Here is a 144,179-nt window from a genome sequence, read left to right as displayed (position 1 = left end):
CACAACCACTAGCATCACACCCTTGACCAAGTGTTTTTTCTTAGAAGTTGTATATTCCAGTAAAGAGACCTTGGTTTTAGTCAAACTTCTAGGGGACATTAAATAACAAAATGGACACTTTTAAAAGGATGCCTGATGAAAACTCCTATTAAATTACTTCTAAACTGCAGATTGAAAAAGAGAACATATCTGTGACTGAATTCACACCTGACCTTCACTCCTGCAGGTTCCAGATCCCATGAGCCAACTTGTAGCCTTCAAAGATACGCCTACTCAGGACACTGTATGAATGTAATCACATCCTAGCTTTGAAAGCTTGGCATCACCCAATGTTGGCATGGTTCAATTTGTTATTGAGGGAAAAACCCTTTAACGATATTTGCTTGGCATGAAAATGAGCGCTAAAATGAAGAGAAGCACCATCATCTTTTAAAAAAAGCCAGGCATACATGTTGGCAAATACATCCCCAACTCTGCAGGCACCAGAGGCCCTTAACATGGGTCCTTCTTTGGATTTTCCAGATATTTTTCTCTCCTACGGCTGCATAGCACAATAGAAGTGGGCTTCCCATGGTACAACACTCATATTACATATGAGTTGCACAAGCTATTTTCCATAAAGTTTTTTGGAAATGTTTGTCTATGGTAAAACCTTTTGTCTCATTGCCACCTAGCAGACAGCACCCAGTTGCTCCTAGATGGCGCTGCTTTGCTTCAAAGCTCCTAACTACTGTAAATCGGCCTGCCAATCAAACTCTAATCTTACATGTAAACTATAAAGACAAAACAGTAACCTTTGTTGTAAAACATGAGAGAAATTAAATTATAGCCATCTGGTGGCTGAGTTGCACAATGTGAAACCAGAAATTCTGGGATCAATCCCAGCTTCCCCACTTGACTAATTTGTGTGATCCTAGGTAAATATTTTATGTCACTAAAACTCCTTTTTCTTCATCATCACACATGCTAGGATATTCAAATACGCGAATCCACGATGTATGCCATACAATCACATCTTGTGTTAGATTTAATACACTGTAATGTTGTTTCATTCATGAAAATAAAACAGGCTGTATATAATGTACACATGGAAATTGACTTGCTTCTTATTTTAATAGTGGGATTGACATCATGATGGGAGCACAACCATTTCTAACTGCATTATCACTTTTAATAAACTCCAGTCAATGATACCATATAAGCTTATGTAGCAAGGTGAAATGCTCCCACATGTTAAAAGATACATTTGTATTAAAAAATGTTAATGTTTTCAAGGCTCGACTTCTGCACTGCTCTTAAAGCCAAGCCAGACTATTTGTTTGGCTCTGACCGGTCTTTCCTTGTTAATTTGTTGGTTGCCCACCTCTGCCTCTCTAAACTACTCCATTAACCCAAGAGAAAACGACTACTAAAAACAAAGTACATTGGTGTTGAGACACTGAAGAAAAAAACATATCTGCACTGGAGAGAGAGAGAGAGAGTGGCGTTGCACTTGCTACAATCAAACAATTTTACGTTCGCTTCACAGCCAAACTGTGTTAATGCAGGGCTTGCCCAGCTTGCAGCTATAGAGCTGCTGTGCTGGAAACTGCAGACAACACTCATGAATACAAGAACACGCACAGTGACTTACAAGCACTCATGCATGCACACAGGACATTCAATAGTTTTGTTTTAAGAAATGCTTACTTAAGCTGATATCCGTCCACATTACTAAACCTTGATTCCCACATGCTCTTCCACAGAGGTACTATCACCACCTTCTTCCTCACCATGTCACCAAAAAAGTGCTGGCTTACACTGCTGTACAGCAGGAAGCCTTCACTTACATTTCCCTCAATCACGCTGTATGCCTGTTAGATGGCTCTGCCCACACACCTAGAGCGCTATTGATTCCATGGAGCCTGACTGGTCACTGTGTTAATATTCACAGTGTGTCTTGGGCCCCTCCCAAACTCCCTGGCTTCTCTGAATCAATGCGTGGGGCCGCTGTTTAATTAGCACAGTCTAAGGGTAGATTAGCACTTGATTATCAGAGTGCTGCACGAAAACGGGCCGACTTGTTGTCTGTTGTTTTGCGCTTCTTTCTGAGACATCCATTTGATTGAGCTTGAGCTTGAGCTTGCCTGGCTGGCTCGTGAGTACCGGTACTCTCTTTGGCCACGGAGAAGTTCCGGTACTCAAGGGCAGACAATTCAGAAGTGCCTGTACTTAGTACCGGTGAGTACCGGCCCATTTAAAGCACTGAGTATAACTTTAACTGGCGAATTTCTATGGTTTATTATTGGTAAAACATCAACCTAACTATAATGTCCTTGTAACCTTGTTTTTTTTCCAGTGAATTTCTATGTTTTTTTAATTCAAACATTAATATTTCTGTCAGGTTGCGGCCAGCCAATCAAGGACTTGCTTATCCTCTGAATCGGCAGAGACTCCAAGGAAGATCTGCGTCCCTTTATATACAAATTTGGTTATCATTTAATAACAATAAAACTATTGAATGAATTTACACAAAATTATAAAAAGGTTGCTTTCTCGGCCAAGAGCTACCTTTCTGCCTATTTTGGAGTCATTCCGTCCAGTGGTTTGGGCGCTATTGCTGTTCAAAATCCCTATGGAAAAATGCATAGGGAAAAAGCGTTTTGGGGCTCCCCCTTTTTCTCGGCCCCCGCTTAACAGATCACCCCAAAGCTTTCCAGACAGACGCTAAAGTGGGTGTCATATTTTCATGGAAAATTTCATGAAGATTCATCAAATGCCACAGAAGTTATTAGCAAGAAAACCCTTTTTCTATAGAAATTAGTAGGTAAAACAAAGGTTATTCTATTGTTATAGTACAGTGAAATGTTCAGTAACAATGTAACGTTTTAAACTAATAAAACCACACCAAATCACCACTTATAAGCTATATTTGTCTTCAGGGAACTATTACTCGCACCCCTGCCATGCACTGCTTTCTCATCAATAATTAAATTGCAACTGTTACAGTGATATTTTCAATGATGTCATAGATGTCAGGAGTGATGAAATATTTAGGTTATTTAGCAGTGCATGGAGAAGGCATGATTTATAATTACATTGTTCAATCATTAGCCTCCTGAAACAACCAACCCAAACCTGAATAAAGCTGAGAAATGAAATAGTGCAAATTACATGAGTTGTAATTAATCTTCATCATTCATCATACTATAGAGCAGATATGTTAATAGACAAAAATAAGGTGCCTTTGATATAAGGGTGGAACATTGAGTCACCAAATTAAAAATAGGATACCTCAGAAGTAATTTCATTAAAGTGCATTGTGTTCATATATTGGGGAAACATGGTGGAACATGCCTTAAACTCATTCTGACCTCCGTAAAAGGATCATTAACATTGAGATTTTACCCAAACTCTCCATCCTCAAATTTACTTCTAGAGCAAAGTAGTGAAAGGGCATGTCCGAAAAGAATTGAATTCAGAATTCAGATTTGATTTAGAATTCAGAAAAAAGAATTAAATTGAATTCTAAAATAAAATATTATCTTCTCTGCTACTTATTGAGCAGTGCTCATTAAACCTGCACAGTCAAAAACCCTCCAAATGGTATGAAACCTTGCTGATAAAAACGTTAATCCCCTCGTTTTTATGTAATTTCCCTAAAGCTTTGTGATTTAGAGTATTTATTATTTTGTTGCCGGTCTATGCTGCTCAGGATAAAGCATTGTATTTAAAAACAGCATGTCAGAGGTTTGCAGTCCAGCGTGGTCGGCTCAGCTGTTTAGTCCTAAAGTTTGATAAAATGGCCACCATTCGCTTCGGGGATGATATTTTTTAGGAAGCACAAAAAAGACTGGTAGCAAGTGCTATGTTAGATATCGAATATAATTCTCTCTACTGTACATTATAGGGACATTAATAGACAATTCAACTCAATTTCAATTCAAAAAGCTTTTTTCTGACTCATAAAAACAGCAGCAGCATAAAATACAGAATAAAATCCATAAAATAAATAAATGCAAAAACAACAAATAATTAATTACATACAAATATAAATATACGGCCAATATTAAAACTAAATACACAAATTACTATAACAGCATGATCCTGTGAGCTTGAGAAACAGATTTTAAAAATGCCCCCCACTCAATCAATAGCAAGTAAAATTTGGTATATTTCACATAAAATTTGCCAAAAAAGTAAACTGTAACATTGATTGACCAGATACATTGTCACAAGGGCAGGGTACATGAACTAGATTCCGTGCAAAACCTAATGGGAAGCCGAGCAAAATATTTCATTGTATGGGATCTAAAACTGAACAATAAAGAATGTTCCCAAAGAACTGCAATCCAATTCAATCAGGTTTAGATAGCCTATGACAGTTTGCTTGCCTACTGCTTCCCTCAGCCGTTAGGATTCCACATAGCTGTATAGCGCCTGTGCCACAGTTCTTTTATCTACACTAGTGCATGAAGATGGGTCTCTAAAGATAGAATGCATACCAATTTTACAGTATTCAGCCTTCACATACACTAGTAACCAGATGATCTGAATTCTTCCATATGGCAAGCCAGAGTAGGGCAGGCGGGGCGCCAATCTTGTCTGCCACATATGACTGCCGCAGCTCTTTATAGCCAATATATTGAGAGGTAGAGATCGGGACAGGCAGTCATTTTCTACAGAATCTGTTCTCTGATTGGATCGCCTTGCAATTTGAAATGCCCGACACCTCAGCTCCGTACATGGCAATAGGTAAGCATTGTGCGTTATATATTTGCAGGAGTGGAGCAAGAGAGCCACCTCCCGTCGGCTGAGGAAGGCTGTTTAAAGACCCCATGGCCTTAGAAAATGTAGTGAATTGACACAACATAGCTAGCCAACCCATCCCCTGCAAAAAAAAATAACACCTAAATATGAGAAAGACATTGCCAGTCGGTGAGGAGTTCAATATCAATGATCTTACAGAGGAAAGAGGCCAAAGCTAAAGGTACTTTATAATAGCATACAACTCTGAAGTGACTTGCAACAACCACTCATTTTGTGGTAGAAGATAAGTACATGGTCGCACCCTTACCCTTTCCTACGGAACATGGAAAAGAGATGACATGGTTGAATCCATGCTGAACAAATGTGGTACATGTAGTCCGAAAAAAAAATCACTGCCCAACTAGTAACTTGTAGCAGATGCTTTATGCGCAGGTTAAGCTCAGTCACTTTCAGAACCAGCTTTTTCTTATAATGTGTGCAGAGAGAATCGTGCGTGCAAAAAAAGAACCTTACTGCCATGGATAGCTCCTTTTCGCTAATAAATGCTCACGACGGGACAAATAGTTCCGAAAGTTATCTGTTAAGTTATCTTGCTCTTCCATTGATAACACAGTAGCTTTAATTTTGCTCTGTGACTTCCAAAATGTCAGCAAGCATTGTCAGCATGCATTAGGAAGTCATAACTCAACTATACGAACTTATTACAGTATAGTAGCCATGTGATTTTCTTATTACAAGGGAGTAGCAATGTCACACTTATACTGTATGTAGACATATGTTGAAGGCTTCAAGTATTATATATAGAATAAATTACCCCTAACTGTACACTGACATGATATTGCAATTCATATGGCCATATGCAGGCGTGAGGGTCTTCCTTGCTGCCCGTATCATGAATAACAACTCAGTCAGTCATGGCTTTGTGGCCAACAGCATTTTGCATGATGGAACTGTGCACCCATATTTTAATTATTAAAAACAAAACTACTTATCAAAGGATGCAATAGGTACAGCTTAAACATGCTGATAGGATGACGGTGTCACAAAAGTCATCGGCCCACTTGGCCTTTGTCATATGTTATACATTATTCCTCTGCTGCTTGAATTTTACTTTTTCGTAAGAATTCAGATCCTTTCTGATTAAGCACAATTAAAAAACATCTGTGAAAGATTTTTTTTCTTGGATAGTCCAGTGCCTTGTTGTTCCCAAAGGAATGAATGAAGCTGATGCACACCTCTCAAAGCACTGAGGGGCATATTTACAAGAAAGTGACGCAGAGTGGTGCTACACCAAAATTGGCAGCGCCACACTGCAAAACTCCAGAAATCCTGTGTTTTCCCTTGTGCTGGACCTAAATTTAGCTGCCCAGTGCCAATGAAGGCACCCTGGCACCATAGTAAAAAAGTGCCTGCGTTGCAAGGAACACTTGTTTTTGTGCACTAAGGTGTCCCTTCCTGCACATAAGCAATCAATAATGGTGATTTGTTACTCTGATGTGTGCTGCAGAATGCAACACACAAAGAATTAGCAAATTGTCATTATTTAAGGATTGTTTATATGTAGGAAGGGACAACCTGCAACACATAGACAATCATTAATGGCGTTTTGCTCTTTCTATGTGTGCTGCAGAATGCCCATACTGGTTGGTAGCTACCACCCCACCATTTTTTTATTTTATTTCCTGGTATCTAGTAGGCTTTGTGCACCCTCCCCCTGGGGAGTGGATCAGGGGTAATTGTCTCATCTGCCCAAAGAACAACTTTGTCTCCATTTATTTGGGGTGGAGGTATGGCCATACCCCATCCTCTTTTTTTGAAAAAAAATCTTCCCTTGTCTCTGGTGAGCTTTTTGCCCTCCTTGGGGGCAGATGGGCCTTACAAAACTGGGCAACAGTAAAGTTTCCCCATGGGGTGCGACCCTTGCCCATGGGGCTGCTCCCCATAAACAAAACATACACACCAATCCCTGGTGCCTCAGTGATTTCTGCCCCCCCCCGGGGCAGATCAGCCTAATAGAAATAGGCTGATCTGCCCCCAAAAATAGATTTGCCCCTAGGGGAACGACCCTTGCCTAAGAGGTCACTCCCCATCTGTAAATAATAATTTAAAAAAATCCCTGGTGCCTAGTGGTTTCTGCTTCCCGGGGGGGGGGGGGGGTTAAAATAGGCTAATTTGCCCATAAGGGGGACAGAAATGGCCTAAAATACATTTGCCCCCCCCCCCAGGGGAGCGACCCTTGCCTAAGGGGCAGCTCACCTTGTGTGAAATTGGCACAAAAATAAAAAAATCCCTGGTGTCTAGTGGTTTCTGCACCCTTGGGGGCAGATTGGCCCAATTAAAATAGGCCGATCTGCCCTCAAGGGGGCAGAAATGTCCTAAAATAAATTTGCCCCCCCCCAGGTGAGCGACCCATGCCTAAGGGGTCGCTCCCCACATGTAAAAAATGAAGAAAATTATTATCCCTGGTGTCTAGTGGGGCTGTCCCCCCTGGGGGCAGATCAGTCTAATTAAAATAGGCTGATCTGCCCCCGGGGGGGGGCAGAAAAGGCCTCTTGGTAAATTTCTCCCCTGGGGAGTGGCCCTTGCCAAAGGGGCAGCTCCGCGTATGCATAAATAAAAATAATTTAAAAAAAACAAACATCCCTGGGGTCTAGTGGGCATTCTGCAGCCCGATCGCTTCATGATTAATTGACATTAGGATTAATCATGGCAGAGACTACTCTGTCTCTACTATGATTAATCCCCTGCAGTGGCACTAATGAGTAAGGCCATTTGGAGGCTGGTTGTCATTGTGTCCACCTAATTTACATGGGTGGAATAACAGGTCAGGTGTTACTGTCCGTTACCGCCAGGAAATTCCTGGCAGTAAGGGGCAGTGAAAACTTCTAAATCCTCCCCTGGCTGTGGTAGAAGGCTCCCATGGTGAGTGGATTATTGTATGTTTTATTTTAAAAAATAAAATCTGGTGAAGCACTGCACCACAAGAAAAGGCATTGACAGGCACAACCGTGATGGCTGTTCCTACCAATGCTTTATAAATTACCTCCAGCTTAGCGGCCACTTATAAATATATGAGGAAGTCGCTCCACCAGGGCAACAAAACAATTTATTTAATCGCTCTGGCAGTACAAAGGGTCATCCTCCTTGGCTTAAATCATGCTCTTAGCTACTGTTGGAAATTGATTTTTTTTTTTTGCGTATAACTGTGGCAGTGTTCCTTCACTTAACTTAAAAAAAAAGTTAATCCATCTCAATTCCTTCCTAGAAAGTAAGTTTTGAGGTGCTCAAATGGGAGCCACAACAAAAGGGGGGTCTCAAAAAGCAATTTCCCCTCATGCAATTTCCATAGGGAATTTTGAACAGTGCAACAGCCAAAATTACTGAACATAATTACATCAAATTTGGCAGAAAGCTAGATTTTTACAGAGAAAGCTTGTTTTTGTGATTTAGGCCCTGATTACAAAGGTGGCAGTCTGTGGACTGCCATGGCTGCGGGGGCAGAATGACCGCCATTAGGTTGGTGGTCGGACCACCGCATTGTGATGCATGCAGTTCCATAGACAAAAGACCTCTGCGATCCTGCTAGCACCGCCAGGCAGCGCAAACCACCACGGCCACAAGATAGGCCAATGAAGCTATTAGAGGACAGACCGCTAGTGTTTCCGCCAGACATATTATGAAGTTGCTTTCCGTCAACGTCATTGTGGCAGTCCAACCACCACATATCAGCTGGCAGAACTAGAGGCATATAAGGCAGGAACCCACCTGTTGGTTTTAATGAAGATCTGAAACTGGGGGTGAGGGCTCGAAAAGTTTCAGCACTCGATCCCTCATCCTTTTGTTGCTAAAGGAATCCACCTGTAGGCAGCTTCCTGTGCTGCCATGTTGGGGCCGATCCTTCATGTCCTGTCACTGCTGCTGCTGATAGAAGGAGCCCGAAATCAATGCTGCCGTGGACGCAACCGATGGTAAGACAGAACACCTGTCCGTGTTCCCAAATTCAACAGCCAATCAACGCACTGCCATTGACCTGGTATGCAGGCTTTGCACCGTGAGCCAAGTATAAACTTGTGTGTCCCGGGTCAGAGTAGTAGACAACGTATGACCCAATCACAGCCCCATGACACCTCCTGTGGGCAGGTCACTGAAACTGCACCACCACACTCCACAAAACCACACATGTCTGCACATCCCAGTTTCAAGGACAGTGAAGTGTACATAACATTGTGTCATACAACAGCAACACCACATCAATATCACACCTACTAATTGAACGGACACCCTCACATTGCTTACATGCCATGGCCTGTTGTGATACTGAAGACACATGTATATGGATGTGTCATTTAACCCAAACACCCCTTCCATGCAACATCCCTATAATAGACCAACACATATCACCCACATTGCAAGATAATGGAAGTTAAATGGGATGCACAATACCTTGTGAGACAAATATGCAAACCTGACAATGTAAACAATACCTGCAGAATAGGGATGGTAGCATCAGGGGACCCCAGGAAGGATGCTTCCCTGGGACACATTTCACTTTACCCATGCCCCTAAAACACTGTTGGTGCTGGTGGGTGTGTGTGTGCATCTGAGGTATGCTTGGTTTGGGTGGTGGCTGTTGAGTGTGGGCATTTTTTTTGTCTCTTGGGGGGACTGTGAGGTGAAGTTGATGGTTAAGGTGGGTGTGGTGGCTCTGTCTGTGTGTGTTGGAGGATTGTTTGTGGGTATGGTGTGTGTAGTGGCTGTATCTGTTGGTGTTGGTGTCTAAGGATATGGTGTGAGTGGTGTGTGAGTCTGTGGGTGCTGGGGTGGTATCTGGGAGTATGGAGTGTTAGTTCGTGGATGTTGAGGTGGTGTCAGGGGGTATTGTATGTGTGGTGTGTGGCTCTGTGGGTGTTGGGGTAGTGCTTGCATGCTGGTGTTTCTTGTGGTGCTTGTGCTTATGTGTGCTGCTTGTGTGTGTCGCGGTGGGTGCGTGCAGATGTGTGTATGTGCTTGCGACAGATATGGGAAGAGGAGAATTGAATGGGGAAAAAGTAGATGGTGAGGGGTAGGATTGGGGGAGTGTGGAAGGCTGCCATCAGTGAGGAGGACAGAACCTGAAGAGATCTTTGAAAGCCAGACATGGCACTATGAATGCCTTCAAAGTACGCAACCACCTCCTGAACATGGCTGCCCTGCACCTGCACAGCACTCAGAATGACAGTCCAACCCACAGAGATACTCCTTACAAGGTCAATAGCCTCCTCACTCAGGGAACTAGGGGTAACACGGGTAGGGGGTAAGGTGCCTGGTTCAAAGAAGACATTCATCCTCTTGGGTGAGCGTGCACTGCCCACTGGGTAGGGAGCAACAGGGAGGGTGGAGATGGAACTGGGGTGGCAGATACGGATGGGACAGGCACAGGTCCTGCTGGGTCCACCACCACTTAGGAGTGGCTGCTAGAGGAAGAATATGAAGTTGAAGATGTTGATCCTGTGTCCTCCATAGCACTCCCCTCACCCTCCTGGCCATTGGGTACCTATGTGTTCGATTTCTCTTGAGTGGAGATACTGTGGCCATCTCTTCCCCACTGGTTTTGGCCCTGTCTCCTCCCCTTGCCTATGCTGATGCTGAAATTACAAAGACAGATAGGGTCACTACATGTGTCTGCTGACACTTGAACAGCAGCCTTGATCACAAAACATTACTGTAATGTACAGTAGTCCCCAGCCACAAGCTACAGCAAAGTGGCTTCCACATTTGCTACAGTATATGCATGGAAGCTACATAAACTGTGAACAGTTACCCACAGGATAATCAGAATCACAGTCAACTCTAACTGCATGGGTGGAGATGTGCAATCACAATACCCATGGAGCAAGTAGGAGACCTCATCACTTTTAATTGTTTGGCTTAAGTAGCATCCCTTGGTAACCTATTGTGACAAAATAGTATGGGAATGCCGAGTTCAATCTCACAGATCCCACACAAAGTCATGCATCCAGCTAATCTTTATATACCCAATACCAAATCATGATGAAATGATGGCTAAGTAATCCAGTCATGTTGCAGCAAGTAGTACAGTAGCCGGAAAAAGGTGACATGGAAACATCCATATCACACTGTAAAACGTCCCCAATTGTAACTTCACAATAGGTCCATTGAAATAATAGACTCAAAGAAGTTGAACTAATGTTGCTTTGATAGATGACACTTCTTGCACAGAAAGGTAAACTGGAGACAATTTGGCCAAAATGTCTTGGAGATTTGTCTACAAATATCCATACCACAATGAATCAGATAGCCCCAGGGAAATCACCTATCTTGACTGGTTCTGCTGGGAATACCCTTCTCACATTGAATAAGTAAAGGCCAATTGTTCATTGAATGTTGTAGAGGCTCAGGGAATCTCCAGTACCTGTAGAATGTCCTTAGCATGTTGCCCAATGGAGAGGCACATCACTGTCCCTTTTTGTCATGCAACCACAGATTCACTTGGATGAATGAGTGTACACAACCACATATGATTCCCACATTCCTGCAAGTCACTCCCTGAAGCATGTCAACAGTTAAATAATGATCCTTCACAATTTAACATGTGCTAAGCACTTTGCCGAATGATTCTACATCAATGGCATGGAAATGCACAATGTGAGTGAAAACGGTAGTCCTACCTGTCATGTCCTTCATTGCTTCTGGATTTGTACATGCCAAACTACATGGAGTGATGATTGAGGGTATGTGAGAACCACCAAACAATAGTGACACACTATTGTCTATGGGACCACATAACATATGTCCAATTCCAAAAACATGTTAGCATGCACACATGTGAGGGAATCAGACATCATCCCATGAAAACAGGTAGAAACATCAGTAAAAAATGAAATGTCAAAAGTGAAAGGTACACATGCTAAAATGTAGGCACAATGAATGGTGATACAGTGATCCTACCGAAATCATGTCACTGAACATTCACTACTTACCAAGGGAAAGTATTGCTCTGCGACTGCACCCAAAGGGCAATGAATGCTCTGTCACATGTATGATGGCCACCTTTGCATGAGAGTCCATAGTGAGGCACCTGCACTCCTCGCACACTGAAGACAAGTGGCCTTTGGGGGACTGGTGCCAATACACTCACTTCAGCAGACACATGGCTGAGTACAATGATCTATTACATTAAGGTGTTTGTTTTTTGGGCTGACACACTGAAGACAAGTGGACTGTTGGGTCACATACAACAACAAACAACATGACCTAATTGATGATTGTACCCAGCCATGTGTTGGGCCTCGTGAGTATATTGGTCATGAACTGTATGCTGTTGTGTCCTAGGTCACTAGGCCAATAGGCAAGGCACATTAGCATGCACTGACTTACAAACCTACACATGCAATTACTCATCTTGTGTGTCATGCATGGACCATCTCCAATCTTCTGGGGCAGATTGCAGACTCTAACACTTCAACTTAGCAATATAACAGGCAGTAAATGCCTAGGATTCACCCCCTTGTATCTGCTGTGCTTCCCTCAAATGTGCATCAAGCTTGGGGTAGGCCACCTCCAGAATGTGGGCCATCAGGGGGGCAGACTCCAGCATGCGCCCCGCCCACATTGGGAGACAGCCCCAGCTGGACTTCCACGATCTTCTGGGCCCAGTGTCTTAAATCCTTCCACCTCTTGCGAAACTGGGTGCTCCACCGGCTATGGACCCCCAGGGTCCACACCTTCTGGGCCATGGCTTCTCAAATCTTTTTCTTCTGATGGGCGTTGACCTGAATGGATGCAAAAGACAAATTGAAAGGTTACAATTCCATTTTGGTGTCCAACTGGTTGTGTCTCACACACATTTCAGAAACACCAGGCACAAAATGTATGTAAATGTCAGCACACCACAAGTGTGAAACACACATACTGATAAGTACAGGGACAGAAATACACACTTTTGAAGTCATCTGCAGACTAAAACACTGCCCTGCTCATGGCCCACATTGACTAAGCAAGCCCATTGATCTCAGTTTGCCCAGGCTCAAGCAACATGTACTGTGATGTGAGCCACAATGAAACACAACACCATTGTGACCTCCTGAAGGGTAAATTCCTTGGTCCTGACTCAACAGACACATTTACATTTATCCACACTGACTCAACGCATACAGACCCTACAGGCTATTACCATAGTACAGGCTGCACCCTAAGACTTAAGGGACAATGAAAGGGCTGCATGTGTGAACATGTTGCCTACCCAATCTAGTCTCATACCACTTAATAGTTAGTTTGTGTGGTATGTACTTGTAGCACAGATCACACCTTTTATCATATGTGGCAATCTTACAGAGATGGCATCCAACATACTAAGTTATGTTTGGTCTGATTGGTTATATATAACCAAGCTAATGAGTCACATGCCATGCCCTCCCCTCAATCACTCAACTTGTGCAATACACCTGTACTGTACAAATATGACTCATGTAAAGGTAACAACAGAGTTGTGGGAGTAAGGGACCTGTGATAAGTCAATGACACACCTTGCTAAAGAGGATCAACACAAATATGTACTAGGTCAAGGGGTTACATCAGTACCCATTCCTAATGTAGTCAATGTACAAAGGCCTTCAGGCCAAGTCTTGCCACGGAACACTCAATTTAGCTACATCCAAGGATCTGCAGGTCTACAGGAAGTGGGACCGGTGCCACAGTTGCATAGCCACAGTAACTCTACCAAAACCTGGTCTCTTTCCCATACTGGGAGAAACATTTGACACGCCTTGGTCTCTGCAGGCTGCGCATACGGAACCTACATGACACCCACATTTCCATCCCTTTCATGCATGACACTGTATCCTGTGCCCATCCTCTATGTGGGTTTAGGGTTGCCTGGCACTCTGAGGGGCACAGTGATTTTTGCATGGTTCTCATACAACAGTTTGGCAAGACCAGATGTGGGCTGAGTCATCTGTGGGAATATACATGTTGCTAACAAGATCCTAAAATTACTCAAATAGTATGCATATAAAGCTCATGCTGTAATGCACATACATGTTGTTTTACATTTGCAAAGATAACTTCTAAAGATATGTAATTGAATGGCTGTAAAGGCTCCTTGCCTAGCTATATGAATGCAGTAGAAGGGCTTACCACACATCACAATAGTAATGTTTAATGCATAGAGTACTCATCTCCACTAGCAGCACCATATGCATCCCATGTATGGAACACAATCAGAGGCACATTGTAGCCTATGACTAAGGAAAGGTTGGGGTCAAACAGAGTCAAATATGCCTATGAGGTTCTTACCTGTCCCTACGATAAGCCACAGAGCTAACCATACAGGGAAGGACCTCCTCAACAAGCCTCTCCAGCTCCTCAGGAAACAAGGCAGGGGCCCTTTCACCTGCTTGGTGTGGCATTATTGCTCCCAGAGGTGGCACACAGCAGCTGAAGTGGTGGATGTGTTGATGGCAGCAGTGTCAGGAGTCAAGTGAATGATTTAGCAGAACGTGGCATACACGTACACCACATACGCAGTCATTGCCGTTGAATGCCTCAGCCATTGGCCAGTGACCATCACAGTCACCAGCGTTAGCCTATGGCTGTGTCCCCTGGGGCTGAAACCACCTTCTGTGCAGTTAACTTCCACCGGCGGCCAAAGGAGGTACCTTATGTCCAGTGAACCAGGCCAGGAATCCGCCATTTGTGCAGTTGAAACTAAAGTGTTGAGCCCTGTTAAATGTGACACAACATCAATATATGTGTCTGATCATCTCAAACAATGTAAAGCAGACTTGTTGTGTGGGATCTCCTACACAATCACCAGTGTAGTGTGTTGCTGGTCACAGATGATATATTACAGCGGTGCACTTTATACCTCCAGTGACAGTATTCTTGGAGGTCGAAAGAGACTGTTAAATTTTGAGGGGGACATGAGGACCAGATAGCTGGGTACTCCATGTTGTAGTCACATATGTAGACAACCATGGGGCTCACATTTGGCCCTTGAGTCGTAGACAGCTTTGATGTGTAATGGGTATAATGTATTTCCATTAAGTAATGTTTTGTCACATGACTTTGGTCCTATTCATCATGCATGTTGGTTTCTAAATAGTGGCAAATGTTCCACCTCACTCAATTTCACAAATAGGTACCCTGGGAAAGGTAGGAGGGAGGAGGTGACAAGCTCCTGTGTACTGTCCGTTGCCAGACCTTCAAACAATGGAAGAAAGTCACATCATCAAACAGTTCAATTTGAATAGGCAAACAATTATAGATTTAGGCTATCAGTTGGAGCCAGATCTGATTCCTGAAAACACAGATCCAACATGCATTCCACCCATTGGTAAAATCGTGGCAGTATTACACTTCATGGCCAAAGGGCCCTCCCAATATACAGTGGCCATATCTGCTGGTATGTCCCAACCCATGTTCAGTGGTGTGTTAAGAGACGTGCTATCAGCAATGATGAAACACCTTGACAGCTTTATCATGCTCATGAGGATTTAGACAATGTGAAGGATGACGCCTATGGTTTTGGTCAACTCACACATGTGGTGGGAACCATTAATGGCCCACATCCTACCTTGGTGCCACCGCAGGCCAGTGAAAAAGTCTATTGCAACAGGAGGCCCTTCAATTTTATCACCATGCAAGTTGGCTGCCTGTCAGATCTCTACATCTCAAAAGTCTCTGCCTGTTTTCCAGGTTCAGCCCATGATTCCTTTGCAATGTGGAACAACACCTCACCAGAGCACAGAGGGCCTGGCTAGTTGGCAAGTCACATATGTCTTGATTTTGTGTGTGCAATGTCATGTGCTCCAATCTTGAATTGAGTCACTCATTGTGGCACTTATATCTCATTCTAAAACAGGAGACTTGCCATATCCAAACCGCCCTTGGTTGTTGACACCACTGAGGAATCCAACTATGCCAGGGGAAGTCTGCTTCAATGAGGCCCATGGAAGAACACAGCGGGCAGTGGAGAGGCCTTTTGGGCTCCTGTAGGCCAGGTTTCATTCTCTGGACAAGACTGTGGAAGCCCTCCTCTACTAACCCAGGAAGGTCTGTCAGCTTACCGTGGCATGCTGCATGCTCCATAACATCACCTTGCAGAGAAATATCCCTTACATCCCGGAGAAGGGGGAGCCTGTGGTGCCACTGGTTGAGAATTCTCAAATGCTAAGTAAAGATGATAGTGATGAAGAGAGAGGAGCTGACTTGCGATAAGATCTCAACAAAAGCTTCTTCTCATCAGTGTAAGTATGTAATGAGATGTCATGACGTTGACTGTACAAGGAACTGTAGTTGTGATAATGTGTGGAGAATATTTTTGGAAATAAGGAGACGATGCTCAGGCAAAATCTGTCAAAGGCTGTTTGATGAGGAAGCTCTTGACAAATTCACATTTTTATGATGTTGCATTGTTTGTGACAGATTTTTCTAATGAACTTTGTTCTTCAGACGTTTGCTGTGTGACTTGTGTCATATGTATGGTTTCATAACTATATTCCTTGCTTCGTCATTGTTCAGGTACCTTCACCATGAGATCTTCATTTGGGAATTTCAAAGTTGTGACATTGGTAGGTATATTGTGCTGTTGCAACACACAAAGTGGACTTGGATTGTTCCTTGGAATGTATTTCACAGACTTTGGGGCAGAAGACCTGTGTCAAGATAGCTTGCACATTGATAGAATGGAAGTGCAGAAGACTCCGTTGGACTTGTTAATTGTTGTGTAGTGGCTATGATGCATCATGTGGTCAGTAAAATGTTGTAGTCCAAATTCTTGTCAGTTCCCCTTTCACTTTGGCTATACACTCTTTTTGTCTGAACTATTTTTAGCTGTTAATGTGTTTCATCATTATTGGCCAAAGTGCCTGTGGCACAACACTGACATTTGCTTGTGGCATACCACCAGATGCAGTAGCACTGGATTGGTACAATCCTATGATCAGGGACAGTTGTACTGCCATCTGTCTGGGTGTTGCATTATATGAGGTTGACTTCCTTTTGAGAGCTAGAGGATTTGTCTCCAGCTGGTGACATCATCCATTTCTACTTTTGCCTATTTAACAGGACAATGTCTGATATATTCATTCCTACCATGTGGTGGGGATTTGTATCAGTATATTTGGTGGCCTACACAGTTTGATATGGGCATGTCTGAATTTCTCTGTTTCTTACATCTTGATAGCTTATGTGCTGAACAATTTAATAAAATCTCTTCTCAAACAACACACTTGTAGATATGTGCTGTTGGATAATGGTTGAAATCCTGAGCTTGACACTGTATAATTCAATATCCCTACTTGCACACGTTGCTTGTATCTTCATTGTATGTTTCACATGGCCTTACATATCTATATAGCTAAAAGTGAATTTTAAGGCAGCAGACAACTAGTTTGTGATGGCTGAATTTATTTCAATACTAATACAGAAAAACAAACTGGGGACAGGAACAAACAAACATAAAGTGGAGGGGTGAGTCATGGTAAATGAAATCATTGGAGTAGATGCCACACCATTGAAAGTCCAAAGTCCAGAGTACTTTTCCCATTGGAACTGGAATATCGTTCAGGATCAGTCCACAGAGTGTATCTGTAACACACAAAGGAGGACATTAAGTAGGAGGTTTCTTGCTGGCAGTTGTGGGCGTCTTGCAATCAGTTCTTCCTGGACTCTTGCGTGGACGTCCCACTTGCAAAGGGGGAATCAGCACAGGCAGGGGTTCCTGGGGGTGATTGTGCTTCTGGCAGGGCCTCCCTTGCTGTGGCTGTTTCAGATGTACCTGGGCTTGAGTTCATTGGCCCACAGGAAGGGGTGGATGGTGATGGAAAAGCACTGCTCAATGTTGTGTTATGTCCCTCAGCACCCCTGTTAGGGTGCCAACGTTGGAATTTTAGTCATCCAATTTTTGGATCATGTCCCTCTGCAGCTGCTTCATTTCATGACTTGGGGCTCTTGAAAGACCCCCAAAAGCTGGCTGATAGCACAGTACCCCAGTCAACAGCAGCCCTGGTGACCTCATTCTGCTGGCCCACAGCATTCATCCCACACACTCTACCCCCACAAGCCTGTGCCCTTGGCACAGAACACCCTCTCCAACTGGGTCCTGGATCCTCAGTGTCAGGAGTGTTGGGTTGCACATCAGGATCCAGGACTGAGGGGCACAAAATGGTTGAAACTGTGCTAGGTACATAGGTTGTGGGGCACGTTGTTGCCTGTGATGTTGATGCAACAGGGCTGGGAGGTGTCGTTGTGGGCACAGTGAGACACACTGTTGCCATCTGACCAGGTTGCCCAGATGTGTCAGGACCCTCGTCCACAAGTCCAGGAGTGTCATCATCACTGAGTGCTTCATCCGGGGTTAAAGTGTGAGTCTGGTCGGTAGATCAGTTCTGCCCAGAGGCTGTGCCAGCTTGACCTGTTGAGTAAGAGTGTACATTATTATGGACTGAAGTGGGACATCTACTTCCAAAGGTTTTGTGTCACAGTAAGTAGAGACATGGGGCAGTCTTAAGTGGTAGGTTAGCCTATTGTGCCATGTTACCATGGTATTGGAGTATTTGACATGATATGTGTGAAGCTTGCCTAAACTATTAGACTCAAGCAGCTCATTAAACGTGCTGATCAGTTGCACTTTGGATGAGGGAATGAAAATGACATCTTACTAACAGTAAAGCTAACACAGTGGAGAGGCAACAAGTGCATTTGACCATTTGGAGGCCTAGTTGAGTGTGATAAAGGCAAACACACAACTTTGTTGTATCTGTATCTGCAGTCATCATGTGTGCAGTGCTGTGTAAATGTGTTTGCTGCTGCTACCATCTGTTGAGACAGTTTATGGCCTTAGGAATACTTGGTGTGCACACTCAGAAAGTTATCATTCCTGTCCTCAAACGTCTGATCATGTCTCTGAGTTTAGCATGATCTGTATATTGCTCACTCACAGGTGAGTAAACTTAATTTGAGAGTTCACTAACAGGTGTATTTTGGCAAGTGGACACTGGGCTGGTGGTTGGAGTTACAGAAAAAGGGCCTTGTGGGAGTTGCAGTCAGGTCACTCCCTCTACTTCTCAACACTTGACAAATGGTAAAATCCCAGGTAAGTAAACTTCATTTGAGAGTTCACTAACAGGTGTATTTTGGTAAATGGAAACTGGGCTGGTGGTTGGAGTTACAGAAACAGGGCCCTCTGGGAGTTACAGTCTGATCACTCCCTCTTCTTTACAGCACTTGACAAATGATATACTTCCAGGTGAGTAAACTTTTCATTTGTGAGATCACAAACATATGTATTTGGGGACGTGAACACTGGGCTTGTGTTTGGGGTTAAAGAAACAAGACCTATTGGGCTTTACAGTCAGGTCACTCCCTCTACCTCCTAACACTTGACAAATGATATAATCCCAAGTGAGTAGACTTCATTTGAGAGTTTACTAACAGATGTATTTGGGCAAGAGGACATTGGGCTGGTGGTTGGAGTTACAGAAACAGGGCTTCCTGGGAGTTGCAGTCAGGTCACTCAATCTACTTCCCAGTACCTGACAAATGGTATACTCCCAGGTGAGTAAACTTCACTTGAGAGTTCACTAATTGGAGTGTTTTGACAAATGGACATTGGGCTGATGTTTGGAGGTACAGAAACAGGGCCTCCTGAAAGTTGCAGTCAGGTCACTTCTTCTACTTCTCACACTTGACTAATGTTGGGTATTTCATATCTGTGACCAGACTGCATGTGGGTTGGAGCATATATTCACATGTTGAGACATACCATGAGTCCTATGATAAATTGTGATATTGAAACACTTGCAGGCCACGTGGGAGTTGCTGTGAGGTCACTCCCTCTACTTCTCAACACTTGACAAATGGTATACTCCCAGGTGAGTAAACTTCATTTGAGAGTTCATTAACAGGTGTATTTGGGAAAATAGACACCATCTAAAGTATGGCATGTGATGAGCCTTGGTACCTCTGATGTTAGGTCCTAAAATTCACATAGGCAGTCTTACCTCTCAGATACTACCTCTCAGATACTCTGGGTATTGAATGTTGGTAAAGTCAATGAACAGCATGGTGGCAAAAGGTGAGCTGTGAGCATGCATGACATTGCAGTTTTGCGACAGTTTATGTGTTGCAACTTACCAGACTCTGCTCCCCAAGTATTCCTGTCAATCCCTTAGGATGCAGTATAGCCAAGACCTTCTCCTCCCAGGGAAAGAGTTGTAATGGGGCCCTGGGAGGGCCACCACCAGTCTTGTTGACCTCCAACTGTTGCCTGGAGGTTATCAAATGCACCTTGCCCCTTAGGGCGTTCCACCTTTTCCTAATGTCCTCCTTTGTGCACAGGATGGTGCCTGCAGCATTCACTGTGTCGACAATCCTTTGCCGCAGTTCCATTCTCCCACTGAGAGAAGTGTGCTGGACTTGGACTCCAAACAATTGTGGTTCTACTCTTATGATTTTATCCACCATAACTCTCAACTCATCTTCTAAGAAACAGAGATTTTTGAGATGTGGCAGAGTGGGATATTAAAGTGAGTGACAAGGAATTCCTTACGAAAGAAAAGTGATGTGGGGAGTAAATGGAGAAAAGTGTCTGAAAGGGGTTTTAGGGATGGTGCAAAAGGGGCGCCTTATCTCTCTGAACAAAATAAAATCTTGGTTCCAGTGGAGATGCAAAGGATCATAGTCTATGAAGGGGTGTGTCTTATAGTGTGATTTGCAAGTGTGGCCACTTGGCCCATGATTGTCAGATGTGTTGTTTTTAAATTCATCCAATGGACACTTGTCTGTTGAATTGCTGAACGCGTACCACAGTGCTCGACCGCCGTTGGCTATCCGCTGCAAGGAGACTGTCATTTGGACTGTGGGGGTCATTCTGACCCTGGCGGTAAACTACCGCCAGGGCCAACGACCGCGGATGCACCGCCAACAGGCTGGCGGTGCATCCATGGGCATTCTGACCGCGGCGGTACAGTCGCGGTCAGAAACGGAAAACCGGCGGTGTCCCGCCGGTTTTCCGCTGCCCTGGGATATCCTCCATGGTGGCGCTGCAGGCAGCGCCGCCATGGGGATTCCGACCCCCTTACCGCCAGCCTGGCTCTGGCGGTATTGACCGCCAGAACCTGGCTGGCAGTAACGGGTGTCGCAGGGCCCCTGGGGGCCCCTGCAGTGCCCATGCCACTGGCATGGGCACTGCAGGGGCCCCCTAACAGGGCCCCACCAAGATTTTCAGTGTCTTCCAAGCAGACACTGAAAATCGCGACAGGTGCAACTGCACCCGTCGCACCCCTTCCACTCCGCCGGCTCCATTCGGAGCCGGCATCCTCATGGAAGGGGGTTTCCCGCTGGGCTGGCGGGCGGCCTTCTGGCGGTCGCCCGCCAGCCCAACGGGAAACTCAGAATAACCGTGGCGGTCTTCTGACCGCGCAGCGGTATTCTGCCGGCTCCCGCCGCCCGCCAAGCTCAGAATGACCCCCTGTGTGTTTTAATCGGCTCAGCAGTTGTCCGTGGACTGGCGGTGCCAGAGTACAGACGAACAAGAAAACAGACCGCCTCGCCATCTGCGGTCAGCACTTTGACTTGCCGGGCAGCGGTTGTGCCTATATATATTGTAATACAGCAGCCCGGAGTACCGCCTCCGCAGTGGTCTTTTTGGAACCACCGCTTTGGCGGTCTGGCAGCCCATCCACCAAACTCGTAATCAGGCCCTTACTTTATTAGGTTTTGAGAAAAGAAGGTTCAACATTTTGAGATATCTGAATGGTTGAGTTTGCAGGAAGCTCACAGGAGTCCCATGGAAACTCAACTTTAAGAAAATAGTAAGATCTGATTGGCAGAGAGAGCTTTTTTCCCCATTGTATTCCTCAGTCTAATGGGAGTGAAAGACTCCTGTGAGTCCTGCTGGAGTTAGCACTCTGATTGGCTGGCCTTTAACTGAATGAAATGTTGCAGCCACCATTACAGGTCATGGGGACTCGGTCCTCCTGTCCTGAGAATAAAAATAAAATAAGGTAAAAAGGGGCAAGATAGGGGTACTGTGACCCCCTGTATGTTGTGTGGGGGTCGTGTAGGACCCCCAAGAAGTCAAATTACAAAAAAAGTGTTGCTTGGGGGCACCACAACCTAGTGGGAACCAGCACTGCCCCTGGCTCCCACAGGTGTCCCACAGGATAGGGAGGGATAACAAAAAAATGGTTGCTGTCCATTGTAGTTGGGGATATGCTGCGCAGGGTTAGACACTCACAGAATGGTGGGCGCACAGCCACTCAAAAAAACCACAGAAATGCACTAGTTAATTAACTGAAGTAACTATGAGTCAGATGTACAGAATCGCAGAATTGCACCGTTTCCGACCTCTAAAAAGCTTTTGGTATGTACCAAGGTCAAATTGCAATTTGGGTTTGCAATTCAATAATCAGAAAGTGCGTGCTTAGGGTGTCACTTCCTAATTCCAAATGACAGGGTATGTTTTAAATGTTTTTCCAATGAAATGTGGTCACAAGACACTTGCAAATTACCACTAATTAGATATTGGTGGTAACCCATTCATAAATGGGAGGGGTCCCAAAGGTTTCTTAAGATGTAAAGTAAGATATTATTACCATACCGAACAAAGAGGTCACTTTAACCTTTTGTTTAATCTTTGTAAAACTGAAAAAACAAAAATAAAAGTTATCCCACCTAAGATCTTTCCTGGAAGGTTTTGGGGTGATCAGTCAAGCAGTGGGCAAGCAAAAAACTGGGTCCCAAATTTTTGTTTCCCCATACTGCTTCCTTAATAAAATTAGACAGCGAGACAGAAGAAACAGCTGAGCAGAACTGCACCAAATTTGACAGTAAGCTAGATCTTTTCTCAGATGCTTGCTTTTGTGATTTTGTATAAATATGCAGGGTAGTTTTTTAGAAACTAGAAGTCAGAATTCATAGGTATATTGCCAGTTGGTTATGAGGAGACCTGTGAGGCTGAAAATTAAAAAACAAGATTTTTTGATTAGCTGAGGGAGCCTTTTCTTCTGCTGGCCATCTCTCTCCATGTGAATGAGACTGCTCACACATGAGCTTGCTCTGTGATTAGCTGGCCACAACAGTTTCATAAAATGAAACAAACAATGGACTGCTCTGGTCCCCTGAGAGCCGCGCAGGACCAGGAGAGATATTAAAAAAAAAAAAAAAACACAGCCTTTGGGCTGTGCAAATGTCATTACAGAAAGCTATGAAGTCCCACTGTGTGGGCAATCCCACCCTACTCACAGTCGATGCTCAGTGTACAGACTGTGTGTAGAGCCCACTCCCTCCAGGCACTCATGTGCTATTAGTTGGGCAATTCCCTACCATGCACAGTGGATACCTCACAGAATTTCATAACAGCAAACATCGAGACACACAAATATCGAGTCAAAAATATTGCTGACAAAAATATTGTTTACCTGTACTTATAATGGTAAGTACAAAAATATTGAAAGAAATATTGTTTACACTAAACTCATAAAAAATAATAAAAAATATTGATTTTTATTATATATGTCTATACATAGACTATATATATATATAGATTTATATATGTATATATATATATATAAAATATACATATAGTATACAATAGTAAGTCAAAAATATTTTAGCATGACATTAATATAATGCAAAATGAATAATTTTAAATAGTCTTTAAAATATATATAAATATATACTCATATAAAAAAAAATATATATATATGCACATATTTATACATGCTTCTGTATGCATATATATAATGTAACACTATTAATCAATAGATATATATATATATATATATATATATACATTTAACTCATGTTTTATGAATTATGTTTTTTGATTTACTACTATAAAATGCATAAATATACAAATATCTACATTGATACATATTTAAATGAAACATAAAATATGAAAACAGAAGTACAAAACATTAAAATAAATCACCAAATTAAATACATATAAAAATATAACATTAAAGAAAATCTATCAAAATTGTTAAAATCTCTGTACAAACAAATGATAAAAAATGAAACAAACAAATATACATATATATATATATATATATATATATATATATATATAAATCTATGTGAATATATATATTTTTTTTCAACAATTATAAAAATAATTATTTAAATCAGAAAATGAAAGCTACACTATTCCCACTCCAGTCTGTGCATCAGTAGAAAAAGCGTTGTAATTCAGAGGGGTAAAATTCAGTATTCCCACTCCAATCTGTGCAACAGTAGAGAATCTGCACTTCGGAGATGCTAAATTTACTATTCCCACTCCAGGCTGTGCAACGGTAGGGAATGCTTTGGTATTCAAAGGGGGGACATTTTCTATTCTCCCCTCCCAGTCTTTGCAACAGTAGGAAAAGTATTGGACTTCGGAAAGGTAAAATTGACTTTTCCCACTCCAGTCTGTGCAACAGTGGAATAAGTGTTGTGCTTCGGAGGGGTAAAATTTACTATTCCCACTCTAATCTGTGCAACAGTAGAGAAAACTTTGGACTTTGGAGGGTTTAAATTTACTATTCCCACACCAGACTACACTGACCTCCTGGCCAGCGTCTTTTGCCCTCCCAAGCTCCTCCTGCTGCTGCTGCCTCTGACTCAGGGAACAAACTAAGAGTCTGCCTGACTCTCAGTTCGAGGCCCTCCTCCACCATCAGACTTCTGTCTGTGCCTCACCCTGGTGGCCTAGTTGCCATCTACAAGTAAGTATCTTCTCTTCACCTCTATTTGTACTCTGTTTTGTTTATTTCTTCTTTCTGTCTCTTCTCCTATTTTTCTTTCTGATTTTCCTCTCCCTCCCTCGCTGCTGCTGCCCCTGCGGCCCACCCCCGTCTCCCCAGCAAAGCGATTTTCCTGCCCTCCCGCCAGCCAGCTGACCAGACCCCCGCCTCCCTCCCCTTTTTAATGATGCCTGCAGCACAGACATGCAGCGGACATGCCACTGGCACGTCAAAGGCAAGCTTGTCTGTGCCCGTCGGCACCTGGACCACATCCAGTGCCAGAAACCCTGGATCTCAGACAAGCCATTCCCTGACCACCCTCCATTACGACACCAAGACCCTCCACTGCCTTAGCGCTGGACGTTTGAGCGCCTGCTGCACCGCATCTCTAAGGACACCCACAGACCAATTTCCTGCCGGAACTGCAACCTTAGTTTCAGCCACAACAGACAACCGGAACACCACAAACATAAAACAACCGACACCCACCACAACCTCATCAACTGCCTCCTTCTGAATATACGCTCCCTCCACAAGCACACCACCAAACTCATACCTTATCAACTCCACCCATCCAGATATCGCCTTCTTAACCGAGACCTGGACCAACCCTACCTCCGGACCGGATATCGCCATTGAAATCCAAAATGGCTACAACTTCCTAAGGAAGGATCGACTCTCCCTTCCAGGCGGAGGACTGACCATCGTTCACAAGTCCTCACTCTGCATCACGGTCAACATGGAGGAACACTGCACCACAATGGAAGACCTACACTTTCTGATCCACTCCACTCACAACTTCTCCCTCTGCGGCACCCTGGTCTACAGACTGCCACCCCCCACTAAGCCTTCATTGACGCCACTGTAGACAGTGCCAACCCCCACACCCTGGCATCCATGAACACCTCCCCCTGGGTGACTTGAATTTTTACCTCAAGGACCACAATGACAAAAACACCACTTTCCTACTCGACAATCTCACCACCCTCAGCCTCAAGCAACTGATCACCATGCCAATGCATGTCGCAGGACACACACTAGATCCCATTTTTACCTCAAGCAACCGGATCACCTTCAAGAATACCTCCACTGCAGACAGGACTGAGAATCACTGCATACACTTCGCCATCACTGCACCCAACAGCCGCCTTCGCGTTCCCAGGGTCCCGCCCACAGGAAAAGGACTAGCATCACCGACAAGCATTTCTCCATGACCCTTGCCAAATCACCCCACCAATGATGCCAGTGCTGCAGCACACAGCCTCAACTCCTGGATCACCTAATGCTCCAACTCCGTAGCCTCCCTCCGATCAACCCAAGCACATCTCAAAAAAAGCCAGCTGGTTCACCACTGAAACACAAGAATCCAAACACACCTGCAGGCACCTAGAGAAGAAATGGAGAAACAGCAAAACCAGAGAAGACCTCGCTTCTTTCAGAGCTGCCATTGCCACCCATCATCAAAGTCCATGAGCACATCAACACCTACCCGCACAACACAAGAGAACTCTTCACAGTAATCAACAAATTTACCAATTCTCCCTCCAAGCCACCAACATCCCCCATTGCAAGACCTCTGCGACAAACTGGTCACTTTCTTTTACCGTAAGATTAAGGACATTTATGACAACTTCCTCCCGCGAAACCCACCCAGCGTCAGAACCTACGACCAACCCAGCCCACCAGAACCCACCCAAACCATCCACAGCTGTGCCACACTTACCACAGAAGAGACTGAAATCATCATGAACAGCATTCACTCCGGAGTGCCAAAAGACCCCTGTCCTCACCACATCTACAACAGAGCCAGTGGATCCATCGCCCCGAACTCCACAAGACGCTAAACTGCTCCATCACAACAGCCACCTTCCCAGAAAGACTGGAAATATGCCGAAGTCCGCCCTCTCACTGCTACCCTACCCAGCCAAAGTCCTGGAAAAAGCCATAAACTTGCAGCTGCGACAGATCCTCGAAGTGGACAACTCTCTGGATACCTCTCAGTCTGGATTCCGCAGCAATCATAGTAGGGAGATAGCTCTTCTTAAAGCCACCGATGACATCTGCACACTCTTTGACCGTGGACACAACGCAGCACTCATGCTCCTCGACCTCACACCAGCCTTCGACACAGTTTCCCACAGCACCTTATGCACCAGACTCCACAACAAAGGAATACGAAAAAAAAGCCTTGCAATGGATCCACTAGTTCCTCACCGGAAGAACACAGAGAGTCAGCCTCCCACTCCTCATAACAAAACCAACAGAAGTCAATGGTGAAGTCCCTCAGGGATCCTCCCTCAGCCCAATGCTCTTCAACACATACATGACCCCGCTGGCAGCCATCATAAGAGACCACGAAATAAACATTGTATCATACGCCTATGACACACAACTCATCATATCCTTCACTGAAGACCCGGACAAAGCTAAGAGGAACTTTCACACCAGGATAAAAGCCATTGCCGCCTGGATGAGGGAGAGCTGCCTCAAGCTCAATGCAGACAAGAATGAGCTCATCATCTTCGGAAACTCCACCTCAGCCTGGGATGACTCCTGGTGGCCCACATCACTCAGCACACCACCTATTCCAACTGACCATGCCTGCAACCTACGAATCATCCTCGACTCCTCCCTATCAATAACCTGACAGGTAAATGATGACACCTCTTCCTGTGGGCACACCCTCCGCCAACTCCACAAAATCTTCAAATGGATCCTGGTCGACTGCCGCAAAACAATCACCCACAACCTAGTCACTAGCAAGATTGACTACAGCAACACACTCTAAACCGACACCACAGAAAGAACATCAGGAAACTACAACTCATCCACAATGACGCCGCAAGACTCCTCCTGAACCTCCCCGGCAAAAAACTAATTTCCCAAAACCAGAGGACCCTTCATTGGCTCCCAGTAGAGAAGCGAATCAAGTTCAAACTTCTCACCCACACCTACAAGGCCTTGCACATTATCAGACCAGCCTATCTGAATCACTGCATCTCCTTCCACAACCCTGCCAGACCCCTCCGCTCCACCCAGCAGGCGCTAGCTCCCATCCTACGCATCTGCAAAACCACCGCGAGGAAGATATTTCTCATACCTCACAGCCAAGAGCTGGAACAACCTGCCCACTACCCTCAGACAAAGCCCATATCTCACCATCTTCATGAAGAATCTCAAAACATGGCTCTTTGAATGAGGCCCATACCTACCCCCAGTGCCTTGAGACCCTCACAGGTAAGTAGTTGCGCTTTACAAAAACTGATTGATGGCTTGAGTCTGTGCAACAGTAGGGAATACATTGGAATCCAAAGGGATAACATTTACTATCCGCCCATCCCAGTCTGTGCAACAGTAGGAAAAGCATTGGTCTTCGGAGAGGTAACATTTACTATTCCAACTCCAGCCTGTGTAACAATAGGGAAAGCGTTCGACTTCATATGGGTTGGGTTAGATTTACTAATGCCACTCCAGTCTGTGCAACAGTAGGGAAAGTGCTGGACTTTCGAGAGGTAACATTTATTATTCCAACTCCAGTCTGGGCAATAGTAGGCACAGCGTAAGATTTCAAAGGGGTTACATTTACTATTCTCACTGCAGTCTGTGAAACAGTAGGGAAAGGGTAGACTTTGGAGGAGTTAAATTTACTATTCCCACTCCAGTCTGTGCAATAGTAGGGAAAGTATTGGATTTCAGAGGGGTACAATTTACTATCCCCACTACAGTCTATTCAACAGGAGGGAAAGCATAGGACTTTGGAGAGGTAAAATGTACTATTCCAATTTCAGTCTGTGCAACAGTAGGGAAATCATTGGACTTCAGAGGGGTTACATTTACGATTCCCACTCCAGTCTGTTGAACAGTAAGAACAGCATTGGACTTTGGAGGGAAAATGTTGGACTTCTTTTCAACATTAGGGAAAACGTTAGACTTTGGAGGGGTTAAGTTTACTATTCCCACTCATGTCTGTGCAATAGTAGGGAAAACGTTTGATTTTGGAGGGGTTAAATTTACTATTCCCACTCCAGTTTATGCTAGGTAGGGAAAGCATTGGACTTTGGTGGCATTAAATGTATTATTCTCGCTCTAGTCTGTGCAACAGAAGGGAAAGTGCTGGACTACGGAGGAGTAATATTTACTATTCTCTCTCCCACTGCCGCAACTGCTTGCAAGCAATGCCATGACTGTCACCAATGAAGTAGTGGAGGGTTCGTAGTCTCAGGAGGCCTTGGGCACAGGGAGATGGCCTGCACCAGCATTTCCCATGCCGCTAGCGCTGCAAAGCACCTCGCCATCTCCTGCGGCAAAGCCTGGGCCTGGGCAGGCCCACCCTTCTCGGTTCTGTTTTTTTTTGTTATTGATACTGGTTATTTTCTGTTCAGTAAGCCTTTCCTCTCAGAGCTCCGATCTTCACACTGATCTTGTTCACCACCTCACCTGCCCGTTTGTTCATTTGCTGGCCAGCCTGTGTTTTGCTCAACTTAGTGTTTATTACTCGAGCCTCTTTCTTAACAGTAGGGTCAAACGAAAAGTGCAAAACAACTCCTTGGGTACTGGGAAGAAGCCCAAATCCACAAAACACCATGCAGCTGAGAACTGTACCCCTTAAGTAATTGACAAACTGATTGTGGAAGTTGAGGACTTGATTAGTGGTAGTGGAGCCACCCCTGTTACACCTGCCCCCAGGAAGGTGAAATCTAAGATAACCCAGTTCAACAAATGAAAAGACATTGTTGCAACAAACTGCTCCAAAGATAAAGTCCTTGCTGAGTCTGGATCTAATTTGGCATTAGTGTGAAATTCAGTGGTTAAAGCCATGCCTTCCATCGTTCCTTATCTACCAGTGCCCTGGGTCCCCTGTGCACCAAGGCATTGTCCATCCAGGACCCTCAGGAGGTGCCATTATCCTTACCACTGAATGCTCCTAACTAGTACTACTAGGCACCAGGATTTTGAGTCTCCCCCTGCCTAGATGACCATGCTTGTCCAGAGGATTTCAAAGGTCTGGTTATGCTGCTTAGATCTGAACTGAAGTCTGTCAAAGATGCTGTTGTTTCCTGAGCTCAAGGGTGTCGGACCTAATTAACATTAACAATGGTTTAGTAGCAAAATTTAGGGACAGGGTTCCCTCTATAAACCCCATGAGAGCACACACATCTCCCTCTCGGATAATTCCCCTTCCTGGTGTTAGTGTGATCAGAACAGGATCCTACATAAATGGGGACTGCCTACTTCCTCTCATTCCACCTACCTGTGCAGCTTCTATAGACACCAGGGGTTTCACTCCAGCCCCGATCTCAGTAGCACAAGGGGCCCTTCAACCGAGGACAAACTCCAGTCCTGAAGATACTCATACAGGTATTCCCACTGTTTCTCGTACCCATCATCCAGTAACCTCAGGATGTGGCACCACCAGGGGTCCCACTCAAGGGGCCTATTCTGATGTTCTTTTTGAGAATGGCCCGGGGGTTCCCCTTAGAAGGAGTGACGTTTTATACCTCCCTACCGATTGTGCTCCTTACACACTAGTCCTTATGGATGTGCCTCCAATTACTCCTAATACTCAAGAAGGTTTTTTTCAACTAAAGAACAAGGTAGACAATAGTTTACAAACCCAGTTTAACATTGTCCACAGAGTAGGGTGGGTTGGATGTGGTGCAGAATTAGTACAGGGGACTGTGTGGTGGTGCAGATTGTTTATGTGCAGGAAGGGACACCTTTTTGTAAATTTGGGCCATGGTCACTTAATGCTACTACTTAAAAAAAAAATGTGATTCACTTATTCTGGCCAGTGATGGCTTCTCCCTTTGTGGGAGCCAAGGCTATGTTGTGCATTCTAGTCCCTCTAGCATTACCCTGTAAGGCCACCAAGTTGAAGATAGACTGCTCTTATTTGAGGGCTGTCTTGCTTACTTTTCCTGAGAAGTCACAGGTGCTTATTGTGAATGTCTAAAACCCCAATGTTCGCTTCTCTTACTCTGAAGCTATTCTTAAGACCGGTACTGTCATAGAGAAATTTAAGAGCTCTTTGGCCCCTTGTGAAGCTGCTTCGGTAACAGTGGTGTCGATAATGATCATTTGTGACTTTATTATCCATCCCGTCCAGGGTCTTGCTTCATTTTCCAGGACCCTATGGCTGATGAGGAGTCCCTATTTTCCCATTTTGAACACTCTTCTCAAGGAGAGCAGTTAAATTGTTTGATCCACCCTCAGAACCTGATTATCCTCAGTGTCCAGGCAGCTCCCAAATGTATTGGCAGAAGGGCTGAATCAATTGTAGATCATATTCTGATCTCAATGCCATTCTCTAGTTTCCTGGGAGACTACCAGATCAAATGGATAGGGTGGAGTGATCATAACCCCTTGAGTCTGGTGCTAAAATACTGGCATCAGGGTTGCCTTGATCGAAATCTCTGTCCCAAGAATCTTTTTATTGCATTCTTGGCACTTTGCTCAGGGGTCAAGTCTTCCCTTGCTGCCCCTAGTCATTGCCCTTCTGCCTCTACTAGCCCTTGGTGGTTTAATAAGGCATGTTCAAAAGCCCATCGAGCATTGCAAACAGCTCTTAAGCGCCACCCGAAAGTCAATTCGGAGTGCAAGATCAAACTATAAGTTGACATTGAAGGAGAGGAAAGACTCTCCTAAAGTTGATATTTGGGATCAGTTAGTATGCCCTAGCGATTCAAATGACCATGCAGCAATTTATAGAGCTGTGAATCACCCCTACTTGACCAAGGATACAAAAGCCAGTTTGTCCATCATCATTCCGGAAACGAACTGGATCAATCATTTCTCTCATATTGATTCTTTTAGTGATAGTAAAGAGTCAACGACTCTTAACTCCGGTTTGAAGGAAGTCACTTTCTCATATCTCTCCTTTTCTATCCTGGAAGTTTCTAAAGTCATTAGACACTTGTCCTGCAATAAAGCCCCTGGCCAGACAACGTACTACCTGATCTTTTCAAGAGTGATGTTGCCATCTGGGCACCACTGTTGACAAACATCTTAAATGCTGCAGCTTCTATTGGCCCTTTAAGTTCTTGGTCGCAAGCCATCATAGTGCTGATTTTCAAAAAGGGTGACTGGGGAGCCCAAAATGTTACATGCCAATTTCCCTCATTGGGTCAGGTAGTTTTAATAAGGCTATAAAATTGGGCCAATGAAAAGAACAGAGTTGTTGATTCTCAGTACAGGTTAAGGCACAGCCTGGGTACCATTGAACAATGTTTAAACTTACATCTCCTGAACCAAAAGCATACTATGGCCATAAAGGGTTCACTCTTTCTGGGATTTATGGATCTCTCATCTGCTTTTGATTGGGTGAACCGGTCAAAGTTGTGGTTCTTACTGTTGTCTTTAGGGGTGGATCACACACTTGCCTCCTTTCTGGTGGACATCCATATGGACATGTCAGCCTGTGTTAGATTTACGGAGGATGGGTCTTACACAAAAATACTCCCTATCACCAGAGGTGTGAGACACGGGTGTATTTTGCCCCCCCTTCCTTTTTTACCATTTATATCAATGGCCTAGAAGTGGCATTGCGGGAATTATAAGGGGACCCACCTTGGGCATTGCCAGTCCTTTTATGCGCTGACCATGCCGTCCTTGTATCAAGGACGACATTGGGTCTGCAGTGACTTATTGACTCTTATGTCAAGTTTATGGAGGGTCTGGATCTTGCAGTTAACACCCCGAAATTTTTCATGATGGCAGTGGGCCCCAAGAACACCAAAAACATGGGCTATTATTGCCGAAAAGGTGACATCATGCATGTTTGCTCTTTTAATTACCTGGGTATCCTGTATGATAGATCCTCTGTGGGCCCCACATCCAGGCAAAAAGGCTTACCTTAGCCAGACTGTGGGATGTGGTCTTGGACTTCAGGCTCAGGGTGGGCAGGAAACCTGTAAAAGTGCTGCTCCATATCTATAAGGCCAAGTGTGTCTCTGCTACCTGTTACGGAGTGCCATCTGGGGGTAGTGATATTGCGGTATCCTTCAGTCAGAGGAAAACAGGTTTTTCAGGTGACTTTTGGGGGTTCCCCAAAGCTCTCCCAAATTTGCGCTGCATAAGGAATTGACCTAAGGTACATTGTGGGGCATCTTTAAACTTAGGCCTATATTGCTTTGTTTGACGATATGGTACAAGCGTGAGTCAACTCTCAGCAGGCTGATTATTCAGGGCTGTTTTTCTTTAGCTGACTGTAAAGCAATTCCCTTGGTATGTTAGATCCATCATGCATTGACATCTTTGGGCCACCCAAGCCTTTTACACAGCCTGAGGAAATTGTCATGGTGGGCTATCTATGGGTTAAACAGCATTTTTGTACCACAGTTTTGAGCTTTTAGGGAGAATCAGGATTTGTGTAAGCCAGCTATTTCAGCTTATTGTTTGATTAAAATGGTTCCCTTTCTAGAACCATACTTGTCCTTGGTAAATAATATTTACCGTCGCCAGCTTTTATCCGGGTTCAGGCTGAACTTTTTCCTCCCATTGGTCAGTTTTCCCAAAGGCTGGGCTGCTGATGTATCTTTAGGTCCTTGAGAATGTGACAAAGTTTCAGCGCAGTCCATTACACATGTTTCCCATCTTGAAAGTTAGGCCAGCAATGGTGTTCCTCTCCATGCTGGGGGAGAAGCATACGTGCATATATATGGGTTATCTTTTGAGTAGCATAGTCAAAATATGTGGGGCCTAACCTTAGTCTGTTTACAACAATTGAACACATTTTATTATTGTTGGCATTTTCAGTAATTGTGTCTGTTCTTTCTTTTGATTATGGTTTATTATCTGTGTATTATTTGTTTTATCTGTCATGAAGGATTTGTATGTTATAGGTGATTTTATCTGTTTTATATCTTTTATGGTTATATAACCAAATAAAGAGATTCTACTACTACTAGTATTCCCACTCCAGTCTGTGCAGCAGTCGGGAAAGTACTTCACTTCAAACACATAACATGTTTTAATACCCTATTAGTCGACCAGAAATATAAACCTCTTTATAGGAAAATTATGTGTATAGAATTAGAAAAATATAATTTACATGATTATTAAAAATTTGAATAATTAATTATGAATTCAAAATGCTATTGATTCATTATTTACTATACTCCTACAAACCTAGCAGCCAACACTTGCAATATAATTAATATAAATGAGTGTAACACAATTACCATATTTAATAATCAATTAAATAATTATTAATAAATGAATAAAATATTTTAATTAATTATGATTTAAATAACTTCCCACCCTGTGTCCCTACAAACACAACAGCCCGCACCTAACACAACTTAAAAAATATAACTATTGCACAATTTACATTACTAATAGTCACTAAATAATCAATAATAAATTAATAAATAATTGTTAATTAATAGCTACTTAATCAACTTCCCACCTTATACCCCTACAAACCCAACATCCTAAACCTAATATACAACTTAAAAATTAATTATTACTCCATATTACATAATTACTAATCAATTAAATATGTAATAATAAATTCATAATTAATCGTTAATTGATTATACATAACAACCTTACCACTCTAAAGCCCAACAAACAAACAAAACCCACTTCAACACTAGAAATTACTATTAGCATTTAAATTCAAAATTATGAATCACTTAAAATGTCAAACTATATTTAAAATATTGTGAACAGTATGGAAACAATATTTAACATATAAAATGAATGCATGAAGGAAAACACATAAAGATAATTAAAAAAAGATATATTTACACCTATATTACTGAAAATGATATTAACAACACAGATATTATTGAAAAAAGGTATTTCTTATCTAAAAAATGGAAAATCCTGTCACCAATATTTCTGCATCACAACATTTTTGTATCACAATATTTTTTCCGATATTTCTGTATCTATAATTAAACTCAATATTTGTCTGAACACTGCACAGTCAGTGCTGAGTGTGCATAGTGTGCTCACTTCAGAGATCCAAGACCCACAGGAACCTATATGCCAGATTAATATGGGACATATTTCATTGGAATGTCTTGTCATGGAAGTGCCAAGTTAAATTCTTTGTAGTTTGTTCAAATGTTTCTCAAAGCATCATCCAAAGGACAAAAAAATGATGTAGTAACTGTGACGTAGGGCCTTATTTAAAGTTTGACAGACAGGAATGCTGTGATAACTCTACTTAATTGGATTTAGGCCTGATATATCCCCTAAGCTCCAAAGGGTAACTGAAACATTTGTGGAGAAAATGAAAGCTAGCAAGTGTCTCTTACTTTGTCCCCAATGAATTCCACTCAATTGTGGTGGAGTGTTTGGAGTACGACAAACCTCAGAGAATGTCATCCACACGTAGTAACCATAGAGAACCAGTCCCTCAAAATCAGTCGACCCACACATTAAAACAATATTATTAACAGCTTAGCAACAATTATGCAAATTAGGACAACATTTACATATGGACCAATTATATAATTTTATGTATGTGCTATGTATCAACAGAAACTATGGCCCATATTTATAATCGGCCTGCACTGCACTTTTTTTCATACACCAGCAGTACAGGCTACACATCCATATCTACAAAGCCACACAAAGCCAATGAAGGTGGCTTTACATGGCCTTGTAGATATAGAGTGAAGTAATGCAGCGCAAGTCGCTACATCGTTTTACTTTGGGGGTCATTATGACAGAAAAGCCCTTCTATCGAAGTCCAGATGGGCAGGTTGCCACCAGTGCAACCGCCTTCCCGTGGACCCCATTACGAGTTTCTCACTAGGTCAGCAGGCGGAAACAGTGTTTCTGCCCAGTGGCCCAGTGGGAAACGGCCTACAGCATTGTCTCCAGCTCATAATAGAGCCGCTGCAATGCTGTAGTGCTTAGGTTGCACCAGCACCCGTTGTGATGTTCACTGACTGCAAAGAAGACAGTGAACATCACGTTGGGCCTGGCCAGGGGCCTCTGCTCCCCCTCTCCGCCAGCCTCTTCATAGCAGTGCTACCACTATGAAATCGCTGGAGGAGAAGGAACTCGTAATCCCCAGAGCAGTGCTGCCTTGGTGGATTAGGACCGCCAGCACTGCCAGACCGATGAAAACTCCTAATCTGGTTGTGCTGGCGGTCTGACGGTGGCACTCCCACCATGGTTGTAAAGTGGTGGTCGGACAGCCACATTGACAGCAGTCCGACTGCCACCGATACCCTGGCCGTCTTAAGACCACCTGAATCGTAATGACCCCCTTTGTGTCAGGTGGGTGTTTCGGTGGGTGTTGTGTGGGTGTTCCAAGGCAACACCCATAGATTTTGACACATTTCCAGATTGACAAGGTTTCGTAAACCTGGAAATGTGTCAAAAGCCTATGCAGCAGTTTTTTTTCCTCTGCAGCACACATAAAAGGAAGAAATCACCTCTATTGATTGTTGTTATGCAGGAAAGTGTCCCTTCCTGCACAAAAACCATCATCCCAACAATGCAGGCACCCTTGCACCATGGTGCAAAGGAGCCTTCATTGACACATGGCAGCAATTTGTGTGCCAGCACAGGGGAAATTACAGAAATGCACCTTCTCTTGCAGATATGGCGCATTTCCGGCTTTTCCTGGTGCCACACTGTGCCATGGGCCATGCAAATATGGCGCTATGTTCCCTTAGTTGACACTGTCTAGAGATGCAAACGTCTGTGTCAGATTCTAATCCAATATCTGCAGTCTTTATATAAAACAAATTAGTCAAATATTATTTAATTTAGATTTCTTTATTAGTGATCGAAAGATGATTTCATAATTACTCCTCAAATTGAAATAAAATACTAGAAAATGGTCACCAATTGATATATACCAATTATTTCACTTACAATGGCCCTCATTATGACATTGGCGGTAAATTCTGAATTTCTCCATGGTTACTGCCACCCACATACCACAGTGGAGGCGAATATCCGTCCAACAGATAATGACACATACACACAAAAGTGGTAAACCATTGGCAGTAAAACCGCGGTGGCGGATATGGCAACCCAAAAACTGCACACACATCACAGCTACCATTTCAGCTGATACGCACCACACACCAGACACCCTACTACATCAAACATCACCCCTTCACAACCTACACACACTACACAACACCCATGTCTCCACAAAGGCACCCCCGTTTCACAGATGAGGAGTTGCGGTTCATGGTTGAGGAAATAGTCAAGGTAGAGCCACAGCTGTTTGGAGCACAGCTGAAGCAGATACCCATTTCCAGGAAGATGAAGCTATGGCAGAGGATCTTGGACAGGGTGGACGCTGTAGGACTACATCCATGCACAAGGGACAACATAAGGAAGAGGTGGAATGACCTACGGCGGATGGTGCATTTCATTGCAGCAAGTCACCAGAATGCTATCCAGAGGACTGGCAGTGGACCCCCACCTCCTCCCCCACATCTGACAGCATGGGAGGAGCAAATCTTGGCAATCCTGCATCCTGAGGGACTCACTGGAGTTGCCAGAGGAGTGGACAATGGTGAGGCAACATTTACTACCTATCACCCCCCATACATGCATGCCACCACGACCCCTCACTCCATCCCACAAAGTGCACCACTACAATTACCAAAATGAAATGTCAATCCCTGCATGCCATACCCACTGCATGCACATCCCATCCAGCCCTGCATGTACACCCCCCACCAATGCATGCACAGTATGGAGAACTAACAGTCCCACAACAAATCACCATACACAACCAAAGGTGGCAGGGCAACAGAAATATCATAGGGGAAGCTAGTGATGCAGAATATGTCACAGACATGTAGCATCATACACCACTTACATCCCTACAGGTGCCCCAGCCAATCTCAGTGACAAGGAGGTGTTACGGCTACCCAGTCCCCCATCAAAAGATGCCCCCACCAGAAGATGCCCCCAGTGATGACAGTAACTCTGGAGTTCTGGATCTGGATTAACTCCCTGGCCCATCAGGGACCACTCGTCAGTCAGCTACCCCAGGCCACACCCAGTCCACCACAGAGTCTCCCCCCTCAGTATCCAACACCACAGCAACCACCCAACATCCCAGACCTCTGTTTCCAGGACACCTCAATCAGCAGTGTGCCCACCTGTACAGGGACCCCAGTTCACACCTCACAGGCAAGACAATGAGGGTCCAGGGTTCAGTGGCAGTGGGCACACCGTTCAGGGGACACAGGCACAGGAGGCCAGAGACAGTCAGAGGATAGCTGTGTGCCAGGGGGAGGACAGACCCAGGGAACTGACTGCCCAAGAGGCACTAACTAATGTCCTGAGGCATACCAACAATCACAAGACAAGATGGGTCAGGTGATAAACATCATGCAAGAGAACCAGCGGCTGCAGGGGGAACACCACAAGGAGATCAAGCAAGATTTGCAGGCCCTGAACACCACCATGGTCTCCATTGCAGGGGTGCTGGGTGACATGGCCAACTTCATGAGGGACTACACAGCATACCAGCAGGCCCTTTCTACTAGCCAGTGTACTGACCAGCCTTCAACATCTGCTGCAGCTAGTGGACAGGAGGCCCCACAGGCCACCAGCACCCCTAAGGTCACCAACACCCCTCCCCCTGCAAAAGGTGAACCAACCTGCAAACGGTTACTGTGACCCAGACAGACACCAGAGACCCTTGCCAAGTCAAATACCACCACCAGGAAATGAAACCCTCCTGAATGTCCCCTTGTGTTCCACTTTGTCACCTTGTCCACTTTTGAACTTCCATTGCTCCTCTTCCTATGGCCCCTTGGACACTGGACCTGTGCTACAAACAGACTGGCCCACTACACTGGACTATACCCAACCATCACCCCAACCCATTGAATACACATTTTCAATAAACACCCTGGGGCACAACTTGAGTTATGGTGCTTTAGCTACAGGTAATGTACAATGTATAGAACTGTAATGAACTGCATGATCCTGTGTAAATGTCTAGTAACATGACCCATCCTACAAATGTGCCTCAGCAGTCTGTACATATCACAGCAGTACACTGTTGGAACAACACCAACATCTGCAATAAGGGAAGGCATAGGTGACAGTCAGGTGGGATGCAAAGGTAATGACTTGCATTATGCTACAGTTACACAGCACAACACTAAAGTGTAGAAATGTTTAGTTCAACTATCTTACCTGAGTGTCATTGGAAGTACTGTAGGATCATGTGTGACCTATTGTCCACATCCTCCTCCTCTTCTTCTCCTCACTGTCCTCAGGGCCTACTGCTGCCACAGCTGCATTGTCACCCACCTTCTCCTGCAGATAGGGCACATGACGTCTGAGTGCCAAATTGTGCAACATGTGGCACACATCAACAATTCTGCAGACCTTCTCAGGGGAGTAGCATAGGGATCCACCTGTCAGATGGAGGCACCTAAACCTAGCCTTCAGGTGCCCAGAGGTCCTTTAAAAAATCCTCCTGGTACAACCATGAGCATCATTGTACCTATTTTCAATCCCTGTTCTCGGATTTATAACAGGGGTCAGGAGCCAGGACAGGTTAGGGTAGTCAGAATCACCTGCAAGAAGTAAGGGACACACATTAGCCCTGTTCAGTGGCATGGGCCATGAGTCCTGAAGGCAAACACTCACAAACATTGGGTGGGGACTCAGGCTCACCTACTGGCCACATGTTGTGCCTCTGTAGTTCTGCTATCAGCTGTGGGACACTACTATTCCTCAGGACAGAGGCATCATGCACTGACCCTGGATACTTGGCAGTGACATGGGAGATGTTCTGGTCAGCAAGGCACACCATCTGGACACTGAGAGAGTGGAAATGCTTCGGATTCCTGTACACTTCTTGATTGGCCCTTGAGGGGACTAAGGCAATATGGGTCCCATCAATATCCCCAACTACATGTTGTATATGTCCCATTGCAAGGAATCCAGCCTTCACAGTGGGTAAATCATCTTCCTGGGGGAATGTGATGTAGATGCACATGTGTTTGACCAAGGCTGCCAAATCCTTGCAAGCTCAACAGAAAACATTGGCTGTGGCATTCCTGCAGCCAAGCCAACTATCACCTGGAAAGAGCCAGTTGCCAGGAAATGGAGCACTGAGAGTACCTGCACAAGAGGGGGTATTACTGTGGTGGAACGGATCGCAGGTAGCAGATCAGGCTTCAATTGTTCACACAGATCTGTGATAGTGGCCCTGTCCAGACAATAGGTGAGTATGATGTGCCTGTCCTCCAGTGTAGCTAAGTCCACAAGGGGTCTGTACACGGGTGTTTGCCTCCTCCTCCTATTCCTTTGCAGTGGTTGGTACCTAAGGGACCCAAAAGTAAGAAGGGAATGACAACAGGAACCATGAACACATTACAGCAGTGTACACAGAGCATGCTTGTATGCTGAATACTAGAATTGTATAGGTGATAACATTCAACTCATCGATCTGTAAATGTGTACCAGCATTAGAATATGGCACCCACCTGTCCTGTATGCAGGGACAGGTGTAAGTGACCGAACTCCTCTGCCGTTCGCGTCATGGTGGGAGGCGGGCTGCACCACGTGCAGTTCCTCATTGGTTAACATAGCTCTCTATGGAGTATGGGAACCAATGATGATCAACGCCGGCGGTGACAGTGTTCACCACCGTGGACGTCACCACCATTTTATTTCTACCACTTCACTTGATTCCTGACTTTCCACAGGACGACATCTCCACTGTGTGTGCTACTGTGACCTGTGTCTGGAACCTACCATGGGTTGTGCAACAGGGGAAAGGACCTGAGCCTTCAAGTCGGAGGAGTTAGAAAGGCTCGTGGATGGGGTCCTGCCTCTGTATGGGGAGTTGTATGGACCTCCAGACCAACAGGTGAGTACACCATGAGTACGTTGTATGCAACATGGCTGCGTGGAGATGTGTGTGTGTGCTGGCAGTTTGCCATATGGGGGGTATGGCTGGTGGCAATGCTAATGCAGGGATACAGGTTATGTGTGTGCCTAATGAGGGGAAAATGCATTTAGTAGGCCATATGTGTGACAGGCTGGATTGTCTGGTTAATGTAGTCCCACTGTGTTTCCTCTGCAGGTCAGCACCCATCAGAAGAAGGGGTTGTGGCGTGCCATCGCCAAGGACGTGCGGACCCTGGGGGTCTCTAGCAGGTGGAGCACCCACTACAGGAAATGGTGGGAGGACCTGGGATGCTGGACCCGGAAGACTGCGGAGGCCCAGCTGGGGATGGCCTCCCAACGAGGGAGGGGTGCCTGTCAGAACCTGGCCTCCCTGATGAGCCACAGACTGGCGGTGGCCTACCCAGAGCTAGATGGTTACTTGGGGGAATGACAGCAGCCACAAGGGGGTAAGTACAGTGTGTTTGACAACCGTCTCTGTTGCCGGGCATGGGATTTGTGTGCAGGGTCCTAGTCAGTGGATGCCCCAATATGCCAGTTTAGACATTGTTGTGTGGTCCAGATTAGGTTAATAGGGTGAAATGCATGTTTTTGATAGCTAGGTAGCTGGCTTTCCATGTCATACATTGCTTAACTGGTCTCATTTGGTGTGTAGCTGGCAGTGTTTGGCTCCGACCTGCTATGGTACTCAGGCAATGGTATGCAAGTGTGGTCCATACTGCACATTCTCAGTCTTCGTGTGTGACAGTGATGTGTATGCCATTTGTGCTGTTGGTACTGTGATTGACCCTGTGCTCCCTTTCTTTCTCCTCCTTTCTCTCACTTTTTGTCATCCTTTCTATGTGTGCATTAGCATCATCTGGCAACGGAGCTAGGGCACCGGCGAGTGAGGGGAGCTGCAGACCACGGGACACAGAAGGCAGAGTCCACTGATGCCGAGGGCACCAGTGGGACAGAGGGTGAGGGGAGCACCACAGAGGGGGACAGGAGGTGATACCACTGACTCTGATTCCTTCTCCGATGGGAGCTCCCTGGTGGTGGCGTACCCCTCTGGGACCACCCCAGCCACAGGTTGTACCACCACCCCGGTGCCAGCACCGCCCTCCAGTAGCCCTTCAAATATGACTCAGGCCAGACATTACAGAGCCTATGGTGCAGTTTTAAACTGCCATGTTGACCTGGCAAGTTACCCCTTTTGACATGCCCAAACATTCCTTTTTAATACATATTCATCACCCCTAGGTAGGCCCTACATAGCCCAAGGTCAGGGAGAAGTGTGTTTAAAAGTAGTACATGGACTTTTGGGTTTTACATGTCGTAGTAGAGAAAACCCTTAAATTTGTTTTTCACTACTGCAAGGCCTGTCTCTCCCATAGGATAACATTAGGTTTACCTCATCACATTTTATAAGTGTAATTCACAATTGAGAAGAGATTGAACCCCCAAGTCTGATTTCTCTGGAATCACAATTTAAAATCACAATTCACTGTGAAGTTGGATTTTAAACTGCTGTTCTAAAAATTCCCCTTTTAGAAAGTTGGCATTTTCTAACTTTACCCATCTGGTCCCTTCTGCCAGTCTCTGAATATATGTCTAGGTGAGTGACAACTGGGCTTTTGTTCACTCCCTCCACACAAAATGAGCTTAGGTTTGACTGATGGGCCATCCACAGCCTGATGGGTCTTTCTGGGCAGGGTGGAAAGGAGGAGCTGACACGTACACCTGAATTGGCTGTTTCCTGTCCCTAACACAAAGGGCTGCATATCCACCTGTAGTGAGTCTGGAGCCAGGACAAGAAGGGCAGGGACTTTGTGCACTTCAAAGACCACTCTTTGAAGTCCCCCCAAATTCAATGGCACAACTGGGTATAAGTGCTGGACCTCAGAGATCACCAACTCAGTACACGTCTGGACCTGTGGGTACTCTGCCAGGAAGAAGGACTGCTGTGCTGCTGAAAGGACTGTCACTCTGCTGGACTCCTGGTTTGCTGTGCTGACCTGCTGATTGTTGCCCTCTTGTCTGTTAGTAATGAGGACTGGGCCTGAAACTCTCCAACCCAGAACCAAAGTGACTCCAAGGGTTTGCTGGCTTGCTTCCTGTTCTTCTGAAGTCTCAGGGACACAAAAGACTTCCAACTCATCACCTACAGCTCCTTGACTCTGCCAACTGTGAGTCTTGCATGTCCAGTGTTGCCAATCCAGTCCTGGGCTGTTGGAAATAGGCATAAAGTGTTGTTCCAACCAGAGCCGATGTATTCTCGCTGTTGTGAGGGACAGAATCGGTGCTACGCCCCTGTCATGTGGATCAAAATTGAAACATCACCGCTACAGTGTGGCTCAACTTCAATGGATAGCCACTACTGCAAGACCAGAACCAGTGACTGCTGCAACTTGGAACCACTGCATCTATGCTGCTGTGTGGAGGAAATTGACACATCACCTCTGATGCAATGATCGACTTCAGTGCATCGCCTTCTGAACCACTGCACTCTAGTATTGCCACATTGCCACTGCTGCATGGGGAAAATCGATACATCTCCTCAACTGTGTGGGGAAAATTGATGCATCTCCTGTGCTGTGGGATCAACACCGGCACATCACACCCTCAGCTGCCTGCATCTCCATTGACACAACCAGGATTAAGGTACTGTTGTACAGGGGGCCTCTCTGGGTCCCTGTAGCCGGCCGGCAGTCCATCACTGTCACCATGAACCCTTGACCATGTCAAGGTCCTGCACAATCAGATATCCCAAGTAATGGCTTATTGCTTCAAAGTGCTTTTTGACTGTTTATTTTTTTTAAATCATAACTCAAGTTCTGCTTATTGGATTTGTTTTGTTTTGGTCTCACTTTTTTTATTACATTTAGTTCACTTTTTCTAATCTGGTGTGGTATGTTTTTGTGTGGTGTTTCACTGTTTTTCTGTTTGAATTGTTGCACAAATACTTTACACATTGCCTCTTAAGTTAAACATGCCTGCTCTGTGCCAAGCTACCAAAGAGCGAGCACAGGTTAATTTATGGTGTGTACCTGAATTGCCTTGACTAGTATTGTGGTTCCTACTTATACAGGGTGCATATATCTGCGAACCAGAAACCCAATTTCTAACAGACCCTCATAAATTTAGTGATGGATTTCAAGTAATATTGGTTCATTAGTGGTTAGCAAAAAATAAATTGGGAAACATGTTGAAAGTAAGAAAGGTGTGCATCATTATCACATGAAGAAAACATAAACACTATGAGCTGCATTCACAAAGGTAAATTTACATTTGTAGATCTTTTTTGTTCGTAACCTTACTACAGCATCTATTAGTAACTTTACACACCTTTTTACTATTCAGCATTTCAGAGTATATATTTTCTACTAAGTGCAGACTTACACATTTCTACCTCCTTTAAAGAGGGGGTCGAGTCTTCTAAAACAGAATTTCATAGTGCAATGTAACAACTATTAATTTTTTACAACTGGACACAGGTCTCACCCGCTAGATTGGAGATCTCTCTAAGGAAAAGTATAGGGAAACATATGATTAATTAATTAAAAAAATATTTACAATATTTTAACGTGAAATAAAAATGCAAATATATTAAAATACAAACTACTGACCTAGAATGAAAAAACAATGGTTGCAGCACAATACCTTCTCAGATGTAATGTTTAAAAAGTAATTGAAATGAATATTTTCTTTAAACATATTATTAGCATTTAAAAAAGGTAAAACTCCAACTCCCATAATCAATCTTATATACAATTACAATTTAGCAATTGTTTTGGAATGCATTAAATTAATTGTAATTCATTTTTTGCAATATCGTAAACATTTTATTTAATTATTCTAAACATTATATTTGTAGGTATTTAATCAAAAGTAACTTTAAAATGAACATATCTTTAACATTCATATTCAAATTAAATATCAGAATAATTAAATGTATTTAATCATATATCATATGGGATGTTATTGTAAGCCCCACTCTCCATTATTTTCCATGGGAGTGTGTTACAGTACCTGTAAGAGATCATGCTCATCAAAGTCCAAGGTTGTGCTGGAATATACTTACCACGGTTTTGGATCATTTTTGGTTGTAATAACTTTAGAAGTGCAGTTTGTCAATAGCAATGTTCTTACTCGTGTGGCTGGGTGTTTGTTCCTCCCTAACAGTGCCCTCCTTACCTATCCCCAAGCCTTGTGTTTTCCCATCTTAATTCTCCTACTTAATAGTAAGTATTCACCATTTTCCTGCAACTCCCTCAGATTCCTCCCACATTTATCACTAGCAGGTATATACCTGTGCATGCAGGGTCCTCTGTAGAGGTGTGTGGAATTTTTATTCCATCAGAAGAAATGGAGTAATTTAGTAATTTCGCATTACTCATATATTGCAGAATTTCTCATTTATCCTGCCATTCTGCTGGTGGAATTAAATCAGCACTCTTTTGTTTTAAACATAGCTAAAAGAGGGAGCAGACCCTCTATGTTTAAGAAAGCATTGCATCATTTTAAACATAGAGGGAATGTGGGCCTCTATATGAGTTTGGCGGTCTTTTCAGATGACTGCAGCGGTTGCTCCTGCCAAAAGACTGTTATGTTGGCTGTCATCCGACCACTGTATAAAGAGTCACACAGTGAAGACGTCAAAAAACAGCTGCATATTCAAGACCACCAGGACACTGGAGGGCGAGAAAGAGGCGGTACCACCACCAGCACCGCCAGCCTGACAAAACTCCACCCACCAGATTAAGAGCCACAAATCACCACAGCGGTTCTTCCATGATGGTAAACCATTGGCGGTGCGAACCTCCGCGGTCAAAACTCACATCAGGCAGAACACCACACCACATTGGATAGTTGGAATACCCCACATATGACACACATCCACACACTGACACACCTACACACTGCACTATACAATGCAACCCAACACAACCCACAATGCTTTGCAACCAGAATGACACTCACAGCCACACACCAGCAAATAAATTATAACTAGCTAAACAAACAATAGGCACCATGCACAACATACACAACACACAATTAACAAAACCACACAACACACATCAACCATCACCCACTCGCATCACAGCACCTACACATCATCACAAACATTATTCATTCTTTTAATCACTTCCTTGCTGTCTTTACCACCACTACCATGTCCCCACAAAAACACCTATGTTTAAGTGATGAAGAGTTGAGGGTCATGGTGGATGAAATTGTCAGGGTGGACCCACAACCGTTTGGAGCACAGGTCGAACAAACATCGATTACCAGGTAAATGGAGCTGTAGCAAAGGATAGTCGACAGGGTCAATTCAGCAGGCAGCCATCCACACACAAGAGATGACATCAGGAAGAGGTGGAACGACCTATGGGGGAAGGTGCGTTCCATGGCATTACGCCACAAGATTGCCAGGCACAAGACTGGCGGTGGGCCCCCACTCCTCCCCTAAAGTTCACATTATGGGTGGAGAAAGTCTTGGAAATACTGCATCCGGGGGACCTGACTAGAATACCTGGGGGACTGGAGTCTGGTAAGTACCTACAACAGTCATGTCACACCACTGTATTGTCCTGCATGCCTCCTCACCACACAAATACTCCCCAATTAACTAAATTACCCACTGCACCTCCAACCTATTCACCTAATTCCCCTCTCCTGCATGCCAGCATTCTACCCAACCCAACTGACCCATAGCCCTTGGCAAATCAGATCACTACGACTCCCAGAGTGCACTAACACTACTTTTTTAACACCTTGAATGTGCGCAATACATCATGTCATGCATGTACAACTAAAGAACTAGCTATACCATATAGATTGACCTGGTGAGGACAAGTACAGGGCCATGACATAAATGCAATGGCACACTCACAATAACATACAAAACAACATACAGCTACAGCTGAGTGACCATTCCTAATGGCCGCAGATCAAAGATCCCAAGCCATAAATAGACTGACCTGGGTTGGAAAGTAAGATGCAAAACATCTAGATACAGGACTTTAATCCTTGCATATTCACATACTGTCTTCCCACTAGGACACAACTGTGTATTGTACAGATATAATTTGTGACATCTAGCAACCTCACAAATCACTGGGTAACAAAGGTGAACAGTCATATTAATGATCAAACTATAACAGAACTCATCTGCAGTGCAATCTGTACCAAACCTGTATGACATCTCCCAACATGGAGACTGGAAATCAAGTCACAGAGTAGTATGAACAACAAAGGTATGCAATGCAGCAGTGTCAATGTCATAGCAGGGAATTATGTAGAGACACTGCTATGCATCTCATTAAGAGGGAATCTAACACACATTCCAACCTGAACTCTGTGTCTCACTCCCTCCACAGGTAACCCAGCCATTGTCACCATGGAGAGGATACCAGACACTGTCAGTCCCCCTCAGGGTAAAGGCCCCAGTGAGGACAATACACCTGGATGTCTAGACAATGACAAACAGCCAAGCCCATCTGGGACACCTGGTCAGTCAACGACTCCCTTCTTCACCCTGCCCACATCAACGCCCCCCTCCCCTGGTGCAACCACATCATAAGCAACCATTTGCCCCCAACCTGTGTCCCAAGGCAAGCTCAATATATTGTGTACCCCGCAATACATGGACCTGAGTTGAACCTTTACATCCCTGACAATGAAAGCCCTGCTACCACTGGGAGTAGGCACACTGTGCCAGGAGCACAGGCAGCTGAAGGTAGGATACATGGGATGGATGCTGTGGCCCAGAGGGTGGGGCCTCAAAGAGACTCCATTGACCAAGAAACCATCTCCCAAGTCCTAGGAGCATACCAACGTTCCCGGGACAGGATAAGCCAAATAATCACAATGTTTGGGGAGAATCAAAGGCTATGGAGAGAATACCACCAGGAAGTCATGCAGCAGTGGCAGGCAAATAATGCCACCATGGCTGCCATTGCAGGGGTGCTGAAGACATCAATACCACCCTCATTGGTTCCTCAACATACCATCAGGCCCCTTCCACTAGCAACCTAACATCGGCCCTATCTACATCTGTGGCAGCTAGTGGAATGGAGGCACTGCCACTGGAATCACAAGTCTCAGACACCTCTCCCTCTGTAGCTGAAGAACCCCCCCTCCCACAAACATGGACAGCCACCAATACATCCAACCAGAGCAGATGCCAAGATCAAACCCACTGCCAGGAAGTGAACCTCACCTGATATGTCACCAATGTGTGCCACTGAGACACCCTGTAGACTGTTCCAAGACATGACTCAATTTTCCCATAGTACAAGGACACTGGACCTTTGTTAACAACTGGTGTAGCTGCTACTCTGATGAATCAATCTACCATGACCTAACTCATCACCCCTTTTTTAATTGTACCTCTTTGATTGTGACCTTATTCATCGTGATGTGCACAATTAATCACAATTGAGCACAGCTACTGTGTATGTGTATTTATTAATACCTCAACAATTGCTACGCTCACCAACTGTAGTGAGGTCATGTCCCCCTACATTGAACAGCCAGTATATTGGTCATCAGACGGAGCCTCCAACAGCATGAGACATATTACAACAGAGATGTCACAGGACAGGATTCAGAGAGGTTGCAATCCAGGCCAACACCATAGTATAGTCAGTGTTCCAATCAGTAAATAGAGCATTACGGAGAGTACTATCAGGATGGAAAGCATGGTGGCACACAATGCACAAATACAGGTAACAGACGTCATGGCCATGGTAACCCACCTACAAAGCAGGGGCACCCAGAATGGACCTATATATCACCAAGTACAGACTCATCACACACACATAACATAACTACATGATCACCATGGAACACACGAAAGAAATCACTAAGTACCCAGGATATTAACCATACACAAACATAGGGAATATACCTGGAGTAATATTCTTACTGCTTTGTCACTTTACAGTAATCTGCACCTTGTAAAGCAATGTCAGAATACAAACACAGCTAGGACCCATGTCATCACAAAATACTCCATCCACTGGGTAGCCAGAGGCCATGATCCATTCTTCACTCAAGTGCCACATACTTCAACTGACATGAACAATACCATTTCACATCCCCTCAACCCCACTGGTAATAGGAAAGTATTCCACATGTGTGCATGGAGTACAAACAAGTTTACATCCCCCTGTAATGATATCCAATTTATCTCCTATCTGTCATTAGCAACTCTCATGTCTGTCATCTAGTAACATTGGCCACTGACAATGAATACCTCAAGCCATAGGTTGCAGAGGCAAATAGGAAAATTCAATTTCAGTGAGTGGAAGGAAAAGAGGATAGGAGAATGCAAGAAACATAGCGCAATACTGGATAGTATATTCCAGAAGTGAATGTTAGGATCAGAAATAACAATACATATTTGAGCTGACCCTCTTTTACTGTACATCTTACATTCAATCAGTCAGCATCCCCAACTCACATGTAGGCATTGGAGCTCATTACACCACCACTGATGAATGTAATCAGGAGGTGTCATGGCAGCCATCCACATGAAAATGTGTACATGCAACACTTGCAAATACCTGGATGGCAGTGGAAGTACTGATTGATGAACTCTGTTCACAGTTGCAAATCCTATCCTACATACAGTCACCACAAAAGTAGACCTGCAGACATCCACCTCAGTCAGTCAGTCAGTCAAATAACTTTATTCGGCAATTGCCATAAAAGTGCAAACCAGAACACATTTTACCGATCTATAAATAATATAAAACACAATTAAAACTATAAAACAATTTCTAAGAACACCATATAAGCATCCAATCTAAGACCCCTTGACATATAGCAGATAAATATACTAAACATGATTAAAATCACAAAATCAAAAAAATACAGATATTATCTCAAAATATTAAAATGTACAAATATATAAGAATTTAATATAGAATAGACCTTTTCCTAATACTTAAAGAAGCTGTAACAAAATCTAGTACATAATGACAGGTTTGGATATCTGACAATCTCTGGAGATATAATAGAGCTTCCTTGTAGTGGGTAGGTCTAAGGTGACGTAAAATGGGTAGGATAAAAACCCCTCTGGGAGCAGCATATAGAGGGCAAAAAAGAAGAAAATGCGAGGTACTCTGAGTTGATTTGGAATCACAGGGACAAAGTGGTAGATCCTTTTTCCAAAAACATGATTCGGGAAAGACTACCTTAAAGTCTAAAAGTGTTAAAAGAGAAATTATTCTAAAACTTGAAAACCACATCAAATAGGGTTCAAGGGATGGAGCAGTCACAATCCGAGTGTAGGGATCGAAGGATTTCAATTTCAGGGAGCTATAAAATCTCAGCTCTGATACATGCTCAAAATAATCCACCTCAGTCACCACATCCGCAGACATCACAACCACAGACAGGCCTACATGCAGCACATCCACCATACTTGCAGTCATCACCCCAACAGACAGTCACCCATCCAACATGGCATCTCCGAGCACCTCCACCCCCATCTCAAAACACATAAACGCCCATACTCACCCACCCAACAGACACCTGGCACACACAAGCATTCCTCACACACACACATATACTCCCAAGATATCCACCAAAACACCTTTTACAACCACTCCCTCTCACTCCACTCCCAAACCGTTTTGCCATGACCATCCCCATGTGTCGAAGACATTTTTCCCCTCTGTGTTGAACCTTTTCCCTACTCCTCCCCACCCTGTGTGGCCCCCAGAAGATCTGTGTCCCTCCCCAAGTCCGGCCCTTCCACCTCTGAGTCTTCCCCTGACCCCCCTGCAAGTACCCATGCCCCTCCCACTGCCAAGGAGTCAGCCCCTCCCAAGAGTTCCCAGTCCTCCCCTAAGCCTGGACCTAATCTTCCCCCTCCCAAGTCCAAAGATCCATCTTCCAAACCAAAAACCAACACCCAGCGTCCCCTATTCCTTGAGGTGCCTGTCTGCCCCTTTGATGCCCCTACCTGTGGAGGTTGTATGACAATCAGGAGTTAAGTAGGGGCACTGGAATGTGCCATATGTGCCTACAGAACATATGTTTTTGGACTGGCCCATGGCCTCTTATCATGTACATAGTACTGTATTTATTTTTGTTATTTATTGCCATACATCTGGGCCAACCTGTTGTTGGTTCCAAGATTAAATTTGGTCCTTTCTTTCATTCATTATGGCTCTTTTGATCCTGGCTGCTTTTGTTTATGTGTAAGTACGTTTTGAGTATGTGGTAATTGTGCTACCAGTTGTGTCTGGCCAGCATGTGTGGGTGTGTGTATTGTGTGATTGGCATCTATGAGTTTGGAACATGGATAAATGTTGATTTGAGTGTAGTAATTGTGTTAACGGGTTACTTTGAGTGTTGTGTGCCGTTGTGTGGTTGTACTGTGTGAGTGAGCGTGTGTGTTGATTAGTATTTCAGATCCATTGTGATGTGTGTTGGCAGGATATGACGTATGCCTTTTTGTATGGATGTGTGATTGTGTGTGTTGGTTCACTGGTGTTGGTAGGGTGTGCTGTATGTATGCTTTGTCAAGTGGGGATGTTGTTGTGGATGAAAGATGGTGCTTTTGAGATGGTGCAGTTGTGGTGTTATTATGCCATTCAGTTGCATTGTGTGTTGTGGTGTTTGACTGTGCAGGTGCTCTTTATCTGGATGCTGGTGTTTGTTTTGGAAGTGTGCATGTTGGCCGTAGTGTGTATACTATGTATGTGCGTGTGTGTATGTGGCTGTGTGTGGGTGTGCATGTCAGCATGAGGGCATGTGTGTGTGTGTCGGCATCGCCACCGATTTAGGATGTGTATGTTGTGGGCACGTAGATACATTGACATTGTGCAATGGTGACAGGCAACTGTGCGTGTACTCATGGTTGATGTCATCGTCATTGTCGCTGGTTCTGGAGTTGTTGGGTGAGTAGGAGAAGTGGGAATACGTGTACCTAATTTTCCATGGTGGCGCAAGGTGGGTACGTGTTCCTGAAGGTGAGTGTCTCCTTTTGTAGAGTTGGTTTCCACCAGTGCTTCTGTGGTGGTGCGACCGCGGCAGAAGCCTTGGCGGTGTGCAGCCTTGTAATTTGCCAGGGGGAACATGGTCTCCGTTGCCTGGGTCCGTGTTGGCCTGACCTCACTGGCAGTGCCGGCGGTGCATTGGCTGTTCTCTGTTGGGAAGACTGCAATGGTCATAATTTGGCAGTCTTCTCCGCCAGCCTGTTGACGGTACGACTGCCATCTCCAACATGGAGTTGATGAGACCGTCAAACTTGTAATGACCCCCTGTGTCCTGTTTAAACCACTGTAGCACAATGCATACCCCTCAATGCCCTTACATACTTATGTAAAAGTGAGGGATATTCACTGCATATTGCGGTGCCCACTCTGCCCTTTTGCAGAATTCCACTGAATTCCATTAAATTTTAATGGAATTCCACAGAATGAAATTCCGATAGTGTCACCCATCCTACAGAGAGCTCCCTACAGAAAAAATAAAAGAGGCAGAGGTCTCTGCACATTTAAGTGAATAGCAGTTTGTAGAATGTGCATAATTCTTTTGGAGTACCACAAAACATACAACTAAGTGCAGGTTATGAATACATCTCTGTGAATAGGGGAGTGAGCTGGGAAATCTTTACCATGAGTGGAAAACAAGTATACTAGCAGTCTGTTAGCCAAGTTTCTGGTGGTTGATTATCAACCTAGATCACTTAGAGGGTGTTTTAACATTAGTATTATGAATTGTTTCTTAAACAGTATGCTGAAGTTGATTTCATAGAAGAATATATGTCAAGTATCAGACTGATTCACATTGCCCAACACTATGGGCCTGATTAAAAAATGTAACTTATACTTTTGAGTAAGTTAACACTTTTAGTAAGTTTACCACTTTTTGCTATTCACAAACTGCACTTTTCTAGTAACTTACCTTTTTATAGTAAGTCCATCTCAGCTCACCCACTAGCACTGTAACACCCTTCCATACAAAATAATGGAGGAAATAAAGTACTACAAAAGTGTAAGTTACTACAAAAGTCTAAACTACTACAGAAGTGCAGTTTGTGAATACCAAGAAGGAGTAAACTTACTTAAAGATGTAGTCTGTGAATATCAGTTTGTAGTAACTATTGAAGTTTGATGTACTATAGGAGTACTAAAGAAGTGCCACAAAATGATGGTGGACGGAGTGCTGAAACGTTTCAAAAACTCACCCTGAGTCACAGATCTGGGGTTAATTCATCCTTCTTCTGCTCACCATGCCACCCCAGTTTGGACCCAGCCATACGCAAATCAGTCTTGATCCTGCTCCCCATGGGAATAGTCCAGCCCGAACTGTCAGGCCAGGTCCTCCTTGGATTGGAAACAAACATCCTGGGTCCGGTTTTGGGGCATCACCACTCATCAGCCAGGCAAGCTTGCATCCAGTGGCACAGAGAGCAGGGGGCCCACGTTTAGCAACTTTGAACCCCAGCCACCCCTCAATGAGTCTGCTAACCTCATCAACCGAAGTCTGCCAACTGAGAGCGTGGGACCCTGTATCCATCGAGGACACTGCAGCAATAATATAAACAGTCCACGCACGGCATCGAATAGACTCCCTACCCCACCATATCTACAACATGGCAAGAACCAAAATCAGGACTGCACTCACTTCCAGCATCTTCCTCTAAAACTGCAATCTTTCCAGATAGCTTGAAAAAGACAGATGACACTGCCCTCCTCAAAAAACCCTCAGCCGGCCCCAAAGTACTTAGTAACTACCAACCCATCTTGCTTCTCCCTTTCTCAGCAAAAGTAATTGAGAAGAACAACAGCAGATAACTCTCTGATTACCTAGAGTGTCACAAACTCCTGGATGACTCACAATCAGGATTCTGAAACAACCATAGCACCGAAACAACCCTCATCGCTTCCACATACGACATATGTACCATCCTAGACCATGGACAGACTGACACTCCATCCTTCTCGAACTCTCTGTGGCTTTTAACACCATCTCCCACTACACACTCATCACCAGACTACGCATGGAGGGAATGCAAGGACCAGCACTCAAATAGAGAGCTTCATTCCTTTCTGGAAGAACACAAGTCTGGCTCTTGCCGTTCACATCAGATTCCAAGGACCTTATCTGCAGAGTCTCACAGGGATGATCACTCAGCCCATTCAACACAGGGATTACTCCTCTGGCAAACATCATTAGCTCCCATGGAATCAACATCATCTCCTAAGCAGACAATACCCAGTTCATTTTTTACCTCTTAGAGGACACCATCACTACCAAGACAAACTATACATGACCAGTGAGGCCATTTGGATGAAAGAAAACTTCCTCAAGCTCAACGCCAACAAAACTGAAGTGCTGATTTTTAAGGATGAGAGCTCACATTGGGAGTCTACCTGGTGGTCCGTGACCCACAACCACCCCAACCGACCATGCAAGGAACTTAGGGCTCCTCCTGGATGCGAACCCTACCATGAAGTCACAGGTCAATGCAGTCACCACCTCGTGCTTCTAAATCCTCTGCATGTTACATAAAATCTTCCAGTGGCTCCCACTGGACACCAGATGTGCAGCCTGTTCAAAGGTCTCACACATACATTCAAGTGACTACATAACACGGGACCCGCCTACCTCGATTGTCCAGTAATCCACCAGACAACTTTGCTCACAATCAATCTCTTTCGCACACACAACCTACCTCCACAGGAGCATAACAAGAGGACGATCATTCTCCTACCAAGCAGCCAACTCCGAGAATGACCTCACTCAGCACATCAGGGCCTCCTCATCATTTCTTGAATTCCACAAGAAGCTGAAGACCTGACTATTCTTGCAGACCTATCAAGACTGCCTGTATTCAGACCCAACCTCACCACACACCTACACTCAGCTTCTGGATATCCTCATGGGTGACAAGCTGTGCTCCACAAATCCACCTCACATTTTATGATTCACATCATTTTATTCGTTGTATGAACAATTAGTGGTACTGTGCATAAACATTTTATTTTTGCAGTCAAATGTTTCTCAAATCTAGGTAGAAAGAGTTAAATCTTAAATTTCAGCAAACTGCTTCACTAATTGTAATAAATATTCATAGGCAATAACCAGAATGCAAGAATCTTTAGCACCTATTCCTCACTCTAGCAGGTTCCATCACTAGTCCATGCTGTGCTCAACCACAGACAGTCTCTAATTCATCACTCTATGCCTTTTTTCAATCTTTATAGCTCTGAGTTAATCACCTTAAATTATGATGTGAGGTGCAGAATCTTCTTGAGGACCGGGGCCAAAACAGTTGGTCTCCACTAGCTTACATGATCCTGCATAAATAATGTAGAAAATCTAGTTGTTTAGCACTGATGTTTTCTGCTGCTAGTATGGGAATGTTGATGCCTAAACAATATGTACAAAAAATTGACACTGGAAATAGATTGGCCAGTTAGCCATTTTGGAATGACAAAAAACCTTGGTCTTGAACTATCTTCATATTTAGATATATTATTATTGTACAATAATAAGTGTTAAGCCTCAACATTTTCCTCCTCCTTTCCCCCATTTGTGTGTTTTTTTCTCTCATGCTCTGGATCAAAGTCTCTTGAGGAAAGTTAAGTGCTGCTTCTCAAACATTAGTGATGGTGGGCCTACCTGGAGCCACCAGCTCAATTTAAGCATTGGATATAGCGCTGCTGCTCTCTTTCCAAGTGCTGGTGTTGCAAAATACAATCTATACTACTCATAAATACTTTAAAAAAAATCCCAGTTTCTCTGCTTGCTGTACAGTGTAGCACATATATAAAGTTGGGCTGTTTGGAGAAAAAAGATTATACTCCTGCTTTGCCCCACTCATTAAAAAGTGTTTTGCCTGTGCACATTTATTCTTTCATCTGCCTCTTTGACAATTGTCACTGCATTATACAATGTTCATTTATTTGACATGATTGACAGGAAAGCAAGTTGGAATATGCTTGAAGCAGAGATAATATCACATCATCATGTCAAGTAAGCATATAAGCCTGTAGGGCAGTAGGATGAACAGTGACTTTATCTTTTGTATTCTTTAAAAAAATAGTGTTATTCTTTCTTCATTCAGATCAACCCTAGTGCTTGAAAGGTTATAATTTAAGGGCTTAAAGAGCCCAGTCAAACAAATTAAAGTAATTACATTTATGAGCATTAGGATTCACTTTGAGTGCTTAAATACCTTTTTACCATATGTCACAAATCTAGGTCAGCTTTCTTGAAATTTTTGTTTAATTTTTGTGTTTCTATATTCATACTGTTATCATTGACCTACCACCAGTAAAGGTAGTGTGGAGTTTAGTAAAAAACCCAAAGTGTCCATATATGTATAGGTGGGTAGGTAAAAGGACCTTATCGGAAGGAGTAAGTCTGGACACATTCTACATCTCTAGGGAAGGAGATATAGAATTATATATGACTAACTGTGAATAACATGGATGTTTTTCAACAGGGGATTCAGAGTGACATCAAATAGAGTGTGACATGCAGGTTTGAGGATACACTCCCTTTTCCCATTGCTTATATGAGCTGTGTTGGGGCAGTGGTGTCATGGGGAGTCACATGCAGCCAGGTGTCCTGCTTCTAAACCTTTTAAATTAGGTTCTCCTCACCAGGACTGGATTGTATTCCAAAATTAGCCTTGGTCTAAATGTTTGAATCAGTCCAGCACTGCAGGAGTCTGCCACCAGACTAGGGCTTTGTGGCCTGGTTGGGCCATGGCAGCTCATTCTGCCCTGAAAGTAGCCTCATACTTCTAGCACCCCCCAGAAGAAACGTAGAATGACAAAATGGGGAGTCAGGGTCCTGTCCCTCTTTCACTCAAATGTTAAACAATCACTTTCTGTCCAGTCACCCTCCCCCCTTTCCTAATTCAAACTAAATTAACATCACTCATTCCCCACCCTCCCACACTACCCTCTGGACACAATCTCGCTTTACTCTTCCTCTGCTTCCAAGTAATCCCTCTTTTACATCCTGCCAAACTCCCTCACCATTCTCTGTGCAATACCTTTTCTCCTCCTTAACCCATAAAAAGAAATAAACACTGACCAGGAATCCTGCCACACATATTTTTTCATGCCCTCCCCTCCCCCAGTATAGAAATGTTCCTACTTTCTGTCTTGAAATTCTCCCATACCATCCTATATCCAAAGCTCCTTACACCTTTATTGGAAATTGAGTCTCTATTTGGCAGAGGTATGTACCCTGTCCAAGTAGGGAACACAACCATAGTCAAGGTAAGTCACAACACAACCTACATTATCCTGTGTTCACCCTCCACTAGCTTGGAACAGAGCAGGTAGGCTTAACTTCGAAGGCAATGTATAAAGTATTTGTGCAATACATCATGCAGTAACAGGGTGAAAACACCACAAAAAGCGCAGATCAGCTCAGAAAAAAGGTTCATATTTATCAGAATGAAACAAGACCAAAAAATCAAAAATTCAATATGTACATGAGGTTTAAGTAAGTCTTAATCCATAGGAATTAATGGATATATCTCCTTAGCACAAAGGCCCTTATTTATACTTTTTGGTCCAAAACTGTACTAAAGCAGTTTTGCACCAAAAGGTTTAAATGGTAGGCTAGAGTAAAAAAAAAATGACTTTAGTCGGGTGGGGCTAGCAGTATAGAAGAAGGGGGTCTAGCACCAACAAATGACTTTAGGCAGGCATCATTTTATGGTGCTAAACCTACCATGCCACATGACTTCTGCCTTAGAAAAGGTAGGAGGCATGCCCAACACCCCAATGGCCAGCACAGGGGACAAGGGTCCCCTGGGCATGACCATTGCACCCTGTGCCCAAAATAAAATGCAATACTTACCTGTATTTATCTGTACTTACCTAAGATGGGGTCCCCATCCTTCGCAGTTCCTCTGGTGTGGGTGGGGGTGCCCCTGGCAAAGCAAGCTTTGCACCATTTTTTGACCCCTCTTCCCTCCCGTGCACCATTTTTGCATGGGAGTATAAATATGGCGTTAAGGCCATAGAGTCATTTTGTGCACAGGAGTGCCTTCCTTGCATCTCATTAAGGCAAGGCAGTTTCCACTTCATAAAAATGACTTTAACCCCATAAATTTGGATCTAGACGGGTCTAGCACCAAAGTACAAACATGGAGTTAGTTTTGCACAGAATTAGAGTAAAACAAAAAATGACACTAATTCGGTGCAAACAGAGTATAAATATGCCCCAAAGTACTTAGAGTGCGTAAAAAATAACGACGCTGCAGGAGGCAAAGAAGGTAAGGTGATAGAAAATAAAGCAATGCATAAATTTTTACCGGCATGGCGGAGGTGATGCATCTATTCTTTCCTTGCGGGAAAGGTGATTCATCTAGTTCGGGTCACACAACCTCAGTTCCTGACTGCGGTGTGGAGTTTGATGACAAATTTGACGCCCAAGGATGCATGGAAAATCCAAATGCACTGATGAGGAAACAGGTGTTGTGTCCATTCTGCAGGCGCTGGGTCAGTTTTTCAGCCGCAAGACAGCCGCTGCTTCAATTCTGCAAGTGTTGAGTTGATTTTTCTGGTGCAGTGGATTTCCTTCCTCAGTTGATGACCCTGAGACTTCTTAACAGGAGGCGAGCTGACAATGCCTTCGATATGACCTGTGGTGGGAAGGCAAACTCCTTCCAGTAGAGTCAGGGAGCAGCAAGCAGCAGGGCAGCAAACAGTAGAGCAGTCCATCCAGAAACAGTCTAGATGAGTCCTTTAGGCAGCACTACAGTCTTTCTGACATTTCAGAAGGAAATGTCCATTTGTGGGTCCAGAAGTGTCTGATTTGAGGGGGTCAAAGACACTCTATGTATACCCAAATGTGCCTTTGAATTGGGGTGAACCTCAAAGTGTGACTTTGAAGTATACCAGTTTCCCTTTTAAACCAGTTCTGTCTACCAGGATATATGTGGGGAGTTACCGATCCTTTGTGTGGGGTCAGGCCACTAGCCTTTAAAGTGTAAGAGAGAGCCCCTCCACCCTTCCTAACCAGGAAGACCCATCAGTATGCAGATGGATGCAGATGCAGCTGAGTGTCCTGTGTTTATGGTTCTCTGGGTGGACTGCACAAGGGGAGCTGTCAACCAGCACAGACCAAACGTGAATTGAAGACAGGCTATAAGACAGAGATCAGTAAGTGCAGAGAAATGCCCACCTTCTAAAAATGGCATTTCTAAACTAGTAATGTTAAATCCAACTTCACCAGTAAGCAGTATTTCTCACTACCATTCCAACCACACCAAACATGACAATGCCACTCCATTCAGATCATAAATTACCATTTAAAAGTATATAAGGGAATCTTTAATGCTGGTCTATGAGAGGAGCAAGCTTCACAAAAGTGAAAAACGGCTTTGGGACTTTCCCATTACCAGGACATGTAAAACGTACCATTTAATTACATAGCACCCTGCCCTTTGGGCAATCTAGGGCCTACCTTAGGGGTGACACATGTAATAAAAGGGGAGTTTAAGGCTTGGCAAGCAGTGTTAAATTCCAAGTTGAAGTGGCAGTGAAACTGCACACACAGGCCTTGCAATGGCAGGCCTGAGACATGATTAAGGGGCTACTTGTGTGGGTGGCATAATAAGTGCTGCAGGCCCAGTAGTAGCATTGAATTTACAGGCCCTGGGCATAACTAGTGCACTTAACTTGGGACGTATAGGTAAATTAAATATGCCATTAGGGTAGGAGTCAATCTTACCATGTTTGGGGTAGAGTGCAGAAGCAATTGAGCACTGGTCAGCAGTGGCAAAGTGTGCAGAGTCCTAAAACCAGCACAAATGAGTTCAGAAAAATGGAGGGAGGCATCTAAAAAGTTGTGGGGCGATCACTCTGAGGCTGTCAAGTTTAACATATGTCCCCACAGCTGAAAGTGGGGAGAGATACCTAATCCCTTGGGAGTTCTCTTCAATAAGGTGGAAGAATTTGATGAGATCACTGGCATTGGCTTAGTTAGTTCCCGGGCGATGCTCTACCGTAAAGTCCATTCCGTGTAGGGTGATGGACCACCTCAAGAGTTTACGATTTTCACCCCTCATTTTTATGAACCATCTGAGGGGTCTTTGGTCTGTCTGAACCTGGAAGTGAGCCCCAAACAGATAGGGTCTCAGCTTCTTCACAGCAAATGCTTCTCTTTCAATGGCACTCCACCTCTGTTCCCATGAAAGAACTTTCCTCTTAATGAAGGCTACTGGTTAGTCTAGGCCCTCCTCATTCAGCTGTGGTAAGACTGCCCCTAAGCCATGCTCTATAGCATCTGTCTACACAATGAACTCCTTGGAGTAATTAGAATGCCCGGAGCACAGGTGCTGTGCACATGGCTTCCTTGAGAGAATCAAAGGGTTTCTGACAATGAAGTTCCTGTAGTAGCCTGTGAAGTCTAAGAAGGCTCTCACTTTTGTTTGGGTTTCGGGTGGTTGCCGGGCCATGATGGGTTGAATCTTGGCCTGGAGGAGCTGCACCTTGCCATCACCTACCAGATGTCCCAAATACACCACAGACCCTGCTCAATCTGGCACTTGCTGGCCGTGATTGTCAGGACAGCCTGTTGCATGGTTTGAAACTCCTCTTGGAGCTGATGCAGGTGTTCCTCCCAGCTGGCATTGTAGACGGCAATGTCATCTAAGAAGGCGGCATAGAACGCCTCCTTGCCAGCCAGGACCATGTTAACCGACCGTTGGAAGGTAGCAGGGGCATTCTTCAAGCCAAAGGGTACCTCCAGGAATTGGTAATGGCCCTCAGGATTTGAGAATACTGACCTTTCAGTCAAGATGATCTGCCAGTACCCTGATCTTAAATCAAAAGCACTGAGGAATTTATCAGTGCCTAGCCTGTCAATGAGCTCATCAGCTCTGAGGATGGGGTGCCTGTCAGTGTTGGTGATGGAATTGAGGCCCTGTGGTCCACGCAGAAATGGAGTTCTGGTTTGGTGCCTGGTGGGGCAGACTCTGGTACCAATACCTCGGGGCTGGATCAGGGACTGCTAGAAGTCTCAATCACCCCTCAGGTTAGCACCTTGAGGACTTCCTCCTGGATGCTGGCTCTCGCTCTGTCTGACAATCTGTAAATGTTGTTCTTTACAGGGGGACTGCCTTCTGTGTCAATGTAACAGATGTGTGAGTCCAGAGGTGAGTGAGAACAGTGAGACAAACTGTCCCAGCAAGATAACAGTCACCTTGCTGATCTGGGGTCAGGGTGGCAGAGAGGTTGACACGTTCACTGACCCATATTGTTCTGAGAGGAGGTCAGGGAGAGGTTCACTCTCTTCCTCCACACCCTCATCTGACACAGGAGCATACTCACTTTGGACCTTTCCAAGTGAGGCTTGAGTCTGTTGATGTGCAGCACCCTTAGCGGGTTCCTAGGGGTCTGGATATCCACTAAGTAAGTGGCCTCCCCCTTACGCTCCTTGATTTCATATGGGCCAGTCCGGCAGTCCTGGAGAGCTCTGTGCTCTACAGGCTTACATGAACCATACTTTTTTGGCTAGGCTGAAACTCTACCAGAGTGGTCTTCTGGTCATACCAATGTTTCATTACCTCCTGGTTGGCCTTGAGGTAGCTCTTGGCTATTTTCCAGAAGCAGTGCTTCTGATTCCGGAGGTCCAACATGTAGCTGACCACATCCTGGGGGGAGGGGAGGGTGTTCTTGGGATATTTCTCCCTCCCCTCCTTAACAGTGCTTAGGGGTCCTTTGACAGGGTGGCCAAAGAGAAGTTTGAAGGTACTGAACCCTACTCCTTTCTCTGGAGCCTCCCTGAAGGCAAAGAGAAGGCATGGCAAGAGGACATCCCACTTATGCCTTATGTTCTCAGGAAGGCCTGCAGTTATACCCTTCAAGGTCTTGTTAAACCTCTCAAATATACCATTGATTTGGGGGGTGATAGGGTGTGGTGAACTTTTAAGTTACACCACACACATCCCACATGGATTTCATGTGTGCACATATGAAATTAGTGACTTGCTTAGACACTATGGCCCTCATTTGGACCTCGGTGGTCTTCACCTGCTGCATGGGCCGAGGCCTGTCACCTCAAGCTCTCAAGAGTAGGACACTCGCCCTGCACGTTGCAGAATTCCTCCCTGGTGGGCCCACCCTCAACTTGCCATCTAGAAAGCTCAGGTAGGTCACCTAGGGTAGCGAAGATCTTCCCAGTTGGCTCAGGGGCCTACTCCTCAGCAACCACATCAACCTCCACTGCTGGAACTGCCAGTTTCCTGTGTCCTTTGCCCCTCTTTTTGGCAGCTGTCTGGGCCATTGTTATAGGCTCCAGTCACTTTTGACTCCCTTCCCAGGCAGAATTGGACTGTGTGGTCATACAGACCCACACAGGCAATCCCATCCTGAGCTTTATCTCCCTCCAGGTAGTGTGCTCCTGGTCATTGCCTAACAGACAATCTAACTGCATGGAGGGGCTCACAGCAACTTTCAGAGTACCAGAGACCTCTCCCCCTGAAAGGGAACCAGAGTCACTGCCAGATGGCTCTCAAGATTGTCTGTGACTATTACTTAGTCACCAACTAACACTTGACAGTTGTCATGCTGGCTCCTGTGTCATGGATAGCCTCCACCTGTTGCGCATTAATGGTGACCCACTGCCTATATTTGTAAGTAATTGCAGTCACATGGGCTTTTGGCACCCTATCTTTATCCCTTGTGTATACTAAGGTTACTTCTGTCTGTTCCCCAAAACTGGTTAGGACTATCTCCTGTCTGAGTCCTACACTGGCCAACACAGGTGTCGGTCCACCAGTGGGTGGCTGTGCCTTCTTGGGACATTTGGAGTCATCCTTAGAGTGCCCATACTTGGAGCACTCTGTACATTGGGGTACTATTCTCCCTATGTTATGGTCAAAGAACCTTTTCTTTTTAGGATCAGACTGGGACTGGTTACACTTCTCCTTTGGGAAATATTTTGTGGGCCATTGGATAACTCCTAATATTCCAATTCCGCCCCCCTTTCTTCTGGTGAGAACCCTGACCACCTTTGTCCTTTGTGGGTTACCCCCAGAAACCTTTTTGGACACTCTGGTGCTAGCCCAGAGGTCTGCCTCCTCAGCAAGCTTCCTAGTATCAGTCAGTTTACTATCCACTAGGTGCTGGGGCAAATCTGTTAAACAAATACTGAACATGTGCTCTCTCAAGATTAAAATGCACAACCCAACATACTCATTGACTTTGCTGCCCTGCACCCAGCCATTCAGTGCCTTACTGGAGTAATCAATTAAATCTACCCAGGATTCAATGAGGAGCTTCTGACTGTCCCTGAACCTTTGGCAATACGTCTCAGGGGTCAGTCCAAATTTGGCAGTCAAAATGGCTTTCATGGGAGTGTACTTGTTCTGGTCCCCAACCTGTAATGTTAGAAATGTGTCGCTTCTAAGTGTTGGCATGTAATTTTACAGTCACGCCCCACCCCCAGTACTCTTTAGGAACCCCACGTACCCTCACTGCAACTTCATAAGCAGAAAGCCACTTATCAAAGTCATCTCCCACCACATAACTGGGCACCAAATCCTTGGGTCCATAAACTTTCATGTCTTCATCAGGTACTGTTGTATGCTGCCACCATCACTGCTGGAATCTGCCTGAATGGCATTGAGTTTCCAGCTCTTTTAGATTCAGTTCATGAGCCAGAAGTAGATTCTTTTCTGCTAAAGCTCTTTCAGCTTCTGCTCACTTAGCTTCCTGTCAGCCTCCATTTTTAATTTTGTCAACTGCAGCTGGAAATCTCTCTCCTCCCTCATTTCCTCTGTGGTCAGGCTGTGACTAGAGACACTGCTCTGCTTCCTGTCGTCACAGGTAGCACATATCCAGAATGTCCCCTTCAACTGCTTGAGGTAGCTCCTCAGGAGAGCCATTCACATGCTCCTCCAACTCCTCATCCTCTTGTGAGTGGAATTCTGCACAGGCCATCAGTGTCGTTTGATATTCCACATTCTTGGTGACTCCTCTGGCAGGTATCCCCATCCCTATGCAAAAGCTTATCAACTGGTTAACTGTGAACTCCTCCAGCTTAGCCTGCTCAAGATCTATGGCTCCACTTATAGAACCAGCCAGAGACATGATATATAGGATGTATTATAGATAAAAGCAGGGAAATTTGCAGAAAAAGAAAAAAAAAGCTAAATGGTCTTTAAATGTGGTTTGGTAGAGCACAAGTAGCTATTGTATGGCACTGCAGAAACACAAGTCCTATCGCACCACTTCCACCAATGTTAGAAATTTGGTCTGTAGCTGGAAGAGGTATGCACCATTGTCCAAGTAGGGAACACAACCCTTGTCAGGGTAAGTCACAACACAACCTAAATTATCCTGTGCTCACCCGCCGGTAGCTTGGCACAGAGCAGGTAGGCTTAACTTAGAAGGCAATTTATAAAGTATTTGTGCAATACCTCATGCAGTAACACAGTGAAAATACCACAAAAAGTACTCCACATCAGCTTAAAAAAATAGATAATATTTATCCAAATGAAATAAGACCAAACAAATAAAAATCCAATATGTACAAGAGGTTTAAGTAAGTCTTAATCCATAGGAATCAATGGATGGTGTTGACTTTTCCTGTGCTATGAAGGTGCAGCATCGATTCTTTCCTCGTGGGAATGGCGATGCAAGGATTTCTGTTCACACAGCCTCGGTTCCTTACTGTGGTGCAGGATTGATGACAAATTTGAGGCCCTGGGAAAATACGTGAAAAACCCAAACGCAATGTGATGAGGAAACAGAGACTGCATTGACTAATTTTTTAATAAACTTTCATGGTTTGCAAAATGTTTCCTTCTATGTCTTTCCTGTGGGGCAGATTCTGCTTCCCTGTCATTGATATATTGCTGGATTTATGATTTTAGCCTCGGTTCTGGATAAAGGTCCACCCCAGAGGACACAGCAGAGATTTGAGTTTGCACCAATGTTTGTGCACTGTAAACACCATAATCATATCTTGTGCTATCATCATGCACCCCAGGATGAGTTTCTGGAAGGTTGTAAAACTGCAAATGTACATGAGAAAAGTGCATAAGACATAAGATAGCACAACCACATCATTCTGACTTCCTAAAGTGAACCAAGTAGAGTGTGTGCTTGTGTGCCAATTAGAGAGATCATGAGAGAGCATTAATGAGAAGGAGTGTGTTTATGTGTGTGACCAACGCTGAAAGACTAGAAATCTGCTTGTATTAGAGAGAGCAAGTGTGTTTCAGGATTTGTGTTAGAATGCAAGAGACTGTGATTGAAATTGAGGCTTTGCCTTTGATGAAGTGAGATAGTGGTTACCACAGTGAGTTGGCATCTGTGTGAAAATCATGTTTGTGTCTAGCAGGGTGATCAAAATAGAGGGGCAGCAAGGCATTGCTCCCCAGACCTTGCGTTGTTTGAGCAGCTTGCATGTTCATTTTAATCATGGCGATGCAGCTAATACCACTAGATGAAGCCAAATGCTGTGTCTGCCACATCTTCTCTTTCCCTCTAGGTCTTGTTTTTATAAACTTAGAAACACGTGGTGTGTCTGATGTTGTGGACTCTGTACTAACCTCTGGTTTAACCGTGCATTCTAACGTTACTGTGAACATGATTTGTCAGGATCAGAAGAAGAAACATACTGAGGCCATTTGCTTTGATGTTATTGACGCACCCCAATTGGGAGTAATACTAGGAATGCCTTGCTTAATAGATGACAACCCTACTATAGATATGGCAAAACAGAACATCACCTTTGACTCAGAATGGTGTGAACAAGTATGTTTAGTTCAAGGGCATTTAGATTGAGTGAGTCTGTCTCATTTAATAGTCTCAGCAGAGGAATAATCAAACCTTGTATCACCACTCAACTCAAATTGCATAACAACCATGGCAGAAGAAGATATAGAACTACCAAAGAGGTATGAACTCTACAGTGATGTGTTCTGTGAATACAGTGCTGAAACCCTACAATCGTGAAAAAGATCCGGTGGTCGGGCCAAGATACTATGTAGCAGGATATAATACTGACAGAGTGAGAGAATCAACACTTAGGCCCTCATTATGCACATCATACCATTCATACCACCATGGCAGTATGAGCCGCCGGGCAGGGGATGTGAATTCCCAGCCTGGCAGCTGACAGAGTACCACCCCTGGCATTCGCATTAGCAATATCACGAAAACAATGTCTGTAGGTCCTACTCATGACAGGGAATTCCTTCCCTCTCACTGGTAGGTGTCTCCCCCACCCACCAACACTCACCTGACACCACCCCTTCATCTAAACTCAGGCCCCCACCCACCCCCCATACACACATTAACCCCCTACCATGACATTCAGATACACACCCCACACCCCTCATACACACAGTAAGCCCCCACCCCTTCAGATTCATCTACACAGCCCTCCAAACCCCATACTTACACACACACACACACACATACACACCATGCAAACACTCATTAACTTACACTCATCCATACACACATTCACGCACACTGGCATACCCGCATTCATACACGCATTCTTCCAGACATACACACACGCACATCATGCCTCCACCCCCCCTCCTCTGTCGGGCGATCACCTTACCTGCTCCAGGGAGGTCATCCAGCAGGGAACAGGAAGGGGCACTGCTACCACCAACTGGCGTGGTGGTGACAGTGGTAGCAGAGCCAGCTTACCGCTGTCCGCCAGTCTGATCACTGCTGAATTTTCACCCTTATAGTGGCGGAAGTCTGGCAGTGCTCATTATCCGGAGGATGGATAGTAGCTGCGATGGCGGTGTTTTGGCAGCCGTCCCTGCAGCTGTAGGTGGATTTACCGCCAATATCCAAATGACCACCTTAATCCACCCTTCCAAATCACATGCTGCATCACACCTCTTTTTTGTGCCTCAAAGTAGTAGTGTATTGTGTGCATGGATAGACTATAGTGCACTGAATACTATAGCTATAAAACATAATTTCCACTCACCACTTATCCAAGTACTCCTCAGCCAAGTCAAAACAGCCAACGTGCAAGTAAAACTTGATCTTACAGGAGCCTAACACCTAGTGTGCATTCACACGGGTAATGAATGGAAAACAGACTTTGACACTTGCTATGGGCTTTTTGAATGTTGTGTGATGCCGTTCAGCTTATGTAATGCCCTAGCGGCATTTCAACTGTTTGTAAATGACGTCCTACATGAACATCTGGAACGGTGTGTGAAAATTATATATATGGATGACATTCTGATGCATTCCAACTCTATCTCACAACATGAAGTTCATGTGAAAATTATCTTAGGAACCTTACAGCAGCATGGATTACACTGCAATTTATCAAAGTGTGAATTTCATTCTACAAAACTTGAATTTTGGGGTTTTGTCCTTTCATCGCAAGGTATAACCATGGCTGATCAAAAAATAAAAGCCATTAAAGATTGGCCAGAGCCAACTTCAGTTAAAGACATCCAGCATTTCCTAGGATTCTCACATTTTTACTGGTGATTCATCAACCAGTTTTCAGCGAAAGCTACTCCATTAACCCACCTTCTTCAAATGGGAGACATTTTTCAATGGACCCCAGAAGATAACACAGTCTTTCAGAAATTCAAAAGAGCCTTTGTTACTGCATCAGTGCTAAAACACCCTGATACTGATCAGCCCTTCATAGTGGAGGTGGATGCCTCCGAAACTGTGAGTGGAGCAATTTTGTCTCGAAAGATCCAAACACCAATCACTGACATCCAGTGGCTCACCCTTCTACCAATATTTACCAGCAAAGTTCAATTACACTGTGGCAGAGAAAGAGTTTTTAGCATATGAATGACATTTAAAGAGTGGTGCCATTATTTACTCAGCACAAAATGGATCTTTTGTGGGGAACAGAATTTATGTACAATAATCTCAAACATGTCTCAACCAATATGTCGCAATTCTTTGCTAATCACAGTTATCACCCACAGTTGCTACTTTTAATTACACCTTGAACTGACAGCCATAACCCCCAGACAGCATCGCTATTACAGGAAATGATGGAACACAGATGACAATTGCGTATCAATGTTGTCAGAGCAAAGAGCACAAATAAAAAAACTGGAGGCAGAAAAATAATTCCAGGCCTCTTTTATCCACCTGGAGGTAAAGTCTGGTTGTCTAGAAAAAATCTCACTTTTAAAAAGCAGTATAAGTTTCATCAATATTTCATTAGACCTTTTGAAATAATAAAATGCATAAATCCTATAGCCTTCAGGTTTAAGCTTCCTAAAGAAATTTATGTTCATCCGGTGTTTCACATCTGTTTACTCAAACCCGGCAAATCCAAGGAACAGTCCTAACCTCTGACCTTCGTTGTTGCAGATCATATGGAATATGAGGTATAAAACATTCTTGTCAGCAAAAGGATCAGAAGCAAACTATGGTATTTGGTTTCCTGGAAGGTTTACAGCCCGGAAGGTAATTCTTGGGAACCCAATGATGCCATTCATGATCCACATTTGCTTACAACATTTCTAAAGCAGCACCCAGGGCTCCTACCTAAACCCAAGTATCACTATTTTTGGGGGGGTTGGTCTGTCATCGTCCCAGTTACTGTCAAGGCCCAGGTCTTCATTTGTGGAAACCTATGCTTGTTGGAATGTGTATGGACACTGTGGCTCAGTGCAAGCATGGTATGAGGTTACGGAAAACATGCATTGAAATTTGAAATTCTGTGCAACTATACCAGTATATCTGGAAATGCAAGATTGATTTAATGTAATATAGACATGTAATGTAATAGAGGCAATGAGTCATTTTGCAGTAAATGTGCTTCTCCATATCATGGACATTGACAATAGCATTGTGCCTTGGTAAGCCTTGTAGATGCCATGCCCTGTACTTTAGTTTCAGTTATGCTGTCCTTTTTAGTTGCAGTGTTTTGAGACAGTAACATGTTCACTCACATCATGGCCCCCATCTTGGAAGCAGCATCTATAAATTAGGCCACACCCCTCCACCGAGTAGGGTTTATTGATGCTCTTCATCCCCAGTGGAGTTTCCTGTTGTGGATCTTCCTAGTGCAGACAATGCCCTGCAAGAAGGGGATTCCAAGCATGTGGTAAGCCTCCTTACTGCTTAGTCTCCAGAGTTTTGGCTGTTCGAGTTACCTCCGACATCCGAAGGTCTCGTCTTGGCATCTGAAAGGTAGGCAATCTGGTTTGTTTACATTGAGCATCTCTCACCTCTGCCTTGAAAGTGCTGAACATTTGTGCATAGTGGAACCTCAGTGCTGACTTTTATTCTTGGCACATGAATGATATTCAGAAGATAAGGAATGAGTTGTACATTTTGGAGCACAATTGAATTCTATTTAAACCTTGTTATGAGCTCCTATGAGTGCATACCTGAAAAATAAAGACTCACCAAGTTGGAATATTCATATGTATGGAGAAATACATAAAGGGGGTCATTCTGACCTCGGCGGTAAAAGGCTCTTACCGCCGGTCAGAAGACCGCCATTCTACCGCCGCGGCCGCAGTAAACCGCCACGGTCATTCTGACCCACAACTGCCAAGCCGCCAAAAACCCGACATCCACGGAAGGCCGCCTCATCAGCGGTCAGCGATAAACTGGAGATGACCAAACCTCCACCGTCACGCCAACACAAACACGCCCATGCCATTACGACCCACGAATCCACGCGGCGGTCTTTCAACCGCGGTATTCCATTGGCGGTACACACCGCCGCGGTCAAAATACACACCCAGCTCCAAAACACAGCCACATTGGACAATTTGAAATACACACACCTGATACACATACAAACACCACTCCCACACATCCAATCAACTAATAAACACACACCCACATCACCCACAAACCCCCACTACTAGAAATTCGGAGAGAAGGCGAGAGAGAGAGAGAGAGAGCACAGCTATCGAAAACCCCAACACACACAGGACCACAACATCATCACCCACACTACATCCACGCACAAAACACCACACACCACCACACACACCACACTCATCACCACAAACACCACCCCACACCACCCCATGGCACCCCAAAGACACCCCAGGTTCTTGGACCAAGAACTCAGGGTCATGGTGGAGGAAATAATTAGGGTAGAGCCCCAGCTATTCGGCACACAGGTGCAGCACACCACAATAGCCAGGAAGGCGGAGCTATGGCAAAGGATCGTCGACAGGGTCAACGCTGTGGGACAGCATCCCAGAAACCGGGAAGACATCCAAAAGCGCTGGAACGACCTACGGGGGAAGGTGCGGTAGATGGTGTCAAGACACAACATCGCTGTGCAGAAGACTGGCGGCGGACCCCCACCCACTCCACCCGAATTCACAGCATGGGAGCAAGAGGTCTTGAACATCCTGCATCCTGCGGGCCTCGCTGGAGTAGGTGGAGGAATGGACTCTGGTAAGTCTAATCTCAACTACCTTACCCCCCCCAACCACCAGCATGCCAACCCACACCCCCATCCACACCCCCAACCCCCCAGCACACATCCTCCCTGCCAATGTCTCACCAGCACAACCCACCCAACACAACACCAATCCCTGAATGCCAGCACAAACCATGGACACCCATCACCTAAGCATGACCACTGCACATACCCATCCCCCCCCACAAACCACCCTCACAACTCCTCCCACAAGGGAATGCCAGCACTGGGGGACCAGGGCACCCCCAAATCGCACGCCATGGCACACACAGAAGCAATAACCATACTCTTTTACCCCTGCAGGGCCCGAACGCCAACACACCGTCCAGGAGGGTCCAGATTTGTCCATCCGGCCTCCAGAACTGGCCCCCAGTAGCTCTGTCGACCTAGAACCTGATGACCAGCCTGGACCATCGGGGACCTCTGGACAGTCGGTTCCCCACACACAGACACAGGCCACAGCAGACCCAACCCCCTCTGGGAATACCAGCACAGCTCCCACCCAGCGGGCCCATGCCTCTGTCTCCAGGACGCGTCAATCAGCAGTGTGTCCGCCACTACAGGGCACCCAGGCTGACCCACCACCCCAACAACAACAGGGACCTGGGGGCAGTGGTAGTGGGCACACCGTCCAGGGGACAGAGGCCCGGGGAAACAGGGGAACTGGGAGGGCTGCAGTGCGAGAGGGGGTGGACCGGCCCAGGGAACCCACTCTCCAAGAGGCCCTCACCACCATCATGGGAGCATACCACCACTCCCAGGAGACGATGGCGACGGTACTGGCCAGGTTCCAGGAGATCCAGGCACAGCAGGAGAAACGGTACATGGGGTTCAGAGACGAACTCAGGAACATAGGTACCGCAATGGGGACCATCGTCCTGGCCCTCAACCAGATAGTCACCACATTGCGGGACCATGTGGCACCCCAAAGGCCCCTGTCACTAGCCCGGACCACAAACAGCCTACCACCTCCGCCGGTGCTAGTGGACAGGAGGCCCCCACACAACGACAGGCCACCAGAACCCCACCTCCTGCTGAAGATCAACCACCCTGCAAGCGGAACCTGAGATCACACAAGAAGAAAGAGTAGGATGCTGAGACCCCCGCCCGCATAAGATACCCCCTGATGTCATCCCACTGTCCCACGTTGTCACCCTGTCCAACCTTGAACTGCCCCTGCTCCATCCTTCCACAGGCATATGGACAATGCACCTGTGCGACTGAGAACTGGACTCTGCCATGGACATTACTCCACCCCCACCCATCACCGTTTTACTATCATGGACCCATATGCAGCACTTAAAATAAATCACCAATTGCACTTCAAAAATCAGGAGTCTGCTTGTATTCTTTACAAATGTATTACACATAACGGTGCAATAATGTTCAGTCACATTGTGATGACAACATACCAATGTCTATAAGCATTAGTCCATGGGCAAACAAAGCAGCAGTGACGCTGTGGGTCATACAGCTCTGAAAAGGGAAGGGAAAGTCAAAAATCAGTTAAAAGGAACTGGGGGGAAACACAGAAAGTAGAGATGCAGGAGGGCAGAAGTAAATGTAAAAAGGCGTGGGTGATTCTTACCTGTGTGCTACTGAAAATACTGTTGTATAACTGTGTCCCTGTTGTCCATGTCGTCCCCGTCGTCTTCCTCCTCTTCACTCTCCACAGGCTCCACAGCTGCTACAACACCACCATCTGGACCATCCTCCTGCAGGAAAGGCACCTGGCGTCGCAATGCAAGATTGTGAAGCATACAGCAGGCCACGATGATATGACACACCTTCTTTGGTGAGTACATTAGGGATCCACCTGTCATATGCAGGCACCTAAACTTGGCCTTCAGGACCCCGAAGGTCCGTTCTATAATCCTAATTCGCCCATGTGCCTCATTGTACCGTTCCTCTGCCCTGGTCCGGGGATTCCTCACTGGGGTCAATAGCCAAGGCAGGTTGGGGTAACCAGAGTTGCCTATTAGCCACACACGGTGTCTCTGTAGCTGTTCCATCACATAAGGGATGCTGCTATTTCGCATGACATACGCGTCATGCACTGATCCAGGGAACTTGGCATTTAGATGGGAGATGTACTGGTCAGCCAAACAGACCACCTGGACATTCATCGAATGGTAATTTTTTCGATTTCTGTACACCTGCTCATCGTCTTTTGGGGGTACTAAAGCCACATGGGTCCCATCAATGGCACCAATTATGTTGGGGATATGTCCAAGGGCATAGAAATCACCCTTCACAGTGGCCAAATCACCCTCCTCAGGGAAAACAATGTATCTCCGCATGTATTTCATCAGGGCAGACAACACTCTGGACAAAACCTTAGAAAACATAGGCTGAGACATCCCTGATGACATGGCCACTGTTGTCTGAAAAGACCCACTTGCCAAAAAATGGAGTACTGACAGAACCTGCACCAGAGGGGGAATCCCTGTGGGTTGGCGGATGGGGGACATCAGGTCAGGCTCCAGCTGGGCACACATTTCATGTATAGTGGCTCGGTCAAGTCGGTATCGAAGTATAATATGTTGTTCTTCCATTGTCGACAGGTCCACCAGGGGTCGGTACACAGGAGGATTCATCCTTCTCCTCGCAAGTCCCAGCAGACGGTGCCTAGGAAGGACAACATGGAGCACAGAGTCAAGCAACCCACAGGTACGTTCACCCAGCTTGCACAGTACACGAATCGCTATGCATTGAAAGGCTTGTATGAGTGGCAATGCAAGGCCTAGGTCTGTGTGACGCAGTAGCAATTAAGCCATGTGGGCCCTTGTAATGGCGGCTGCCTGACCTGAGAAGTGTGACAGTGGGATATGAGGTCAACGCGCTGGCGTGGCACACCGTGGCGGTAGGCGGTCGAAGACCGCAGTGTGAAGGCGCATTGGTTAACATTGAACCCTATGGGTCTCAGGAGCCAATGATGATGTGCGCTGGCGGTCGCGGTACGCACCACGGCGGTACGCACCGCCGCGGGCGTGACCGCCATTTTCTATCTGCTTAACCACTCGAGACCTGACCATCCACAGGAGAGGACCTATACTGCAAGTGCTGCTGTGACCTCGGTCTGGAAGAGACAATGGCTGCTGCGACTGGGGAAAGGGCCCCTGCCTTCACTTCAGAAGAGTTGGAGAAACTTGTGGATGCCCCAGTATGCGCTACTCTACGGTCCTCCAGACCAACAGGTAAGTACACTGGGTGCACGTTGAATGGGCTATGCCTGGGTTGTGTATGGTGGATGTAAGATGGTGGGGTGGGGAGCGAATGAGGAGTGCAAGGCACGACAGATGACAGCATGTGCCACATGGCAGGGTTGGGGAGGGGGGGCAATCACATCTAACATGCAGATAAATGATGAAAATTCCTTTCCCACCCTGTACATGTCAAATAGGTCAGCGCCCATCAGAAAGTCGACATTTGGCGTGCCATCGCCAAGGAAGTCCGGGCCCTGGGGGTCCACAACAGACGGGGCACCCACTGCCGAAAGAGGTGGGAGGACATCCGCCGCGGGACCAGGAAGACCGCCGAGTCACTGCTGGGGATGGCCTCCCAACGTAGGAGGGGTGCCAGTCGTACCTTGACCCCCCTGATGTCCCGGATCCTGGCGGTGGCCTACCCCGATTTGGATGGGCGCGTGAGGACATCACAGCAGACACAAGGGGGTGAGTACCAGCACATTCTGCTATCTTTACACGCAGTGGAGGGGCTGGGTGGGGGAGGAGGGCTGTGGGTGACATTAGGCCAGGGCGCATTCTGTAGTGTAGTCCCCTCCTTTAGGCATGGCCCTGTGCCCCTGCCCCCCACCTCTGTAGGGTGCCAAGTACAGCAATTGATGGTCCAGCATCACCCATGTGCGCATTTGTTGTCCATAGACCTGTTGGCCTAGTCACAAGTACTGAGTAGTGTACCCCGATTGTGCGGCGTAGTGCATGAGGCTCCTGTGTCTGTCCTCTCCGCCAACGGTGTTGACAATGCATGCACTCAACCTGTCTTTATTTCTCCCCCCACACTTTTTCTTTATCTTCTTGTGCATGTGTGCATTAGCATCATCAGGCGGAGGAGAATTGGCATCAGAGCACGAGGGAGCTGCAACTCACAAGGCCCCGGTGGGCCATGGTACAGACACCGAGGTCACCAGTGATACGGAGGGCGAGGGGAGCACCACAACGGGGACCCGTGGTGACACCAGCAACACCGACACGTCCTCGGAAGGGAGCTCCCTAGCGGTGGCGGCAACATCCGGGCCCCCCGCCTCTACAGGTACAGCCGCCACCCAGCGCACCAGCTCCGCCCTCCCAGCAGCCCCTCAGCCTTCGCTCCGTGCCCACTCGCCCAAGAAGGCGGGCATCTCCTTCGCCCCAGGCACCTCAGGCCCTGCCCCTGTTACCCCTGCTGCCCTCAGTGAGGAGGTCATTGACCTCCTACAGACCATCATTTTTGGGCAGTCTACCCTTTTGAATGCCATCCAGGGGGTAGAGAGGGAGGTGCATCGGAGCAATGCATACCTGGAGGGCATTCATTCGGGTCAGGCTGCCCATCAACGATCGTTCAATGCTCTGGCCTCAGCACTGACGGCAGCCATTGTCCCTGTTTCCAGCCTCCCTCTTCTAACTGCCTCCACCCTGTCTCTGTCTCCTGTTCCTCAGCCTATCCCATCCACACCATCAGACCAGCCTGCACACACCTCAACACCCAAGGGCAGCTCATCCAGACATAAGCACCACAGATCACACAAGCATTCACCCAAGCAACACCCAGATGCAGACATGCCAACAGTCACTACCACCTCTGTGTCCCCCTCCTCCACGTCTCCCTCCTCCCTCCCTGTGACGTCTCCACTCACACCTGCATGCACACCACCATCAGCCAGTACTTCCATCACCAGCACACCCTCCAGTACAGTCCGCACACGTGCAGTCACCACCCCAACTGCCATTTACACGTCCCCTGTGTCCTCTCCCACTGTGTCTGTCACCCCCTCTTCCAAGACACACAAATGCAGGCAGCCACCCACCCAACAGCCAACCACCTCACCACAGCCTACGTCACAAGCACCTGCACCCAAAGACAGCACACCTGACTCTCCTACAACCACATCCTCTTCTTCCACTCCCATACCCACTACACCTACCCTTTACATTGGTCCTAAAAAACTTTACCTCTCCAAACATAACCTCTTTGCCCCACCTGACCCACCCCCTCCATCTGCTAAGAGTCCCAAGAGCACCTCAGCCACCACCAGCCCTGCTTCAAGTGTCACCATTGTGCACAGGTTTTGGAGTCCACCCTTTACCAGCACTGATACATCGGCCAGCAGCAAGGGGACAGCCAGCCCCCCCCCTGGAAAGAGGACCCGGTAAAATCAAGGGCCGCCGCGAGAGGACTGACATGGCTGCCCCCAAGGAGCAACGTCCTGGGCCGTCACCTGCCACAACATCCAGGGGAGGCAAGGGCCAGAGAGCCTCATCGAAGGAGGGCAAGGGCAGCAGGGCGGAGAAGTCAGCCAGCAGGGGCGCGGACCAGGAGGGTCCCACAAGCCCCATCCCGGGTGTGAGGGAAGACACCCACGGGCCCAGGACTCCGTCACAGAAGGGTCCAGCAACTGCACGGTCGGAGGGCGACTAAGCAGGGAGTCCTGGCCAGGTCTGGCTCCCTTGAATGACTGGACAGGCACCGCTGAAGAGGGCCCCGCCGTGCAGAAAGGCACCGCTGAAGAGGGCCCGCCGTGCAGAAAGACACCGCTGAAGAGGGCCCCGCCGTGCAGAAAGGCACCGCTGAAGAGGGCCCCGCCGTGCAGAAAGACACCGCTGAAGAGGGCCCCGCCGTGCAGAAAGACACCGCTGAAGAGGGCCCCGCCGTGCAGAAAGGCACCGCTGAAGAGGGCCCCGCCGTGCAGAAAGACACCGCTGAAGAGGGCCCCACCGTGCAGAAAGGCACTGCTGAAGAGGGCCCTGCCGTGCAGAAAGGCACCGCTGAAGAGGGCCCTGCCGTGCAGAAAGACACCGCTCCACTGGGCCCCGCCGTCTCAAGCACCGCTCCGCTGGGCCCTTCCTGTCAAGCACCGCTCCGCTGGGCCCTTCCTGTCAAGCACCGCTCCGCTGGGCCCCGCCGTCTCAAGCACCGCTCCGCCTGGCCCTTCCTGTCAAGCACCGCTCCGCTGGGCCCTGCCGTCTCAAGCACCGCTCCGCTGGGCCCCGCCGTCTCAAGCACCGCTCCGCTGGGCCCTTCATGTCAAGCACCGCTCCGCTGGGCCCTTCCTGTCAAGCACCGCTCCGCTGGGCCCCGCCGTGTCAAGCACCGCTCCGCTGGGCCCCGCCGTGTCAAGCACCGCTCCGCTGGGCCCTTCCTGTCAAGCACCGTTCCGCGGGGCCCTTCATGTCAAGCACCGCTCTGCTGGGCCCTTCCTGTCAAGCACCGTTGGCCCATTGACATTGCCGGTTCTGTGTCGAGCTAGTGTTCACGCTGCACTCGGGGCACCCTGCCTCCTCCATTACCTGTGGAGTCTGTAATCCACCTGATGGCCTGTGTCTCTGCACTCCCCAGGATGGCACAGTGGGAAGACCACCCACTGTAGAGACTTGTGAGACTGTGGCTTTGCACTCCCCAGGATGGCACAGTGGGCAGACCACCCACTGTAGAGACTTGTGAGACTGTGACTTTGCACTCCCCAGGATGGCACAGTGGGCATGGTGGACCCTTCGTGGATCTGGCGTCGTGGACTCATGTGGCTGCGGTGCCCCCCCCTTCCCTTCCCCCTGAGGTGCCGGTAGTTTTGTCATCTGATGCCCCAGCAGTGTTCTCTCCAACGGACTCAGGTCTCCTGTGTGGGCTTTGCCCATGTGTTGATACACTTTGGCCCACGGACAGTGGAAATTTAAGTGACTGTGCAGGACTTATTGCCTATGTTTATCGGTTTCGGAATGTTCTTACTTGATTTTTTACAATTCATATTGCTATTTTACCATGACTTCAAAGAACCTCTTTTATACATAAATTTTGTTTCTCACTTTAATTATGTCTTTGCATTATTCCGGGGGGTTTGGGTGGTGTCACTGTGACTTGGTGCTCTGCATTGGTGTGTAGATAGTTGGGGGGGGGGGGTCGCATATGTGTGTGCCCGTAAGCTTTCCTCCTCCCCCCTCCCCTGTGTCGTAGGTGCAGTACTCACCGTTGTCGTCTGTGCCGGCGTTCGTACTCGTGGTAGATGAGCAGGTAGACAATAGCTGGTAGGATGTTTAATTCGGGTTCCATGCTGTTCTCCGTCCTCGTGGAGTGTGTATAGGTGAGCGTTTTCCCGTTCGTAGTCTGTTTCCGCCGTGTTTTTATTGGCGGGGCTCCCGCCCCGGAAAAGGTGGCGGATTGGTGAGTTGTGATAGTGTGGGCGGTACATTGTCTGCCGCCTGCCTGTTGGCAGTGACCGCCGCGCTGTTTGTGTGTCCCGCCGTGGCGGTCGGAGTGTTAAGGTGGCGGGCTGTGTTGGCGGTTCCCGCCAGGGTCAGAATTCCATTTTTTGGACCGCCTGCCTGTTGGCGGGTTGGCCGCCGCTTTAACACTGACCGCCAGGGTCAGAATGGCCCCCAAAGTCCTTTGTTGAACAGTGTGATTGCAATGAGCGCTTAAGTGTACACCTGAAAGAAAAAACTCATGGAGTTGGGATATTCAGATGTATTTAGAAATACATAGTCATTTTGTTGAACAGTGTGATTATAATAATTAAAGACCCAGTCACTGGTGTATTTGGGTGACTACCAGAAACTAAGAGTATCTCCCAAGATTGCAGAACTTTGCTAAAAGGGCATATGTCATATATAGAGCAAACTTGCTACATACACTGAGAAAGTCAAACTTATCATCATTTTCTTTTCAGGTAACAACACTTAGACCTGGTTCCTTATTGGAAAGTGTTTTATTTTCATATGCAAAAGAAAATAGCATCTGTAATAACAGTGTGGATCCTCTGTTCCAGATCTCCCTCCCTGCAGCACCCTCCTCAATCTACTGTCCCCTCGTCTGACCACTCTGATCCTCTGCTGTATTATCTCAGAGTCGGATCTGCCGGAAGATGGGCCTCTTGAGGGTTCTGCTACTGAGTAACCAACGTATCCTGATACCATAACTCAGCTTGTGGTTGCCCTAGGATAATGGGACCACCACCAAACTTTCCAGCACGACATGCATTTTCTTCTCGGGTCACCTTCTGGGTTCTGACCCTAAGTTGGGGGATTTCAAAATCATCACCTTTCCCACTGTTCAAGGCATTTCCAAGTTCTCCCTTACAGCGTCTGCTCTACAGCTGGAAGTAGTTTGTCCCCTAGGGGCCTTGTTTGTGTATGGTAACAATTTAAAAAGTCTAGAAGGCCTAAAAATGTATAATGCACTGTGTAAGGGGTAACGCACTTTAGAGAATGACAGTATGGTTGCACTGCAATACTTTTCACCATGTTGTTTTCATGTGGTTGCACCCTCTAGGGGCTGATTTTATGGTTACACTGCAATGTTTTGTTTTTCACCAAAATGTTTTATTGTGATACCCCCAAGGGTTCGTTCTGATCTGTACAGTCCAATGGTAACGATATGAAAGAATGCACAAACACAAAGTTTATTTCTAATAAATGTTTTATTGGGTTTTTATGATGATTGCACATGTTTTATTGATACATCATTATCACAATTATGCTAATGATTCATGCCAAAGTCATATAATTATTACACAATGACTGTTGAAACTCACTTGATATGTGTGGATGACCCCTCTAGAGGGTCACCAGTGATTACAAAATCCCATCTATGTATGTTCCTTCTGCCAATGTATAGTTGTAAATTATTGTGTAGTACTTAGTAGTGTATGCGTAAAAAGAAAAGAAAACGTACTGCCTGGACTATCATTTATTGAGTGTTGTTATTGCATGCCAGTGATTGGTGATTTCTAGCCCACACCACCTCCCTTGAGTATGACTTAGAGTGTTCTATCCTGTGAGAGTCAAGCTCTACAATAAGGTATTTGGTTCCCACTGAGGACAACTGAGGAACTATTACTTGTGCTGGTCACACAACTTCCAACAGAGATATGAAGAAATCTAGCATTTTTTGTAGAGAATATTGGTTTCACTTACATTGGATGCCTTACTCATAAATGAGCTGTGCACATCTATGAAAGTTACCAACAGTGAATGATTACTTTATCAAAGTTGCTTTGCATGGCATGCCATGGTATTCTATGGCATGCATAGTATTTTATTGATCCACGCATTGTAATATTTTTAATGGAATGTTAATTCATTATGCCACTTTCTGGCAGGGTATTAATGATGTTTATCTACTCCAATGTTAAAGGCTTTAGTAGAATGCAGACAATACACCATAAAAATTAGATATTGCTAGGTTTTTTAATTTCTCTTTGTCTAAAATGTGCCCACAGTGCTCATTTTTTAGTCTTGTAAATATATGTATCCCTTTACAATAAACTGAATTGTTTTCAAAAAAGTGAAACAAACATACAGCAAAAAGAAGCACATCAGTTCTACGAACATCAGTAAATGTAATGCTTTCAGAGGTGGGCCCATGCTTTTTTGTTAAAGCCTTGTATCATTTGCCATGCATACCATCTTTAAGAAGTGAAGCACTTGACTTTTATTTATATTGGGTGCATTTTACACATCTTTACCAACCAGTAGTCTTCGGATGACTTTTAATAGGAGTGAAGCATGCTTATTGAGATGTTTCATTTGTTTTTTTATGTGAGCAGGAATGTTGGTTTAATAATTTAAAGTCCATGGTACCTTGCCAAGCCAGTAATGCTTGTGTTAATGCCATGTAATGAGCGAATGTAATTACTCTGATGCAATGCTTGAAATACCTTTTCCAGGATACAAATATTCAGTGGGGTAAAATGGGACGCTGCTGATGTATAATATGCATGTATGTTTAATAAAGTGATAGAAATCTGAAAACATTGAATTGCTATAGAAATGAGGCATGGGAAATAAAGGAGAAGAGAGTAGCATACTTCCTGAAGGTGGTTGCGTCCTTCTTCAAGTAGCTTAGATGAGGGGTGTGCAAAAAGTGAAGTTTACTTCCAGATGACGTGTCCCATGAAGTAGCATCTTTACTTCTTCTGAAGAGCAATGGAGCTTAATGGGTATGTTATGGGAAGTAGTCCCATATTCTAAGTGCATTGCATGAGAAATCTTTTTCATGCATTAGTTCTTGTTTTCACTTTTTAGATGGGTGATGTTCCTGCTGGTGTGCTGCTTTGAAGGTGTTAATGTTTCTTACCAAGCAGAATAGCATATCCATATCATTGAAGGTGACTCAGCATATCTTGATTGATTCCTTATGTAAATGGGTACGATCAGTTTTGGGCTATCCTGAAATGCAGGAGTGGTACTCTCATAATTCTTCAGTCACTCCAAGTGTCAATATGCTCTTCAGAGGTGCCCGTTGAGAGTTTGGGGTGATGGAGAGCAGAGCTTTGCCTCCCACCAGGTAGAGCTTGGGTAAATGCTTCAATGGTGCTAAGATGTGTAAGTCTTCTAAAAGATGCTCATCTTAAAGCTGAGGCACTTAGAAGCTGGGGCAGTTATTTAGGAGGAACCCATGGCCTTAGGGGTTGCTATCTGACAACCTAGGGGTGAATCAGTCCAGATTCATTGCTTTCACGCATTCTTTTACTGCAGTGTGGCTACTGTCATGGCAGTTTCAGGAAGCTCATCTTCAGGCACTTTTGTAACTTGAAAGCTAGGCTGATGTATAGATAATCTTTGTGAGGTTGATACAATAACTAGAAAAGAGGTTTAAATAGATTTGAGTGATAATGTGTAGTGATGTTTTTTGCAGACCAAAGGTACCCAATGCAGCTCCATGTAGAAACTTATGGTAACCTCTGACAGGATGAACGTTTGGGTACAATACATTTTGATCTTGATACATTCATTTAGAGGAGCTTGAATCTTTTTGCCTAGATTCATGTGTTTCATTCGAAAAGAACACTACCTATAATGGCAGTCTTCAGTGCGCCTGTTTTTCAAAATATATGCTCTACTTTAATGTCTTCAGCAATTTGATGCCACTTGCAATAGGTTCCTTGATTTTGTCTGCATTAAACTGCAGTCCTCTGATGAACTCTTATTAGAGGGATGTACGTTTTGATGTTATCTTCCGATTTATATAAGGTAGGTATAGATGGAATTTTCCTAATGTACATGTTCTAACTCTTTATTGAAAACGTTATTGTTTACATCATTTTCTGGCATGGGTGGAATATATTTTACTAATTCTTTATTTAACACTATATTACATTCATGTAAAGAGCAAAAATGAGTGCTGCTATTGCATCAATGTGTGGTACTTGTACTGCTGCCAGGGGTGTAGCTTGGTCAGTAAGTTTGGAAGGGGTAAGGGGTGAGCTTCAGTTCTACCAACAATCACACAGGCATATAATCTTAAAATACATTACTTGACAAGAAGAGCGCATGAAAAGGGCTTAAGGGGCAGAGGAAAGGAGAAGAAATGCATATTGGTAGGGTACTAAGTGAAGGGAAAAAAACAAGCACTTTTAGATCTGACCTACAGACAGATTTAGCCGTATTCGTATTCCTAATTTAGTATAAAAAATATATATATACATAAAAAATGCATACGTATATACATACACAGAGGGGCTCTGGTCAGCCCTCTTCAGACATTTATATGTTCTGCTCTCATTCACGTTTTTCTTTAACCCATCACAGCATGGGGCTGTAGGGCACCCCACTTCCGTCACTGGCTCTCATTCACTGGGAGGGAAAGCATTTTCCTCATTACAAGCCCAAGTTCACCTGCCATGGCTGGTGGACTAATACTTTACTTTACAAATGCCTTTCCTTCCATTATGTTTCCTTTTTAAAATATTGGCTACAACCTGGTGTTATCGATAGGGTACTCTGAAGAGAGGACAGACCCTTGCAGCGCTGCTATCTTCTAAAACTGCATGTAGTTTTCTAAAAGTTCCCAACAGCCTGCATGGTGGAAGGACTGGACTCTAATAGTTGATGGGTGTAGCACATATCACACTGTGATCCATGTCTCCTGCAGCACAGTCCGGATTGTATTACCCAAGGGTCACTTCTCTAACATTCCTCAAAGCCGGTTTACATGATGGATTCAACATCAACACATTTTGTGTGACAAAGTTATTGTATAATTCATGAATCAAAACCTTCCATCCCCTTGTTACTGATCCCAAGGCACCCCAGGTTACAGCCCTACTTCGGGTGGGAGGGGGGGCTGGGATGTCAGGGTGGACCAGGGAGGGGGCCGGTCCCACTACAATACATGCTGTACAGCGGGGCTGTGAAGGTGCAGACACCACTCGGGATTCAGTAGCACTGAATCCCGAGGGGTACTGGCGTTGTTGCAGCGACAATGTACATGATTTCTTGAACACAAGTGAGAATGTGTTTTAATAAGGATCTTGAGCAACTCTTTGAGCTCATTTTCATGTGATCTCCTCAGTTTTCCATGGCCGCCACTTTACTATTTGACCGGACATGCCTGTGAACGTAGAATATACTAGTGTGGGGTGAAAAAATTTGGTTACGTGGGGATGGGACTGGATTCATGCCATAATTTCAAGTTCATGTCCACGAAAAGGAATGTGATTCGTAACTGCTGTAGTTAAATGTGTATAATAAGGACATCCTGGAAGTCTGTCATGGACTTTATTACTCCCGAACCTTTGGTGGACACAGTCGTTAGGAGGGGTGAGGGTTCAGGTGGGAAGTCAACATGCCAGGAAGTGGGTTAGTTAAGTTTAGATCTGAGGGAGTGCACTGATGGCTCTGGCGAACTGAATTCACTCACAGTCCTTTCCCCCTAAATTTGCATCAAACACTGGAGGAGCGTGACACAGGCAATCTTTGCCTCCCCCTTCATTCAGCCCAGGTCTCTGAAATCTGTCAGATACAGGGGTTTCAGGAGCTACTCACCACATCTGGTAGGAGGGCGTTACTATTTTGTGTTGACCCACTGATCAAGGAATGTCAAAAAGAGTACAATTATTTAAAAAAATATATATATATATATATTGAATCGACCCCCATTTATTTACAGCGGGGAAAATGTCCGTACTAATACTGTGTTGTATCCACGCACTGAAGACTCACACATCTACTTTAGTGTCTGTGTGGTTTAACACACTTTTGGCACAATTCAACAATTCGCAAAAAACCTTCATCTAGATCTGCTTCTGGCATGTGCCATTGTGGGACATGAGCATGAATCCTGGCTCGGGAGCACAGTCCACCGCCGCCCTGTGAACTGTTTGTGAAGGCCATGCTTGGGCTCCCTTCAAGAACACCTCATTAAATGGCAAGGGCCCCGGGAGACTGTGTTTGGTTGCGGCACTGGTGTGAAACTGCTGCTCCCTTTGTGTGAAGAAGGCATGGCTAGGTGAGACATTAAGCCACGCAGGTTCCTGCTTTGACTGATGGCTGGAGACAGGATGTTTCACAGTTTACTGCTTGCTGTGGGGATGCTAGGGGATGGGCTGTTTGTTTATTTACTAAGGCCTCACCGAAATTCCCACGTGAGCATCTGGAGTTGTGCTTAACCAAAGAGGCCACGAGCCGCCCAGAGTCCCATTTACTTGTAGTCACTGCTTATTTTGGAACCCAGTTATTACTGTGTTTTTCACCTTTTGCAACAGACGAGGAGTTTCTTATGGTGTTGAATTAATTTATTTGAGCAGTGCTTGAGCAACGATACGGGATAAACGTGTTAAATAATAAAACGCCCATAGAGTGATAAATGTAATTTCTCGAGTCCAGGAATAAACTCCATTTCCTCACAGAGTGAAATGCTGCTGTGAATAAAACCATTTTCGGGAGAAAATCCCTGTCCCATCTAGTGCCGGAAATATACAAAAATCATACAGGAGTAAGAGTGAACTGCCCAGACTCCCCCGTGATCTTGTCCTAATGAAGGGAATCTGTGATCCATCAATTTTATTGTGAGTCTGTAAATCACATAGGTGCTTACAAAGAGGTATGAGGCGCTACAGAAGGGGGCGCCGAGTTGAGCTCTTCCTGTCGGTAAAGTGAAACAATGTCATCTTGCTTTCTTCAGCATACCACACTGAATAAATACTTCAGGCTCATTTCATAGAGAGGCGCCATTTGAGAACACAGTCATGACATGCGGTTACCTTTATTGCCCAGGAAAATGAAAATGGCCTTTAGCGAGAGCGTCAAGCATTAGAAGGTAATTATTGTGCAGTGTGTATAATCTACAAAGAAACAGCATGATCTCTGCATAGCATAGTATTGGTCCTGGGGGGTCATATGCTGTATTGTAATGGCATTTAAAATATTGTTTTCTAACCACGTTGAGGAACTGAAGCACTTTACACGGCCACATTGTCTGGGTGTGTTCAACTTTATTTTAAAAAAAATAAAATATTTACTTCCCATCCATGACAAGCTACACAACAGGCGCCTGGTCGTCGCGGTGTTTTTGTGGGAACAGGAAATGGTGAACCCCACATATTCATTCTAACGTGATACCTTTGCATTTGCTTGCCTTGATGGTGTTAGGTATGTATTTCAAGTACATATATCTTCATACATCAGAGTGCGCTAGTAGTGCTGCACTCACGTCTCGGGTCCCAATGCACAGTGTACGCATGTCACTCCCATCTCTGGGCCACATGGCTCCTCCCCTCCAGTGCAAGCCTGTCGTGGGGGCTTATCAAACCATCGCAGAAACAAGCACAGGATGGCCCCCTCTCTCTCCCTCGCTCTCCTTGATTCCCGGGCCGGCTCTCTCACCCTGTCGGCGGAATCCCCATGCCCCTACTCCCTTGGAGGCCTGAGCCAGCCATAACTTCTGTTGTGTCAGCAACATTCGGCCGAGTCCACGGCAAGCAGCTCATTTGTCCAAAAGGAAGTAAAATGTTCGGGCTGTGGTTTTCCTGTGTTGGGGGCAATTTCATTTCTATGGGTGGCTGCGAACAAGGCACTTAAGAGCAGCCGGTAGTCCCCTGTTTGCTAGTTGACGGTATAATCGGCCAGTGCTGCAATAACAAAAGCCAAGTTTGCTTTGCTTATGCTTCACTTTGGTACAACATACTCATGCTTGTTTATTCTGTTTCAATAGTAGGACGTGTTATGAGTGCTCAGTCACTCCTTTGTCCGGCAGGCGACTGTGGGTCACTCAGCTACAGCGACTGGTCCAGAGGGTGAAGGGGTGCGTGGGACTTCTGTTCCCGGACCTCATTGCCGGATTGAGGTGGGACCTGGATATGGGTGAGGCAAGTATACCGTGGTAATTACTTCGGTTCAGGGCGTGCGGGGAATACCCTGCAGAGTCTGTTGAAGGTGCAGACAGATGCTGAGTAGAGGGTGCATTTCTCCGTTGTGGGCACAGTCTTTATCAAGGGTGGGGAGGGCGGAGGACCTCTGGGCCACGGGTCGCCCGCGTGGCGTGAGATGAGTTAATAAATGCACCCTCAGTAACAGAGGGGTACCCAAGGCAGGGTATCCTGGATGACACAGACGGTAAGATCATGCAGTCCTGATTTAAACAGGAGGATGTACGCACCAGCTTGGGGGTTAGGGTGCCCAGATCCCTAGGGTGGGCACGGGGCTCCCGCTCCTGGCCAACCCACTTGCACCCCCACAGCTGCTCGGTGTTGGGAGGGGGGGCGGAACCCTGAGCTCGTGGACAAGGGACAGAGAGGTGTTGGGAACCCCCCCAAAGGAATACAGGTGATGAATTGTTCACCTGCGTGGTCCAATGGTGTTCGGGGCGCAGGAGGATCCTTGGGCTTGCCTTTATCATGATTTAGTAGATGGTTTGTCGACTTATGGTATATGTTTTTATGATTACAAAATTGTTACTTTGAAAAAACAATCAGATTTTGTCGGTTTAAATTTAGCGAGGTTGGGGCAGGGACCTACTGGTGGCATCCGGGTTTTGTGGCAGAGCACCTCCCCAATTGCGTCGCAGTCTGTTTGTGGGTGGGGTGGGCGAAGGACCTTTGGGGCCCTGGTCACCCTCGTGGCGGAAAGTGAGGTATTAAAGTAACCAGGAGCAACAGAGGGGTCCCCAAGGCTGGGGCCCCGGTTTAACACCAGAGATAGGATCCGGAAGTCCTGAGCCAACCTGCCGATGTACACACCAGATTAAGGGGTAGGGAGCCCACATCGCTGGGGGGGCCATGGGGCTCCCGCTGTTGGCCGCCACGTTACACCCCTAGGCAAATTGGTTTTTGGAGGGGGGGGCGGAACCCTGAGCGTGTGGACAAGGAACGGTGTAGTCAGGGCAACCGCCCCTCCTAGGGATACAGGTGAGGTACGGCTCACTTGTGTGGTCCAATGGTGGTTCAGGACAGGAAGGGATCCTGTCATAAGTAAATGATTTATGGTTACTGAAGATATCTTATGGATGTGATTCATGTTTATTGTGAATATGATAAAGTTTATTTGAAGTGATTTATGGTGAAGTTATATGTAAAAATATCATTAATATCTTGTAATAAAAACTTCTTCCAACCAATAAGTTGTCGGTCTACATATAGCTGGTGGTGTGGGGGTGAGGGCTTGCTGGCGGTCTCCGGGTTCTATGGAAGAGCGCCCCCCAAAATGGGGGAGCACGGCCCCTTAGAAAATGGGGCCGCCGAAGCCCAAGAACTCCTTCGCACTAGTGGTGCGATGGGCTGGCCTGTGACTTCCGCCCCCACGCCTTGCAAGGTGTGGGGGTGGAAGTTTTGGAAGGTGAATGTTTCGGCCGCACCAGCTCCGACCGGTTCCAGCCGCCGCATGCCAGTGGGGGGCTACATAAGCGCCCCCCCAGGAAGGCTCGACCTTCTTGCATTGTGGCGGCTGGGGTGTCGGTCGGCTTGCAGTTGTCCCACCCACCCTCTCCTTAATTTAGGTTGCGTAAAAAGTATTAGGCGGAAAGTGAGGTATTAAAGTAACCAGGAGCAACAGAGGGGTCCCCAAGGCTGGGGCCCCGGTTTAACACCAGAGATAGGATCCGGAAGTCCTGAGCCAACCTGCGGATGTACACACCAGATTAAGGGGTAGGGAGCCCAGATCGCTGGGGGGGCCATGGGGCTCCCGCTCTTGGCCGCCCTGTTACACCCCTAGGCAAATTGGTGTTTGGAGGGGGGGCAGAACCCTGAGCGTGTGGACAAGGAACGGTGTAGTCAGGGCAACAGCCCCTCCTAGGGATACAGCTGAGGTACGGCTCACTTGTGTGGTCCAATGGTGGTTCAGGACAGGAAGGGATCCTGTCATAAGTAAATGATTTATGGTTACTGAAGATATCTTATGGATGTGATTCATGTTTATTGTGAATATGATAAAGTTTATTTGAAGTGATTTATGGTGAAGTTATATGTAAAAATATCATAAATATCTTGTAATAAAAACTTCTTCCAACCAATAAGTTGTCGGTCTACGCATAGCTGGTGGTGTGGGGGTGAGGGCTTGCTGGCTGTCTCTGGGTTCTATGTAACCTAACCAACATTTTGTAAGCCTTTCAAAACAGTGTGTGTGCGTTTTTGTTCCGTGTGCATGTCGAAATTCCAGATGAAATCCAACAGACACATATCACTATACCCGACTGAAAGCACCTGTATCCAACTATTAATCAGAAAATACATTTATTAGGGGAGTGTAACATCCCAAACACGCTCCCCCTGCCTGGAAGCTACGCCCCTGACTGCTGCTCAATCAAGCCTTTAACACCCAGGACTCTTTTGTTCGTTTCTTGATCTATGTTCTAGCATTTTAGTTACTCCTACATTATACAATCTCCTCAGCTCAATTGTTGCTATACTCTATTTTCAAGCAAGAGCGTTCAACAAACAGAAAGTGAATGTACTAGAGGAATCATGAAAAAAACTGAAATGACAGCCTCTTCTTAATCAACTGATGAAGAATCTGTCAGAATCTATACAGACATATATACATGGCATTTATAAACACACAAGACAAAGCTTTGCCTTCCATCATGACCCTTATTCACTCCCGCCAGGTAAAATTTAACGGATGACAAATTACAAATTGTCATTGGTAATGATTCAAGTCATGCATTTACTTTAACAACTTTTCTCTGACTCAATATCAAAAATGCTAAACTAAATTGTTCCAAATAAGAATGACCCATGTATTAACCGAACTTCAAAAGGTTGTGATATTCAGTTCACCGGGGTCCAAAAAGATTCACCTTTACAAAGTTCCAAATGATGGAGAATTAGCAAAAAAGCAATTCCCACAGACACTGTTTTCTGCATATCATGTGTGTATGTGGAAGCAGAAAGGCAGAGAGAAAACTCAGTGGGTGCATATGCATGTTGCAAAATGAAGTATGCTACCTGCATATCATGATACCAATTTCTATTGAAGGAAATTAAACTTCAGACCTTTCCGTCTCAATATGGCAATGCCTGTTATGTTAGGTGATACTGTGTTATGTGTAACGTTATACAGTCCAAAGACTTTGTCAGCAACCACTACATATGTTAACAGTGTAATATGCACATTTCTTAGCTGTACATTTTTCTAGAAATCATTTCCCACTATCATGTAGCAAACTGAAGTTTAGTTTTAGGAAAGTGATAGAATCACGAACATTTACACACGCTGCAGTTACTCAAATAAAACGATCATATTATTGCTGCTTTTATTACTGGAGATCCTGATTACTACCTGCTTATAAGCGTTTTGGAATAATGGATTAGCTTCATGAACATAACATATTCCGGTGTCATTAAGTGCACGCTCATTAGTAATTATGTCTCCTAATTGATTCCTTTATTGCTCCCATTTAAATACTTAACTTTCATCTGATAGCTTCACGGACTCTGCTCCAAAGCATATTTGAATGACTTCATGAGAGTGTATCATCAGAGATTTCGATGATACCTCTTTCATCACAGTTTTACTTAGCATGCCGCTTTCAAAATAATGCTACCATACTATAGAAATCAAAAGAACATGTCAACATTAGGGGCATATAAACAAGCACTGTGCACCATAGGTGCATCACTTTTTGTGACACACTGGCGATGCATAGTGCAGGCCCATATCTACAAGGCCACACAAAGCCACTTTGTGTGGCTTTTCATGGCCTTGTAGATATGGTGTAAGGCAACGCAGTGCAAGTTACTGCGTTGCATTACACTGCGTTAGTGAGGTGTACCATGGGTGTTGTGGTGAGTGTTCACACAACACCCATGGGTTTTGATGCATTACCAGATTTACAAGAATCTGTAAACCGGGAATGCTTTGAAACTATAGGCCTCCCCAGGTCAGGTGCAATGTGGAGAAATATCTCTCTTTCTCCTTGTTGTTTTCTCTTTCTATGTGTGCTGCCTCCCAGGACTGTTTTTGTGCAGGAAAATGCCCCTTCCATTACAAAAACAATCCTACTGACAACGCAGGCACACTTGCACCATGGTGCACGGGTGCCTGTGTTGGCGCTAGGCAGCAGAGCAATGCAGGGGGAAAGGACAGAAGTGCACTGTATGTTGTAGATACAGTGCTTTTTGCCCTTTCCATGTGGCGCAGGAGCGTGCAGCAAGGTCACTTACTGCACTGCCCTGACCACGGGCCTTGTAAATATACCCCCAGGGCCTCATTTACAAGGCCCTTGTGACACACTGCTCCACCGGAGCATCATTTTGTTTACGCTCCAGTGGCACAGTGTGCCGGACCATATATACAAGGTCATGTATAGCCACCTTCCGTGGCTTTTCATGGCCTTGTAAATATGGCCCCCTTTCACGCATAACATTGTGTGAAAGGGGCTTTCCATGGATGATGCTGCGGGTGTTCCCATGCAACACCCATGGAATCTAATAGAATCTGATGCATTCCCACATTTACAAGGCAGGGAAGGTCTCAGATTCCTACACCACCTCAGGGGTGGTGCTAAGGTGGCGCAAAGGGGAGGAATAACATTATTTTTCCCTATTTTTCCTCTTTCCATGTATGCTGCATTCTGCAGCACACATAGAAAGCGAAAACACCATTATTAAATGTTTATGTGCAGGAACGTGTCCCTTCCTGCACATAATCAATCATCCCCTTCAACGCATGTGCCTGCATTGGTGCTAGGCAGCAGTTTGTGTGCCTGTGCCGAGGAAAGTACAGGGATGCATTGTATTTCTGTAAACACGACATATGGCTACACTTTCAAAATGACATAGTGTAGGAAGCAAGCTGGCTTGCAGCTCCACACTGTGTATGTTCCTTGTAAAAGACCCCCTAATGTTATTCACGCAGAGAAAGATAAGCAAGAGTCAAAGGTGCTGACTTACAAAAGTATAATTTTAAGTATGTAAACTACTCAAAAGAAGTGCAATTACACTGCTTCTAAAATATACTTAGGGAAAAAACATAGTTTATTATGTTTTTTTATATTTCCATATGATCATGCGACAGATGAAAAAAGTGTGCGTTGGACGATAAATGCATATTTGTGTACCCTTTCACATGGAAGAGTCACTTACATCCATTTTCCTTTACCTACAAACAGAATATACACAATGCTTACAATGTGTGTAGGGTTAGGAACATGGAAGTGAATTGTTTTCCTGTGCTCTTTTTTTTGTCACAACTATCTGTACATACAGGACACTATTTAAAATACAAGATGTCAAAGAAACTGAACTGATTAGTGCATTACCCAATATTTTCTCCACAATTTAGATCAGACCCACTTGGTATAACTTAGGTGTTTATATTTTTATTGATTGCATATTAAATATGTATTAGGATTTTGACAGGTATGGTAACTCTGAAACAAGAACAGATTTATTTTAAAGGTATTTTCTTACCTCGATTGTATGACGCTTGGACAATTGCTTTATATTTCTTTGCCCCAGTCCCTTAATACTTAAAGAGTAAAGCTTTTGTTCTGAATTCTAAATGGCACCGGCAAATTCACTTCTAAGGGCTCAGGGCACCAATATGTGTAGATTACAATGTATTTCCCTTGAATGAGGAATAACTATTGGACCTGGGAATACCGTGTCCAATTTTGTGAATTTTGTTTTTTTTCCCTTTCAGTGGCAATAATGCATCCAAATCCATTTACCTCCTGCTTGCAGCAGGTGTTATATGTGTTGGAGGCCTTTTTTATCAGCCAAAGTAGTGGGGGTGGTGTGTGGAGGGAAGGTAGTGCAGGTTTTACTTCAACTGTGGCAGGTAGGTGGGTGCTTGGTGTAGCAGCTGTTTACAGCTTCACCTTCACTTCGGAGTCTAGTGTCTCCATGTCCTCAATTATAGCAAGTCGTGAATCCAGTAAATCCTGAATAAGAAACTCCAGGAAGCTAATTGAAGCCTGTAATGGTAAAATCAGCCTCCAAGCTTGCAGGCCACTCGGACAATACCCAAGTGACAGCCTAGCTACGCTGACCCTGTATCTGTTTGTTGGACGGAGATTGGGGAAAGGGATGGTATTAGCTGAACCTCAGCAAGCCCAAAACTGAATTTGTTATCTAGGCCAGAACATATGCTCAGCAAGCACCATCTCGCTCCCATGTCAGCCTTCTTCACTCACTTAGTCACCTTTGAAGAATCAGCTAAAAACAACGTTACTTAAAAACTGCAGCACAGACCCTTCTTCCAGTAAGAGAAAATTCAGACCCATTACTCTCTTTGAATCTCCATCAGCAGAATTAGTTGGCAAATTACTTCGTGCTTATCTTTAGTTTGGCAAAAGAGAGTATGTAGGTCTCTTTTAGAAGTGCAGGAATGTTGTCACAGAAGAACTGCTGTGCTATAAAAATAAAGCATGACACACTCACGATAAAAAAAATTAATTACATAGATTAACAAGTAGACAGTTCAATGGACTGTACCTTATTTATAGCTACCTGCAAGGCACAGTTACCTCTCAGGCTGAAGTTAAATCATCCTAATATTTGCACATGACTATCATATATGATAAGAAAAGGAGACCCAACATACTTTCATCCAAATGCTGCAACAGGGGGGGATTGAGGCTTCCCTACTTTCTCTAAAATCTGTAAAATCTTTCTCATGCTCATGCTCCTCAGAAAGTATCTTAAAATATGTCATTTTTCTTGCACAGAAATTCACCTTGAGACATTTGAGATATTATTTTGTGTGTGTTAAATACCACATAAAAATAGCAAAAATACTTTGAATGTATAATATTTTGTGAATTCAACCTTCATATTATTCCTCTTCAACCACCTGCAACCACCTGTTTTAAAGAAAGTTTGATCTACCATATGACAAAGTTGCTGCAACTCCAGGCTAGAGATTCTAGGTGAGTTAATGGTAGATGAAACAATGATCCTGTAATGAGCTAAGCCATAGTTCAGTGGCTGTAAAAAAGGATGCCACACCCCTAGACAATGTCATTAACTTTCAACCTTTACCCTTTTAGACAAGCTCCTAATACCCATTCCTACATTCAGGCAAGTTGTCTAACCATAGAAAGTCTATATTTAAACTTTTTGTGCTTGTCCATACAAAAGGTCCCTTCAGCATACCTCTGCAACATAGGACTCGGAAGCCGCCAGTGGGCCTTTACCCCCAACACTGGTCATACACCAACCGACAAGACAGTTTAGTTTGATGGAAGAAGTATTTATTTTGATATATACTTTCAATAAAAATTCATAAAAACAATTTATGCAAGTCATCATATTCACATTACTCAAATAAAACTTTTCACTGCAAACTTAATATATATACTGTCATAGACGATACTTTTTCATTTGTAACCATAAATTATTTTTGACAGGATCCCTTCCTGTCCTGAACCTCCTTTGGACCACACAGGGACTGGTCGTCACCTGTATCCCTAGGGGGGCGGTATCCCTGCTACCTCTGTTCCTTGCCCCCATGCTCAGGGTTCTGCCCCCTCTCCAAACACCAATCAACCAAGGGGTGTACCGGGGCGGCCCAGGGCATGAGCCCCGTGACCACCCCAGTGATCTGGGCTCCCTACCCCCAATCAGGTGTGTCCATCCGCAGGTTGGTCCAGGACTTCAGGATCCTATCTCTGTTGTTATACCGGGGCCCCACCCTTGGGGTCCCCTCTGTTGCTTCCGGTTACTTTATTCTCTCTTCCTCCAAGCCTAATAATAAGGAGAGGGTGGGTGGGCTGCCGCGCAAGGAAAAAGAAGGCTGAGCCTTCTGGGGGGGGCGCTTTTATGCCCCCCACTGGCGTGCGGCGGCCCAAACCGGTCCGGCACTGCCGCCGACCCCGACGTTCCCTGAACGTACGACTTCCAGTCGCAAACCTCGCGAGGCGCGCGAGCGGAAGCCTGCAGGCCAGCCCGCGCACAACTAGTGCGAGGGCCAGGCCCAGGTGTCCCCGACACCTAAGGGGCCGCGCTCCCCCCATGTTGGGGGGGCGCCTTTCCATACTTGGGAACTAAACACTGTGTTTTACTAATGTCAATTGTCTGACTGTCCACTGATTTACATCTCACCCTGATTCTGAGCTTCAGTTTTCTAGAGACATTCCACAGAAGTATTTCACCAATATTCTCAGAAGAGTCGTCTTTTAACTCCTCTTCAAGATTTCCTTGAACCCTGATCTTATAAAGGAGAACCACTTCATGAAATGTAACTCAAGATTTATTTTTATTGTACCTTTACCATGTATTGTCTTTGTTGCTGTAGAAAATATTGTAACCCTTGATGTAATATTTGCCTTTGATATTATGCACCACTTTAAACTATTTTAACCAAAACGGATATGGGGTCTTAGAAAGTAGCATTTACCATCTGTACAGCTCCTGGCTTGATAACAGTGGAATATTGAAGTTTTTCTCCAGTCCCCATTTAGTTGAAAGAGGATTGACAAAAGCCCCCATGCTATCAAAAGCTTTTCTAGGCAGTTGACGTTTTTCAACCAGCAACATTCTAGATTTTTGCATTTTTTTGGGCCAATACATGTAATGTTGAAAATAAATTTGCAAGTCCATCAACCACACTGCTATAGGCCAAGCCACAGTGCTCAATAAAAGTGCTCTTCGTGACATGCTCTGCATACCCTGGGGCTGCTTAGCAACCCTTCTCAGTGCTTCTTTAGTTTCCTTCCCTCATTGTCAGTAAATAAGAGGTTCACGCTCCAATGTGATAGTGTTGCGACAGTCCTTTAAACTCAGGTGTATTTCTTTTCTCTTCTAATTCTTATTTTTTTCTTAAACCCACTGAAGTTTTCTTAGTACCCTTTACAGCAGTTTGTCTCTTCTGTTTTGCACTAACATACATGGACAGCACACTCCCTAAGTAATGTGGGTCTTAATTTTGTCCCATTGAGCAAATGTACAAAGATTCCCTGCATTGTTAAGCTCTTTGGACTTAGTGATCTTTTGTTTCAAAACATCAAAATGTTCAGTGGTTTTTAAAATAAAAGGCTTATTGTTTGTCTGTTCACTTGGTTAGTCCCCTCCTCTAGGCCCTCAATCTAAGAAGGTTCTTGACTTGTCAACCATTGTGTGTACATGTGTGTGAGGTGTGTTGTGTCTGTTTCTGTGCTTGTACATTAGGATTTAGGACGGAGACAAAGAGAATGAGCATTTGCAATGCAATGGGTCTTGTGTTTGCTCTAGTTTGAGCTATTAGCGCTGTAAATTCCTAAGTGGACTTTTCTTGCCACATAAATTGAAAATGAAAAGTAAAACAGTTGACAAAAGTGAGCCACTTCAACCGCAATGGACACCATGAGCATGAGCACGAAGGATAGACACAAATGAAAAAAGAAGTTCACTCGCAGTCAAACATATTGGCAATCGTGCAATTATCCATGTAACAGGGTCGATGTCTAAGGCGCTAACAGAACTGCCCCAAGAAGGGACAAACGTAAAGCATTTACCAATAATAACAAAGGATTTTTGAAAGGCAAGCGCATGAACAAGTGATAGTGATGAGTATGCTGTGGGCGTGGTTAAAAGCCCACATAGATACCACCATGTCGGAAAAGCTATGCTCGACCTAAAAAGAGAGGGAGAGTGGCAAGCATTCAAATACAGAGAGCGAGCTAGTGAGAGAGAGAAATCAATGAATTCTGTTTAGTTTGGGTACAACACAAAATACACATGGCATACAACAAATGCCATATTAACTACACATAAAAAATGTTAATTATAATGGACATCTCACGTTAACAGGCTTTTGCCTAATCAGTAGGGGTGGGTGGAACTCGCAGATTTTCACTCAACAGAATTCCGAGGAGTTACATGAAAACTCAGCGGGCATTGTGTGAATGGCACCACGTGTTGCACAAGGGCGTGCAGCCATTCCAATTGATGATGCTGCCACTCAAGTAGAAAATCTGCTTGAGCGGCATCAAAACCATTCTATTAGCAGCCCTCTGACAAAGACTGCTTGCAACTGCTTGTGACACACACATAAAACAATTATGCTAGGGGATGCCAAATCTTGCTCGCGTTCATCAGCTTGCATTTCTGCAGCCTTGCAGGAGAATATTTCTGTCACACAATGATTGGTTGAATCTGGCCGGAACTCCATGTTAAAGAGTAACGTGGGGTGACCCAAATTTGGTCAATTCCATGGTAGGAATGACCAGTCCTACTATGAGCCATGCAGTACAAAGGTAATGAACTACAACAGGCACTATTTCATTTTGTTTAGAAGTCTTCAATGTCTCCAGAGCAGGTTTCATGTTTCAAACACCTCTAACTCACAATAGGGTCAACACCAGTTTGTTTCTTTGAGCAATAGGTAATGGCCAAAAGAAAAAATGTGTCTCGTCTTCAGTAACACAAGAATACATTGAACAACAGGAGGCCTGGGAAGAGTAATTACCACGTTGACCCTGAATTTAAGATACAAACCTTTGGCTAACACTGGGGCGGCATTGCTTAAAACTGTCTCGAAATTAGGTATGTACTTTAGCAGTACGGATGCCTTGGTCAGCCACCCACAAAAAGAATTAAACAACTGCCTTCCATCAGAGTTTATATGCTGATTTTACTTCTGAGGCACTGTCAAATGCCAGGGCCCTCATTAGGAGGCCGCTATGACTTACTCCATCATTTGCCCCTGTCAGCGCTACAAATTACAGTAATAGCAAAGCTACTAACCATCATACCCTGCCAGTGCAACAATTCAGGCTTTTTCAGGCCCCTGTAGCTATAAGATTAGAGTGGGTAGCACATATTAGTCATTTTTAATGTATATTAAATTATTGAATTGATAAACAATTGATGTTGTACTTATCTCTACATTAGACAAACAGACAAACAGTACCTCCATGTGGCAGACTGTTATAAGTGCCTGTGTTAACAATTAAGTGCTGGTGCCGAGCACGAGAAAACACTTGCTCAAATTAAGCAAAGTGCCCCAGGCTACACTATTTGAATATCCCAGTACATCACCAAGAGTACTCTTCAAATGGCTAAGCTCTGGTGTGCCCCAGACTCTTATCCAATACAAGAGTTGATGTCTGTGATCCCCAAATCTAAATACAGAAAAGAGTTGGTGAATAAGAGAAAAGTCTAAACACACTTTTTATGAACCCTCTTTTGCATTTAAAGAGATCTGCAAGGTTTGTATGGGCCCAGAGAGCTGCTCCATAATGAGAATCATTCCGGCAGTGTGCTTTCTATATTTCCACGCCCACTGATTTCTGTTGCAAAGCAGACTATTGCGCTTGCCTTCTGTGTTAAAACATTCCTAAGTTGGCGAAATATAGCTTCAAAAAACTAGGGTATGACAGGTTAACCCCTAGACAGTGAACCACCTGTTCAAGTCTAGAATGTCCAGGAAAAATAATTCACATACCTTTATATATTCTGAACATCCAGTGCCTAACACAAAATGATGGTCCGGCGCCAGTGCTTAATTTGTGATGGTTGTTTCCGGTGCGGAACATTGGCACTTATTTTTGATGGCCGGCACTTATGTTTTTTGCCTCAAGCATTTACTGCGAGCAAAAGACACCTTTGGGAAAGACGGAGGAAGAGAAAAATGAAAACGCGTCACAATGGGAGAAAGCAGAAACCTGGAAGAGTGAGCTGAAGGTTCAAGGAGTGGCTGTGAAAGGATTGAAGAGGCCCGAGATGGCTTCAGGATTACGCTGCTTTAGTATTCCGTGTTGGCACATTTAATTGCAGCAGCCGTGTGTTTAAGATGAAGGCTCTGGGCACTGGCATGTTTTTATTTACAAACTAAGCACAGTGGTCCACCCCTACAAAATGTACTGAGCCACCCTCCTCCGAGTATCCCATATATCACAGATATGCATTGGCTTTGGACTGAATGGGTTCCAGATGCTTGGCAGGATCAGTTCTTCTTATCATTGCAACATTGACGTTAAAACCGCCAATTAAAGGTAAAACGGTTTAAATGCTTTTCTCGCGGGTTTTACCGACATTACAGTCTAATATTTTAAAGAATGTATTTATTACTAACGTAACAGTACAAATTCAAACGCATCAACCCACTTTAACCATCATTTACTGCAGAGTTCCACATATTCAAAAAAGAACATTTTGACTTTTCATGGAACCATCTTGCAAGCTCACAGTTCATGTGATATTTGCCGAAAAAGACATTCAAACTAACCCTAATGTTCGATGAAATGATACAATCTTGTTATTTTCCTTTGCCTGTTCCTTTGAATTTGAACTCTATTTTATTGAATGATGCGCTTGCTGGTCCTCTGGCCCAAAGATCAATTGCTTGTCTGACGACCCAGTCAGCGCCTGAAAGAGAAGGAGAAAAAAACACACTTTAAAGTACTTGTCGCAGCTGCGCTTTTTTTGGTCAAGAAGGCCCTCATTCCTGCATGTCATGCCGCAGCCACATTTTCAAGAGGGGGAGCCACGAGGGCTTTCTGCCGATTAATTGTTGGCACACTCTCACTGCAAACATGAAACACCCCTCTGACAAGCAGCATGATTTATTACTGCCCACTGCAAAACGGAAGAAAATCAATTGGCTATTACCTCACTTAGCGATGCCTTGTCACCGCCTGGGAGCAGGGTGTTAAAAATAAAAGCCAGGCAGCACCATGGTCGTGCGTCTACACCTGCTCGGGAGCAGATAACATTAGCACTGCTATGGCTATTTTACTCCAGCCATGCGGTGTTGATGCCGCACGGGTTGCTTTCTCTTTACTGTTATTAATTATACAGATGTCATCACGCGTTCTGCGTGTAGTAAATTTAACAGGAGATCCGGATGGTGACAGACTGTCTGTTCATAGGAGATGCACACTTCAAGTCGAATCAACCATACTTAACCCTTTCCGTGATTAATGGCGCCGACGTTTTTAAAGCTAATTCCAAAACAAAACAGTATGTGTGGTGATGACAAAGCCTCATTAGAATTTTCCCTGGCAATAGAAGTGCAGTTGATTAAGTATTTTGTTTTAACAAAAGTCAAAACATATTTTTTCTTTTTTTCTGTATGATCAAAGCTCAGAATTCTGACTGAAATAAATTAGGAAGGCGAGCATGGGTTCAGCATTTACTGACGTGTTGCAATGTAATTGCAAGTGGCTGCTACTGAATAGTGTATTCTTATGCAATTCCTATCAGGGGAACATTTACTTTAGCTACACAATAGACATCTAGGTGAGAGGCCTAGGCAAGGAACTAAAATAAATGTTGTACTTTCAAGGTAGCAGATATTGCATTTGTATTTATTTTTGCACTTGTGTACATTTAACGTAACATTTTTATATTAAAGTAGTTAATGGTAAATATGCACTTGGTGGAAGGAGATTTAGAAGGTCAGGATAAAAGGAGCAGTATGTTTAAAATCATGAAGAAAGTCATAAATGTTTTGCAGTGTGCTTTTAATATTGACTGTTTAGAAGGTGAAGTGCCAGTGTAAAGGAGCGCATGTCGGCAAGCACCCGACTCACCTATGTGTAGGGTGACCAGAATTTTAAAGCCAAAAACCGGAACATTTCACAAAAACATAAGGAGGAATACAATTTTACTTCCACCGAGCGCACAGAATGACAGCGTTCATCAGCGTAGACTTAGAGAAAAGGCACTAAGAACATAAATAAAAATGTAATTTTTAATGCCAGTATAATTCATGTTAATTATACTGCTTTGGAGAAAAAAAGGCACCTTCCACCCTTTTCAATCGACCCTCTCTAAAAACCGGGACATGATCTAAATTTCCTGAAATCTGCTGGGACAGCTGGTGAAAAACCGGGACAGTCCCGGCAAATCCAGGGCGCATGGTCACCCTACCTGACTCGAGGCACACACAGGTCAGGCCCCTCCTGTCCCATTTCGGTGAAGCTTTGGCCAGGGGGAGGGGACGAGCACACTCAAGCCTTCCAGCATTGTGTTGTCCAGCGAACATTTTGCTGAGCGGCGCGCTGTTGATGATGTTGTGAATAGTTGGGGCTATTTAGCTCTTGAGTAGCATTGTAGTCTCATTACTGGAGCTTCACTGTGGTCAGGAGCAGGCAGCACAGTCAAGGTTACCAGATGGTGGAACCACCCTTCATGGGATGCAGGTGGGAGACACCTGTGGTCCTCCAAGGATGAATGAATGAAGGTTGTTCGGCCTCAGTGCTGGAAGGGGGTTCAGAATGGGAGCTAGTCGTGATGGGCACGGTTCATAAAAATGGCATTGTCAGTACAAATTACGAATTTTGTATTTCCATATTTAAAAGATTTCTGCACTTTCTAATGTTCTTGGGTGTGTGGTAAGAAGTCAGATTGGTTGAATCTTATTTGTTTTTTGATTGGGTTTGTAGTAATAAAAATGGCAAGTTTAACTGTTGATGGATATGGTTGTTTTGTCACCAAGAATCTTCCATATATATTTTTCCATGTTGAATATTTTGCTAATAACTTTGGTGGTGTTTGACAAATCTTCACAGAACTTTTTTTTGACAAAATGCTCTTTTTTCATAGTTTGTTAATGGAATATTTTGGAGGATCTGTCAAGCGGTGGCTGAGGAAAAGGGGGGATTTGAAAGCACAAAACCCCCATACACTTTCCAAAGACTTTTTTTTAGGCAGTGCTACTGCTAAAACTGCTTCTGCTAAAACTGCTACATGCAATTATACCAAATGCGATAGGAAGCTAGATCTTGGTACAGAAAGCATAAAAGATAGGGAAAAATGTTGCAGGCACCCATCACAGGATTTGGGGACTTGGGGCCTGATTATGATTTTGGCAGTCTTACTGCCGGACTGCCATTAAGGCAGTCGGGAAGATGCAACCAAGCTGGCTGCTTCCCACCTCTGTATTAGGATCCGGAGGCCTCCAGTCAGCCCACACTCCCCCCACCAGCTATACGCAGACTGACAAACTTATTTGTTGGAGGAGGTTTTTATTAACACACCTTTGTATCTTTTTAGCATAAAGTCATAAATCATTTATAAAGAACATTACACAAATATTTAAAAGTCGTGAGTTACCAAATTAGTGACCATAAATCTTTTCTGACAGGATCCCTTCCTGTCCTGAACGACCATTGGACCCCACAAGTGACCCATATCTCACCTGTATCCTCAGGAGGGGCGGTTACCCTGACTACGCCGTTCCTTGTCCTCACGCTCAGGGTTCCGCCCCCCTCCAAACACCAATCGGTCTCGGGGTGTAATGGGGCGGCCAAGAGCTGGAGCCCCATGGCCCCCACAGCGATCTGTGTTCCCTTACCCCTTGATCTGGTGTGTACATCAGCAGGTTGGCTCAGAACTTCAGGATCCTATCCCTGGTGTCCTACCGGGGCCCCAACCTTGGGGACCCCTCTGTTCGTTCTGGTCACTTTAATACCTCAATTTCCGCTAATAACCTTACTTCGCAACCTAAACTAAGGAGAGGGTGGGTGGGACAACTGCGGGCCCCAGCATGAACCAGCCGCCGCAACCGGAAAAGAAGGACGAGCCTTCTTCGGGGGGCTCTTAAATAGAACCCCACCAGCTCGCGGCGGCTGGATCCGGCCAGCGGCCAACGCAGCTGCTATGATCCTTCTTGACTGTACTTCCAACCCCATGCCTCGCGAGGCGTGGGGGTGGAAGTCCTGGCCAGTCTTGTGCACCACCGGTGCGTAAGGGGAGCGTCGGGCCTCGGTGGCCCCATCCCCTAATGGGCCGTGCCCCCCCATGTTGGGGGGCGCTTTACCCTAAGGCACGACTGCCGGGCTGACGGTAGTGTCTGTGGTGGTCTCACTGCAGCAGCATGCCTAAAGCACATGCTGCTGCAGTGCAGCCCCAGATGCACCTCAGGTGCACTGTTGCCATTCACAACATGTGCCCCAGCCACACTGCCCAATGGGCAAAATCACCCTGGGGCCCTATTTGGGGCCCCTTCCCTATCTTTCTGCAAAGCTTTTCATGGCTTGGTCCGTGCCATAAAAAGCTTGGTGGAAAGGCAAATTGTGATCAGCACGGCGGTGCCAGCATTGGCACTGCCACGACTGACCACAGCTTTCCCTACCACCCCGCTGTGGGATTGAATGTCCTAGCAGTTGCAGTGGTCTTCTGGCAGTCCAACCGCCATACTCATAATCTGGCGGTCAGGCCACCAAGGATGCAGTGGTCAGACCTCCACCACGGTTATGGCAGTCCCAGGATCGCTGTGCTCGCAACCAGAGCTTAGTCCATTGTCCTGTGGTTAAAAAATAACAATAATATAAGAGGGCAGGGTAGGGATACCCTGCCCGCTAGCTCTTGTGGATGGCTCTCTGAGGGACCACACTGGGGCCAAATTATTTGGAAAAAAAAAAACAGTAGATGTATGTTTTAAATAAATTATTTGACACCCAGGAGAGAAAGGGCAGAATGGTCTTCTCTATATAACATTTTAGGGGCAGTTGCATCAGTGGGCCCCCCATTCTGAACCAGTCCTGGAGCAGGGACCCCGTCCTTTGGGGCCAAATTCACAACAAATAGGAGGGAATTATACAGCCTGTGCCCTGGCCTCTAATGGGCCCAAGGGAGCCCATCCTCTGGGGCTGATTAATCACTAATGGGAAGGCAGGAATGCATGCCCCCCCTCCTGAGTCATGTTTGGGTCCAGGGACCTAATTCCCCAGGGCCAAAATATTAGTCTAAGGGAAGGGGGCCACATGCTAACAATCTCCATGCTGATAGCCGCTCGGGTACCTCATTCCTTGGGGGCACAATAATGGACAATGTCCCAGGGAACCCAACCCCTGACACTGTGGTTCCCTGCCAGCACTCTCATGGGTAAGGAACTCCACTTGTCTGCCACCCAGTGGGACAAGTTAAAAAATGATGCTTCCACCCAGGTGTGAGCAATGGAAAGGTGCCAGCTCTTGCCAGCATCCAGTATAGTTCTGCCAGGGGATCTTGCTGAGGCCACAAGGGTCCTGGGCCCCTCCTTTCCTTCAGTGTAATGTTTTGAGGTTGCCCCAAGGCACCCATCTGAGACCATTATGGTTGGAGTTCCTGGGACCGCTACTGGTTTGTGGAGGGTGTTCTCCCATCCCCCAAAAAAAGAGAAGCCCAGAGGGATGAGGTCCCTTGGGACTAAGGTGGCTATGGGGGACAATACACACCCTGTAAAAGAATATCAAAAGCTATCACCTGCTGGAAGCAGAGGTTTCATCTCTTACCTTGCCCACAGACATGTAGGCAGGGAAAGAGATTAAACTATTGCTCTTGCACATAGGGAGATGAATGTTTAGCCGCTCCCTGTTGGTAAGAGCAATGCCGATTCCCGCAGGAGGCAGGCAGCCGGCTGGGACCACAGGGGCCTTGAGGATCCCCTGTGTTCCCATTTCAATCTGAGTGGGGGGACTCCAGGGCCAAAATTGGCCACATGCCCCCGCCATGCACAGTTTTTTCTTCAATAGTTTGACTTCTAATGTTTTGTTTATATTTTTATTGACGTTATAAAAGCTGTCATGAATGCTGTGATATCTGGGATAATTAGCAGTGCATGGTGAGGCTGCGAGTTATACTTACTTGAAATACCTCTAAATATAAATGCTGAATTTCTCTGGTTTTTAGTGAGTAAATTCAGAACCTAACTATAATGTCCCTGTAACCTTTGTTTTTTAAGTGAATTTCTGTGTTATTTTAATTTTATTTGCCTGTTGCCTGTCTTTCTGGGTTTGAGACTAGGTGTGACAGGGTGTATCTGGGTGTGAGAGTGAATGTGACAGTGCCTGGGTGTGAGAGTGGGTGTGTCAATGTCTTAGTGCGTCTGTGAGTGGGTGTATCAGTGCCAATGTGGGTCTGTAAGTGGGTGCATGAGGGTTTCAGTGGGTCTATGAGTGGGTGTATGAGAGTCTGAGTGGGTCTGTGAGTGGGTGCATGAGTATCTGAGTGGGTATGTGAGTCAGTACGTCAGGGTCTGAGTGGGGCTGTGAATGGGTGCACAAGGATCTGAGTGGGTCTGTCAGTGGGTGTGTGAGTGTCTGAGTGGGATTGTGAATGGGTGTGTATGGGTCTGAGTGGGTGTGTCAGTTGAGAAAGAGATTGAAAGAGAGAAATTAAGGGAGAGAGAGAAAGAGAGTGAGAGGGAAAGAGATTGAGATGAATGATATACTTAGAATGAGATATTTCTAGACAAATTGAAAAGACAAATGTATTTGTCAATTAAAAAGAGTGAGATCACCTTTCAGTATGAACCTTAAAATGTTGAAGTTTAAAAGAATTTAAAGAAGGAAAATGACCAGAGGCACACCTGGAGTAGAACCCTCAACTTTCAGAGTGAGGGTCTGAGACCTAAACCTTTAGGCCATAGGGGAATCCTCACTGTGATCCTTCAAGACAAACCTATGACAGTCAACCCACGCATGTGATTGGAATGAAATGTGAATGTTCCAGCACTAGGAAGGTTTAACAGTCAATACACTAGTAAATAAAAAAATATACTGCCAAGCGATGATAGAATGTGAACCTTCACCCTACTGAGTGACAGCACAAGTCCATGACCATTAGACCACAACTGATTGTGTTTCACTCTCCATCCAGACGTAACTATAACATTTGTACCAAACCTCTTACTAGTCTGGCTCTTTGAAGTCATTGTACGGGGAAATCACTTCAATAACAATCTCTCTCAGGGGCACAAGTTATTTTTATGTTACTGCACGAGTTATAGTTCCTTGAGATAACTCTAACTATAACAAGTGAATTCCTATGGTTTTGTAAGTTTAAAATATGAGCCTAACTACAATGTCCTTGTAACCTTTGTTTTTTTTAAAAGTGAAAATGTATATGTATATTTTCAAATTTCCTCTTAATAACAAGGAAAGCCAGGACTCCTCCAAGTAACTGTCATTATAAACAAATAGTTTTATTGTGGAGAAAAGGCTCCCCTTGGAGGAAATTTGAAGATATATGGGAGTTCCGGGGCCCGGCTGGGACCGCTGCGTAATTGCTTCCGCATTCCGGACTTTAATTTTGTATATATATAAATATATATACAGGGAGTGCAGAATTATTAGGCAAATGAGTATTTTGACCACATCATCCTCTTTATGCATGTTGTCTTACTCCAAGCTGTATAGGCTCGAAAGCCTACTACCAATTAAGCATATTAAGTGATGTGCATCTCTGTAATGAGAAGGGGTGTGGTCTAATGACATCAACACCCTATATCAGGTGTGCATAATTATTAGGCAACTTCCTTTCCTTTGGCAAAATGGGTCAAAAGAAGGACTTGACAGGCTCAGAAAAGTCAAAAATAGTGAGATATCTTGCAGAGGGATGCAGCACTCTTAAAATTGCAAAGCTTCTGAAGCGTGATCATCGAACAATCAAGCGTTTCATTCAAAATAGTCAACAGGGTCGCAAGAAGCGTGTGGAAAAACCAAGGCGCAAAATAACTGCCCATGAACTGAGAAAAGTCAAGCGTACAGCTGCCACGATGCCACTTGCCACCAGTTTGGCCATATTTCAGAGCTGCAACATCACTGGAGTGCCCAAAAGCACAAGGTGTGCAATACTCAGAGACATGGCCAAGGTAAGAAAGGCTGAAAGACGACCACCACTGAACAAGACACACAAGCAGAAACGTCAAGACTGGGCCAAGAAATATCTCAAGACTGATTTTTCTAAGGTTTTATGGACTGATGAAATGAGAGTGAGTCTTGATGGGCCAGATGGATGGGCCCGTGGCTGGATTGGTAAAGGGCAGAGAGCTCCAGTCCGACTCAGACGCCAGCAAGGTGGAGGTGGAGTACTGGTTTTGGCTGGTATCATCAAAGATGAGCTTGTGGGGCCTTTTCGGGTTGAGGATGGAGTCAAGCTCAACTCCCAGTCCTACTGCCAGTTCCTGGAAGACACCTTCTTCAAGCAGTGGTACAGGAAGAAGTCTGCATCCTTCAAGAAAAACATGATTTTCATGCAGGACAATGCTCCATCACACGCGTCCAAGTACTCCACAGTGTGGCTGGCAAGAAAGGGTATAAAAGAAGGAAATCTAATGACATGGCCTCCTTGTTCACCTGATCTGAACCCCATTGAGAACCTGTGGTCCATCATCAAATGTGAGATTTACAAGGAGGGAAAACAGTACACCTCTCTGAACAGTGTCTGTGAGGCTGTGGTTGCTGCTGCACGCAATGTTGATGGTGAACAGATCAAAACACTGACAGAATCCATGGATGGCAGGCTTTTGAGTGTCCTTGCAAAGAAAGGTGGCTATATTGGTCACTGATTTGTTTTTGTTTTGTTTTTGAATGTCAGAAATGTATATTTGTGAATGTTGAGATGTTATACTGGTTTCACTGGTAATAATAAATAATTGAAATGGGTATATATTTTTTTTTGTTAAGTTGCCTAATAATTATGCACAGTGATAGTCACCTGCACACACAGATATCCCCCTAACATAGCTAAAACTAAAAACAAACTAAAAACTACTTCCAAAAATATTCAGCTTTGATATTAATGAGTTTTTTGGGTTCATTGAGAACATGGTTGTTGTTCAATAATAAAATTAATCCTCAAAAATACAACTTGCCTAATAATTCTGCAAAATATAAATATATCTATATGTATATATCACATATTGCAGTTGCCAGTAGGTAGTTATAGCTAGGACCTAGTTTCCATCGGAATAGTGTTTGACGAATCTTCAAGCAATTTTGCAAAAAGAGTTTCCTTTAGGGTCTTGTTGTACATGGGAAGTTTTGGGGAGATCCATCAAGCAGGAGCTGTGAAAAAGGAGAACCAAAAAAAGTGTGTTTCCAGTGTTTATTCCCATATGGATTTTAGACACAACTGCAGCCCAAACTGCTGTACAGAATTACGCTAAATTTGGGTGAAAAGTAGCTCTTTGTCCAGATAGTGCCTTTTTTGTTAGTTGGTGTACAAATCCTTTCTGTAGTTTTTGAGATATTTAACGAAAATCAAATTTGTATTTCTGGGTGGAGCCTCAGCACGATTCTAATGGTGATATCTGATTGACTGTCAGCACTTCATTCAGTAAGTTCTGGCAGATATCATGGGACAAATATACGTGATAGGACCCTTTTGAAATACATTGAAGTGAGAGGCAGGTTTTGAGGGTCACAAAAAGGAGAACAGGTTGATAGCAGATTTTATTTACAATATAAATCATGAATTTCTATGGTAGTTTTATCCTATGAAAATCCTGGGATTTCATGAATTGTGTTTGAGAGAAAACTGTTTTCTCATGGTTTTCCCATAGAGGTTATGGAAGGTGCTGCAGAAGTTAAAATGAGAGCATATTTTCTTTAAATTCCAACTTTCTTTCACAGCCACACGAGAATGAAGTCTGACATTCTCTCTAAAACATGTTCTTCCTACAGGAGCTTATATACTTGTGCTCTAAGGTAACTATAACTCGCTCCATTGTCATGCATAGTTTGCTTATCAGTAATGTTATTTCAAACGTTGCAGTGATAAGATGCTATATAAGATCTCATCAATTACATAATATGCGGAGTAATTAGCTGTTCATGGCGAAGGCGTGAGTTATAGTTGCCTTAGGGCACGAGTTATAGTTACTTGAAAGACCTTTAACTATGTCTGGTAAATTTCTTAGGTTTTGTATGAGTAAATTCCGAACCTAACTGTAATGTCCCTGTAACCTTTGGCTTTTTCTGTGAATTTCTATTTTTTTTTTTTAAAGTAAAGTAATTTTAATTACTATGCATTATTCCAACCCACGCTGTCCATGGCAAAAAGCAGTGTGTGGCGGGGGGTGGTCACAAGGCCCTTATAACCACACGACCCCACACCATGCATGGCCTTTGGCTGTGCACAGCGCAGGTTGGCCGCAGAGCCTGCGTCTATCAGTGGATGTGTGAGTCAGTGCGTGAGTGTCTGAGTGGGTCTGAAAGTGAGTTTGTGAGTCTATGAGTGGGTCTAAGTCAGTGCATGAGTGCCTTAATGGGTGTGTGAGTGGGCACCTGAGCCTCTGAGTGCATGTATGAGAGTATGAATTACTGTATGAATGAGTCTGTGGTTTTTCTTTCAAATTTGTCAAAATTTGCAAATTTTCACAAATATTGTGCGCCGTCACACACAATTATATTAAACCTATAATTTGCCTGCAAATTACACCTATATCATACCCCTGGGGTCAGGGTACCTTCATCCTGACCCATTATGCCACTTTCAATTAGAATTTTCAACCTGAGGACCACGTCCCGTGAAATAAAATGGTGGTCGCAACTTTGTAGTTAGGTTGTGGTCAGCTAATTGCAAGGCTTCATTTCACACACGTAATCGTGAAAATGCACACATTTCATGAATTATACGCGGCCAGAGATATGCATATTTATTTAAATATCTCCTAAACTAAAACAAACAATAAAAAGCACAATTTGCTTACCAGCAGCTAGCTTTCTGCCAAATTTGGTGTAATTCCGTCAAGTGGTTTGGGCTGTAGGTGTGTTGATAGGTCCTATGGGAATTAACATGGAAAAAACAATGTTTTATGAGCCGCCTTTCTCTTGGCCCCAGCTTGACATGTGACCCCGAAACTTCCCGTACGCAACAAGACTCAAGGGCCACTTTTTTTGGGAAAATTTTGTGAAGATTCATCAAACAGTGCCAAATATATAGGCAAGCAAAAAGCACTTTTTTATATGATAAAATTCATGGAAGGCTCCTTCAATCAAGAGATGATCATGCGCACTCCCAACACGAATTAAATTCACTTTTTTTATTAAGGCAACGTACTATATATATATATATATAGGCATCTTTTCAAACTGTTTTTCCTACTTGAATTGCTGACTAGTGTGTTCTAGCATCTCCAAAGAGCTATTCCATTAATTCTTACATCAATCCATAATCACATATATATTTCAGTGCAGTCAAGTTATGACAATTGCAGTAAACACTATAGGTGCATCGTAAGGGAATTCAGCATTGTAATAGTACAGACTGTCGTGTCTAACTTTCATCAACAGTCATGTGCAAATAGGTCGGAGATTTGTTTAAATATATTTAATCACCTGTAAGCATCCTAATAAACATTTTAAGTGAGGCTGCATCCCAAAGGGACTTACTGTTTTGCTTTCCCTTTGCTTACCTGTCACTCACGTGGTGAAAAAATGGCATTTGCCTCAAATGACATGGCGATGTTTTTATTCCTCTTCTCCGGCCTAAGAAATAATGGTTTCAGATAAGAGAAATGGTTTACCTTTCACTCACCTGTACCCAGGGGAAAACACCCTGTACTATTATCAGACGCCACAGTGGAAAAAAACTGGCAGCATGTCACTTAAGGGACGCTTGTAACCGAGATAGCAGTTTTATTTCTGGCATTGCCGTAGAATGAAAGAAAGCCTAAAAGCTACCAATGAAACGCGACCTGGATAAACAGGGCTGGTAATAATGAAGGGGTCTCGAAATGGACATCAGTAAACTTTTCAGCACATGTAAGAGAAATATATCAGATAAGAATAAATATAAAATCCAAAAATAAACAATCAACTTTTAGTACACTTCTTACTGTTTTACTTTAATATGCATACAAAAACTGAGTTGAGATAGCGAAATACTATGTACTCACATAAGTTTAGATATATAAGACTCAATTTATAAAAGTGAAATAGAGACATTTGTTAATTTTCAAATTCTAGGAGCAATTCTAATAATGTATGGTAGTGGTAATATGGCTCGCATGACTAATATTTATGAATCTGGAATGTTGAACACGGGAAAATTCCATATGGAAATTAAATCCCCAAAATACAGAAATAAAAATGAGATCCTCGAGAAATTCCTTCCTACAGACCTCTTTCCTCTTCATATTTCTGCTTTGGAATCACAATTAGTCCTGACACTTTTATCAAAGGTATCAAGAAATAACTTGTAAACTGCTGGTGACTGTTCAATGACGAGTGAATTTACTTGTGTTCACTTGTGGATCTACCAGCAACACCCATGAACCCAATCCTAGAACTACATTTTCAAATGTAGAATATGTATCCTAAATAATGGAATTTCTCTATTCGCAAAAGCCGTGAATGCAGGAGGTAATCTGACAGGACTGTAAATATCTGTTCAAAATGAAACACATGAACTCCTTTAATGAATTACGTACAAAATCATCTGTGACTTGAGCCATCCATGTCTCCATTCAGTGCCTAAGTACTATAGGTGCATGTCAGGTCAAGGTAGAGGTCCAATAGAGGTAAATAGGTACACAATCTGGGAAGATACGTGAGTATGCAATTCAAGATGGCAGCCTCCTGATACATTTTGGTGAACCTAGCTTGAAAAACGATATTTTCGCAGGTTTGAGGGCACTTTCAACACCAACTACATCGCTTTACTTCCTTGCCATGTACCCTGTTTCTAGAGCTGCCTTTTTGCACGTATAGTGGAATCAATTCCATGCCTGAAGATGTTCACGAGGCTAACTGCTTTTAACTGCCCAGATTTATGTCAGAGGAGGCAGAGTTATTCTAGGAAAGGGGGAAGTTTGGGCTTTTGGATACTCACACAGCTGGTTGTAGCTGATACACCTGTGATAATACTTCCGTTTGACTTAGGACATTAATACAACCTTGGTAGAGGGGATTAATCCGCCATAAATATGATGGATATCCCTTCCGCTACATTACAAGTTCCATAGGATATAATGGCACCTGTAATACGGCCGCTGGGATATTCATCATGTTTGTGACAGAGTAATCCCCTCCGCCAAGGTCGTAATTAGGCCCTTAGTATTTTATTTTCTACTGAACTTTAATAATTTTCTTCAGTTACTCTGTTTCTGTCTATGGTTTTCTTTAAAATGGATGGTAAATTCACATCTTCTAATGCTAATAAACGCAAACAAACAGTGTCTCCACCACCTATGAAATCAACATTTGTGGACTCTTCTGAACCTTCCCTTGCCTCAATTTTGGCTGTTCAGTCAAATTTTAACAGTATTGTCAATCAGATTAAAAATATTCATATATATAAAGTCTGTCCATGAAAGTTACCAATAACAAAATTAAAATGAGACAATCTATGATTGACCAAGTACTTACCATTACAACAAAAGTTCTTCCTACGAAGAAACTTTCACTGGATTTGAAAAATTGTGGATTTGAGGATTTCTAGTGTAACTGAACACATTGAAAGTACTGATTACAGAAATTAGCTTGAAAATATGTTGCCCACCTTATTGTAGCTGTAATTTACAGAGAAATTTGAACCAGGACAAACCAAACCCAGAAAAGTAATATTTAAGGTTCTATGACATTTCCATCTAATCATGATAAGAAAGGCCACCAGAGAAACTCCTTCTTTAATGGTTGGTGGTAAAAAATGTATTCATCGGGATTTCACAAAAGAAACAGTGGCCATACAAAAGGAAATTGATGCACTACGATCCACACTGAAAAAATCTGGCTTCAAATATGGCCTTTTTGACCCTTCCACTATGCGTATCTGGACAGAAGATATCTCTAAATCCTTTCACCAACCTGAAGGTCTTTGAGCATTTCTTGATCACCATTTTCCTCTCTCCAGGGATACACAAGAACTTCTCAATTGATGTAAAATAGATCTGCGATAACTATTGTGCTCTACTTCTGAACATTTATTATTTATGGGCTTGTTATTTTTGGGCTCATCTTGAATACATGTAAGTGTGACTCATATGTGTCATTGATGTTCTCCGTTGCTGTTTCTATGTTGCCTTAAATCTTTTTGTTCTCTATCTGTGTGCTAATATTTACAGCTTATTCAGTATCTTTCACTTCGTACACCTTTTATTGACATTAAGGGCCTCATTTTGAGTTTGGCAGACAGGAAAGCCTGTCCACCAAACTCTCAACAGGGTGGCCACCACCTTCGTGGCAACCACCCCACCGGAGTCATTAAGAGTTTCCCGCTAGGTCGGTGGGTGAAAACCTCATTTTCCACCGCCGACCTAGCAGGAAACAGGCTACAGCATTGTCTCCAGGTTGTTATCAAGCTGCCGGCAAAGCTGCAGCCTGCAGGGTGCACCAGCACCCTCACAAAGTTCATTGTCTGCAAAGCAGAACATGTGGCCCCCTGTTCTCCGCCAGCCATTTCATGGCAGTGTTACTGCCATGAAAAGGCTGGCAGAAAACAAGGTCGTAATCCTCAGGCCAGCGCTGCTTTGGTAGATAACGAGCTCCACCACAGCCACCATCAGGCCGCCGAGATCATGGATCCAGGTGGTGCTGGCGTCTTCCTGGCAGTCTGACTGCCAGGGTTGTAATGTGGTGGTCCTGACCGCCACGGCGAGTGTGGCAGCCTGTAGAACACCACACTCGTAATAAGGCTCTAAGAGTTAGACATCTGAAGCCATTTAGCAGTTCCACAACTAACTAAATCAGAGGGTTTGAAATCAGCAAATGGATATTGGAAATGTACTAAGCCTATATCGCTATTCAATATCTGGTTACCAAATAGCAAAATTAGTTGAGAAATTTATTACAAATTACAGAATGAAAGGGGTATGTTTAGGGTGCTACATAAAAATTCCAATTTGCAATGCTATGTGTCAATGGCTAATCAACAATGTCAGTCACAAACTATTGATAGGTAACCCACTTCTCAAAGGAGGTGATGTGATGGCACATCTGCAAAGGGGAATGGTTCCCAGTGTCCCCTCTTCCCCTTTGTGATTGTAAATAAAAACTTAATTTGGGAATAGACAGTGCTCCATGGGATACCTAACAACTCTTAAACATACTTTGTTTAAAAAAGCACACTTTTTTCTTAAATGTAGACCCTTTTTCTTTATGGATAACAGGCTGCATTAGAATAAAAGTAGTTTATTCAAATGCAATTGCAGACATGGTGGTCTGCTGACCCAAGCAGGCCACCACCTCTATGATGGAATCCAGTCAGAATGAGTCGCAACTTGCAATATGAATATTGATTAGATAGATTCAACTGAGAACATCTCCAAATGGTGATTTTGTGAACCAACCTTTTTGTACAAAGGTCAGTTTAAAAAATCAGAACTGATTTGCAAACAGTTTGCGCACAGTTTGCAATGACTTCTTGTGAATTAATTCTTAGTACATCAGTCCCTAAATGATTTACATATCTGTTCACAACAGGCTGTGTACTGTGCTCATTAATATGTGATCAGTCGTATTCCTGCCCAGTTATGTGCATTGAATGGTAATGAGATGAATGCACCTTCATTCAAGTTCGATGGAAAATTAGGCAGGTGTTCCAATCCATCATATTAGTTTGTGGTATATATTTAACAAAGTACCACCAGTTGCTGAAGTATTTCCGTGGAAGCCATTGATAAATCATGCTATCTGCCAGTTAGAACCTCAAGCCAGGTTTTCTCACAAATCCTGATACTTCTAAAGGTGTCAAAGGTGAACTTGAATGCTTTCCTCTCTGACTGGGATATTGGATAATGGGTCTGAGATGAGCATCTGTGATGAAAATTCAATACCTGCTATTTAGTAGTTTGGTCAATCAGTCAGTGTTCATGCCTATTTCATGGGAAGTGGTGTGATTTTGAGTCAGATGCACCATAATACAACAATATTTGCTAAATACTACACCAGTTATTTCCAGGAAACATTGGCAGACAGGGCTGTGTGTAGTCCAAATTCACAAATGACAGCAAATGAATGTGGTGCATAATTCTTTACATCCCAAATGTAAAACTGCTAACCATATCCTGGATGATTTGCCATATTTTGCCGTATTTAGAGTTTTCTACCTGTTTAGTGGAGCTCTCTATGCCTTCATAGGGGACATTGCCACCACGGCACTTCTGAATGCTCTGAACGTTTGCTGAGTGGCTGCTGTATTTCAGGCAGCTGCTCAGCATTTTTTTCTGTTTTACAAGAACAACTCCCAAAGCAGGAGTTTTTGGAAAAGAAAACTGATGAACCTGAGATCTTGGGAGTTTAGTTTGAGAGTGCGGATGCATTTTTCTCCTGTACTGAATTGGCAGGTTTTTTCTGGTGGTCCCTAACAAATTAGTATATCAAACTGTCTGACCTAAATAGGGTTTATGGTCTTAGGCATTTAGCCAGACAGCCAAATCCATCAGACCATCTGTGTAAGATTTTCACTCGGCCTGGGTGAATATTTCATTACACTGGAATAATTGGAGTAATATCTTAAATTTCGCTTCAGTCCTGTGATGGAAAATCACTTGAAATTATGCAATGATGCCCATTCACATAATTTGGGGCAACAATGCCTACTCAACCGCACAAAGAATGTGAGTGTCTCCTGACTGACGTTGTTTCAATTTTGTTGCATTTCACGCTATTTTCTAAGTGCAAAATGCTTCATTGGTTTCATTTTGGACGTGAGAGGGCATTTTAAGCTAAGGTAATAGCGCTTAATGCAGCATTACTCTCCTTATCTAATTATGCAAAATCTTGCTCAATATTTCTGCTGCAGAAAATTATGCCAGTTACATCCACCCCCAATTTTCACCTGCAGAGCCAGCAGAGGCAGAATTGGTGGAAGCTTGATGGTTGATCTGACTCTAAATAGAAAGGGTAGACTCTCAATTTGACAGACAAGTGCTCCATTCGCAAACTGTTAATGAGCCTATATTTTGGAAGGCAAACATAATATGGGATGTGCTTGTATATCACTTTTATGTTTATTAGTTATGACATATGGTGTGCAAAAACAGAATTGCTATTCAGCTCTGGCCCATCTCATGTGCTGGGTTAGACCTGAATATAATTACATCGACATGAAGTGTTCTATCTGAAATAAGTAAATTGTTTTCTAATGTCAAACTCAAATGATTATAATTATCAGATAATAGTTGGAATGTCTTTATCCACTTCCAACCTTTGGAAAATTAAGAAGACATTAATATTTATAGACATTGTTAGATTTGTCAGCCTTAGGGAAGTCTTACCCTAATCGTTTTGCATGCTTGCCTCCATCTTATCTGGATTTTTTGCTCTGTTGGCCTTAGGACTCTGTGCACTTCACCACGTCTGTCCAGTGCTAACGTGTTTGTGCTCACTCCCCTAAACATGGTTTGATTGGCATCCATCTAACTGGCATATTTCATTTACTTGTAAGTCCCTTGTAGAGTGACATACCATATACCCAGGGCCTATAAATGAAATGCTATCAGTGGCCCGCAGCACTTATTGTGCCACTCACTCAAACAGCACTTCAAAACATGTCCCAGGCCTGCCACTGCAGACTGAAGGCAGTGTCCGCCTGCCATGTTGACTTGACATTTAAAACCCTTTGCCAACCCTTAAACTCCTCTTTTATTACATATATGTCACCTGTAAAGTAGGCTCTAAGTAGGCCTTAGGACAGAGTACTGTGCAATTAAAAGGTTGGACATGTACATTTAAATTTTACATGTCCCAGTAGTGCAAAACACCAACTTCTTTTTTCACTACTGTGAGACCTACCCCTCCCCTAGGATAGCATTGGGATTCCTTATTACATTTAATAATCTGTAATTCCTAAACTAGAGAATGTAAATAGGTCATGTTTAGTACCTATGAACTTGTAATGATAAACCCCCTTTCATGGTAAAATATTTTGTTTTGAAAAAGCCACTTCTAGAAAGTTGATATTTTCATGCTTAGCCCTCTGTGCCTGCAACCTGCCCCCAGTCACATGACTGGGAGTAACTGATAGATGAGACCTTGTGAATTCACCCCTGGCAGTCACACAATAATGGGATAAGCAGAGCCTGAATTGCCTTTCCACTGTAAGGATGGGGTGCTAAGCTGAGCACAACCCCACTTGCACCTGAATAGGCTGTGCTGTGCCAAAACACACAACCCTGTATTGTCAGTGCAGCCAGCTAGGAGCCAAGGCACGGGAAGCAGGGAACTCCTAGAACTTGAAAAAACCTTTCTGGAAACGTCTCCTTCTAAGGGCAGGGCATCAGGGTAAAAAACAGGGCTCTCAGACCCACTCTTTAGTTCACTACTGGACCTGCATAAGGACTCTCAGAGGGCTGCCTGTTGCTGTGACCTGCTGTGCACTCTGCCAAACTGCTGTTGTACCTAAAAGGACTGCTGTGCTGCCTGAAGCCTGCCTTAAACTATTAGAGGCCAGCCCTGCTCTTGAGCCCCATATCTTTATCTGAGCACAGGACTTCTGAAAGTGACTCCAAGGACTAGTTTGCTGGCCTCCTGTACAGACCCACAGGAACATAACAAGTTCTCACAATCTTGAACCTGCACCTGGACCCAGCCACCTGAGTGAGTCCTTAACCCTTAAGAGGTCTTCATCCACTCCTGGACTATTGGTTGTGGTGCTAAATGTACCCAGATAGACCATTTCCAAAAATGAGGACATACAAAATTTGGCCACAAAGTGCTCTGAGAACTAGGGGGAGACTGGAACCAACTTGCTCACCTATCCACCTGACGTGCATCACTGGTCACATTGACTTCACAGCTTCTCCTGTTACAGAAGGACAACATTTGACCAAAAAGTGCTCTGAGAACCAGGAGGAGACAAGAACAACCTTCTCACCTAGCCGTCCAAGGTGCATTGACGGTCAGATTGCCTTCGTGTCTTCTCCTGCTACGTTCTTCTCTGAAGCAGCAAATCCTTTTCAGCTGTCCTTTGCGAAAGGGGTATCTGACTTCATGGAACCATCTTCAGCTACAACCTACTGCTTCGTCCCGCTGGAGATTTTCATCTCGATGACAAAGTCTAACGGTAAAAATCCTCACGGTGGCTTTGCTCAACGGCAATCCGATGATGATGCTCCCTTCTCCAACACTTGTGCAGCCTTGCCCCACTGTACTTTTTCCTTTTCAGAGACTTTTTCCTAAAAAATGTTCTAAGCCTGAAGGTAGGCACTGACTGGGCCCAGTCTACTTCGTGTGTCTGAACTGTGCACCATCGCAGTTGGCCTTAACTTTTGACTTTGCCCCAGCCTAGTGCAACCATATGTATGTAGTTGGTGCTTTTTGTTTTTAAGAGCTATTTTGTACCTACAATTTTAAAAATAATGTTCTACTAATTGGATTGTGATTGTTTTGGTGTCAAATAATTTATTAACATTTTCTCTATTTTTCTAAATTGGTTTGTGGGTTTTATTCAGTTGTGTCTTCACTGTAATGATGTTTGTGGGCTGCATAAATACTTAACACATTGCCTCCAAGTTTAGCCTGACTGCTTTTTTTGTGCCAAGCTACCCAGGGTTAATCACAGGTTAAAATATAGATTTTTTGTGGTTCACCCTGCAGGGGGCTGTGGCTGTTGCTTGACCATGACTCACACCCCAGTCAACCAATAGCCCAACTTTTCACAGCCATGCTTTGGGGTTTAAGAGTTAACTTCTCATAGAGCATCTGCCCGGCAAGGGTGTGATGAAGAATTAGTGATACAGCAAGGACAGGCCTGTAGTAACAATGGTAAACAAGGAGATGCAAATAACATTTCAGAGCCCTTTTAGACATGACCAATGGCCAAATCAAGACTGTGACTTCAGATCTCAATTTCTGACTATACATCCAATATATTGTTCACCCAACCATTCATTGTAGTAAATAATTAGAAATTATGCATTCAGGCCACAGTGAGGTATCTGCAGATTTAATATTTCAAATACTAGTGACCAAGAATATTTTCACACAATTAAATAGTGAAAAGCTGCCTCAGTGGTTGAAGAACGTAAACTTGAAGAATACACTTTAATGTAACATAAAGAGCTGAGTTTGTTTATTGCAAGCAGAGAAGACACACTGCAGTGCAGTGTAAATTAGCAGCTGACATGTTCAGATCAGGTTTCAGCTCCCTGAATGTCTGTCATCGCAGGATTCTTTAAAACATGTGGTCCATGTTTGTTACAGATGCCATTTTAAGGTCTGGCTTGACAGTGTAGCTATTGCCAGACCTTGTGTGATAAATAAAAAAAGAGCTTTAAGAGGCACTATTATGAGAGGGGACCTTGATTTCCTTGAAAACAGAAGTTTATTGAGCAGATAACATGCTTCCACTGTAAAAGAGAGCTTGTATTGTACTGTTTTCCATGTGGAAAAGTGTATATTTAACACAGAAAGACTGAGCTAGTATGATGACAAGCCATTGATCAAGGCTAGGGATCTGATCTGTTTATTATCAAAAGTTACAACAAATGCCCTAGTTCCGATCTATTTGTTTTTAAAGTCAATAGGCTGTCAAGAGTGGATTGTCACTACACTGTGTTAAAGCTTGTAAACTGGCATTTTGTTACAGGGAATCTCACAGATGAGCATAGTAGGCAAGGGTGTTGATGCTGGTTGTAGCAATTCCAAACCATTCCATAGGAGATTTGTATTTTAAGAATCTTTGTAATACCACTTTAAGAAGGGTTGTATATTGTTTTGCCAGCTGCACATATTGTACATATTTGATTTTGTATAACTACAGAGAGAAGGGCGTTGGCTCTGCCCAACTGTTGATTATTCCAGTACAAACATTGAGCAGAAGTTCTATGCTTCCATTTCACAAGGGTGCTTGTTTGTACTATGTGCCTTGTGTTAAAACTGAAGCCCAATACACCAGGACTGATGCTATTGTGACAAACCATTGATCAAATCTGTGTTGCGGATCTGTTTATTAAGAAAAGATATGACTAAGGCATGACTTATTTATTATGACAAGTATATGTTAAAGCAAGACGCCTTTGGGTGTGGCTTGTCTATACACTGTGTGAAAGTTTGTAGACGTGTTCTACTACAGTATACCTCACAGATTATCACAGTAGGAAAGAGTTTACGTGACAAAGCCTGAGAAAGACCCTCAGAGCTGATAATTTGCACATCAAGAATCTTTCTTGTGCCATTTTAGGGCAAGTTGTATATTTTTTGGCAAAAATAATTTTGTACATATTTGTAGTTTCAAGACTGTGGACTTATAACTGCTTTTTGGAAAAGCTTAAGTGGAGTGCAGGAGGCCAGAGTTAGGTATTTCGACAAGCCAGTTAGAAAGAGCATAGGCCTGATTGGTTTGTAGGCAAAAGGTTATATCAGAGGCCATAGGCTTAATCTTTTTATTATGAAACGTTTACAAGTGCAGTTGGCCTGACTTATTTATTAGGAAAATCATATCTTAAACGGAGTAGGTTTTTAAGGGTTGGGTTGTTTTTACTCTGTGTTAAAGCCCACAGGAATGCATTTTGTTACATGGATTCTCACAGATTTCTGTAGTAGGCAAGGGAATTGGTGTTGGTTTCCTCCTCTTTTCTCCCCTCTGACAAACCCTGTGGGTAGAAAATCTGCATATGATAATCTATGGTTAACCCTTATAGGAGGCATTGAATATCATTTTGCGATCTTTATTTGTGTGGATATTTATAATTTTCTGAATTTATGCCTGAGGGTCAGGTTGTGGAAAAGGTTACGCAGAATTCACTGGGACTGAGTTTATTGTAGTAACAAGCCAGTGATAAAGGCTGATTGTGTCTCTGGGAAAATGTATGTCAGATGCCATAAGTCCAATATGTTTATTATGCAAATGTCTGACAAAGACAGTACGCCCATCATGAAAAGTGTTTATCAAAGCCAAAAGATAAGGGCGGATTTTGTATATACTTATAATTTACTGACTGTGTGTCTGATGTTTGCCAGTGTATGTGCCATACAGGAGATCTCAGTTGCTCATGACAAAAAGTCAGTGATGAAGGCTGAATGCTTGATTAGTTCATTGGGAAAAGTTGAGACAGAAGTGATAGGCCTGATGTGTTTGCTGTGAAAAGGTATGAAAAAGGCTGTAGGTCTGACTTACTTATTGTGAAATGCATTTTTAATACTACTATGAGATTGGGTGTGGATTCTTTTACACTGTGTTGATGGCTGTAGACTGGTGTTTTGTTACATGGAATTTTACAGATAAACTAAGTAAACAAGGTTTAGGTGTTGGTTCTCCCTATGACAATACCTTTGAATGGACAGTTTGTATTGTGATAGTCCTTGTTAGGCCTTCTTAAGATGGGTTGTACATTGTTTTGTCAACAGTAATTTTAAAAACATTTCAGACTATTTGTCTTTTGAATGCCTTAGGAGAAAGCTCATGTTCAATATAGCAAGCAAGAATTTATGATACGTTGAAGCCAAATGATTTGCTCATTTGGGAAAGTTATGTCAGATGCCATACAGATGAGCTGTTTATCATGACTCGTTTATTGTGAGTAGAATATGTGTAAACCAATTAATCTTTAAGTGTAGATTTTCAATAATGTCATTAAATCATGTTCAAGCCTGTACACAGGCAGTGTGTTACATGTAATCTCACAGGTTATGGCAGTAAGCAAAGATTTTGCTGTTGATTACTTCTGTTAACAACTCTCAGGATAGAAGATGTGAATGGTAGTAATACTTGCTCAACCCTCTTGAAGGAGCCTGACAGGTGTAGTTGTCTGTGAAACCTTTCTAATTTAAAATAAAAACATTAAGGAAAACATACACATGTATACATAGAGAAACTTTGTGACTTCCCTCTTCTGTCTGTTTGAGAGTTGTTCACATTCTTCTTCCTTTAACATATCACAAGGAAGAATGAGTTTTCTCATTTCTGCCTTTGCCTCTGTTGTCATTAGCATTTCATTTGTTTCCTTCTTCTCCTTTTCAGAAAGTTCTGCAGCTCCACAGGCAGTCATACAAGACCGCTTGCTTGCTGCTCAAGTCATCTACAGTGTGATGCATTCTGTGTGGCCACTTTTTCTAAACTGGGCTGTCATCTTTCCATGATATTGGGGGTCATTACGATCTCGGCGGGGAAACCCGCCGAGATCAGTGCTGTCGGGCAACAGAAGACTGCCAGCGCGCAGTACTCCCCGCCGGCCACATAATAAACATCCAGCTGAGCCGGCTGCTGGAAACAGTGTTTCCGCCAGCTCGCCCAGCTGGATGCAGGGCCTGAAAATTGACGCCAGCTCCAAATGGAGCCGGCGGCAATGTAGAAGTGCGGCTGGTGCAGCAGCACCCCTCGTGCATTTCACTCACGTAAATCAGGCAGTGAAATGCGTGACGGGCTGTGCATTGGGGCCCCTGCACTGCCCACGACAACTGCAGTGCAGGGGCCCCCAGGGGGGCCCGAGTCACTCATTCCGCCAGCCTTTCCCTGGCGGTGTAAACCACCAGGGAGAGGCTTGTGGAATCCGACTCATTATGTGGCAGGCAGCGCTGCCCAGTAGGATTAGTAATACCGCAGCGGCGTTTCAAACATGCCGGTTCAGTCACGTTCATTATACAGCAGTCTGGATGCCATGCCATTGGCGTCAATTACTGCCACTGCCAGCATGGAGGTCCAGACCGCCATGTTCATAATGAGTGCCATTGTCTATTGTGTTTTACTGATGTTCTGTTCCAAGAGGCCCACCGTGTTTTGAAGCATTATGTTGGCCATGACAGATCAGTGTATCAATGATACACAACACACTGTAGCTTTTAATAATGGCCACCCAGTGAAATGTTTAGTATGCAGCCATGTCGAAATGTTAGTGTGCATGGTACATCATTGTTTTAACCACTCCAAGATAGCCAAGCGTTGCTTTTAAATGTGGCAGCTATATTGGTACTTTAAACTATATGCAATAACATTGGAAGCCGGCTATGTTTAATTTTGTTTTGTATTCCACGCATATGTCCACCAAGTTTAGAAGGTGCAATTTTCTGTTCTAATTTAGTTTATTTATTGGCAAGTGAGTGAATGCAAGAATGTCTCTGTTGGCAGATGTATGGATGTATAAGCGCAAGCAATAATGGCATAGAGCATGCACAATGACTTATTACTTCCCTAAATTCATCAGTGATTGAATAGACATTTACAGTTACAAGCTAGGCCAATTTACATTGCCAATGCTTGGTTCACCCTTTAGATTAACTGAACTGAGGAGAAAGGGAATCATCTGATATGGCCAGGTTGTAAATGTAGAATTCGTTCATTAATGATAAATGTCTGTAATTTAATATTTGGAGATATGGGTAATGTGTTGTGCCACGGGGGTGGAGTCCCCACTCATGCACTGCTACACCAGACACTAGAAAACTTGCCTACTCTATTGTGATACTTGTGTACTCATAACACTCAACATATACATGAAAGGATTAATTCTAATGTGAATATGAATTTATATTGCAAACACAAATTTCATATTTAATTTAATCAGACCTATTGTCACTGCATGAAACAAATGTGGCATATTTTCCATGCAGATCCTATCTAACATATGTCCAACACCTGCCTATGGTTAACAACTACTATGTTATCAGACTCAAGACAATGCCACTTTTTCAGAGCACCGGGCTTCTAATATAGCCTTATAGCAAAAGCTGTGAAAGACACACATTGGAATGTTGAAGTTCTGGTCTGTAGCTGGGCTCCCTAGTTAAAGGCCCTCACCAGCCCACTTCAGTGGGTTATAAGGCTATATTCAAAGCACAGAGGTGCTCTATTATCTCCAAAGGAAAGCTCAACATTCCAATGTTTTAATATGTAATGTTTCTGTAGTAATTTTACTTTAATACAAGGAAGCACAAGCAGCATGCAATCTGTAAAGAAGAAACATGATTGGGTACTGAGAGAAATATAGCGATATATTAGCCACCCTTGCTTCCTGAGACACTGGAACCAAGCTAAGGGTGAACTAAAGAGCGCTCCAACCAGAGAAAAGTCGGTCTTGGGCTGCCTGTGTTCAGGCTCAGAGAAAACCTGGTTTGGCAGTTCCGGCTGGACTGTTTCTATTGGAGCAGGGTCAAGACTGATTTGTATATGGCTTGGTCTAACCTGAGGAGGCATGGTGGGCAAAATAACTATGGATTTGAATGCTGTCTCGAGCAATTGCCAGTGGTTAGACTTATTGCAAACAACCTCCTATCACCTTTTGTGTGTTTGATATATCAGCCACCTACACCCTTCTGGCAGTTGGGTTTGAGTGTGTCCTGGAGATGATCCTCAAGGACATGAAAAGGAAAAGAATATATTTATCACACTTCCCTTAGATAGTAACCCACCTAGCACAGACTATCACATCTAAAATACATAAAGAAGGTGAATAGTATTGTAGTGATCACCTATGGTAAAACATTTGTAAGGGGTGTTGTAGATATCTTGTAGATTTCACTGTGCCAGTCCTGCATGGCTTTTAACGGGGAACACCTATCTTGCGTACATTATACCTACTGCTGTATTAATTTGGCGCAAGGCTTTACAAACTGGTGCCATTGAGCCACTTTGTAAATGTGGCACCGTCTAGGGGACTCCTTGCGCCACCACAGCGTAAACAATAGTGATGCTACAGCGGCGCAATCGGCTTGTTAATAAGCCTCTCAGTTTCAAAATATACCTTTCTACAAACATTTAAATCAAATATTTCCATACCTCTTTCAAAGCACAAATGGTCCACAACACGACATCGTTTTGGATAAAATGAATCATTTTTATGAAACGAATGCACATTTTGTACATTAGCTGTACAATCATATTTTAATATATATGTATAAACCACAGGCTATCACAGGGAAGTGCAAGCGCGCGTGTGCCTTAAAATAAATATAGCGTCACAGGTTATGGGGTAAGAACATTTCATAGGGATGTCACTGAAGATGCACCAATGTTTCATGCATCGGTTTGTTCACAGATCAGCACCCAGTGATTTGCCTAAGAAGGTCGTATTAGTTCCTCTTCTGAATGCCTCCATTTTAGTCCTCGACAGATGCCCGATTCGGTGGCTGAAGGAATTCATACAGTGGAAAAGGAGCTCTATCCCAGTCAGGGGACTCTGAAGTCATGCAGCTTATTTTAGCATCCAGATCGCCACTGGAAGCTATCCGAGTTATTTATTTGGGAATACTGTAGGTATTTTTATGAGCAGGATTTGCAAGAGTATTTTCATCTTAGAGCAGGGGACAGCTGGGACCATGCCAGGCTTAGCGAGCAAATTGGAGTCGCCACAGTGAAATACTAGACTGTAGCAATACCCGGCTTCCTACTGAGGCGTGTATATATAACTGCGGAGGTGCAATAACCATTTATAACTCTTCCTCTGCAACTCACTTGCCTTCTTAGCCTAAATCGTTTTAAGATGGCTCAGCAAAGACTTTGAAGTGGCACAAAATGTGTGTATTTCGCTTCTGTCTAAAAGCTAATTTACCAAATGTGACCACTTATGGACGTCTAACAGAATCTATAAAATATAACCTCTAAATTAAGATGTTGATACTTATGTAAAATTTCCACTGTCATACCTCCACACCCACATTTTCAACAAAGAACAATGTTCGTTTTGTTTAATTTAGTTGTCTTTTATTGTGACTGCAGAATCCAATGTTATTGAACATCACAAATTTGCAGTGAGCTTTTCTTGGCCAATGGCTGTGTGTTTATTAACCCAAAAGGATGAATGTGCTGTAAATTGTGAAATTTTGCTGGAATACCATTTGAAGAAAGATCCTTAGATTAACTCTAAAAGTAAATAAAAAATGTGTATCCTTTCTAAGAAAAGAGAAAATGTGTGATGCAATCAACATGTTTTTCCTAGAAAGTGTGGTGTGCAGTGCATCTGCTTTCTGATGATGAACAGATCAAATTATGGTCCATAACACAATCTACTTTTAGGTCTTGTCTATCAAACAGTGCAAGTTGTCTGGTTAGAGATTACCTAATGTGGGCATACCAAAAGCTTACAGTTGGCTTACAGCCTACCTGCTCATTGTTTACCAATTTTACTCTTAGTTGGTTGTTACGTTTTCAATGGCTGTCCATCTTGTTTCACCTTCTGTTTGCTCCTTCTCTGGAGCACAGTTTCCGCACATTCGTTGAGTTAATTGACTTGTATCCATCTACAGATCACATTTAGAGGACTATTTTTACTTTTCTGCAGTTTTTACTTATGAACCCTAAGAGACTCTGGGGGTCATTCTGACCCTGGCGGTAGACTACCGCCAGGCCAACGACCGCGGATGCACGGCCAACAGGCTGGCGGTGCATCCATGGGCATTCTGACCGCGGCGGTACACGGAAAACCGGCGGTGTCCCGCCGGTTTCCCGCTGCCCTGGGGAATCCTCCATGGCGGCGCTGCAGGCAGCGCCGCCATGGGGATTCCGACACCCTTACCGCCAGCCTGGCTCTGGCGGTTTTGACCGCCAGAACCTGGCTGGCGGTAACGGGTGTCGCGGGGCCCCCTAACAGGGCCCCACCAAGATTTTCAGTGTCTGACAAGCAGACAATGAAAATCGCGACGGGTGCAACTGCACCCGTCGCACCCCTTCCACTCCGCCGGCTCCATTCGGAGCCGGCATCCTCATGGAAGGGGGTTTCCCGCTGGGCTGGCGGGCGGCCTTCTGGCGGTCGTCCGCCAGCCCAGCAGGAAACTCAGAATTACTGCGGCGGTCTTCTGACCGCGCAGCGGTATTCTGACGGCGGGACTTTGGGTCAGAATGACCCCCTCTATGTTTTTCTTCTAGTTTTCTCACTTGTGAGCATCTCCCTTCATGAAATAACAAGAGTGGTTCTTCCTTAAGAGTGGGAGAGCATCACCCCACCTGCTAAGATTACAGTAGGCAAACAGAAAAGAAATAAATTGGCATAATAATGCCATTTTATTTTGCCACCAGCTCGCGCTGTGTATAGCGCGAGACAGAGGGCAGGGGGCGGGGCTGGATCCTGCAATTTAAGGATGACTGCTGCCCCTTTCAGTGTGCATGTCGGGTTGGCTGGCTGTCTTGTTGCCCCACATGCACACTCTAGACCCAGCAATCCTAGGGCTGTCAAACAGCTGGGGTTTTGCTGACCCAGGCCCCCAGACTCAAAATGAGCACTGGGTTAGCCTGCTCCCACCGATCTTGGAGCTGTTCTCATTCTGAAATCAGCATGAGAGCAGCTCCAGGATTGGTTGGATTTACGTTCCACTAAGCAGGAAGGAAGTCCTTCCTTTCCTGCTCGTGGACGCAGAGGGGAAAAGTGTTGTACCACGTGAAACTGCAAATATGGTGAGTTAGGCGATATCGTGCCCCATCGTATTTTAGTCCTGCAGGCTGCCACTGTCAAATAAACTCCCACGTGCTCTGTAGCTCTCTCCCTCCTATTGCAAACCCTTTCTTAGAATGCTTCCTCTTCCATACTCCCTCGGTGTCCTGTTCGCTGTTTCTTTCTCACCTGAGTACTCATAACCCCTCCTGTGTTGCTCTACCTCCTATGCTGTTTTACTCTTGCCTGCCACTGCCATTATTTCCCCACCTGCCTCTCCATTATCCCCTACTGATCTTTTACTTCGAATATGTTTTTTTGAGGTAATAAAGTCTGTCCCTGGTCCCTTTATTGCTATTGAAAACGGTCATGCAGAATTGAAGGAAAGTCGAGGATGAAAGTGCAGTGTGGAGGTGGTTGAAAGTAACCATTTAGAGATGCGATCATGCCATTATAGGGAAGTAGGAGAGTATGAGCTTTCTGTAGAAAGGTGTTTGTACAGAGAAATGTAGCACAGTCACAATAAAAGTCACGGCAGTCAACATGGGAATTTATTTATATGTAATTGAGTTAGCTATTTTTACTATGCACATCTGATATGAATGTCAACATCAACAGTTCTGATTAAACTAACTCAAATGTATGATTTATTAACCAGATTTGCAAGACTAGTCGTTGTTTAAAATGGAGTCACACGAGTCGTAGGTTTAATGTTTACTATTCTAGAGAAACAAAATGTAAATATAGTTAGGTCAAGCAGAGCGTTTGACCTGGTTATTTTAATTTCTTGTTTAAAGTTAGATAGATAAACAACAAGATGATTTACACCCACTTGAAGAGTGTTTTATTTGTGAAGAGCAGTGCATTTCGCACATTTTCTGCAAAAGTGTCCTGGACCATCTTGCAATAACAGAATTTGAATGTAGTCAAAGTGGATGCACAAGTTATTCTAAAAATATATCTACAATTAGGGCAGTAGTGGATTTCAGACCTGAAACGTGTGTTTACCTTGGATTTTATTTTTCTTATCAGGAAACTGCTATTTTCTGAGGCCAGAACCTCTAAAGGTGATGTGTAAAGAATACTGTTAACCTGTGAATGTAAGATACATTATTTTATGTTGCAAGCGTTATAATGATGAATTAGGACTCATTGTATTTTGAACACCACACTTTATGTTTGTTAAATTAACATAAAACAAATGATCATTATGGTTGGCTTTCCACAACAACTGTGTTTCTCAGTTGAAATAATTCCAGTGCTGTACATTTATTTTTGTACGCATTTATCATGAACTATTGCGATGTATTGTAGAAATTTGTCCCAAGCAAACTAAGTGCACTGCATCGTACAACAGGAAAATGATTATTGAGCAAGGTATTTATTATTTTCCAAGGGCCAAAGGAGAGAGTAGTCAAAGTGCAATGCTGAGGTCAGCACAATATTATGCATTCTGACAAAAATCAAAACAGATATACTTAGCTGACAATAACCAAATTGTGTAACCCCATTAGTCTAGACAAGTATAGTCCTTCCAACATGTCTTCTCCCCACCATTTGCCCAAAAAGTTTATTGCAATTTTCAGACCACCACAAGGTCCACTGAGAATTGCACTCTTTGGCTACAAGTGGAAAAGCCAGCATATATTCTATACACTGAGTGTGCCACTGATTTACTTATTTTAATACAGATCTTCATAAAAGGAAGGTGAAACCACACCAGCAGTCGCTGTGCATACCTTCAATCATATTCTGTAATAACATCATTGTTCAGGATGAAAATTATTTCACAGAGATTTGTCCCCAAAAGTCATTTCACATAATAGGGCCTAGAGTTTGGATGGATTTAAACACTGACCATTGCAGTGCAATGGATTCAACCATTAATACCATGTATCATAGAAAATGTATGTCTCAGTGATGTTAAATGTGAGAAAGTCATCACTTTTGCCTTGATCATCCACATTTTTTAACTGATACTGGTGGTTACTGAACCTGACTGTGCCCTGGGCACTGCTAAATCTGTGCGGACTAGTGCTCTGTTTAAAAGCTATGTGGTAATTAGGCTGCTTACAACTGGCTCTGACAACCTACCTGTACATCCCTAGCATAGGGTAGAGCATGCTGGTTTAGGGATCCCAGTGGAGTTAAGGCACTTAAGGGTGCACTGCTGTGATGTCTGCATAATTTTAAAATCAGCCCTGTCTTGCAGGCCTCTTTGCAATGAAAAGTACTTCCAAAGTTGCAAACTACATTATTTTTACATATGTCACCTCTAAGGTCTGCCCTAGGTGCCCAAAAAGGTAGGGTGCATTGTAATTATAAGCAAGGACATTATAAAACATGTTTTACATACCCTGGTGAGAGAAAACTGTCAATTTCATTTTCCCCATTGCAGTACTGCTAGTTCCATAGGCCAACATTGGAAGGTTGTATTTAACTTTAAGAAAGACCAACCTTTGATAGGAATGGACTAGAACAATGATGCAAAGGGTCAACATAATAGTTAAAATAAATCCAACAACTCACCAAGGTTACATTTACAGGAAAATGGTTTTAGAACTCTTTCCTAAAGTTACCTGAAATCAGTGTTGTAGCAGCCTTTTCTGATTGGTCAGCCTTTGACAGGCTGAGTTGCTCTGATGAGGTGTGTTGTAGCCTGGGCTGAGACAAAGGACAAATCTGGTGGGAGGAGATCTGCTGCCTGTTGTTGCCAAGACAGGAAGGGGCTGGGTAGCCAAACTAGTCTTTAAAGGGAGAAAGACACTTAGGACAGAAACCAGGCCCACACCCACTTCCAATAAACCCAGCCAGATGGGAGTCCCTGTAATTGAATTAGGAGAGAGGCTGTAAGGGGAGTGGGTGAAAAGTAGAACACACCTGTTGGTGGGCTTAGCCAGACTAGAACCTCCAGGAGAGATTGCCTTCATCTAAGGTAGTGGTAATTACTGTGGGTGGCACCCTGTATCCAACTGGTCTGGGGTGCCCCCCTGCTTGCCAGCCTATAAACCTGTAAAAATAGGGGAGAGCTGCCCAGCACCTCAGATCCCTACTTAAACAAAGTCTGATGAAGAAAGACTGTCCTGCTGAACCTGTGGTCTGCACCATGAGAAGATTGCACCCCCAAGGAATGCATCTGCTGCACACTCTGGGCTTCACCAAAGGAGGACTTTGCCTTGCTTCCAAGTCTCAGGAGTGGATTCCCTGTAAGCAACAGGTACAAAGGATCTATCTAGAGACCCTTGCATCAACTCCTTCTAGAAGAGCCTAGCTAGCCAGTGTCCAGTGGAATTTTTAGGCTTTGACCTGGTGTATTGTGGGAATTGTAGCCTAAACTCTCCAAGGGACAACTCAGAGCTTCTGGAACCTTGACTGCTGTTGTGGACACTTAAAGACCCCAACAATACCTTTTGGCAGAGGATCTAGATGTTTGGAGAAATCTGGAGAAGTTCTGTGAAAATGTTCAATAAGTGGACCGACCCGTAATTGAAAATAAGACCGCCGACATCGAACTAGGGCCCAGAACCTCCAAAACTTCATTGAGGCCTCGCTATGAAGCAAGCCACCATCATCGACTCGAAAACTGGCCTGCTGAGGGAAGTCCCACTCTACAACAAGAGAAAATGAACAAGAGAAGTGACCAAGTGTTAAAGTAAAATTTTGACTGAGGCTTACCGCTCAGTGTACCCAACCAGGGCTCCATTGTAGTTGGACTCAAACTTTGACTTTGATCCATTCAGGTGCGACCATATGGCCATGGTTCGAGCTTTTCACTTTCAAGCACTAGAAAGCATATTTTTTAATTTAATCTTTATAAATTCATTTCTCTGGTTCCCTTCATTGGATATTTGTCATTTCTATGTCATTTTAAAGCTAAAAATGTTTCCTCTTTTTATAAATTTGTTTTGGATGTTAGATTTGTGTTGTGTTTTACTTATTTGCTGTTATGTTAAAAGCTATACACACCTGTCTCCTCAGTAAAACTCGACTGCTCGTGAATTATGCTACCAAGGGATGAGCAAGGATTAACTTATTGAAACCTTGATTGGACCTTATTTGTGATTGAGGTGTTGTTACTAAGTGTAGATACCTACCTGCCCTTACTAATAAACCAGCATCCAGCTTTATGCAATGGCTGCAAGTGGGAAATGAGAGCTCCATCTGTGAGATGACTTGAATGAAGAGTAGTCTAAGTAGGCAGAGATATTCCCTGTAAAGTCTTACCCTTCCCCAGTTCATGAAACATTACACCATGAATAAACACATCTGAAGAAGATTCCCAGCAAACACTACAGTGTCAGCCAAGACAATCATCTGCAGTTATTATGTTCCCAAACACAGTAGGCTGACTAATCCTCCCTTTTATTACCATGTATGAAATCCTGATGCCATGAAGAAAAACTTAGTGAGTTTTCAGAATGTGCCCCTGCTGAAGTTCAATGCAAAACAACAAGCTGATGGATGGAGTGCCTGAATTAATCTCAGCCACTGGTGATCAAATGGGGCCACATCCCAATCCATTATTTTTCTTGCCCACCATGCCATCTATTTGGACCTAGCCATATAGGAAGCAGTCTTGACCCTGTTCCTCATGGGAGCAGTTCAGCCCGAACTGTCAGGCCAGGTCCTCTCTGAACTGGAACACAAAAAACCTAGGGCCAGTTTTGCCCTTAGTTAAGGCTCTTCTGTCAGATATAGCTTGGTTCCAGTGTCATAGTGAACCCAGGATCCATGTCTGGGCATACCCACCACACTTAGGGCAACATATACAAAAATAAGAAGGTGATGGATGGAACGCTTTAATCTCAGCCACTGGCAAATGCTTAGGTCACATCCCAATTTATTGATTTTTTTGCCCATGATGCCACCTCAGTTTGGACCCAGTCATATGCAATTCAGTCATAACCCTGCTCCTCATGGGAACAGTCCATCCTACTGATGGTCACACATGTGCAGTAATGAACTGTGACAAAAAACAACTAAAGGCTAATGCTCCGGAGTCAAACGTGAGCAAAACGACCATTTACATATTCACAATATTGCACAGTGGCTGCCCTTGACCAAATGTACCTTTCTGCCTGTGTCCAGGATCACATGACTGTAAAATGCCCTCCTGTTGTGCATTGTGTATTCCTTCTAGATATATGGACAAAAGGGGCTAGGTGTAGTATGAGTGGATCTTCCTGACAGGATGTCTGGGGAGGAGATTTGCCCTGCCTGGTTACACTTCAGAGGACCCTGCCTGCAGCACATGCAATGGAACCTGACACCTGGCCTACTCTTGTCTCTGTCTCCCTACACAGTTTGGAGCCAAACACAGGAGAATGGGAGGAACTGACCCAAACCAGTTTGAGAGTAGGTAAGGGATTTCCTACCACACGGAAAATTACACCAGGTATAAATGTAGCACCTTCAAAACATCTCCTCAGAACACTCCTAGAAGATTCAGAAGAGGGTTGCTGCGCTGTCTGATAACGGAAGAAAGAACCTTCTTGCTTTGATCCCAGGCTCCGCAGAAGTGATTTCAAGGGCCAGTTGGCTGACCTCCTCTTTGAGCTATAGATACACAACAATATTCCAGAGGTCTCTTCTGCATCATCTCTGCTGATCAGCACAAATGGACTTTCCCTGCTGCTAGCTTAACACTGGAGTGATTCCCGGTCCCCATTTGGTGCTCCCCCAGGTCCCACACCATTGACTGGCATCAGAGAGTAGTCTTATGTTCCCACAATTACAGGTCTGGAGCTCTTGGAGGGTTTTGGACTTTTTGCACCCACAAATGAACTCCTTGCATTGCCCAACTACCATATGCAACACCCACCAAGGCAAATCTCTACTGATACTCTGCTCTTTATGTCTGCTCCACCTGTGTTACTCTGCCCTTTTCATCTTCTCTGAGAACCAATGCCAACTGCATCAGTCTGAGTTCACTGTCAATGTGAAGATCCAACTTTGACCGACTCTTTGCACCCAACAGCAACTGTTGTCAACTCTGATCTGCTCTTTGTGCCAACTATAGTCTCCTTGTGTCGACCACCAACTTCAAGCTCAGATGCAGCTCCGTCACGGACTGGGTAAAACTCTACACTGTGATAAACCTGATCCCTGAATCTGACCCATGCTCCACTGCAGACAACTTGTACTTGTGAATTTTCCCTGATCCAGCATGACCATACAACCACAGCTGTCACTTTGTAGGTTTTGGCACTATTTTCACTAGAAGCTTTAAACTTCATACCCCTGGTTCTACCTATGGGATTTTTGTTGGTTTCTATTGCCAGTTTATTTATTAAAATTAGCTCTGTTTTTCTAAACTGGTTTGGGATTCTTCTTGTGTTGAGTTTTTCAGTATATTACTGCTTGAATTAACTACATTCCAGCAAATGATAGCGGTGACATTAGGGAGCTTGTATTAAGGCAGACTGAGTGTAGATGAATAAATTGTTTGATACATACACAAATGTGTTACTCATGTGTAACATATTCTATGTTTTTCTTTGATCCCTCGATGTGGAAGTATGATCAGCAGTTTATGTATGTTGATCCTTAGATCTTAACAACCCTACATAGAATATGGAATAACTGGAGAGTGACTATTGATTACTAGAGTTATTGGAACTTTTATAAACTGTCATTTTAGTTTTTGTCCAGATGGATTATGCAACATACTTGTACGTTTTCTCAGTACATATATGAATGTAATATTTTGGACCTAATTGAGTTGGTTGATGTTTGACTTTGAAATTTGTGGCTCCTAATTGAGTTTTCTGATTTTATATTCTTTGGCAGTGGTTCCTTCAGCAGTTGGTACTATTCACAGGTGTACTAGCACATAACTCGGGCAGATTTGGATGTTATGTACTTTTTGCCCTAGCTGGTTTGTGAATTGTACTGCTTAAATATTTTACAGATTGTCTCTAAGTTAAGCTTAGCTGCTTTTGTGCCAAACTACCATAGGGGTAATCGCAAATTTATTTAGGGACTGTTGTGGTTCATCCTGTCAAATAAATGTGTTTATCAATTAAGTGGGGCTCCCACCCCTCTCAACTAATAACCACATTTCCTACACTAGCTATTATCAATACATTGTATATAGTTATCAACTGAAAATAATAGAAACTGTTGTATCTCGAAAGAGTCACTATTTTCAATTCAATAGATTATTCAGGTTGGAAAGAATATATACAGGATGCAAGGATTTGAAATTCTCTTTGACAACTGGCAAATTTGAGCTTGCCTTCATAGGTTTCAGGATGCCTAGCAAGTTAACATGTTCTGAGTACCTCAGGAGTCCATTGCAAAGTATGAAAAATAGTGGTATGAAAATAATGTATGTGTATGTATTTGGGATTTATAGATCGCATTTTGACCAGTGGTATCAAAGCGCTAAAACGGTAATCAGGGGCTGCTGCTACTCCTGAAGATTAGAATGAGAATGAATCAACTTCATCAGTAATAAATGTCTGAAGCAAATCTGTCCACCTTCATGAAACTGTAGAAAATGGTGGCCGTTGCGCGACACACCTCGCGTTTGTATTTCTGAGATTCAAGACTGAATAGTATAATATAGTACGAACACCTATTAATTACACAAAAAATATATTGAATGAGTGGTTTCTGCTTGTAATAAATGACTCAAAGCATAAAACACAAGCATAAAACACACCCTCTACAAAAAATGGAGGGACACACAATTTCAATACATTTTGTGGACCCGAAAACCAAAAATTACCTTTTTTATTTTTTTAGTTCAGGTGGGGATAGATAGTTCTATCTTTCACAAGCTGAATCATATTTAATGTTAAATGAAAAGTAATAAAGGCTTCTTAGGACACCAAGTGGCCAGCTACTTTTGTTAACCCATAAATTACCACACTTTCATTATTCAAGCTGTTTGTATTTGAATAGTTCCCATCAGTCCTCATCTTGACAAAACAATGTCCGATGAATCAAACGAAAACGGATTACATTACTGCTGCTTACACACGCGTGCGTGTAGGTAAATAATCTCTAATCAACCATTTTTTTTAAAAAAACAGTCTATTGTTCCATATTCTATGATGAAAGACGGACAATCACCGGACAAACACGGTGATGTGAACATACTGCGAAATAAAACTTAATTCACACTATTCAAATAGCGCATTGGACATTAAGCTGAATCACAGTTCATTTTGCAGTGCTTGTTCACTTAATCGAAATATAACTACATGCTAGTGAACAGATGAGTCGCTCTATTACTCAATAAGGCCATTCGCCCTTTCCCTTGAAAAGGTCAAAGTTGTGCTTTATTTAAACCTCACACTAAGGAGATGCATTTTGCCATACATTTTCTTCTGCTCCTGTTACAGTGAACCGGGCCTCCATGATTTAGTTTTGTACCCCCAAACTTGAGTGTTAGCCACTATAGTTAAGGGACTATTTGCCAATTCCAGGATGTTACACATTTATGAATAGAAATGTAGGCAGGCAATAATTAACATGAACATATAAAACCGTTCCATTTAATCAGTGTCACACTGGGCGCCAGTTTAGGAGCACGTCAAGCACATGAAGCCAAGCTGTGAAGCTTGGAATGTTTTCAAACCAGAGAAGAAGTTGGCACATCCGCCTGTGGACACTTATGTGCGGGAAAGACTCACACTCCTCCACCACTGCGTCCACAGAAACAGGAACTCTATGATGTCAAGTATTGTAATAAAGCCTTTCTTTTCTTTATCAAACTTGTGAAATCGTTTTTTATATCTGTCCACATCGGAAGGTGTGAGGTTAATTTCAGATCGATCTGTGAGTTGTTCTGAGCGAGCCTTGTAGCCCATCCCATAAGACAGAAATGTACATAATTTTTATTGCTAGCTTTAATATGTGTTCTTCAAAAAACAAGAGACCACCTTTACTCCAGTTGACAGTTGTAAATAGTCCTGAACCCTTTAACAATTCATTGTTGGGGTTTTTATTACGTTTAGTGAAGAGACTATGGGACAGTGTGTGCTAGGATAGAAATGAATAATTCCTTATATGTTTTGCCTGATGATTTGTGTTGTTTATTTAGAGAGGAAGAATAGGGCCATGAAGAACAGGAATCTGCAGTCTTCTAGTTCAGACACCTGACACTTCATATCCCCTAGACAGACAGCAAGGTGTAAAAAGCAAGACACTCTGGTGCAAGGTAGACGGCAATAGCATTAAGCAATACAAAGTTTTGAAGTGTGCTGCAAACCTCACCCATTGACAAATGAAAAACAATAAGGAACTTTAACTTCAAAATTACGTGATGGCAGCCATGGCATTTACCTCCGCATCTCACAAATGCCAAAATTATGTAGTTATCAATGAGTATCTAAGCACAGTATCCACCAGCAAAAGTAGGAAAAGGAAGACATACCAACTGTGTATGTGATGAAGGGCAAGCATTCCCTACAATTCACACTTAGCAGTCGAGCATCTCAAAATTTTGTTTCTCTAAATATGGCAGAAGAATAGGTAAGACAACACTGTAGACATAATGCAGACCATATTCATATAGATGGCAGCAAATGCCAAATATGAGTGGAAAGTTTCTTCAATATTATATTGTGCCTGACATAGAAATAAGTAGTCTACATCCATGTGATGGCTGGATGTACACCACCAGACATAATACCTAAACTGAATAAATAAGTGAATTTCAAGTATTTCTATTTAGTAAGAAGGCACTAGTTTACAAGGGGAAAAAAAGTTGAGGAAAGCCTTTAATCGCGACTGGTCAAGAACAGAAAACAGAGATTCAGTTAGATTACTGTGGAAAATTGTTTTGTGTGGTCACTCACTTATTTTTTGCTAGATTTTATGTGCTAGTTTTTGGTCTCTGAACACTGGGGCACTGCATGTATTGTGCTCCCACTAAAGTAACAATATAATGGGATGGCTCCAGGCCTGCCACTAGTAAACACACTGTGTAGGTTTAAACAGAAAATTTGACATGACACAATATCCCCTATTTGACAGGCCTACACCCAGCTGTGAAATAATAATTCTTTACTTATGGATGATTCTGGAGTGCCACGCGCATGACATTTAAAGGTAGCGCATTTTTGTAAAACATATTCTTATAGTGAAAAGGACTTAAAAAGCTATTTTCAATATAAAAATATAGGCTGCTAAATAGAAAAGCTTTGAGAGTTAATATCAGGGGCGTACCTACAGATGCTTGTGTTGTTACACTACATAATAAATGTATTTTTGGGAAAATAGTTGGGTGCAGGACCTTTCAGTCGGTTGTGGTGAGGTGTCTGTCGAATTTCACAAGAAATTTTTAACATGTACACCAACAAAAACACACACATACCCTCTTCCTCTCTGCTTTGAAAGTCTTCAAAAATATTGGTTATTTTGCAAAATATTGTGTTTTCTCTCACTTAGTACCCCTACCATTCCACTGACCTTTATCCACCTCATGTCCCCTGCTTGTGGTACAACATATTTTGCCATTATATTCCAGTGTGATTGTTGGGTAATCTCAAGCTTACACCCCCCTGTCTTACTGACCAAGCTAAGCCCAATTGGTTGAGCTTCCAACTGTCACCCAAAAGCTAAATAGCTTCTTGATTAGATGCGAACTGATTCCCAGAGCTGAGACAAAAGCCTTGATTGTGGCGAGAAGCTGACCTTTCCCTGATAAGATGGCCTGGGGACTGGACCAAGCCCCATGCATATCTTCAAAGGATGCCTACCCTGCCACTAGCTGATGTAGCTCACAACCTTGGCCTGACACACTTTTGTCTAGCTAGTCAGGCACCAATCAGAGTGGGAGAGTATCTGCCCCTGGAACTGGTTTTAAGTGACCACATTGGAGGGTTTGCTAATTTCCCTGGTCAAACCTCTAAGGTAGGCACAGGAGCTCTGCCATGTTGGATTTAGGTAGAGAGGACCACTGTGGGATTGTTTGCAGTAGGGCACATTGGAATTCCTGCAAAGGTGGTTTGGGTTACCCCTGGAAACTTTTTTCATATTGGTTAGGAAGGTGCCAGGAGTCACCCACAGACCTGTGTCAGGCATGAATGTGGCAGGCTTCGGCACCCTCTTCATTACACTACTGGACCTGTGGAAGACAGAAGTAATGCTGCTTTGACCTCTGAAGACACCTTAAGGAGTGGTCCCGCTCCAACTTGTAGCAGGACTAACAAGCAGACTCCAAGAGTCAGTTGGCTGACCTCCTGTTATGCTGCAAGGACACAAAGCTGCAAGAAGCCCACTTTCTGGATTGAGCAGGTGATCAGTTTCAAATTTCAGCATTTTCAAGTCTTTCTGCCTAGAGGACTGACAGAAGATCAGGACAAACCTGCCTAGTCCATTTAATGAAGGTGCGATGCTGCTGGGCCAAACATTCTGTTTGCTCCCACTCTGGGGATTTCTGCTGCACTCAATTCATTTCTGTGGTACATTGTGGAGAAGGTATATAGCCTCATGGATTGAATTACCTTCAATGGAGGCACAAGACAGACACTGGTCAATCACACCTAGTCAAGAGAGTTTAATAGGAAGTGCCTCACTGATGACCAGAGCAATTAGGGATTTAGAAGCCATGATCTGGAAGCCACATTGAAAAGTTTTACACTAAAGTCCATGAGTCATGCTTAGAGACCTATCACAAAGTAGACCAAGAAACAAAAACAAAAAAGCCAAGCAAATTGGGAAAGAATGGGACATCTCAAATGACATGCGTGGCCATGTAAGAAATATAGTCTGAACAGAAACAGATGTAGCAGGATACATCCTCATGAAGAAAGATCTTCATTCACAAATGTAAACCACAGTATACAGTTGTATTCACTGACCCCAGACCAAGTGTCTCCACCTCCTGAGCCACAAACAAACAACTGGGCTTTTTAGTCTCTAAGCACAAAAAGAGAATGCCCAATCATAGCTTTGTTGCAACCATGATGCAAAGGATCTCGCAGGCCTCTAGATCAGATGGGATGGGACTGGATGGTATGGGATTACTAGTAAGAAAAGAGGACAGAGGAGAACTCTTCACAGCAGCATAGTTTTGAGGCAGCGTGATAGGAAACAAACTCCCTCAGTTATAATGAATAGTAACAGCAAAGGTAAAAGTAAATAATTAAAAACACTCTAAACCATTTGATGCAATGCAGAGAATAACCATATACAGATTTCTTATCTACCCATGAAAATATATGCTTGAGTCTCTGAGGGCCTGTCAGAATTTGTGAAGGGACATATGTAGGCCTCTCAGAATTTGTGAATCGACATATGTAGGCAGTCTGAATATTGATGTTGTTTTTTGTCCTGATCTCTGCCAGCCCTTAACTGTCTTGCACTTCTAAAGGAGCATGTTCACCAGAAAACAGCAGTGGTATCTGTTCCTTGGGATAGAAACTATTGGCCACATGTATTAAATGTATTCTTGGTCACAACCAGTCACAACCCGTGAGATCACTGACATCCACTGCCAAGTTTCAGCTAAACTTTTTTCAAAAAGGAAAAAAATATAAATTTTTTAAACAAAGTCCTGTTTCTTTTAAGGAAAACAGGGTGCATTTTTCATTTAAAAAGTTTAAAACACTATCAGAGGCATAGTGGTCTGGAGACCTATTCAGACCACCATCTCAGGAGCTAATAGAAATCGAAGTGAGTTGTAAAATGAGGGCTACCTCATGAGAGTAAATGGGGTAGATCTGATTGGGACTAAATCCAAATCAGAATTTTGTGAACTGACTTTTTGATACATAGGTCACTTCTGAAAATTCAACAATGGTTACAAAAATACTGGTCTCAAATTGTGACTGTTTTTTGTCATCAGCGTTTTAGTACATCGGGTTCTGGAGAGACAGAAAAAAAGAGACAGCTATAGGAATTGAGGAAGACATACATAAGTGAGGTACAGAAAAGACAGAGAGAAGCCTTCGGTGTAGAAGTAATAGCAGAAAAGTAATATATAGAATTGGTTATGTCAAACAAAAGCACCTTTGCTGTATGGTAGGCCAATCAGGCATACCCCCAAAAACCCTGAGAGCGATCAAAGTTTCCTTCTGTTGTCTTAGTGAATATATTGAGTATCATCTGTTAATAATAGATTGCCCAAAGCATTGCATTAAAAAGATTTATCAGTGTATGGCATGGTTCCTGGAAGGCAGTGCAAAAGGCTGGCATCATCTTCAGTGTCGAGCACTGAACCATGTGTGAATATTTCGACACTTGAGCACTAGTTAAGTCTTCAGAATGTGGCTACTGTGATTGTTCATTCCACGTTGGCACACATTAATTCACCTCCCAATAGGATCCGTCATTAAAGACATTTACAAATTATTTGAACATAAAAGTATGATGCCTGCCTCTATTTAGCATGTGTGATGCAGACTTATGATATCATATCATGGGGGAGTAATGTTAGACCACATTATTGTACAGAATCTATTATATTCCAATACTTTGCATTATTACAGAGCACCATATTCCCAGATAGGGGTCTTTTTCACAAATGTCCAAGCATTATATTTCTAGAAATCACCTATAACACTATAGGTTATTTCCAGAAATATAATTATTTGCAAACATGTGTGACAGAATGCAGGATGTTTACATGCACAATAAGTAGAGGTCACACACCGGAGTGCATGGTCAGAAACATCCAATACATTTTCAGTGCTTGAATATGTGCTAGCGACAAGTCTGTTCAGAAAACGAGGAATAGTGTAGGCTGTTGATTTTAATCAAAAAATGAGTAAAATCATTTTTGATGTCTAAGGTACTAGGGCTAGTGTTGGGGGAGGTAATGATCATGTTTAGAAGTGAATCAGAAAGATAGAAAACATTTGAAAATCATCTTTATTTTGGATGTAAAAAATCATGCCGGTGTGACAATTCACAAAGATTTTGCTGTGAGTAGGTATGTCGCATTCCTAGCTAACTCTTTAATTCCAGAAGTACATCTGGCTCACTCCTGGAATTCTGAAGTAAGCCAGCTGTACTACAATAGAGAGTCACTGCTACTAGTAGCAAAGACTTTGGAACCTGGAACATAAATCTGTTCACTAAACAGAAGATGATCAACTCTATTCCAGCTTAGTGAGAATGCACCATGAGAAAGGCAAATTCATTTGCAACTTGCTACTGTGACGACAAAAATATAAAATGCTTGACGTTCCTTACACTGTTGCTTGTATAATGTGCAGTTTGCCAATTACCAGATTTGTAGTCTGGAGATAAAAACAAATATACAATTAACATTTCAAAATGGTACTTTCTAATACTATATGTTTCAGAAAAAATATTGATGCTTTTGCGAGAAAAAATAAATATATATATGTATATATATATATATATATATTTATACGTTTTTCACCCGTGAAGCATTGAGAAAGTCATAACCCAAAACGCATCTGCTGACAATTAAATGAAAGAACAATGTTTTGAGTACCTGTGTGGTTTATTTGGAGTCCACCCTCACGTCTTGAGGAACCCACCCCCTAAGTGTTCCGCAGTTTTGGGTGGAGGTGTGTTGGTAATTTACTGGATATTGCCTGAACCTCTGCACAAACGGCATTCCGGCGACGAAAAAATGGGGAATATTCAAACCCCAGGGAACTGCATCATTGGAATGTGTCGTACGGACGTTAAATTTGAGTGCAGCTTGAGCGAGGGAACATCTTTTCATTGTGGTCAGGTGAACACAATGTGTCCATGTGGAAATATTTTTTTACGAACTGTGTGATATATGGTTAACGGAGGCATTTTGAAGTGTCTCAATCAGAGCATGAGGATATTTTGAAGGATTGCTAATTGCCAGCTACGTGCAGTAAAAGCATAGCCATAAGCATAAATGGACAAGCAGGTCCGTGACTGAGTATGAGCTGGATTCACATGATATGGCAGCCCAATAACAGAGTGGTATTGAGGCTCGGAGGGTGCAGTCCTGTCTTGAGGTTATCCTCCAATGGGAACGCATAATATCGTTCAAAAGGCACAGAGATTCAACAAGTTTGTCATCTGTCAATCATTGAGAATGGCATAAACCGAAACGCATCTGCTGACAATTAAATGAAAGGAGAACCATCCAGTGAATGCCCGTGTTGTTTGTTTGGAGAGGCGACATCTGTGAGTCCATCCTCACATTTTGAGGCCCCCCACCCCCTAGGTGTTCGGCATTTTTTGGTGGAGGTGGTTTGGTAATATGTATATATTAGATATATTAGATATATATTTTCACTGAAAAAAACAAAGGTTACAGTAACGTAAAAACTATAAGTTGTGCCCCCGCCACGCACAGTGTTTTCATCAAAAAATTGAATGCAACTATTACATTGATATTATCAATTATGTTATCAAAGATGTCATGAGTGCCATCATATGTGGGTTAATTATCAGTGCATAGTGAGGGCTTGAGGTAACTCTAACTATAACTTGCAAATTTCTATGTTTTCATACATTTAAAATGTGAGCCTAACTATAACTTCCCTTTATCTTTTGGTTGTTTAAGTGAATTTCTCTGTTTTTTAAATTCTATTTCCTTACTATAATGTCCCAGTAAGCTTTGTTTTTTTCAGTGAATTTCTATTTTTTTTTAACGTATAGTAATTTTTATTACTATACGTTAATCCCACCACTGCTGCGCATGGCCTTTGGCCGTGTGCAGTGGCAGTTGGCCGCAGGGCCTGGCCCAACCTTGCACTTTGTACGGCCTTCACCCGTGCATAGCGGAGGTTGCCCATAAGACCTGGCCTCCAGCCAGACCCTGCAGTCAAACCTCCTAACCTCCCATGCCCTTGCTGTGCACAACCCTTTGGCCATGCACAGCAGGAGTTGGCCATATCCTCTCTGGGAGTGAGAATAGGTGTGAGAGGGTGTATCTGGGATTGAGAGTGGCTGTGAGAGTGTCTATCTGGGTGTGAGAGTGCGTACATCAATGTTTCAGTGGATACGTCAGTGTGTGTGAGGGCTTGTGAGTGGGTGCATGAGGCGGTCAATGGGTCTGTGAGTGGGTGTGTAAGAGTCTGAGTGGGTCTGTGAGTGGGTGTGTAACTATCTGAATGGGCCTGTGAGTGTCTGACTGGGGCTGTGAGTGGGTGCGTAAGTGTCTCAGTGGGTGTATGAGATATTGAAAGAGAGAGAGAGAGAAAGAGAGTGAGTGGGAGAGGGACAGAGACTTTTATAGGCTTTGATGTATGATATACTTAGAATGACATAACTTTGTCAAATTTAAAAATGAAAATGTATTTTTTATTTTTAAAAAAATTAAATCAACTTGTATGTTTTATTTAAACATTTGTTGTTCAAAAATGAAAGAGAAAAACTAGTCCAGCTGGACTCAAACACTCAGTGCTCAGTGTGAAGGCCCATCACCTTCACACTGAGCTATTGTTTTTTTCTGTAATTCCATTTCTTTTTAGCCCTTTCAACCCTTTACTGGCTATCTGGGAATATGAGTGCTCCACTGTCTCTAGATGTATATTTTTATTTTTTTTAATTTGAAACAAGCCCTTTATGGGCTATCTGGGCCTACAGGGGCAGACTCAAGGCCTCCCCTGCATTCCCATTGCTTCAGCAACCTAGGAGATGCTTTAAGCAGCAGCTCACTGGTTGCTGAGGCCTTTCGTCTCCATCTCCTGCATGTGTGCAGACAACAAAGATGAAAGCTCCGGATTCTGTCAAAACCCAAAGTGTTTGCTGTGGCTTGGCTGCAGAGCTACAGTCAAGCCACAGCAAGCAGCTTTGTACTGGGTGTGGGCACCCTGGGACATAGCTGGAGCTTGCCCTGGGGGTGGTGGTCCCCAGGGCCATCTCTGGCTCCACAAGGGGGGTCATGCATCCCCCCTCCAATGAGGACATAGCTCTGGGGAGGTGGTGGTCACCGGGGCTAATGGGGGTCTGAAACAGACCTCTTTTACATTATTAAGTAGGTGCCATTCAGGGTGGTCCCCTGGGTGCGGGTTTCTTTTTTAAAATATTTGCCCCCACAAATAAATTACATTTTGCCCTGGGGGTGGTGGTCCCTCATGTGCAGTGGGGGCCACACTGGACACACCTGTAAAGCACATTATAAACACACCCCTTCACACACCACGATCCCTTGCATTTACACAGTAAGCCCCAGCAAGACAGAGCGACTCTTTTACCCCACTGTACAGATACTAGGCCCCATTTTTTTCACCATCCCATACAACAACCTGCACACACTTTTGTCCAGCCACACTCTTTTGCACTACTCCCCTTTAGTACATCACTGTCATTCTTCCAAATTTCAAATTGGTTTTATTTTGTTTCCAACATGTCACATTCCAAATATCTCCATTTCACAGATGAAGAGTTAAGAGTCATGATGGATGAAATCATAAATGTAGAGCCACAATTATTTGGAGCACAAGCCCAGAACACTCTTCTCAGTACGAAAATAGAAATGTGGGACAGGATAGTTGACAGAGTGAATGCTGTAGGCACCTCTCTGCACGCAAGGGAGGACATTAGAAAGAGGTGGAACGACCACAGGGGCAAGGTCCATTCCCTTGTCTCCAGGCACCAGTGTGCCATTACAACTCTGTCCCTGGATGAAAAGGTCTTGGACATTCTGAATCCTGAGGGCTTGGCATGAATACCTGGGAGAGTGGGGTCTGGTAAGTCACACCACAAAAAATGTCCCCAATATGCTATGCAATGCATGTTCACTGTTCACCTTTTGCCGTCTATACTATTACTCCACCAACCAGCCCAGTGCCCATATGTTCAAATATCCCTGTCTGGCTTCTCACAATTGAAGTGTACTCACCTCGGGGAAAACTTCTGTGTGTAGTGTGTGTATTACAGGGAGTTATATGAATACAACTCCCAGTAGGAACTGTTCTATAATTTCAACATCAGACCAGTGTATCCTTCACCAAATACCCTTGTTTCTTAACTCCCAATTGTATTGTACCCACTAGGGAGGATAACATTTGTCAAGTGTGTCTAGAACAGGGACTGACATGACCCTGTTACTGTTACTCCACTGAGCCAGCCCTGTGTCCTTTTCACCAAATACCCTTGTTTGATAACTCCCAATTGTAGTGTCCTCACCTGGAAGGAAAACACATAAATAGTGTGCGTAGTAAGGGACTGACATGACTGCCAATGAAATGAGGCTCTGCTACTGTTACTTCCCTCAACCAGCCCTGTGTCCTCTACACTAAATACCCTTGTTTGTGAACTCCAGATTATAGTCTACCCACCTGGGAGGATAACATTTGTCAAGTGTGTGTAGTACAGGGACTAACATGACTGCCAAGGCCAGGAGGCACTGTTATTGTACCTCCACTCAGCCAGCCATGTGTTTTTTTCACCAAATACCCTTGTTAATTAACTCCAGATTGTAGCGTCATCACTTGGAAGAAAAACATATGAATAGTGTGTGTAGTACAGGCACTGACATGACTGCCAAGGCCATGAGGTACTGCTACTGTAACTCTACTCAGCCAGCCTTGTCAGACATTGTTCTATAGAATAGGCTAACAGAAAAGTGAAAGGTGTCACCGGCTTGAGCCTTATCACATACCAAACCAAAGCAACCCAACATCACATAAACCAAGGTACAGACAGATGGCAATACAACAGTCCCTGATCACAGGTCCATCATGATCCAATGACCTTGAGTCTGCTGATATGACACACACAAATGTCAGTGTTGTGGCACAGGCACTGTGGCCTGCAATAATAAAACACATCTACATACATGTCATACAAGGATGGTGTTTAGCCCATGTGAAGGGTGAGTGCCATGCTTGCACTTGATGAACATATTTCATGCCCGCATGACCACACACATGATGCAATCAGTCCAACATAACACAATAAACAAGTACAATGTGCACTTCTGAACTTCCACCCAAACACTGTTCAAGCTGCCTTGGCACAGGTCTCAAACACCCGAAATCCATGTCCACTTCCTATGTCAGAATAACATCAGATACCTGCCAATACCCACATGAGGATGTCATGGCGAAGACACCTTTACAAAGACAAAACAAGGAGTGTAGGCTTGATAAAATTCCTATAGCACAATTCACATGGCAAGCATCTGGAAAGGAAAGCTACATCAAGGTGGGGATATGTCTAAAGCTCACCCTTCAAGCACCCTTTGGCTGAATAGAGTATTAGCTCCCCCGTTTTTTGT

Source organism: Pleurodeles waltl, chromosome 11, assembly GCF_031143425.1.
Source record: "Pleurodeles waltl isolate 20211129_DDA chromosome 11, aPleWal1.hap1.20221129, whole genome shotgun sequence".
NCBI classification, from domain to species: domain Eukaryota; kingdom Metazoa; phylum Chordata; class Amphibia; order Caudata; family Salamandridae; genus Pleurodeles; species Pleurodeles waltl.
The sequence above is the reverse complement of the archived record's forward strand: the minus strand, read 5'-3'. Positions refer to the sequence as shown.